The sequence below is a fragment of the Strix aluco genome, chromosome 5 (genome assembly GCF_031877795.1).
Source record: "Strix aluco isolate bStrAlu1 chromosome 5, bStrAlu1.hap1, whole genome shotgun sequence".
Lineage (NCBI taxonomy): Eukaryota > Metazoa > Chordata > Aves > Strigiformes > Strigidae > Strix > Strix aluco.
In genome coordinates, this window is record NC_133935.1 from 12,732,420 (window position 1) to 12,871,651 (window position 139,232).

Here is a 139,232-nt window from a genome sequence, read left to right on the forward strand (position 1 = left end):
TGTTCCCAGTCTTTCAGATTCCTTTTCAGTGAACCACAACAGTCCAGCACAGAACGATACTGTTTTTACTTCAAGCCATCAACTGTAAAATATAGTTAGCACCAGTGCAGAAAAAAAAAAAAATCTCTGAATGTCCCAACCAAGTAGAAAATAATTTAAATACAGTATTTTAAGAGTATTGACAGCACTATTTTGTTGTCAACTAAAATGTGTACTAAAAAGATTAGTGAAGACATTCCTTTAATCATAGTTATGGTAAAAATACTAATATTACTGCAGCTTGGTAGCTGACATTCTATATTGTTTAAAATTCTTTGAAATTAGAGGCAACAGAAAACATGGGACATAATAAATATATTTATGTGTGTACACATACACACACACACACTTGATATTGTACCTGCCATGGTTAAAGACAGTTTGAGTATAGTAAAAAAAATACATATATAGATCCTGTTGCCTGCTAAAGCATTTCTGACTTCCTTGGTTCTGTAATCCTGTGAATGGTGCTCTTTTCGAAGTAGTTGTGGTTTTTTGATGCACTGAACACATTAACCTCAGGGAGTTCTGCCTCATTCCTACATCTCCTCCTAGACACTACATATATTATGCATTCAAACCATCCAAACAACATCATTTTTCTCCTCAATTACTAAAGTAAGTGTTACTTAAAATGTACTTTAAAATAAGAAAGCTACTAATAGCAACATTACTGAGAACAGTCTATAAGCTACCAGTTCATAGCAGTGGCCCTGTGTTGTGAGTACATAAGCAAGGCAAGGTTTGTGTGGAAAGGAAATGCCTTACATCTGAACCCACTCTCCAAATATGTCAGTTGGTCTAGTAGCTATCACTTCTTACAAACCTCACTCACAGAGTAACTGTGGGATGTATAGCATGAAATGTCTTTCTGCTTTCTGTACAAACTGAACTTCAAGTGAAATCTTCTGAAGAAAATGGATCAACAGAACCAGTGCCTAAAATAATTCCATGTAGTTACAGCAAAGGTATGTTATACAATGTTTTAGCATTTTCCCAAAGTATCTCACTACTACCTCTTCTCTGAGCTGCTGCAAAAGCCTGGGGAGAAAGATCATTCAGGTACCATGTCCCATTTAATGCTTGGTTTCCCTCCTAAGGCTAGGGCAATTCAGCATCACTTGTGGTGCTTAGTTTTATGACAAGCACAGCTGTCCAGCAGCCTTCAGAACATGATCACCTCATTTTGGAGTAGCACACTGCACAGCTCACAGGTTTTTCTTCTCCCCCTCCCAGCGGACCAGGGCTGAACATGCCAGACTTAGAAGCAAAATGCTAACCTCATCTGAGCCACCCAGTTCTGACATCACTTTCAGGACAGTTGGCATGATAAATACATTCTTTGAATGCTCTCCTTCCATAGGCATAACTTGGTGGGAACACGGAGGTTAGGTGCCTCTCCAGGAGAAGCACTTTAACCCCGTGGGAAGAGCTCTGCTCAGTAACCATCACATGATGGAATTCAAAACAATTTCTATGAGTGCTGGTCGAGCACAGGAAAACCCTTACTGGGCCAGACCTGTAATGGATCTATTCAAAGATCTTTTGTAAAAAAGCAAAACCTCTGTAACTATCAATTAATAACCTAAGAATTAAGCGCATGATTTAGTATCTTTTTCAAATTAATACTAGCCTGAAAAAGCTGCCTAGTTAAACCACATTTCCACAGCCCAGATCCTATTTTAGGAGACTAGAGTGGCAATTTCTTGAGTTTTGTTGGCTTTCTGTTTTACTGGAACAAAAAGCCGACTTGCATCTTTATGACTTACCACCAAGGTGTATGATTCAAGGGTAAATGTTTCTTCCAAATAAATATCATGTTCTCCAAGTATGGGTGGAAACTTTACTCACACTCATTGCAATAAAACATTTCTTATGAGAAAGAAACTTTGGGGCAAAGCATCACAAACAAGCAGGCTCTTTTTATACTGTTCTTTTAGTTGACTTACATGTTCCAAAGTAGAGTATTTTTTCCAAGACCAAAGCAAATACAACAGGAGCAGTACAGATAAATAGATCTATTAAGCCAAACACAATTCTTCAAAAATTTGCAGTACTTATTCTAACGACTGAATATAATTGGCTTCAGAGAAATCAGACCTCAGTCTACACAGAGCAAACTGTCCTATTAGCTGGCTGTTAGGTGGAATACTATAAGCTCTGGCAATGACAGACTTTATTCACTGTCTTGATCACCAGCTATTTCTTCTGCAGGTAAAGACTTTAGTCATTGACCGCTGTAGAAACAAAGGCATTTAAAATTCCTGGTTGTATCAGAATGAGTAACAATAACATTCAGGTTTTACAGTTTCCGTCCTCATTAACTTTTGGCTTGACACAGCTAACATTACTTACCAGCAGTAAAAGCGTAATTTCAAGGGCTCCCAGGAGAAATACTTCTATACAAAAAAAAAAGTTTCTATAGAAACCAACACTCAGCATGACCGACTTCACCATACTCATTCTACTACTCAGGTTTCCATCATCAATCCAAAGCTACATCTAAACAAAACAAACAAGAAAAGGTTTGGTTGAATGTGTTAACTAATGAGCCACCACCACAATAGCACCATGACTTAAGCAGGTCATGACAAACCCTCTGGAGAAAGAATTGAACTTCACTAAATGTACACAAACCCAAGTTTGTAGGCACTTTACAAGGGGGTACTCTACTGCAAATGCAATAGAATATTGTTGATTTTTAAAAAAACAAAACCAACTTCAGTCTTCAGATACCAAGAAGGGTACCATGCCCATTCCCTGACTTTAGAAAGTCAATTATTTTGCTGTATTTGCTAGCCTTGAAATCTTTAAAACCCATTTCCCCATCCTCCCCAAATAGAAAAGCAGAAAACCAGAAACTTTGACTTTTAATGGAAATATGGCTCCAGCTGCTGAAGACTACCCAGTAGCATTTAAAGCAGCACTTCGAGATATTTCACATATTTTCCAGTGTATTATCCGACCTATTATCCACCAAACAGCAGTCACAGAGAAAAGCTCTGGAGCAAAGGCAGCACAAACAAAAGGACAGTAAAAGTAAAGGTGCTTATATATGTTGTTATATGGCTATGAAACTTGTATTTGTGGCCCACTGAAGCACTCTCAAGTCAATCACTTTAAGACCAAAACATTAGTATGAGAAGCAAGTTCAATGTGCCCAATCCAGATGAGTCTGTCTGAAGGAAATGTGTAGGTTGTAGCATTGTTTTTCAATCTCAGCGATCAAGACTTTTTCGAAATACATGGTTGCTCTGATAGACAAGCAGCTCTTTCAGATATTTGGCAAATCTCTGGCTAACCAGATTTAAAATCAATTTTAACACACTAATTGAAAAGATGTAAATGCATGTCAAAATACAGCAGGAACCGATTTCTGGACAGATACATATATTTAATCTTCATCCCCTGTACTTAAATAATGATTTTTCCTCATGACTTCTTACTCCACTTAAATTTGGTTTTGAAACAGCAGAGTTTCTGAAACAGAACAGTTTCTGTCCCCAAAATCTACAACACTACCATGTTTTAAACTTTAGGCCACATAACTTACTTGTCTGTTGGGGTTTTTTTTAAACTATTTCAATCTTATACTTAAGCAGTACATGGTTTGATGAGGGCAGCATTCTTGTTCTTTGTAAAGTACCTGGCGCAAGGAAGTCCTCATCCATGAACAGCTCTCCTAGTCATTACAGTCAACCATAAATTCTCTATAAACAAAAAGCCAGGCTAAGTAGTAACCTTGAGCAGAGGATGCTCGGATCAAACATCTTTTGCGACCTGATTCCTCAAATGCCATTGCTGCATCGTTTACCTAAGGCTCTCATAAAATGACCATCACTGGAATCTAAGCATCTGCCTATCACAGCACTGAAGCAGTTCAGTAGCAAGGAGCGCTACTTGCAGAAGAAAAAGCATTACATGAAGTTGGAGTGTAATACAGTAATGCTTCCGTTACCCCCAAGTAGAGTACCCACATGCAAACACTGTACTACCACATGGAGTCAAAACAAGGAGCACGGACAACTGTAAACCAGAAGATGACATGTGGTGGGAGAAATCAGCAGAGAAGTCATCCAGGATAAAAGCAAGTATAACAAAGCACATGGAAGTGTGACAGAGAAATCTCTTATTCCAGAAACTGCACATACTTAAATGGGGAAAAAAGAAAAAACGAAATCAAGAGATGAGTCAGTCATCAGTAGCATGAGACAAACCTGAAGAAAACCCCAAAAACCAAGAGCAAGAACATGAAGATACCATTTGACACCCTTCTTGCAGTTCTAGATCTGCTAACATAATGGATCACAAACACTTCCACATCCCTTTTATATTAGGATTCAAAAAGAATATATACATGTTCACAAAAAGCATTTAGTTGCCATATAATATGCTTGGATTAAAATGAGGTTTGCACTTAGAAAAAAAAAACCCAGTATGAGAATATTTCCTCCCACATTTCTCCAGAAGATTTCTTCTTCAAAATGTGACAACTAAAGGGCACAGAGATTGGACCTAAAAAAGCATTCTTCTCCTCAGGATATTCTGTACAGTTTTCTGTATTTACACTGAAGCAAATGAACAGAAGTCTAAAGAAATTAAACGCTTTAGAGTGCTAAAATCAAAACATAAGCAATACATTTTTTTAATTTCAGTATTTTAAAGTACAGAAAGTGGAAACTATGAATATCAAATACAAATTTAAACAAAGCCACTTGTCCTCCCCTAGAATAATCAATGTGAACTACTTATAGAAACTTACAAATTTAAAGTAAAATCGAAACAAAATAAATACTGTACATACACTTTCCCTGCCTGCAGGCAAAAGAGGATGGGAAATACTGTTATGAATTGAAAAAATGCTCTTAAAGCTGCAGCATCCCATTTCCCAGCCAAATACTTAACACAGTAGTGCGTTTCTGTAAAAAGGAAGACACACATACACCGACCCCTACTGAGCAGACAAGCTAATATTTTCAGAGACTTTAGAAGGAAAGATAGAAATTAGACTATGAGAGTAGAAAAAGGAGAGGAAAAGACAAACGGGCCAGCAAAACGTTACTACAAAACTAGTAAATATAGCCAAGAACTAGCCCCTTTTTTTTCTTTTTTTTCTTTTTCAAATTCCATGGTTTTTTTAAAAAAGATTCACCAAAGCATTGGCAGCAATAGACATTTCCCAGCAGAAGTGACAATACATATCAATATAATCTCTTAAAGTGATCCCTTTCATTCCCTTCCCACAGCACGAAACTCTTATGGCTTAATTTATATTAAAAGTAGAAAAAGACTTTTTTTCCCAAACAGAAATGCAGCCTATGAAGAACATGCATTTCCTTATCAGTGCTACTTATATTTCCCATCCACTGCATGTTTTACCACTCATACGCTCCCACAAAAAGGGTTACTAGGGTGTTTTTTGTTGGGTTTTTTGTTTTTTTGGAAAAATGGATGTTGCAGCTTTTAATCTTGTTTAACCACAAACAGTAAGGCCCTTGGTTCCATTTATATTTCTTCTGTGAAAGAGTAGCTCTGGGCTCATTCAACCCCAGAGCTACAAACAGCTTTTAATGGTCTGGAAGTATTACATGAATGAAACTCTGGAAAGACACTAGATTTGGGGGTCATGGTGGGAGTGTGAAGGGATGGGTGGGCATGTGGAGCCTAAACAGGGCACTAGTTATAGGCTTGTAGTACCAGGTCATTCTAGCTTCGGTTCTGCTTAAGTCTCCACAATTACCAAAAAGGGGGTAACAAGATCCACATCAGCTCTGACTCTGAAACCCTGCAAAAATTTTCAACATTTACAAGTTCATGGCCTTGTGAATGAAGATAGCTTATGCCATACAGCAAAGCCTAGGGAAAGCTGAAGCTTCTAAAATGTGATCATGACACTGTGCTCTCTTATATCTCTACTAAAGGTAACACAAGCACTTCAACCACTAAAAAACCAAAACCCCCCAAAACCCCCATGTAATCAGAAAGCAACAATTTTAACTCTCAACATCTAACCCTTTCAAAATTGTCTTTAAGAATGGATTCATGTAGAATATTATAGGTTGCATAGGTAATCTACCTCAGAGGTCAACAAAGGCTACCTTGTAGCCAGGGTTTATTAGCAAGTATAGTAGGAGAAGAAAAGGGAAAGTTGCTGGAAGAGTCTTTGATATAGTTTCTAGGTGGTCTTTCCATTTTCATGTTCGTTTCTTTTTTTTCAATTGCAGGAACGTGAGAACTTAAGAGAATGGGAAAACCCCTACAATATTTCATTTCCTATTTTTCCGTCTACAAAAAAAAAAGTTTTATGCCAAATCCAAGTTCTCTGACTTTTCAGAAAAGATTATCCTTGAAAACGAGTTACCATAGCAGGCTTAATTCTCTTTGTTGTCCAGTCAGTGTTCCCTACTCCCTCCCTCTTCCACCCAAAGTGAGACAGCAAGGAAAAAAATAGGGCTTTTTCTCTCCACTACAACAACACGAGGTTCAGGCCATCTACAGAAAGATTGGTGCAGCAGTGTTTTCATCTAGAACACAACAAAAATATCCCTACACACAAGTACACAAAACAAGTGAGGTCACCACATCCTCTTCATGAGCTACCAGAAGACTTTTCCCCCTTTTTTTCTTTTTTTTTTTCCTTTTTTTTTTTTTTTTAAATACTGCTCATTATGGCATTTTTTTTTTTTTTTAAAGTACTTGTTCTGAGGTGGAACATCAGAACTAACTTCTGCTGGAAGCATGGATATCTGAAGAAAATGGGAATGAACCTCTGCCTGTTGACAGCCTGTGAAGAAACTATTACATAAATTCATGACAGTGGAGAGCCACTTTGAAAATAAAGGTAGAAAGTAGAGTAAAGAAAGAATAAAACCAAGAAGAAATAATATATATGGGTCCAGCCACATCTGTGTTCCAATAGTAATATACAGATAAATAATGCAGATGGTCAGAAAAGAGACTTTGTATAAGCCAGTCACATGTACAAGACAGCATACTTCCTATTTTAAAATTCCTTACTCCAGATTCTATTCTGGCATACTTCTATTTCAGATAAGTGTTCTCAAAAATCTGCCTTTAAGGAGGGAAAGCTCATTCTTCATTCTGCTCTGAATCCAATTGCTGCTCTAAACCCGAATTTTCTATTCTTAAAAAATTAAAGAAGAAAACAGTTTGGTTCAATATGCTAAAGCTAAAAGAGTTTCCAAAGCCTGGCATGCATTAATCCATTTGCTCAAACTTAAGCACAGAGAATACTTATATGGGTATATAATTTTAACTAATATTGACAACATAGTTTATTTCTTTGACTTACTTTGGTGAGAACATATTAGAAGATAGATAAAATATTCTCTTTTAACTATTTCCATCTGGAAAACATAGCACCTGAGAACAGCAAGTACTTAGAGTCACTTTCAGCACCTGTAGAGTACCTCTTAGCTTATCTTCTGCTTTTTAGAAATCCTTTGTTACCTCCATTCCCAATACACAAGGTTGATAGCTTGCATTAAATTAAAAAAAAAATTAAAAAGACTGAAAACATGCTTCTGTGAAACCATATTTAGCAAACAAAGGATAAAAAAAATCACCCATACGCACACACACAAAACTATAAAGTTAAGTCAATATAATATAAAAGCAGGGCTGAAAAAAACACTCCCAAGTTGTAATTTTCAAGCTCCAGAGGAAGTAAAGCCATGAAAGCTACCTGACTTATTTGCAGTTGCATTATGTTTTGATGTTTCTCAATTCAGAAAAAGAGTAACATAGCACTAAATAGTCTTGACCCTGCAACAGTCAAAAACACCTGACATCAGAACTCTTTCCATAAATTTGTAAAGGCATTCATAATCTAGCCTAGATCTCTGCACAAATATTCTGGAAAGTTCAACTGAATTTGTTTTTAAATCATAACAAGAGATAGTTCCAGTATAGAATATGGAGAAAGGAAAAACTGGTATGGAAAGTCAAATCAATTCAATTACTTGGATAGCTATGCCTGAGTATTTTTACTCTTAGCAACCAAAAAAACCCTCAAACAACAAACAATATTGTTGTCACTAGCATATTAATGTTTGCAGTTTGGCTGGACCCTGCAAAATGCCCTTTTTCCAGAATCAAGTAAAAGTATTCCCCTTTCCGCCTTCGTCCCCACCCCTCAGAAGTTAAATATTTAATTTTATATTACAGAAAAATACAAATTTAAAATCAAAATTATTTACAATAATTCAGAATCAGCATTTGCTACCAGCTCTGTAGGAAGCCTGACACAAATGATCATTCTGATACCAGTAAGCTACTTAATGCTTATATATGCACCAGTTAAGACTTTTAATTGGCTGTCTCACCCAGCTTTGAAAGCAACATACATTCTACTGCCTTCCTGACTCCTCAGTAAAATGTGTTTAAGTACAACAGTAATATTTTAATGCTTCTTCCATGCTACGTTAAGTAATACGCCAAATCTTAAAACGGCAATGTATATCTTATGAGTTATTTCAGAGTAATTGTTCTGACAAAACATTTATCTTAACTGATGTCCCCGTTCCTCCAGAAAGATATATTACGTTTCCCTCCTTTGTACCAACTCTTAAATAACCTGTACAAATACAATTACAGGGAACCTTTTTACAGAAGAAAATCATCACAGACAGATCATCAGGAGGAAAAGTATGCAGTCCAATTTGGAGGAAAGGGGTGCAGTTTAAAACAAGTTAGCTACTGGACTGACACAAGAAGATTCTTCTGTCTTTACAAGTCTCTTCTAGTCCATCAAATAAATAAAACTGTATTAAAGAGGACAGGTCAAAAAAATAATCAAGCTGGCAGAGAATATGCAACTTGCAAGTCAACAGAAGCCCAGCCAATAGCTTACAAAAAGCAGGAAAAAAAAAATAAGATTCCATATGCCTTAATTTAAAAAATAATTAATAATGCATCTCACCCCTATTTAAGACTATAACCTGAATATCAAATTTAAGAGTCCAGACTAATCACAATTAATGTGGCTCTCCACTGCACCAAACATACATTATCAAAACAATTAAAAACTTTCACATTCTTAAATCTAAATTAATAACCCCCACAAAAAAGTCTTCCAAATAAATAGGTTTTTTAAATGAATTTAAAACTTGTCAAAATCTATAAGAAATAAATTATTGATAAACCACCTTCATCATCTTCCCCTCATTAATTAGCTCAGAAACTACCAGCAACAAATGATATTCAAGCCCTGATGAGAGACTATTTCTCACAGTCCATGTCTCTCTGAAGATTTCCCCATTCCCGTATGGTTATTGCTGAGCAGGTGTGGCACAGTGAAAATGCAGCATTGGGTTGGTTTTTTTTTTTTTTCCTTTTTTTTTTTCTTTTCTTTCTCGTTTTTGTTCATCAGGCAGTGTTTTATATGGTACATGCAAGTCTGCTTCAAGCAGAGGAATAACAGCAGCTCCAGGCTCTGTTGACCTCAATACTGGTCTGTGTAGGAAAGACAGCAGTAGTAGAAGTAGCAGCTACATTAAACAAAGAAGCGTGCATGGCCATTCCGATTCAGCTTCAAGATCTTCCCAAGTCGCTGTTTAGCAGTTGCCATTCCTTTCTTTGGACGTTTGCCTGAAAAAATGAAATCAAGTACTTCAATCGGGAATTTCAGAATAAATTTTTATCATCACAGAACAAAGATGAAACCCAGCTTTCAAGCTGGAGCAGGCAAAATTTTCACCTGAATCCATTTCAAAAAAACCCAAAAAACCCCCAAACTTTTCATTTATCTGTTTGAGAGCAAACAAACAGGGGATCAGAACTGCAAAAAAACAAGAATTGTTTTTCCTAAACTCTGGCTAGAATTATCATAAAGTGATTATATTATTTACCAATGTCTCCAGTCTAGGGAAGTGCAGTGGGTGTGGTAGGGAAGAACCTATACTGAACTTCCTGAATTTTGCTCAAGCTACTCACTTGAGTAAATTACAGAAAATAAACTAGAAACTAAAAACTAAATAGTATGATCAGACTATTTTTTGAAGTGTCACAGCTTTTAAATCCTCACTTTGACAAAAAAATCTGATTCAGGCCAGTGTTTCAGAGCATAGTTGTGGTTCTGTTCCCTGTAATCAATGTGTAACAGATACGCCTGAAGAGGTGTAATGGTAACAGAAAGTTTCATCTGGCCACACACCCAGTTAGAAGATCCCTCTTAATTCTGCCTCCACACATTCTGTGCCAAAATCTGACTGTCCAAATCATACTTATTTTTCCTCAAGCTCTAAGTCTGTCCCTTTTTTCAGTTTTTGCATCTAACAGTTCTTTTTGATGTTTACAAGCTCCTTTTCCTAGTCTTTTTTTTTTTTCTTCCCCTCACTCTGGCAAGAGGACAGAGATAAACATTACCTTTTGTTGCCTGGTTGCTGATAGGGGGTGGATTTGATGCTGGCCTCTTTGTTGGATGAAGTGGTACAGACAAGGATGTTTCACCATACAGCCTGTCAGGGCTAAGGCTGCCATCACTCAGCCGACATTCTCCTTGAATTAGACTGGAGTCTCGTGTATACTTGCCATGCTGAAAACTCAAGCTGTTGTTGTGGACTATACTTCTGTTTTCCTGAACCTTATGATTGGCTTCTGATGCACCCTCTTTCTTGTTATATTTTTGAGTTTTACTTGTATCCTAGTATGGAAATGAGGAGAAGAAAAGAAGTGTAAGTTAATACCTCCTGGCTACAAGTTCACTCCAGTTTTTCTAATTATACTACTGTATCTTTGAAAAAGGTATTTCAGTTCCACCAGCGTCTGACCACTTTACGATTCCATGATTTCTTTTAGTATAGATACTTCCATCTATACAGCAAGCCATACCACAGCCATTGACTACTTAAACAGGCAGTTTGTTTTCAATATTCAGCTGATGAGAGAACAAACGCTAAATTGGGAATTATTTAGTTAGATATTCTTACCAAAAAAACCATCAAAGCATGCAGTTAAAATACAGCTATTAAATAGCACTGTTATTTTGCAACTTTAATTGTTCTATTTAACTGTTTAATTGTTCTAATACTTCCAGTATAGACAAGTTTCAAAATACTGAAGTTCAGAGTGTAAGACACACAACCTTTCATTTTATATATACCTTGCTGGATTCCACCTGGACAGCAGAAAGCAAAAATATTCCTACCTGCTGGCTGCTGAAAGGTTGTATCAGTTTGGCAGTACCAATTTCCTAAGCAAGTAGCTTTACTATAAATACTACCAACATGTTCTGATGCTCTAGTTGGGAATAACAATGAATAAATAATACAGTGCTTTCCTAGTTAGACTGAACGTAAATTCACACCTTTTTAATAAAGTATTTTTTATTTTTCAAGATACTGCCCTGAGCATCTTAATACTAGCCACTATGACAGAATAGAGTTTGAAAGGAAAAAAACCAAAACACCAACAATGAAAAAATGTAAGTGTAATACAGAGTTACCAGAACCACAAGTATTTATTATCAGATATGCAGTGTGGAAAGACTTGTCCACCATGCTTTCTTTACTTACAACTTCATGATCTGTTTTTCCTATAAAAATGTGTTCAAACTGTTTAAAGTATTCTTTTACCTGAGGGGTAATCCTCGAAGCTTCACTCAGGTGTCTAGCCCATGCTGAAGTCCCCAAGTCTCCTTCCTCTTCCTTCACAGACCTACCTAAAGAGGAGTTCAACAAGCTTAAGTTTTAAAATCACTAACTAGGAATACAAAGTTAATTATACATTTGAATGACTTTAATATTAAAACAAGAAAAAAAACACTACAGAAAATATTTCCTAGATATGAAATAAAAGTCGTCAGAGCTGCCTGGTTCTACACACCAAATTGGGAAAACAATCTCACAGTATAAATACACCTAATTAAAGATCCATATGCCACAGTAAGAAGGTCAGACAAATATAATCGTTCAAACTTTGAAAGTACTGACGTTGAAGACAGCTTACTTTTTTGTTACGCTACAGTCGTCTACCATGGCTTTGTATCATGAGGAGTTGATAGAAAGGTGGACCCTTAATTTTCAGGTATTATTGACTGTATTGTTTCTAAGCACTGATGTGCTATTCAGGTACAACATATGGCAGGTCTATGCTGATAGGCCTACAGAAGAAGTGTCCACATCGAAAACACATACTGGGAGGGGACATAGCCAGGACAGTTGACCTGAATTAGCCAAAGGAATATTCACAGAATTGTCTAGGTTGGAAAAGACCTTGAAGATCATTTAGTCCAACCATCAACCCAACATTAACAGTTCCCAACGACACCATATCCCTCAGCGCTAAGTTGACCCTACTCCTAAACACCTCCAGGGATGGGGACTCCACCACCTCCCTGGGCAGCCCATTCCAATACCTAACAACCCGTTCTGTAAAGAAATGCTTCCTAATATCCAGTCTAAACCTTCCCTGCTGCAATTTGAGGCCATTCCCTCTTGTCCTATCGCTTGTTACTTGGTTAAAGAGACTCATCCCCATCTCTCTGCAACCTCCTTTCAGGTAGCTGTAGAGGGCGATGAGGTCTCCCCTCAGCCTCCTCTTCTCCAGACTAAACACCCCCAGTTCCCTCAGCCGCTCCTCGTACGACCTGTGCTCCAGACCCTGCACCAGCTTTGTTGCCCTTCTCTGGACACGCTCGAGTAATTCAATGTCCTTTTTGTAGTGAGGGGCCCAAAACTGAACCCAGTAATCGAGGTGTGGCCTCACCAGGGCCGAGTACAGGGGTAAGATCACTTCCCTGTCCCTGCTGGCCATGCTATTGCTGATACAAGCCAGGATATCACTGGCCTTCTTGGCCCCCTGGGCACACTGCTGGCTCATGTTCAGCCGGCTGTCAATCAGCACCCCCAGGTCCCTCTCTGACTGGCAGCTCTCCAGCCACTCCTCCCCAAGCCTGTAGCGCTGCTGGGGGTTGTTGTGGTCCAAGTGCAGCACCCGGCATTTGGCCTTATTGAAGCTCCTACAGTTGACCTTAGCCCATCGCTCCAGCCTGTCCAGATCTCTGCAGAGCCTCCCTACCCTCGAGCAGATCAACACTCCCACCCAACTTGGTGTCATCTGCAAACTTACTGAGGGTGCACTCGATCCCCTCGTCTAGATCATCAATAAAGATGTTAAACAGGACTGGCCCCAAAACAGAGCCCTGGGGGACACCACTCGTGACCGGCCGCCAACCGGATTTAACTCCGTTCACCACAACTCTTTGGGCCCGGCCATCCAGCCAGTTTTTTACCCAGCGAAGCGTGTGCCCATCCAAGCCATGAGCAGCCAGTTTTGCCAGGAGAATGCTGTGGGAAATGGTGTCAAAGGCCTTACTAAAGTCAAGGTAGACAACATCCACAGCCTTTCCCTCATCCAATAAGTAGGTCGCCCTGTCGTAGAAGGAGATCAGGTTTGTCAAGCAGGACCTGCCTTTCATAAACCCGTGCTGACTGGGCCTGATCATCTGGTTGTCCTGCATGTGTTGTGTGATGGTACTCAGGATGAGCTGCTCCATCAGCTTCCCGGGCACCGATGTCAAGCTGACAGGCCTGTAATTTCCCGGATCATCCTTCTGACCCTTCTTATATATGGGCGTCACATTGGCCGATTTCCAATCTGTCGGGACCTCCCCGGTCAGCCAGGACTGCTGGTAAATGATGGAAAGCGGCTTGGCGAGCACCCCAGCCAGCTCCTTCAGCACCCTCGGGTGTATCCCATCCGGTCCCATAGACTTGTGTGTGTGTATGTGATGCAGCAGGTCACTGACTATCTCCTCCTGGATTGTGGGGGGGTTGTTCTCCCAGTCTCTGTCTTCTGGTTGAGGAGGCTGGATTCCATCAGTACAACTAGTCTTGCTATTAAAGAGTGAGGCAAAGAAGGAATTAAGCACCTCAGCCTTTTCCTCATCACTTGTTACCATGTTTCCTCCTGCATCTAGCAGGGGATGGAGGCTCTCTTTGGTCTTTCTTTTGCTGCTCACATACTTATAGAAACATTTCTTGTTGTCCTTGATTGCTGAAGCCAATACCATATAATGGTATAATCATACCATATAATGTCACGTTTGGCCATAAAAACTGGGGGCTGGAGGGAAAGGCAGTCTTCCAAGGTAAGTCATTGCTCAGAGACTGGCTGGCCATCATCTGCTTGCAGAAGGTGGCAAGTGAGTGCCTTTGCACCACCTGTTTCTTTTCTTATTTCCTTCACTTACTAAACTGTCTTCACGTCAACCCATGAATCTTCTCACTTTTGCTCTTTCTGTTCTCTCCCCCATCCCACAGGGTTTGGGGAGAGAACAAGTGGCTGTGTGGGTGCTTAGCTGCTGCCCTGAGTCAACCCACCACAATTTAGAAACCTAGATATTATGTTTTTCATAAAGTTACGAAGATGGAAAGGCACTGTACATGTCTGTGTGGTGTGCTGGTTAGGGTTTTTGTTGTTGGGTTTATTTATTTAATTTATTTGGTGGGGTTTAAGGACATACAGCTTCAATTACCAGAACACAGTCCATGACATCACATTAGGCTTTCCTGTTATCCATGTAAACAAAAATCAACACACTATTAGTTCTCTGAATTAGCACCCTATTTGTTGGTGGGGTTCTATTTGCTTCACATCAGCAAAGCTATAATCCTCTTCCATTTCCTTCTCAAGCAAAGAATTTTCAAACATAATGACTCTCTTTCTCTCTGTTCCAAGAAGTGATTTTGATTCCTTTGAGGGGATTAGTGTTAATGTTCTGTCTGTCATTCCCAAAATGCATTTAACAGATGTCTGTTTTCCACAGACATCAAAATGCCACTGACGAAAAAATTGCCTCTGAATTCTCCTCTTCAAGATTAGAATCTCCTTTAATACACTGCATTCATAGCAGAATTTCAGGAGTAAAGCCAAATACGTCTTCCAAAGACACATGAAAAATCACGAAGCAGATTCCTATGGGTATGTAACACACATGCCATGAAAGCTGCAACCATGAAGGTTCTGTCAATCATTTCTGAAGGAGATTACACTTTCAGTAGGGAGTCTACACTTTCAATCTAGCCATAACTTTGCCACTCTTCTAAGGATTCCATAAAACTTTTAGATGGCAGTATTTAGAAGACATATTCTGAGGACCTCTCAAGCTAAGTTTGTCCCAGTTTTCAGAAGTAACATTTACTTTTTATAGGAAAAAAAACCTAAACCAAATAACAAAACAAAATCAAAGAACACACCTTTTTAAATGTCAGTCTGATTTACCTAAGAGCTTGACTACAAATCTAATAACGTAACTTTAAGTGCTTGTTCCAAGCAGTTTGTCCAAGAGCAGAGAGCAGCAGTGTCATTAGTTCAGATACCTACCACATTCTATTGTTTTGTGGCTCTGAGATGGCTGTCTGTCTTTATGCCGACTCCTGGGGTAGCTTCTGTGTTCCTGAAGAGAGGTTCTTTTATCTGTGCAGTCTGTGCTTTGAGTATGACCTGGTAAACATGTAGTATAGTGCAATCCTGCCATAGAAAGCATGCCCTGAATAGCTTCTTCTTCTGTACTTGTCGAGGTAGGACATTCCCTAGAAAAATAAAGGAGTATTAAGCAGTTCAAAAGAGAACCCTAAATTTCTCTGAAGGAATTATTTTTACGTTGGCATAAAGCAGAACCATAATTATGTATGATAAGGTCTAACAGTTTATAAACAAATGCTCAATGTGCTTACTTTTTACTGGGAGTTTCATTTCTGGATGGCTTCTGGGTATTTTGATAAAGGTCTCTCGTGACCTTAGATTCCTCTTTGAAATTTGATGTTACTTCCTGTTTCTCTTCATCACCTGAGCTTTCTGACTCCTCTGTGGAGGAATCCTTCTGCTGAAATGAGAGGAAACAATATGCAGAACGGTCACCATGCCTCCTAAATAGAGACACTACCTTAATTTACGCTAAAAATTCAAAAGCTTCCAGGTCCAACTTTTTTATATTTATAGTACTTGGAATGCAGTTAGTATGAATATAGCAACTGAGATGCTATACATCCAAATTTTGTTACACTAACATTACATGCTCCAGCAATACAGAAAGCACCTCCGAAATCCATTTTCTTACGGAAAACACTACACACATTAAACCATGCACAAATCATTGTATTCTCTTTAAAGAGAGCATTGATTATTCTCATCTTCGATATGCAAAGTAGAGGAAAAAATATGGAAGTATGGTTCCAAGCAGCAGCCAGAACTGATGCCTATTACATATAATGGGACACATCCTGCCCCAAGTAACTGTTTCGGGTTCCTGCTCTCACAAAAGATAACTTTCAGCAACAGTATCTCTGTGATGAGTAACAGAAGCTCTCAGGTAAATCCAGAACACAGCAGGAAAAGAAACACAACAGCCGTTGCCTCTTACAGTGCCACAGCCTCATTTCATGAATTAAAGGGCTATTCAGCTCTTGCTGAGATTACAGCTTGTATGGGCAAGAGCTTCTCAAAGGTGGAACAACCACATGTGACTCAATATGCCCTTACGTGAAGCAAGGGCTATAACAGATATGATCCATCTTGGTAATTCAGACTAATCTATTTTCAACAAGTACAGAGAATGCCACAATTTTTTTCCAAGCCAAGGAATATACATGACATTCAATAAAAGGTGTTGAAAGTGGAAGATCAGAACATGGAGGAATCATAATCCATCAAGACTGACACCACTATTCCTATCATCAAAAATGAAACTGGAATGAATGAAGTGCATCATATCACCAAAGGATGTTTTTATACAACAGCTTCATTCACAAGAGCAGCTTGTTGATCTTTGACACTTGGAAAGTGACACAAATGGGCAACTAAATTAGAACTGTGACTCAATGTTAGTAATAAAGCTATTATCTTGTTTTGTTAAGATCTTCTCTGGTGCAATATAAAAACATAAAAAGGATTTACAGGAGCTACTGAGATAGTTCATTGTGAATGTATCATTACAAAATGATAAACTTAAACACGCAGAAAAATTATTCCATTAGATACTATTAGATTTAAGAAGCAGAAGAATATAGAAGGAACTAAGAGAGTAAATGGCATTAATATAAAACATTTCACTCAATGACAAAGTCATCCAAAACTGGCTATATTCTCCTGTGAAGAAGCAATATATCACTTCTGAATAACTATTGATTGTGTGTCTTAAGAAAGGAAACCTGCTGAGCCAAAGTTGCTGACAACACAGTTTAGGAAACCAGGAGAAGCCACACCATGAAGGCTATCACTTATTCCAACATCTAGATAAGGTAATGATGGAAGACAACAAATGTTAAAAATAGATCTTGACCACCATGGAAAAAGTAGGAACTTGAAGACTTCTGGTAAAGTCTTATACTAGGCTGACGACTGAAAGTATGACCAAAGCATTAGCTTTCCAGAAGCACAAAACAAAAATGTGATGGAATCATTCCACCCTACTAGCATTTTGCTGCTATCCAATTAAAACTGAAATTAGTAAGTCAGAGCACAATTTTGCAAGGGAAAAAAAAAAAATCATAAAAATATTTGTATATACATATACACATTTCTAAACACTAAAACTTGTAGTAAAACACGTGTGTAAATATAGATGTACGTGTGTGTGTGCATTTATATTTCATTTAGTTGTAAAGAAATCACTACAATCTAGACCCTCAAATAGAGCATTCCCATTTATTTCAAATAGTCTAAAACACCTCAATAGGATTTATCCACTTCAGCTTATTTAAAAAACTGAAGGCCTATAAGATTGTTTCCATTTAAAGATCCTCTAAAATGAAACTGTGTGGTAGATACTCAAATTTCTAATGATAAAATTTAGACTTGTTACAGAAGAAATTAACAAAGCAACTAGGTTCTAACTTTTCTCAGACTTTGCATGTTGCAGAACACGGTTCATCCTCTGCCAGTCCCACTTTAATGACAAAGATCATAAAATTTTTCTCAAAACCAGAATAAATGAAGAATGAGACAGAACCACAAGTAGGAGATACTAACTTGAACAAGAATTACACACTTTGTTATTGCTCTTTTAGCACAAACTTTGACCAGATAAATTTGGAGTGAGCAAAATTACACTTAATTGCTTCATTAACTTTTGTGACTTTTTCTAGCTATACCTGTGTAGTGCAATCAGGCTCAGATTCTTCTGAATCAGAAATATCAGAGTACTCTGAGGATCCGTTCCTGAGTTCTGATTTCACACTTTCAAAGAACACTGTGGAGAGAAGAATTACAATATAAGACCCAACATTTATTACATATAATATTTAGACAATTATTTTGGAAGTAAAGAACAAGAAACATATATTTAGTTTTTAATAGTCTGTAAACAAAAGCACATCCACACACCGATCTGGTTCACAAGTCAAGTTTGCTTAAAACTCTAGTGAGTTGCCTGCTGTTGACTTCTGAAGTGACCGACTGGATGAAGCGAGAGGAAGAGAAATCAGGTGCAGCAGGAACATGTATTTTTTCTCTCCTATAGAGCACATACTCCACAGATGGCACCTTGGGCAATTTCTGCTTTTGCTTATAGGCTGGAGTCAAAGAAGTGGCTCTCAGAAAAAGTTAGACATAATCATCAATATTACTTTGTCTTAGACTCTTTGAACCTGGAATTTGTTTAAAAATAAAAGCAGTTATACAGAAACACTAAACATGAAAGTCAGAGGATATGAAGTGACTTAAAGGTAAAAAAAAAAAAATCATTGCACTACTTGCAATTTTACTTTTACATCACAATTTACTGGCATATTCTGCCTGGTTTGTACTACTACAGAGCTGCCAATCAGGGTTAAAATGCTGATCTGTTCAAGAAGATTAAAATATTACTGTGGTGATATACAATATATTTGCATCAGTTTTTATCACAGAAAGACCTGAAAAGGAAGAGGAGGAGAGGAAATACCAACCTTAGACAAGCTTTTTGCTGGTAAAGTACTAATCAGAGAATGAGGTGTCATAATAGGCTGGCATATGACATCAAAAACACTGGCATATGACAAAGCAATCAATCAAATCAGCCACCTAGTCCACATGATTTACTTTAAGTGCTGAAAGAACTCAAATATAAAGTAGCTGAGCAGCTCTCTGGAGTATGTACTCTTGAAAGACATCATATGTCCCAAACAACCACGAGTAAGAAACACATTTGAACTGTTTGGAATCCAAGGCTCAAGGTCAGTGGGCTGTATGTATACCTGTGTCAAGGCTGCTGAGAGAAATCTTGATTAAATACATATTTGTGAAATTCTACAATATGCAGAAGTTTTTTTTGAGAAAAGCCAAATAGAATAAAAAAATTTATGAATGTGTGTCAAGAAGGTAGTGGATAGAGAAAGCAACACAACTTTCTCAAGTTTTCAAGTACTTAATTTCATATAAAACTACACTGAAAGCAAACCAACATTTTAACTTTTCTTGTCTTCATTCCAGAACTAATTTCTGATCTGTGTTCACTTGCTTTTGGCATAGTTTTATATGAAACTACAAAAACAGAATGCTGTTCTTCATAACTCAATTATGCAAGCATAAAAGATGTACCTGTAACCCTACAGACACTGCAATTCTAGTAGGATTTTGTTCCTATTGTAGACTCTGGCAAAGCTCACAAATAGGCATCAAATATATTTCAAGGGATATCATTAACTTCTAAACACTGCGTAAGTGGAAATTATTTTTAGAGTCAGAAGAAAGCTAAGAATGAAACAGATTTTCAAAAAGTGAATAAAATAAACAGCTGGAACCAAAATCTAGAGAAGGTTAACTAAACTTAAGGTAGTATTAGAAAGAACGGTGAGGAGTATCTAAACACAGTATTTGAGCAACAACACTGTGTATGAGTTAAGCTACATAATGTTCAACATACGACAATAAAATAGATATTCTGAATTAGCATAGCTCAAAAAAAACCCCAAGAGATTTCTGATGATAACTCAAGCCTCAGCTCATTTCAAAAAGGCAAACAAGATTCTAGAATAAGCAACAGCTTGCACAATACAGAAAATAATACTGTCGTATAGCTCAAATGAATTTTTCTTTGGACTACTAAATGTTTCAAAGAAAAAAACTGCTCCAAACTTAGAGACAGTTTAAAGGAAGAGGCAAGTACAATTAAGGATATCTAAGTATGCTCACATGTGGAGCTTCAGATCTCGGGCAAAAATTAATGTGTAAATAATGAACCTCAATTTAAAAACAAATGAACTTCATGAAAGCCCCTCAGGAACTTTTATTCCTTCTGTCTTAAGAAACTAGAAAATCCTAATTATTACAATGACAAAACTATTAAGAGGAAACATAAGTCTTCCCATAAGAAGGCAAAAGATTCAGCAAGACAGAAAAGAAACTGGACATGTACATAATTAACTGTATACAGATAACATTAAGATTAGAGTCTCATACTTCAGAAGCCCTCTTGCCTTCTCATATAGGTTAACTGATGATACCCTGCTAAGAGGGACAAATTATTTGTTATCTGCCTACTATCTGGTAATATGATCTAGACTGAACGGCTAAAGCCACCTAACATTATCGATACACTCCTTATTCATTTGGGGCTGGGTACTAGCATATATGACATAACACACTGTATGAGCCTCAGCTCTGATTCAGTTTGACTATGCCAATATTCCTATATGCAGCCAAACCACTGTCCATTTTTACTACTTCTTTATTTTGCAAGCTCTGTGCAAAGCAGTCAGAGAATATCTCCCCAGCTTTCCTTCTGCCTTATACTATTCAAAAAGCCAAGGAAGCTGCATTCCTTTATACTACTCTTAACAAAAAATCAAAAATAAAAAAAAATTTAAATCCCAATTGCTTTCCCCCATGTCCCCACCACTTTCTACACTCCTCTACAAAAGATTACTGTAGTTTTCTCACCCTCCTCTTTCACAAACAAGTTTGAGATACATTTACTGATCTTCACAACACATCATGTATTATTAGGACGCCTCATCTCTTCATCCATTACTGCGACTTGTAACTGAGCTTTAAAAAAATTCAGTCTAAAGTTGGGTTTTGCTTTTTCTTGTTTGTTTTTTTTGTGAATTACCTTGGTAATTACTATCGTTACTTTAAAATGAACTGGTCTACCCTCAGATAAAGTTATGGCTCTGCGTGCTTCCAGAGACTGGGAATACTCAAGAAACTGGGTGAATGAAAGCAGTCATTACACCTCTAAAATCAGACTAAGCTACGGTGAACTCAAAAAATTTCATAAATCACATTCCCTTCATCCACATAAAGTATCTTGCTCTATTGAGCACAGCACTCGATCTTTGTCTCTCTGATAACACTGGGTCAGCATTTAGAACCAGGATCCTGGCATGACACACACAGCTATATAGAGCTTGATCTGTTTAAAGGCATCTCTCTGTGGGCATTGCCTCTTGGCCTAAGTCCCGGTAAGAACAATGGAAGGTGGCAGCTGTTACAGGAACAGGTAGTTCCTTTTATGAAATTCTCTGCAGAAGAATATCTTCTCTCTCTCTCTCTCTGCAGACCTTCAGTTGAGGCAAAATTATCAAATGCAGGTGACTTTTAATAGCGAAGTTTGAAGACTCTCACTATTCAACTAAAAATATAGCAATAGCCCTGAGTACTCAATTTTTGGAAGAACAATCTCAACATTCACTTCTAGTTCTAAGTACATTTCTTACATTTAGATACACACTGCCATATTCATTCTTTATCAAATAAGAGCAACAATTTTGAAGAAAATCTACTATTTCTCTATATGATTTAATCTTTGATTCAAGTGTAAAACTTAAGTTTAGTTTACTTAGTTTAATTTTGAAACTGGAAAAACACCATATATGCCTAAGCCTTCACTCAACAGGTCGTTTGCCTTGTTGGTTCATAAGTACCCAAGAGGGACTTCCTCCCTGTGCGAATTTTTTAATACTGTCCTCTGTGACCTTTGGAAGCACAGTAAACAGTGGTTACAAATTGCTGTGTTAACAAAAATCATTAAATATTTTATCCAGGCTGACAATGGACTCAAATACTGTACGGATTGTTGTGCAGGAAATGAAGGGAACTGTACATCTCTAGAGGAGTCCTGTTATCTTCCAAGTGTTGACCTCAGTTTCCTAAGACATACCCTCGTAAGCTCTACTGTGAAAGGATGTGACTTTTATAATTAAACAGAGAGTTGAACAGTTATGTCAAGGACCAACTTGTCACTGCACACAGATAGTGCTACTAATAATAGGCACAGAAAACAGGCATTCAGTATTGATACTTTACTAATACACTGTGTGATCAGCACTGCTGAACACTTGGCAGGAAGGCTTGAGGCTACAGAAAGACTGAAAAAGAGTAACTCCTAGTGAAGGTTGGTTTGAAGTATTGGAAAGTGGTGTTAAAGTGTTTTACAGATAACGTAAATTCTTACCCAGCCTTACAGGCTACCGCAAAGGTTGAAAGTATAAGATTTTATTAATGCTACATTATGTTTGATCACTCGTATGGAATAAACCTATTAATTAGCAAAACATACAAGACTGTATGGTCAAGTATGTAATCACCAAATGGAACAGGAAAGGGAAATATAAAATAGATTTAATATTAGCTGCATGTTATGATCTTTTGTGTTCAGTTTTGGTCCCTGCTATACAAAAAAGATGTGGCCAGGCTGGAGAGGGTCCAGAGAAGGGCCACAAAGATGATCAAGGGACTGGAAAGCCTCGCACATGAGGAAAGGCTGAGAGAACTGGGTCTGTTCAGCCTTGAGAAGAGAAAGCTTAGGAGAGACCTTATCACCATGTTCAAGTATTTAAAGGATGGCTACAAAGAAGATAGAGACTCCCTTTTTACAAGCAGTCATGTGGAAAAAGATGAGGGGTAGTGGGTACAAGTTACTTCTGGGGAGATTCTGATTGAACAGAAGAGGAAAATCTTTCACAGTGAGAACAGTCAGCCACTGGAATAATCTCCCCAGGGAAGTGATGGACTCCCCCACATTGGACACTTTTAAGATTCAGTTGTACAGGGTGCTGGTCCATCTTGCCTAGACTGTGCTTTTGCCAAGAAAGGTTGGACCAGATGATCCTTTCCAACCTGGTATTCTATGATTCTGTGATTCTTTACAGTGAATGATGTGATGAACTTTTCATACTGAAGCATATCCTGGTCAAGAAAAATCAGCATTCTTACATTATGAAACAGACGAAAAGGAACAAATACACATCCTAGAACATCAATCAGACCTCCACTCTGAAAAATGCTGTATATAGTATTCAAGATGGCACTAACATAAAAAGGTGAATTTTACTTTTCAACTCTGTCCTGTTCGTTTCTTCTGTAGAAGATAATATTTGATAAGGGTTTTTTTTATAACTTCTAATATTACTTCTCTGATCTACTAGTTTATCCTCTCTATTCAGTCTGACTTCACAGTAGTTAGACCCTCTTCAAGATCATCAAAATGTTCAACTGGTAGGACTCAGAGATAAGCTTACTGTTCAGTGGTTTCTGGGTATCTGCATTCCCTTCTCCTTCAAATCCTGAGGGCTGGTCTTCTACCTTAACAGTTGTCTTTTTCGACCTTGTCCTGTCATCTTCATCTTCACTATCTGCTGTGTAAAGACTTCGATCTGTAAACGGGCGTCTCTCATCTCTGTCTCACAAGAAAGAAAAAAATCACGTTATACTTACAAACCTGAAGCAATTGTTTTCCTTTCATTAGTTACAACACACCCTGCATACACAACAGTAACATACTCTTATCTCTTCATTACAAATTGTACATATTCCCATTTTACTCCCTGTACAACTGTCATTTCCACAAAAATGCAAAGTTTAACACCAGAATATTTTTAATGACCATCACTCCAATAGATGGATACAAAACAACCGTTTCTACTTTGAAGAATTCCCTTCGGTACAAATCTAACTGAGCAACTGAATGAAATGCTGTAACAAAGGAACATGTGAAGAATCTCCTCTTCACTCCATACCCATGGCTCCACTAGGGGACAGCAGACACAACAGACAACACATTCCTTCTATATTCCTAACATGAATCTTACTGGTAAAAGGGAACTTAGATCTCCACAAACAGAAAAGAAGTGTTATTAATAATTTGCACGCTCCAGACCATAATGACTAGGAAGAAATGATCTACAATCAACCCTTTGTACCTAATTATTCTTCCATTTGACAGCAGAAGGCGAAGATCATTGTCTTTTGCTCGCCACTCGGGTACTGTAGAAGATGGCTGAAAGGGCTTGTTAAACCTCCCGTTCAGTTTCGAGCTTGTGGTATCCTAAAGAAGTAAAAGCAATGTTGCTTATTATTTATTTTTATAAACTCAACTGTTTTTTTGTGCTCCACAAAAGCATAAACTCAGCACCAGGATGGTTTCCTTCCTGATAATCAACTGAAGAAAGCTCAGACAAAACATGTTTGGATGTAAAGAACAGCAGACTGCATCATCTCCTTCCTTGAATCACCTATAGTCTCCTGAAGCATCTAAACCAACTACAACTTCACTATAATACTCCTTTTATGTTTCTTTTGGAGAATTATCACTGTATTCAGAACAAGGAAATACCAATAGAGACAGACAAGTCAAAAGCTGGGCTGGGAGCTGATAAGCAACTCCTGGATTGGGTATCTGGTCCCTGGAATTAGTATTCCAGAACTGATTTATAGGACAGTAAAACATCAATAATGGAAAGTAACCTGCCATAAGCAGAATTTTCTTAGCTCAAAGCAATTTACATTTGACATATACTCTAAAGCAATCGGCAATATGTTTATGTGCCAAACACGTAAAATAATTTTATCTTTCTTACAAGTCAATACTGATAGTGAACAACATATTTCTACATTAAATGACAATGACTAACACTCCTAAACATTTGTTTGTAGCAATGAACTGCACAGGTTAACTATTTGAGGTAAATTTTAAGTTCAGCTTCCTGCCTTTGGAGCTAAATGTATGTCTCTTGTTCATGCCTTATGAAGATCAATATAAGGATCCAAATCAGTATTTCTCCACTATGATAGTCCATCTTGACCCAACTAAATTTGTCAGTGTTTCTTATTCTCAGAAAGCTACTCATTTCCTTTCATAAAGCTACTTATTTCCATTCTCTCCTTCCATTTCTGTTGCTGTTTTTTGAAATAAGGTCATCAAACCTGAAAAAAAGAATTTTTCAAGAGACTACATTTTGCTCATTCACTCTATTGTACCTTTGTAATACAACCACAGCCCCACAACGGAGACCAAAGGCAGCCATAGGCTTACTGGTAGGGAGGCACAATCATACAGTAAATAGGAACACGACTGAAAAACAAGGCTAATCAAATTACAGTAACTCAATTGTAAGAAGCAGCTATCTAAAAACACATAGCAGGCTGGCTCAGCCTCACCAAAAGAAGGCTTTGCAGGCTCCCTTTTCTTCACAGAGCTGATTCAAAGCAGCATTTCAAACCTGCAGATGTCCTAATTCAAAAACTATACTTGAAGTAGGGAGCAAATTCACCACGCCTTCTGAACCAAAACGCTGAAGGAACCTCCACAGAAAAATTATCAAGGAAAAGAGAAATTCCTATCAGAAAAACTCAAAAGAAAGAAACTGAAAACAAATTTATCCATATTTCATATGACAAAGCGTAGTAGCCTGTATTCTTATGCATGTTAAAAGCTTTTCCCTTTCAATAGAGATTAGAAATCTACTCTGCTTTTGTTTTTCTTGCACATAACTTAATACTTGCCTCCTCCCACGGTGACATCTCCAGCCTTTTCAGTACTTCCCTAGTGTGGAGTTCCAGGATGTCCAGATTAGAAGGAGTTTTGGTAGCATGGTCTCGCAGTTTCCTCACCCTTCGTCTGGAGTGGTGAGGGGAAGTTGTTTCATGTGAAGACCGTGAAGTTGGACACACACCAAGAATTCCCTGAGTTTTAACTAGTTTGCTGTTTTCCTCCTTTAATTAAAAACACATATTTCAGAATAGTCTCAGAGGAGTAAATTCACATATTTAAGTGCTGCTTCTTATTCATTTAGTTAAATGTAAATAATATAAATAAAATTGCTAGACCTTTTAGAGAAGTACTACATATTTCCTATGAATTTGATGTGCAAAGCTTAGTTCTACTGCACCTCTTTCCTATTTGGGGCTTTTATACTCTCCCATAACAGTAGTGCTTAACACCAAAAGTCACCACCAAAACATAAGGTTTTATTCATGAAGGCAGCATAAGGTAGACATGTATTATACCCAGCAGAGCACATCTCTCTTCAGTTCTCAGAACTGTTCTCTCCACATGCAAATGTGAGAATTTTTCAAGAATCAATATTCATTAAGGGATAAAGGAGCAAAACACTGGTATAGGAGGGGGAAAAAGAAACTGAAGAACCACTGACTATATAACAAATAGTGACAACATGTAAGAAAAAAGAGCAAAAGAGATGACAACTGGACTAAAACTAACAAACAAGAGGGTAGGAGAATGGAATATGCACAGAATTTCAAATGAAACTCTTTAACAACATATTCACAGTAATTATTCTAAGTACTTATAAGTGAGAACATTTTAGAAATACTGACCTACAACTAGTTTTACCATCAAAAATATTTTTTAAAAAAAACATAAAACACCCTCACTGTATGTTTTCTTTATCTGAAATGCCCAGAGCTTAGTATTCCCAAAAGTCTTCCTCTTGATCTTCCATTATTAAAAGAATGTTAAATAAATTAAAAGGTGAATACAGTCAATCAGAAGCATAACTACTATGGAATTCCCTGATTCAAAGGTTTTCTTCCTGCAGGCTTATAAAGAATTGCCTCTGTTCTTACCTCTACAGAACGAATCACTTTTGAGAGCTCTTTTATGAGATGCCCAGGCCTAATGTTGTCTGGAATTTCAAAGGCATGTTCTGTTACAAGCTGTATGCAAAGGGAGAAGAAAAGATACTTAATTCATTTTTCAGATAAAAGTGGAAGTAATACAAAATAAACAAATCTACAGGGAAAAAAATTTAAAAGTAAAAAACCATATTAATTTCTGTAATAACGACTGCAAACTGCCAGAGCAGATACACGCACACACACTGAAGCTTCCAGTCCAAGCCTTAGAAGGCAGCAGACATCCCTTAATGTCTCTAAGAATCAAAACAAGGGGTAATACAAAGCCATACGGACAACCACTTAATTATTTTTCCCCCTCGTACCATAATCAGCTTCTTTTTTTGGCTTTAGCAGTATAGAGCCACACTTCAGAAACTCATTAGAGCCATGACCTTAAAAACAGCTTAAGACTAAGGGAATTTCGCTATGGCAAAAATTTATTCTGAAGAGCAAATCAAGAATAACAATCAGTAAGCAACATGTAGATTTTTAGACATCTGCCTCACATTTCACTTTTAAAAATTACCCTCTTAGCTTACTTAGAATCCAGTAGGTTGGAAAAAGCAATTCAAAAAATCATTCCCTATAAAAAAAATTTAGGAAGCCATAACAGTTTATGTTCCCTTTAATCCTCTGAAACAGTATCAGAGACAGACTTCATATATAGAGATATTTTTTTTATATATATATATCCAAATATGAGTAAATCCACTCTACAGTTAGATCTAGTAAAAAAATGTTTAATATTTTTTATGTATAGTTTAAATGTGCCTCAAAACACATTTGTTAGAATTAAACAGACAAAAGAGCACTCACACATAGACCAGAATGACTGACATGAATTCTGCTACCACTTTAATTGACTATTTAAATGGAAAACCACCCCACAAACATTTTCAGCTACCCACACTTCAAAAATGAGATTCAGCAGCAAAATTATTGCTAGAAGCAATTTGATACCGTATGTGCATTTCATTGAACCTGGCTTCCCCTCAGTCATTAAAATGAACGCTCTCTATCCCCAAAAAACAACCAACATGGATGTATACCACAGTACAATCATTCATTTCAGTGCCATTAATTCTATAGGAAAGCGTAAATCAGCTGCTATTATTTACCATTGTTCATCCTCATTCTTTGAATGCATCACCTCTACACATTCACACTTGGGAACACACCACTTCTGTCACTAAATATGTTACCATTTTTCCAGCAAGTTACTGGTCATTTTAGGACCATTCAGTCCTTTCTATTTAACAACTTCACTCTCCCAAAAGCCTTCCTGCCCATGAAGACTTCAAGAAGCGACTGATGCAATCCTCCAAAACACCAATTTCGAAGTTTCTCTGCTTTAAAAATACTGAAAAACCTTCCTAATACAAACATAGTTTGTAGAAGCACATTATTTTGCCAGTATTATTTATAGTAACTTTGAGCAAATTAAGTACCACTGGCAAGTGCACTTGTTTGCCACTATAAAAGGTATCTGTTTACACCAAAGCTTTCTCAATTATGCTGTGGCAGAGTAACTATTAAAGAAAAAAAAGGGAAAAAAAATCCACCCAAGCAACTTAAATATGCTAACAAATTCAAATGAATATATAGCCTAACAGTCTGATAGAAGGAAAGGATGGGCAGAAAATATGAATACCTACAGATGCTATGTCTGAAAAATTATTATCATTATTAAATAGCTTGTTTTTAAGTTGTCTCTGCATACTGGTTCTTGGAAAAGGAACGAGCAGCCTTTGGGACTGAGGAATTCTCTTGTACTAGGGAGAACAGGAGCAACAAAATGGCCTAAGTATGTCAGATGTAAATTGCTAGTAAAGAAAATAATGGAAAAAAGCTATGATTCATTCAAGAGCTTCAAGAAATGGTTTTGTAAATGTTGGAGATACAGAGAGGAAAAAGAAACTTGTTTTAAATCAAGGGATACAGATAAAAAAATGTCCTGGTAGGCAAATTAATCCACCCATCTTTGGGGACTAGCATCACAAAGAAGTATATCAATACTTAAAAACGCACACAAAAAAAATTAACATAAAAATAGTAAACCCCACATCCCTCCCTCCTTACAGAAAACCCCTATTTTTTTCTTTTACAACAATTATTAATATATTTTTTAAAAACACAGAACAGGTGCCCAAAATAATCTTACTGGTACATGAATCAAACATCTGAAAAACTGAATCTGAGACCTGTTGGTTATACAAGCTGGAAGGAGGCCAGAGCTAAAATCCAAGAGCTCAGACAACTGGGTAGGTCACCACCATTATTTTGTCTATCACCTAACATGCAGACTGATGATCTGCACCAAAGTAATCTGAGGATACACATACTGATAAAGCCTTGCACAAACTGAATTCAAATGAAGACATGAAAACTAAAATAATTTTAGCAGCACTCAATCTCTATTCTCAGCATCTTGTAATTTTTGGCAGTTTTTAAATACTGCAGAAATGAAGATACCATTGTCCTGCTGAAGATCAGTTTAAAATTATCCAGCAAATAATTTAAAACAATTCATTAAGATAATTTACATGTCTTCAAAAGACATACTCCATGATACAAATGTGAAACCTCATGAGTAGCTTCTTATCTGAGGAGTATTCACTTGTCTTTCTTTTTTTATTTTTAGAATCTGTCTGAAATCCCCAGCATGAGCAGATCATACAGCAATGTACAAAGCTCCTCCTGTCTTCAGCTGCATACAACTACAATCCTATCACGCACATGGCTTGCTGCAAAGAAGAGATCAGCTCACTTATGAAGCAGTAGCTACAAAAGATGAACATAAGGTACAAAACATGATAGCTGGTGGACAGCAGACAACATTGGGACTAGATCACTGATGTCGTGCAGTTTCCTCACAACTGAAGTATCTGTTCAGCCAGTGGTTTAGGAATACTCACAGGTCTCATTAATAAGCATTCAGAATGCAGCATGTGCAATTTATTTTTTTTTCCCCACAGAAAAGTAGGAAACATATCACATTCTAGATGAAGTGTTAATCAAACTACTTAATGAGCTACTAGACTGTACACAAATGCTACAATACTATACTACAGCAATCGAGAAAAGACGAATTCCAATCCAATTTCAAATTAAAATAAGGATTTATACAGGCTATGTTTGATCTTATTTATCAGCAGTCTGATTACTTGGCTTATTATCCATACCACAGATACACAGATCGCTTGGATTCACAAACGGTTTAACAGCTTGGGCAAAACATCCTGTAAATACTGCTACACTGCTTACTAACTACTTTTGATCCAGATGAAGAGACACTGGAGGATCAACTCAGAGGTGTTACAGAATGGCAGCAAAGGTTCACCTGGAATCAGTAATGCTACACAGGCTGGATCCTAGAGGATTCCACACAGAGCAACCACCTCTGCATCTACAACTCATGGTCAGTTCCATGAAGCCCATTATGTTGGATGCAGCACTGTGCAAATATCGTACCTGTTGCACAGTAAGTTCTCTTACAAGGAGAACTTGTGGGCAGAAAGACCAAAACAGATCTCCAAGAGACAGTTCAAGTCAGCATGTCCAGAAACAAACTAGAATTAATAAGATCAGTCAGAACGAAACTGCCTGTCAGTGAACAGCGCTTCCAGAAGCACATGTTCCAAGAGGGCTTATTAGCTCAGGCACATGAAAAAACACATGGAGTTAGGACAGATCCAGTGCTGTGCCAAAACAAATAAGCTTTCCTGGAGAGCAGAGCACCAGAAAAGCCAGCACAGACAACATATTAATGATTTTACAAGAGTCAGCCAATGGTCAGCACGGACAGTATTCAACTGAAGTTAATATCCTCATCTGAATCTAAACCGACTCTTCAGCAATACAGGTGTACATGAAATGTGCTCTCCAAAGCATTGACATTAATGGAAAATGCTAAATATCAGGACTTTCCATCCTTCCATTGCCTCAGACTAGGATGAATCAACTATATAAACACATCTGCTAAAAAAAAAAAAAAAAGCCCTACTGTATCAGCTTATCCTCTAGCATTCTTATGGTGAAGCAAGATTCTACCTCCATCAGCTACAACACAAGAGCTTAACTGGTCTAAAAAGATTTTATTAGCATAATGGAATATAAAATTGTCATGATGATTCTTCCCCACATCAGCAGCACATACTCTCAATTGAGTCGTTTGGTATTCATTAACAGATAAAAATAATCTTAAACTTTAAAAGGACACAGACCTTTATTTACTTCTAAATCAAAACAAAGCTCACCAAAATAGCAAACAAAATCACGTATACTTACTTCTTTTTTCATCCATAATTTTAAAGCAGTAAGTAAAGCCTTCACTCCTTGCACTAAATAGCTTGGAGGCTGGAAACCATCTTCCCTCAGTTCTAGAAAGGATACAGATACCAATTTAGTAACAGACTAACAGTGAAAACAATACAATGATACCTACCCCGCAGCCCATTATGCATTGCCATTATGCAACAACACAAAAAAGGAAAAATTGTGCAAGCAAATGAAACATGACATCCTGTATTTGTGTACATACAAAAGCAAAACAAAACAAACAACTGAACCCTAAAGTGATTCTCCATAAAAATCTTCTTTTTTTGACTTATTCTTGTGTGAATTAGGGATAGTTTACAACATACTAAAGGTCAATTAGAACAAAACAGATCTAAAATACAGAACAAGAAAAAGCATATTTGAAGAAATAGATCACTTTTATTTCATTCAGAAATACTTTATTCAAAGGGGACCAGAAGGATGTGGGATGCATCTCTAAATTAGAATTCCTATTGCTTATTCCCATCCATACAGCAAATGGTTCACACTAGCACACTTTCACTCCCCAAACATTTTCTGTCACACTTCCAAGTATCACAGTTCTCCCTCACACAGTTTACATCATTTTTCCTCCCAAAATCAAAGGGGGTGAGGGCTGGAAATCACTCAGATACAGAAGCTGCTCTTCTTAGGAAAGCTGGTGCTCCCAAGTGATTGCAATTTCTTTTCAATTTTCTCTTTTCCTTCATGGCATAAAAAAAAAGAAGGGAAAAGACAAATCCTCCATAAACAGTCAAAAGTAGATTGTAACCTCTTCCCATGTTCCTGACAGTACTTCCACTTGTCAGTAGCAAATGGACCAACACTAGAACTATTTGGGTCATTTTATTCCCTTAAAAGAATACACTAATAAAACACTGTTCTTATGGATAATATATTAGTCTGCTGGCAGAAAAAGGGAAGCTCTGTTACTAAACAGCTGTTCTTCCCTCAAAGATGCCTCCCACTTGTTAAAGGGTACAAGAAGGAGTGACAGGCCTTTGAGTTGCAGCAGAAGTCTTCCTGCCCACTAGCTGACTCAGCTGATAAAATTTTGAGAATACAATGCAGCATCACAGGCTGGATTTTTAGCTGCAATAGAAAAGACTCCATGACACAAGAGTAATCGAAATTAATGAGTATCCGATAGATGAACAAGTTACCTATTCTGAAACCCCAAGAACTACAAAGAAAAATAGTTTAGGTGAATGCCACAACACTTATAATATCATAAAACACTTCTTACCAATGAAGAGACAAAATCAAAATGTTTACAACCCTGATAGAATTTCGTAAGAACCACCAGGAAGATACATTTGTGCTGATTTTGCTTACTGACCTGGGTAACACTTGAGTGCTTACTGCACTCAACATTTTACAAGATGATCATCATCATTACCTTTCACAACCGAATTACTATCAACCCTTAGTTATAAAACAACAGATTCTGACTAGTAAACACCTAATTCACACGAGTCTTGATGCCAAAGTGCAATATAATCTTCACTCTAGCCATAGAAACCTCAATTTTTATTTTTTATGATGGGTTTATAGATCACAGCATTGTTCTGCAACAAAGTATCTGCTAAGCCATAGATTAAAAATAACATGAGAATAAGCTTTATATCCCTCCCCTAAGACACAAGTCACAAGAGGCTCCTAGTCTATGTACTCAAGGAGTCATGGGATAAAAAGAGGAGTGGGAAGAAGGGGGGAACGAACATGAGACACAACTCATAGTTAGCCAGATGATATAGAAACATATACTGTAGCTCTTCCAGCAGGAATGATCCTATGTCTTCTGACAAGTTTGTAAATTTTAAATATGCAGGACTGAGACCAACCAAAGCAAGCTTTCAAGAAAAAATACTCTTTTCTTGGAAGGAAAAATTTTCTGCAAGTTTGTTCTATTTGTTAAGAATTCTGAGTTGCTTTAGGTTCATCCAGAAGCTTTAAATGCTCATTTAGAAAACAAGGGTTGTTCAATGCCTTCCATTGTTGAAAGCAGATAGATAATTTTCAATAGCTATGAGTGTTTTCATATTAGAAAAAAGTTACATGAGATTTTGATCTCTTCCAAAGCAGAAACTGAATTCAGCAGCCTCCTCTGAAGGTTGATTTCTCTCCTTTGAAATGCATCATTTGGAATATGACATTTATTATCAGGATGAAATAGAGCAGGCAGAAGACAAGATATTTGAGGAAAGGAAGGTGAAGTCAGACAGACACTCCCTCAAGCTCAATTACACATGGGTACAGATATAGGAATTACAGGACTAGTTGACGAAGTCTGGAAAGGACCGGCAACTGTCAAAAACAAGAAGCTGTCAAGATGTCTATTGATAAGCACTGATATAAATGATTTAACACAGCTCATAGGAACTGATGCATCTTTCCTACAAAAGCCCTCACAGACACCTTTCCCTTCACAACAAAGAGCAGAAGGTAAGAGGTAGTTTGACTGAAAAGGTCAAAGAAAATGGTAGAAGGGTAAGAAAACCTCTTCATTTAGCTGTGAAGCCACTAAGAAGTAACCCACAGATACGTTAGTGGGATCATTTGGAGAGTCATTTGCTGAAAAAAAGGAGAGAAAGGCTATCAAAGGGTACTCAAACATCTTAAATGATATAGAAGAAGCCTGAGTGAGAAACTGATGCCACTGAAGTAAGTTTTCTATCGTTTTTAACAAGGTCTTTTCAGATAATGGCAAATTAATTTTATTTGGCTGGTAGTATAACTGCACTGTGCCAGTATCTCAGATACTCTGTCTTGATAAGCTAGAATATTTTCATTGACCAGATACATCATCAGCACTGGATAAAAAACACTAATTAAACAGTTCAAAGGTTCCAGTAGCATGCTAGAAAATGTTAGTTATATGCATCACCAAGTGCGCTAAGAACCAAGAACTGAGTGCCCTAAACCAAGAACTGCTGGATCTAGAACTGTCACAATGCAGCATTCACTAAAATTTGGTTAAAAAACAACGTGGCTTTAAAAAAAAATTAAAAATAGCCAAATCTAGTTTTTCAGCTTAGAAAGTTTCCTTTGTTCACACAACAGCGGTATAATTTTCTCCATTATCAACGAAGAGAGACAAAAATAAAAATAAAAGCAGATACATGTATATCTTTTAAAACAAAAGAAGGATTACCTTTCAATGTTTCCAGTAAGTTTTTGGCCACAAACCAACAGATGGCTTCAAAGAAAGGAAATTTGAAAAGATCCGGAGTTTTTAGCCTCTTCTCCATTTCATAACACCTGAATACATAGAAATATTACAAAACATGAATATTTTAATTACCAAATTCATTATTCAATTATGCAATCATTCAAATTGACACAATGTTAAAAATAAAACCCAAAAAAAAAAAACCATGGCCATGATAAATAAAAGAAGTCAAGTACCACATAGTTAAATCCCAACAAGACCACAGACAAGATTGAACTCTGGTCTCATCCAGGTTCTGACCTTATCAAGTTTGACTGCGGCACTTCTAAGAATAAAGTTGGACTTCATAAAACTAGGATACAAACCCAATGTGTGATCTTTTAACAGATGGAATTTTATCAGGATTCCACTGTAATAAATAAAAACAAAATGTTTAGAAGACAGCTCCACATCTTGGACAAAAACTAAATACAGCTGCCCATAGAGCAATGCTGACTTGAGGACGCTCATTTCAACTCAGTGTCGCACACCTGGGCTTGCTCAGTTTCGTTTTATTCACTTACACTAATCTCCAAAGTAGAGTTTTTCTTTCTTTTTTTTTTTCTTTTATTCACTTAAATTCTTGCGTACCCTTCATTTTGCTTTTGAAACAAACTTTGCAGAAGTGAAATAAGAGTATGTGCTTGATACATTCTAACTGAAAATGCCACTATTGTCTGTTTGAGAGCCTGTACCGATTTGATCCTGGTTAAGAGCATGAAGAAAAATATCTATTAAAAGATTATCCTGCTAACTGAAGAAAAGGTATAGGAAGATCTGAAACTAACCTGAGCTGCATGCCAATATTGAGGTTGTGCAAAAAGTTTCCTCCAAAAGCCATACAATCCTGAGACGTGAGCACAGCATGAATCCAGCCTAAAATGACAGATTCTAAAACTTAATACATACATATAAATTACTCTAAGACTGTTTTTAAATACACATATAAGTAAAAATGCTGTATCTGAAAACAAAAAAAGCAAACAAATTTGTATTCTGTGCTAGGAACAAGTAATTAAATTTTAACATGTAAATTACAGTGTTTCAGAAATCTAGTCGAACTGTAGTTTTCTGAAGGAGTTAAGATTAATTTTTCACTGAGGGAGGAGGAATGCAAGACCACCAGTGAGTTTTCAAGCAAAAATTCCCAAAAGTTTTCCCTCTAATCAACACAAATAAGCAAGTTGGGAGAGGAAAAATATACTGAACAAAAGATAAAGTCATAAAAATAAAATAGAAATTATATTTGTGTCAATAGTTATATGTTGCTTAAAGTAACTGAGCTGTTTGCACAGCATAAAAAAGTCATAGAGTGATACTGAAGTTTCTTAAATAGGAATTCAGAAGTAGTTCCATTAATTATTCTAAATACAGTCATGCTAATTCCAGTGAAATTACGATCAGTTTAAAAGCCAGCCTAGGCACTCTGACTATATAAATTTGTCACATAATTGAAATATTGTCCTTGTGAACTCCACTATTCAACATGGCAAAGCACAGCCAACATTATACTATCAATCTAGCTGATTAGTACTGGATCACTTCAAGTGAGTACACAAAAGAACATATGATATAGCTTCCTGATTAAAAACAGTTACCTTTAAAATTTATACTATGCAGCTTTAATGTAAATAAACTACAAACAGAGTTTCTTCTTTCAAGATTTTTTTTCTGATTTTGCATGCATACAGATGATCTTTTGACAAAAGATGAGTTGGCCATACGTCTGAAGATTACTTTGTGGTTTGACTGAGTATGTCCAAACACAGGAAGCTCCCCAACTTGAGGCAAGATCAGACCAAATCACTTGCAACTATATATTGCAAACTACCATTAAAACCATGCCCTAATTCAGTTACGAACAACCAGATCTAGTTGTTGTGGTACCACATGTAAAAAGACCTGAAACCTAGCAACTACGCTAAGCAACATGCCTACTATGTAGTCTGGGAAGGAAGCAAGTTACAGAATGGTATATGTGAGAATGTAGAACACAATGGCACATGCAACCTGAAGGGTTTTTTTAATTAATATTGTTCAGTTTTACTTCTGCTCTTTGAGAAGTGCAGGACAAAGAAGATTGCCTTGTATTATCAGCTGCATTTTGCCCTTGGTAATATGGTTTCAATTTTTCACTCTTATCATCATCACAGTAGATTAATACCTCTGACTCCAAGAAATATGTGTACTTCAATCCTTTAAACACACACCTCCCCTGACACTGACAAAACTGACAACAAAGCCTCATCACTGTTGCATCAACACCAAGGATTTTTATGGCATACCTGTATGAACTAAAGGATTTTTTTTTACATTCCTACTTTCTATTTTTATGCTGTAGTTTTGATCAAGATCTACATAACAAGGCAAGAAAATTTGGTGTAGACCACACATAGAATAGCTTGAATAATATTTAAATAACTCTCAAGAGCCTCCCAGTAGGTGTTATTCATCTACGTGCAAAATTAATTTTAAATCAGAAGTCTACTCTGAATATATTTCAGAGATTATTAAAACAATTAAGACATTCACTAGCATCAGTGCAAGCAGAAACAGCAGAAGTGGTTTTCAATAGAGATCAGGGGTTTTTTTAAAGACTTTAATCAGTCTTACAGAATTTCCCAATGTTTAAACACCTGTCCTGGAACCTAGTTTAATTTATTGGTTCTTACACTATATTCCATCATATGTATGGGAATACGCACGCGTGTATACACACATATGTGTATACATGCATTTACATTAAAAAGTATAATTTTATGTGTATACACACACAAATACACATATACATCAGAAATTATCATTTTATGATACTTTTCTTTTTGGCCACATTACAGTGAGAGCTCAGATTCAGCTGATTACTCGGGAAGCAGAAACTATTTTCAAAATCTATGGGTCACAATAAAAGTTCTTTATTCTGTAATTCTGCATTCTTTGTTCATAGATGCATGACCTTGCACTTAGATAAATAGAAAATTAATGTCACCTCTTGCCAAAAATATATGATTTTAAAAAGCTCTGGGTGTTCAGGAATATTAAGTGCATATATAGCTCCTCACCATGTAGTATTTATTCTGCACAAGCCATGAACTAGAACACTAAATACTAAACCTCACAGATAGAGAACTGAGCTGTGAGAAAAATGTCGTAGTCTGTCTAGAAAGTCCACAACAGAATAAGGTGCTGAAGATAATCTTTAAGGCTTATTCCAGAAGCAGAATTGTGCACCATTTTCCTTCTCCATGTATTTAAAGCTTCCTCCCCCAACAAAAGGGAAGATAGCACCCAGTACAAATCTTACAAAGTAATAAAAAGTATTTATATGGATGGACTGGAAAAGTGAAAATACAGAAATTAACTGGCACTCACTTTACTAGCAAAATATGGTTTGATCTCTTAAAGACTTCTATATTTATGGTATTTGGGAGTTGGGGGGGATTGGGGTGGTGTGTTTTGTTTGGAGGATTTTTCTGTGTTTTTTTAAATAAAGAAGCTTAATTGTTCTGGTGTTTCTCTTTTCTTAAAAATGTCCTGTAATTTACCAGATGCTAATAGGTGACATGTACAAGAAACGTTAAAGAAAATCAGAAGAGGCCATGCCTCTGCATCATTTTTAAAGGAAGCTGCTAAAACGAATTTATGAAATCTTCAGTTTCATAAACTATATCTACAAATAATTCCTTTTATTAAAAATAAAAGGTTAACATATGAATTCAGTTATATATTATTCACTTTTATTTAGGGGCACTTTCATTTTAATTCAGAGACTCTCTACAGGCTCCACCACAGTTTAGATTTCCTGCTGAGAGAAAACAAAAAATTAAAAAATATCCCAACAAAAACCCCACTCAACTTTTATTTTTAATCCTCTAGCCTACAGTGTAAGAATTTTATGTTATGTTTTTGTAATAATTTTGCCTAGTAAGTCTTACAATATTGAAAAGCTGTAAAAACAAAATTGCATTATAAAACTAAGGTAAGAATTCAGTCTGGATATCTATCAAATGGTGAACAAAGTGTGTTCTATGAATTGGAACTATTTCCCTGATATCAATATTAAGCTTTAATTTGTTGTCTTATAATTGGGTAGTAAACACCCTTTCTTTCCCTAGTAACTGTTATTACTGTCAGGCAATCTAAAAAGCTAATTAATTGTTTCGAAAAGCTAAATTTCAGAATTTTTTATTATTCTCTCTTATCCAAAATTTTAGGAGAAACCAAATGTTGATAACACAATCATTTTAGGATAGTCTTAACTCCTGGTGACTAAACATGCTAAGTCCTAGTAACAAGGGTAAAATCTTACCTGTTGGAACAAATAAAGTGTGTCCTTGCTTCACAACACATTTGTAGCATTTGTCAACCTTGTCCCCAAAATATACTTCACTCTGGGTGACAGATGAACTCCAAGACTCATACAGAGCCAAATTTTCATCAGTGGGCTTGATCAAATAGAATATCTTCTCACCCTATTAAACAAAAATATTAAATAAATAATGTCCTCCCAGAGGCATACTGCAACCTCTGAGTCATTCCTAATGAAGTAACAGATTGACCTAAATGGTAACTATTCCATATTTCTGCTATGGAATGTTAGAGCTTCCTAGCCCCAGTGTTTCACAACCATAATCCACCAAAAGCTTAGTCAATAGTACACTGACTAGTTGGTGTCTTCTGATGTAAAAGAAGCAAACAAACCAACGAAAACTATTCATTGGAGTATAAAAAAATCCCAGCTTTTATAAACAATTCATGGATATGTGCACACATGCCAAATGAGAAAACATAAGATGAAACCACGTTGCCTCTTCTATGATGCATACATGGTCAAAGTTTGTGAGCAGAATAAGAAGTTGAATATGTCAACGATTTTCAATTAATTTTTTCATACTAAAACCTCACTATGCCACCTACCAACCTACTAAAACGATCAGTCAACCAATTACAGTCTAGAAGTCACCAACAACATGCTAAAATAAAAGCATAAAAATGCAACATCAACAATCAATAATTCACTTTCAAACTCCTCCCCCAGCTTTTTAAGCACAAAATTTCATACAGGTGATAATGCCATAGAAGGCGGCTCCACACTGAATAAACTTTGTTTTGCATAGTCATAAATCAAGAAGCCTTCATACCCAGAGAACATGGTACCAAACTGATGTTCCTCCAAAATCGATATGAAAATCAGTATAGCTGTCCTGGACACCCATCAAGCAATACTTCTGAACAAAAGGCTTAGGGAAGACAGAATCATCTGGCCAATAATTTTCCACCCAGGAAAGCTTTCTGGCAATATCTGGTACTTCCACTAATTCAGACATCCTTTTAAAACAAACAAACAAGAACCATAAATATAATCAAGAGTAAGCACACCTCTTTTTAAATGACAGCTTTACATTTTTGTTTCCTATAAAGTTATTACTTACGAATTAATAAAAATGTTTTATACCCACATTACATCACAGTAGTCGTCTACATAAAATATGCAGCCTCCTATCTTTCCCGCTACAGACATATTCCTACACATACTGTTCAGCTTAGTGAAAACCACTTCCTATGTTCAAGGAATTGAAGTCAATACTCACTTTGTGTCTGAGAATTCCAGGCTGATCACATTCAATACTTTTGGTCGGTCAGGATTTGTGAAATATTTAATATAATTATGGAGCTTCATTTTACTGTCTGCTTGTCTTGCTACATCTATTACATCTATCACTTTGTCGCCACCTGTGAAAAATAGGATGACTTTCTTAAACCTACCACAGATAAAAACAGCCAAGTAAGGTGTTTAAGAGAAATTTTACTTTTTCCCAGCCTTTATCAAAGCATTTCTGCACAAAAACTCCATTACTGTCAGTATTCTCTTGGAACAGAGACAGATCAGTATAAACCAACTTTTTATCAGGTCTAACTTTAATTGCGATAATCAGCAAAGGACAGAACTGAAAACGCTCTAAAAATAAATCCTCTTTTCTGTGGTTAACCAAAAAGAAAAAGAGCAGTATGGAATGACTGCAACTGGTTTTAAAAAAATTGAGTTTGTGGCTGCAATTGGGAAGACTAGATTGAGAAAGTTATCAAGGCAGATCTATTCCTCACTCTTCCTATTAATCACCACCATAGCACTTGAATATTTAACACAAGGGCCACCGAGAATTCTTTACAAATAAATCCTATCGCTCACAGCTTGTAATTCTTAGCAAATTGGAATCAAACTTGCACCCTCCTTATATACATACACAACTTCTAAGCACACAGTAATTTCATTGAGTAATTGTCATGACTGTACCTAATTTCTGAAGATAAGGATTGGTTTACATATCACGTATTTTAAAGCAATACATCTGTAGAACTTGACAAGCAAGAAGCAACCTTTAGCCAAGAGACAGGACTAATGACAATGTTATAATAGTCATTGGTTTATGTCCATTTAGTTATACAATGGCCAAATTTGACAATTAATTTTGGAATGCTGGAATGTATCTAGATGCAATTTTAAAGTAATTATGTTTATAACACACAAGTTCATATCATATTGATAAATTCCAGTTGGAATAGTATTTATTAAGTCTTCCTATTTTTAATTTCAATAATAGAAAGGTAAATCTATGGCATTCCAATTTTTTCTCTAAACTGGAGAACCTGGCACGTTAAAATATATGTATGAGAACGAGAAGATCAATTTTCTCTCTGAATCTGAAGAGGCAGTATTCCAAAATAAAAGATTCAGAAGTACCAAAATTATAATTACACTTTAAAGCAGAACACATTACTGTTTATAATTATCATAATGTTAACAACATTCCATATACCACGTCTTTCCTATATGCTGGTGCCATTGTAAAATGATGGACAGAAAACCTGCTTTCAGCACACATCAGTATATTAGGTTATCACAAGAAGACAGACAAGGCCATACACAGACATCTCAACTGTACTACATGTTACAGGAAATGCCATGCTGCCATTGGCTCGATCTCTATTTTTCTGTACTGCACACTTACATGAGGTTGAAACAATTACAGACTAACAAGAGATCTGATAAGAAAGAAATGGTCCTCGGGAAGCTCTAGCTCTCCTGCCAAAGGAAGCCAAGGTAGGAAATCTTCCAGGAAGAAAGTTTTAATTCAGAAACACCAATTTATTGAGCCCAAAACATTGTCTTGCTATATCCTAACCAATGATTAAATTTTATTGATCATAGAGTGATTCATTTAATTCCCACAGAGAACAATCTTAAAAGTCACTACATTTTATTGGTTTACAACATGTAGCAGAAAAAAACCCCAGCATTCCATGTTTCACTTGCACCAAAATTAACATGTTTGAAAGTTAAAAAGTAAGGCTGTACTCCTATCACATATCTACCACACACACACAAAAAGAGAGAAAGGGGAAAAAAAAAAACCACAAAACAAAAACTGTAGCTTTAATTTTACTCTCTGGTAGTCTTCAATTTAGAATATATATTTAGCATGCTGGAAGCTCTTACAATCATGCAAATATTTATTTTAATTTACAGACAGCAAGTACTCAGAGTGACTCTTACCTACATAGCGTTCCACATCTAAAACGGAGAAAGTTGGCGGAGGAAGTCTGAGCCCCAGACCATCTAATTTAGGAACCATAATGGGAACATCAAACCCATGTTTCTCCAGGTATCTTTGTGTCAACTGGCTTCCATGCATTTTCAAAATGACTTCATCAGCACTGGTGGAAAGAAAGAATGGAGTATTAACAGAAAAGCATCCCGCAAGTACTACTGAAAAAAAAATTATGTCATAGTTTGGGAGAAGACAGATGGAAATAGCTACATCTGAATCCAAAAGAAGTGGACACACTACTAATATACTAAGCATTTAACTAAAAGACAAAGAAAACAACCTAAAGCAGCAAGGAAACATTTACTGTCATGCATAACCTGGGAACTCATAGTCTTTCAATATGACTGAACACAGTAATTGAAAAGGATGGGGAAAAGGAATTCTCAGAGAAGGCATTAAAGTACATTTTGGTAACAACAACAAACTCCTTTAAAGAATTGTAAGTCACTGTTTCGGTAAGCCAATCACAGACAGCTCAGGATGAAAGTACAACCACGTTTCTACACTTTCCTCTAAAGGAAGTGAGGATAGATAGCTCATATAAATGTTTTATGTTATTTGGAATGAAACTGAGGACTATTCCTGGACTAGAGGAATAGACAGACAATATTCTGACAGTTCAGGCACAAAAAAAATCAAAACAAAACCCAACCACTCATGCTACTGTCCCCACGCCCCCACAAAAATAAACAAATAGAAGCCCCAAACTCCCCACACCATCCTGCAGCACTCCCAACAGACAACATAGCCCCCTGCAAAACTGAACAGGGGAAGCTATCCCATGAAAAGGCAAATGTATCCATCTGAAACAGGGATGGGGCAGCAGCGAGGGAATTCTAGAGGAGGAAGTCATCCTCGACCTTAATTTCTGAAGCAGAAAAATGTTAGTTGTGCCCCCCCCCCCCCCAAGACACACTCAGCTGACAATGTTTTCTCTATTTTTTTCACCAAAACATCTAAGTAAGCTTCAGTACCTTGGGAAAGAGCGAGCCCGCAGCTGTTTAACAAAGGTCCGTGTTCCAGCCTGCACCGGTTTGGAACCATCATCCAACTCTGTGTAGTCATGTCTGTGCCAGTTCCTCCTCTTCTTCACTACAAATTTCAGGAGGATTAAACTTTGAATTAGTTGAATCAAATGGCTCAGATTAGCAGTCATCCCATCAGTGAGTCAGACATGCCTCAATCACATTACTATGATTAACAAACCTTATTGTTTATGCAGGTGACATGCTACCTATCAGCAATGAAATCTTCAGGACACCCGACAGTAATCCTCTATACTTCTATAGCTCCTTCTGTGTGAGAACCTCAGTGCACATTATACACTATTTAAGACTCCATATCCAGTGCAGCAGCCTGAAAGCTGTCCAAATCTAAAAAGTCAGCAACAAAACTAGAAATAGAAATTTAATTTCCTAAAGCTCAGACTTTTTTTCTTTTTTAATAAACAGAAGAATCAAACCTCTTCAAGATCCATAGATTTCATTTTATGTATCAACACAGAATTAACAGGACCTAATCCCCCCATCGTGCTATCTCACCATATGAGCATACCCATATCCAGTCTGATACTATTCACTATCATTTGCTGTTTGAAACCAAACCACCTTTCTTTTATGCATTGCTTATGTCTCCATAAAAATTCTGGGCACAAACTGGTTTGGGCAGGTCTGATCTTTACTGCACAAGCACAATACATACAACGCAAGCATTGCACCCCAAAACAATCAACTTCTGAGTGGCTTGAAGCTTTAATGCACCGTTACAGCATATTAATAAAGAACAAAGGATAAATTAATGTTCTATTACAATTTTGGGAATCTGAAACTGAGAACTCAATAGCAACTAAATTGCATTTTTAAAAGTTCCCTATACTTAAAGGGCCAAGGAAAACGAAAAACTAGACATTCTCACAAAAACTGTTGCGTTGGTCTCCCCATGACAAATGACAAATATGCAAATGAGAAAAAAAACCTATTTTTATACAATCATAGAATGATTTGGGTTGGAATGGACCTTTAAAGACCACTAGTCCAACCTCCATGCCATAGGCAGGGACACCTTCCACTAGATCAGGTTGCTCAAAGCCCCGTCCAACCTGAGTTTGAACACTTCTGGCGACGGGACATCTACAACTTCTCTGGGCAACCGGTTCCAGTGTCTCACCACCCTCATCGTAAAAGACTTCTTCCTTATATCCAATCTAAACCTAGCCTCTTTCACTTTAAAACTGTTACCCCCTTGTCCTGTCACTACAAGCCTTGGTAAAAAGTCGTCTTTCTTATAAGCCCCCTCTATATATTGAAAGGCTGTATTTTAGAATGTTGTAAGCTGTATGCAGCTTCCCCATTTGAATTTTTTGTCCATAAGTGAAGCAGAGGACAAAGTGACTTATGATATGGTGAACTTACCACCTGTCTTCAAATTTTCATTATTTCATGACAAATTATTCCATAATAGATATTTAATTAATTCATCTTCATTTACCACTCGTTTTGTATCTTCATTTATAAAGAACACAAGTTTACTGCTTTGAAAGGAAGCCCTTGATTGTGTCACCTATTTGTTAGCAAAATGAACTTTGCAGCACTTTCTCTCTATACAAATAAACCTGCATCTCTTGTCCTCAAACATTCAACAGGCTGAGAAGCTCTTAAATTCCCAACAGGTGCCTCAGCAAAAAGGACCACCACCTCATCTGGGAAAGAAACTCCAACAGTGCTGAACTTCATACCTTTCTATTGACTTACCAGTACATCATTTACCACGCTAAGAAACATACTATGGCTACAGTCATTTTTAGGTTGCGTTTCAGTTTTTCCTAAAAGAGCCGAACTCTGGTCCACAGCATTAGATAGTCACTGCTGGATGACTGCCCCAGAAAGATATACTGAGAGCAGATCTATAATCTAACCACTAATACAAAGGCAGAAATTTAGTTACATCTGCTAAGGAAACCCAGAAGAGGGAAAAGCTACTGTTACTTGTCAACACAAATGACGTTTTACAGGCATATACAAAACAGTAATGCAAATACAACACCCAGCTAAACAACTATATTAATACAAATTTGAACTTTATGGAAGAGATCATCCTTAAGTTTACCAAAGTCATGATGCACTCAAAATCTAAAAAAGTGCTACTGAAAACACAGCTAACAGTAACAGGAAGCTAAGGATTTCAGAGGGGGGGAAAAAAAGTAGTTTCTAAAAAGAAAAAAAAAAATGCTGCTTATCCAGAAAGAACAGTTGGTTATATAGGAATAACTGATATCTTACAGTCATTACACGTAAGAGGTAATTATTCCTACTGATAAGCTGTTTCCTACAGGCGTGACAAAACGTACCCTTTAGAAGACATTTAAGGGAATAAACTGACATTTATAGCTATTTGCTAACCTGAAAACCAGTGCTGAAGAGCCTGCTTAATGAGACAACTATCCAAATACAGTAAAACTTCATAAATAATGAAGCCAGGTTTATTAAGTTTTCAAAGCTATTTTCACAGTCATAAATAATAATATAAGAAATTAGTGGCTAATACTAATTTGCAACAGAGTAGTTTCTCATAAATTCACTGCTGTTATAACAGCTCATTAAAATTGTAAGATGATACAACTGCTTAAGAGATTTTATAGCACAGAACCAACTTTTAAAAATCTGTCTTTCCAATACTTAAAAATCAGAAATCAGAGTAATTCTTTTACTTAGTACTTGGCAATGTACATCACTCTTCCATAAGTAAGAGAACACCAAAGAACAGAAAACAGTAACGAAAACTTTTTCCACTTACGTATCTCTTAATTCTATAGCTTCTATAACCCCTTAAAACATTACAATAACAGTTGCAAGAAAAATAATTTAATTGAAAGGATCCTCACACTCAAATTAAAGAAAAAACCCTACATAAGTTACAATGCACATATATAACACCTTCCCCTCCCAATCACTCCAAACTAGTGGAAGGAACTAGCGTTCACCCTTGCTGTTCCTAAAAGCTGAGGCACAACCCGCTGTGACAACCCTAAAAATACACACACTAAAAGTATACTAGACAGTTGCAGGGGGGTTGAGAAAAGGGAAGGAGTATGCTGGCAGTTTTTGTGAAAAGTAAGCAGAAAGCTATTTTCAAATTACATTCCTTACACACTAAAAACAATGGCCCAGTAACTGTACCTACTTTAGGCGAAGACTATTCCCTGTCTTCTCACACTACTAGTCTGTCTCAGAGGGCACATGCTGGACTTCAAATGCGGACTGTACATCTGTACAATGAGGCCCCAAGTCTTGGAAGTGGTCCTCTAGGTGATTCCCAGTGACCAAAACAGCAAGAGAAATGTTAGCATAGGAAGATTGAAAAATTTTAAGGAGCATACAGTAAATCACCACTTCTAAGGTCTGGCACATCATCTCATATTGTCAACTCAGACCAAACACTGGCATTACTAACACAGTCAAAAAAATAGGTGGGAGGGTATTTACAGAGTTTGAGAAGGTAAAACCAGATTAAGAAAGTAATGCCCTGACAACCACAGTCCTGTTAACATTTACTGCACCTCGTGTTCTCTTAAAGCTCTGGATTCTAGAGTCTGGTGACAGACCTGACTCCCAACACTCATGCAAAGAGAGCATTTTCAGACTTAAGGATCACTGAGAAAACTTTGAAAATAACAAAATATAGTATGTCGACTCTAAACCAAATAAGCTAATAAAACTTCATAGTGTATTACTGGTTTTTTAAAATGCTCTTTTTTTTTAATTATTTAGCATTTTAGGATTATTTAGCATGTCATACACATGACCACTTACTAAAGGTCTCGTAAAACTGTTGCTCTTCCAAATCAAGAGGATTTTTTTTTTTTTTTAAATACAAGAAGAAATTGATTGGTTAATTTGATCTTCACATCTAACTATGCAGTAGCTTTCTTTTCATTATTGGAACTTTTACATAAATAATTTTGTAGGATACTGAAAGTAACCATCCATTTGGTAGCATGAAGTATGTGTTTCTTGCATATTTTTAGTAAATTTTTTGCACTACATCTTTTGATTAGATGGGATTATACACACGTGTCTGCTGAAATCACAGATATACGTGCCCTCTTAAACAGCTGAATTTTTGTCTCTTTCAAAACTCCTTTAGACAAAGGGATTTTAGAATACAAAGCTGTAAATAAAAATGCTTTTTTTACTTACATAATTTCATATGATTGAAGCACTCTGGAGCACTGCTGCAACACCTGAAGTCATGAGACATTATCAGTCTCTCTAAACGCTAAAGTAAGTGGAGCGCAAACCACTGACAGTTTAGCTGAGAACAATTAATAAAATTCCAGGTGAAGACATATTTCAATATATCACCTCTGCTTGGGTTGACAAGTGACATGTCTGAAGCTTCTCCTAAATCTAGATGATCTACTTACTTGAGGCAATATGAAGTAATAAGGATAATTTTTACCGCAGATTTTTGTATTTTGAAAAGACTTTCAACACAAAAATCACTATCTTACTGTCAAATTGCTGCAGGTGAGACAGAGTTTGCATTAGAGCTAGCAGACTGCATTAAAAGAAAGGTTATCCACAGGCATCACAGTGACGCATACTACTTCTCTCAAATCAAGAAAAGAAAAAAGTTCCAAATTTAGTAGTTTATTATTTTGGAAGTCCAATATGATCCCCTACTTCTCCTCCTCCTAGTCCCTCCATTCCACAGAAACAACAGGCAGAAAAGTAGGGAAAGAAATGGCTGTTATTTGTATTCTGATTTACAGGAGAGACAAGATTTTTAACTGAAAATAACAACCTGAATACTAAAAACTACAAGCATGTAAAACGTCATTTACCTTACCTTTTAGTCCCTAACCTAAGAGTATCTAACCCTGAACTCACATACTATACAAGATACATATCATGCAATATACATTAATTACATCAATAAGTGACGCTTTATCGCTTTGTTCATACTCCACAAGAGGAGGCTGCAGTGATTTTAAACTAATTTCTAAATGGTAAAGTAAATTCAGCTTTGAAAAGATTCTAGATCTTAAGTTGTTGCTGACTATAAATCACTATGTGGTCTTCAAGAAAAAAAAAAAAAAAAACAAAACATGCACTAGAAAACACAAATGACCATGACTTACTGCTTGGAGGTTAAAGATACACCATGTATATAAACATTTTCCAGGTTTAAACATGGAAACTTAATTCATTGATGGAGAGGTGAAATTCATTTTTACACTGTTTCCTTTTGAGAACAGAAGTCATAGGCAAAAATCTAGGGAGTCGGATAAAGCAGGATCCTGTCAGTAGTTACAGAAAGACAAAAACTGTTCTGTTTTTCCACTGCAGATCTCTACAGCAAATTTATCTACTGAAAGAAGAACCAAAGAAGAGGTGTCTCTTGCTGCTCTGTTCCACAGACTTCTGGCAAAAAAAACCTGCATGAGGACCTTGGTGGAAACTTGTTTATAAATCAGAAACCTGAAATTTGGAGCTGTGTAACTCTCAAGGATATAAATAGGAAAAAAACAAAACAAAACAAACACCCACCGGAAGTTCATATTCTCAGATTTCACTGGACTGTTGTGGCATATAGCCTACAAACACCAAGAAAGGTAAAACTGCTAACTCCTACATTTTCTCAAAGTTGCCTTCCCAGGTATTAGAATTTTAACAATTAAAATATAGGAACCTTAAGCTATCTTTTGGATTTTCCCTTTTTTTTAAAAAAATAAAAACGCATACCATGATTCCCTGATTTTCAATCTCCCACTCTCTGTTAACTCCAGATTTTTTTCTTCTAACTCTGTGCACTTTGATTTCTCTAATCTATAGCAGTGGCTTATATTTTATTCTATCTACATCTGCAGATCAAGGAACCTTTCAGGATGGTTTGTTTGTTTTGGGGGGGGGGTTTTTATCATCTCAGAGTTAGTCATGTAGAACCAGTACCTTCTAAATAATCAAACTCATCTTGAATGTTCTTCTGAACAGTCTTTTTCAATTGTACATGGAGAGAAGAGAGACTGGAAGTGTAAAATAAAGTTTGAATAACCCATACTTACTTAAAGAAGGTCCATGGAGAATTGCACAGTTGGGACAATGGTATAGATCAATGTCAACAGCATGGTGCTCCTCTACCCCAACACAGCTGGAATAATATTTTTTAAATGTTAATGAGGATACATGCAAGATTTATTTTTCAAGCTAAAAAATAATTAAATCTTAAATTTCTACAAGAACATGCTTAATCTACAAAATTGTAATGAGATAGCAAATTATCTCAACTACTGGGTTGCCACATAAATTCTGAGTAATAATTTATCACTGAACAGAGAATGCCATTTAAAAAAAAAGTAAACAGAATCAAATTTCTTTAAAAATGATTCCACAATATATACCGTTACCCGTCAACACCCCAAGAGGCTTTGATCCTAATTATAGGAAACAGTTTATGCAAAATCATTCAAGCAATTTTCATTATAGAAGTTACAATTTCAAAAAAATTCTGGTCTACGTGCTGCTGATTTATAGAAGATCACAGATGGGGGGGGGGGTGTTCTGGTTTTTTTCCTGCAAAAAGCACATAACTGACTCCCACTCCCCAAGACAAATCAATGAAGAATGCTTTCATATCCTTCCTGAAATCTTTACACTACTAGTACTAGCTATGTAAGTTACACAAGCAACCAGTGTTTTTGTTTCAAAATAGCAACAAGTATTTCAAAGAGCACTTGAGAGATGTAATGTTTTCCCTGTGCACATTTTTTCCCAGATAAAACAGTCAAAGTAGGATTAAAGTTTAAGATCTTTATAATAGTCATGACAAAGCATCTACAATGGTGTATATCTAAATAACACAACTTTTAGTCAGAATTAAGTACATTTTCTCAGAGGTTGAAACACTAGAGGTTAATTGGAGATGATGTGCTTTCGCACAAAGTTTTCAAGGAAAAAAAAAATCCCTACTTGCTGGTAGAATCTGAATTCTGGCAGAGTTCTTTCAGAAGTTCATTGACACTTACAAAATTGCTGACTTTATAACACAGAAGCAATACTACAAAATTGAACCTTTACACCAAAATTAGGTATTTATACTCAATGCATTCTAGTAACAGGAGAACTTGAACAGTGATGGATTCAGGTAATCCATTTCATATCAAAAGTCTAATGACAGTTCAAACACTGACGCTTTGAAATGATCCAGCTACACGAAGTCTTTTCCCTAGCAATCTAGTGCCAAAACTGCTGACATGCTCCAGTAAGTGTCAGTACATGCTGCCAAAACAATATACTAAGCAGTCTAGCATTCAAAGCACACCAAAAAACAAATCAAATCTGAAACTGAAGAGCATCTCCCGTGTCACTACCAATAAATACACCATTCTGAATTCTCTGTAAGCAGATTCAGCTGGTTCTTCTACTTCTCCATTCGCTACATACCACATGAAATTTAGAAACTGTATAGCTTTTTTATATACATACTATTTTAAAATCTAAACACAAAACTCAGCTGCCACAGTTCATCACAATTCTTGCAATATTTAGTATCTGTTTTAAGACCACAACTACAGGAATTGTTATTACATGAAAATTCAGCTGACATATAAACAAAAAGGAAGGCAGAAGCAGTCTTTAAAAATGCATGTCCCATTTCCTTCTGCTTGTGTTCTCTCTCTTTTTATAGAATAGATGAGTGACTCATAATCCTATGTATTATAAGAAAACTGTTTTAAAATGTACACTCTAAAAGCCCCAAATGAGAAGGCTGGTTTTATACATCCTCAGGAATCCATCCTATTATTTTAGCTAAATTTCTGAATTTTGAACAGCTAAAGATACTTATGTTGGACTCTATCTTGATCAATTTTGCACAATTACTCAGTGAAACACAGTACTCCATGGGAAAACTTCACTTACTCCCTTTCCTTTTTCTTGGCATTTACCCGATACATTCATTGCCATAATCCCAGATTATCTTGCTGACTAACAGGAAGAACTTGGCATCAAGGTAAACACACAATCAAGTTTTGACAACTGTCATATTCTGGTTAAGAATGTTAATTTTATTGTCTCTTACAGAATGTTACAGATAGCCTGAAAATAAAGCAAAAATTCTGTTAAGTACTAAACACTTTCTCTGACTTGATTAATTCCATAACCTTTCATGAAGGCACATGGGGCTGTGTGTACAGAGGCAGCAGGCAACACTGGAACAGTATTAGAATAGCTAGAATAGCCATTCAATAAAGAAAGCAAACATTTTCAGTCTACTATTTATGCTCTAAACTCAGGACTGGAAAGGCAAAACACTAACTGGGAGATACTGGAAGTGAACCTAGTAGCAGACACCTGACTGATGCAAAAGGCAAATGAGGTGCCAACATCTGCAAGAACAAGCGTTGCCAAGGAATGCCACAGAGCATATCAATCACATACAGCACCATTACAAGTCACTTTTCCTGAATCCCTTCCTCCAACGTACACAGATGAATCTGACATTAATCATTCTGGCTACTAGTAAGCAATCAATCACTGAGGTAAGTGCAACTTCAGACCTCAAGCATCAAAGCAAGGTCACCAAGAGGTAGCAGAAACCCTGAAAAGCATTAACATACTCAAACACAGTAACACTCTCAATCCACTGATGTCTTTCCGAATGAAATATCATTATTACCCTTCACCTCACCATCCATTTGGGCTGACATGTCTTTAGTATATATTACCTAGTTTCTGAATTGCTCATCTCCTGCAGGGAGGCTGTAGACTTATCCTCAGGAATGGTGAAAAGTTCACAGTATTACAAAATAAAAAATAAAATACAATACAATAATAGTAAAAAAAAAAAAAGCCACAACTCTAGGAGACTATGCAAAAATACATTTCTAATTCTGCTCATGAAGTTTGAAGGCTTGAACAGGCCCAATTTTACTTGAAAGGGTTCTAGATGCTGTAGCAGTGTAGAAAAATTTAGTTAAAATAGCCTCCATGATATCAGCCTCTGAGTGGTCAAACTTTCATAACTTCCCTGAGGTGTCTAGTATCAAGGTGAGGTCAGGAGGAGGTAGTAGAAGAATCAGGGAAGTGCTAAGCTTTTTCACATACAAGAACAAGCCCATCCCCGGGCAAGAAATCCCTTGCCACTCGAAGTTCGAGCAACCAATGCTTCAGACTTAAATCTCACTAGCAGGTGAATGTTTCTGATTTAGTCTCAACTTTCCATTTGATTATTATATTTGTAGCTATGTAAAAGGAGCAAGTATAAATCAAAAAGAATCAGAAGACTAACATATCTGATAGATACCAATGGATCTCTGCTTTTCTGTAGAGAGAAAATAAGTCTTCTTTCATAGGGAAAAAAAAGTCCTGCAGAGGCTGTTCTCTGTTGCAGCATTGCTATTATTTTAGAATTTAAGAGATAAGGTGAATACGGATAACTCAGTATGATGGATTCAACAACTACTTCACAATTATGTTGGAATGCCTTGTACAAGGAGTTCGCAGAAGTCCAAAACATTTACAGGAAGCATTATTCCTGAAGACTGCACAGCTGTACATAGTAAGCTACCTAAGGCACCTGGCATCTCTTCTGTCCTACAACAGAGCAACGTTGTGAACAAGTATTGGATTCATGTCAGTCACCACACAGGCTGCTGCACCTGCCAAATCTAATACCTGCTTCATCTCCATCCAGTCTGGCTTCTCTTCCCTACTTCTGATGTTATCAAGCACGACCACAACATCTTAGAAATCATTTAACTGCCTCTGTTGGTATGACTGAAAGAATTCTGGTTTAAGAAAAAAAATCCAAAGCACTCTTAATTCAAAGCCTTATTTTTGGTGTCCTTAAAGGGACATGACTACTTGAAAAGCTATTTTATCTTATTAAATCAAGCAGTGTATATACTTTACCATTATATAAAATTCCAAGTATAAAAGGGAACGATTACACACGTAGCACTACAAAAGTCAAGGTATGAGTAAAGTTTGGATGTTCATTTTCCAAATATAATTGTCACAGCTGAAGAGACTAACAGGCCAGATTATCAACTGTCAGCAAGATACTCCTACTAGGAAATTTCTGAGATTTCCTGTATATAAGGCATACTGAAAATATAAATCTTGAAAAGTGAGAGATGTAAGCAATTCTCGATGATGTAATAAAAGGACTGCAGAAAACAGATGGATCATTCTCAACATACAAAAACAAGTTAATTTGCTGAGAAGCTGGGTCGTACACAGGAGACCATCCTCTTGGACTGCGTCTCCTGTTCCTTTCCCCCATCACTTCAATTCCATAAGCTCCTTTTTCACCTCTTTCAGTAGCATGTGAAAAACAATCTAATAAGACTCTCCTTCCTAGATGTAACTGCACTTCTTATGAAGTTTCCCACAGTAGCTTCCACTTCTCTCAACACCAGCATGACACTTTGTACCTATAAGCTTCACCTAGCAGATGATGAAACGTGACAAGCCATCACAGGAACGTCTACTGCTTCAACAGATATTGTTAGATAGATATTGTTTTACAATCAGATATTGATTTACAGCTCAAAATTCAGCCAAAGTTTTTTTTCAGCCACTTACTTTCTTCTTGAAAACAAAGTTCAGGCCCAAAGACCTCTTGGTTTTCCACAGTCTGACCTGAACAGTTGGCATTTTTTGCTCTCATTGTGCAGCAAAAATAGAAGTTCAGGACTCATGCTAGCATGTTTAATTAGGCACAATACCATGCATCTTTTCCAAGCTATAAAATTACTGAAAATTACATTTTCCAAGATCCCCCTATGTTCTCCCTGAATAAACACCATGGGTAAAGTTCTTTTTCTTTCTCTACTATCCTATATCTGAACAAGAACTCAGTACATCCTCTTCTTCAAGTTTACCCTTGCATCAGGCACCCACAACCTTTCCTTGATGTGCCTCAGAGTACTGCAGGGTTTATCCATAAAAGGAGAAAAAAGCACGTCTTGACATCCAGTAGGAAAAAAAAAAAAAAAAAAATCAACAAAAGTCCTGGAACAGTGGAAAAGTACTAGGGGTATTAGAGCATGTTCCCTGTTACTAGGAATGCAGGGCTATAGGCAATTACTAGGGGTATAGGCATGTTTCCTATTATCAGATAGAGCAGATCCCCCAAATCCTTTTTAAATTTCCAGTTATCCACAGAACAGCTGAGAAGATATATAGATAGTGAGTCCCTACTGTGTCTTAACAAGGATGAGGAAAGGAATAAGTAAATTCTAGAGGTAGCAAAGATTTATTAGTGACAGGACAGCCTTAATTGTCCAAAACCTGAAGGCACTATCACAGGGTACAGTTTCAAATAATATTAAACTGAGTGTAGGTGTTGCTGCTGAAAAACGTTCCCACCCTCTTTGCTCCAACTGTCTGACCATGGACTTCCATTGTTTCTCTCACCAGATCTAAATCATCAGGCAGCCACATGACAAGCCAATCCAAAGGAAAAAAAAATGAACTACCACCGCTCACTTTTTCACATAAGCTTCAGAAACCCTAACAGTAAGATTCCTAGAAATAAAAAATAAAATGGTACATGTTACCATTATATGCAGTTATTTACCAAATATATAACTTAATGTTATTTTCAAGACATGATGTTTGAAAATATTCTGTTATCTCTACACTATTTTGTCTTTCCAAAACTGATTGCTAAACGACAGGAAAGCGATGCCTGTTTAACAATCTTATGCCAACAATATACACAATATGAGAGACTGACATTTGCCTTTTTAGCATCAGGCCTTATTACTGAATTCCAAATCAGAGATGAGAGATATTTCTACTAATATACTGAGCAAAGAACTCTGTAAGTGGTAAGCAAGTATTATAGCAAACTTTTCAGTTTACCTGTAACAAGGCCTGCAATTGCTACTTTCAGTCCCGAGTGTAACAAAGCCCAAAATACCATTGCATTTATTGTCAAATTAACTACCAAGCTTGCAAGTTATGCAAAGAACAGCTTCTCCTACTCCATCCACAGAATGCAAAGAAAAGCTTGGGCTAGGAAGTCAATTTGGCAAATTCTAAGGAATTCTGGTTAGTCATTTAATTCACGCCTGTTCTTTCCAAGTGGGAAAAGGATGCCAAGTAGGCAATATTTACAGGTTAAAACAATGGAAGTACTAAAGAGGTCACTGCCACAACCAAATAGTCACATCTGCTACTCACTCAGGAATAATCTTAAAATACTTAATTAGGAATAGAAACACAAAGTCATAGTGTGACAATACTGTTGACAGACTATATACCATCCCAAGTGCAGAAACAGCTAAAAAATGAAATTTATTTGAAGGAGAGTCTAAAACTTAAAATAAATGCAGTGAGCTTTAAAAATCTGAACTTCAAGTGCCAGCTAGAATTTTTTTTTCTCCCCTCTCTTCAAAATGCATGCAGTTATACCAAAGGAATAAAACTGACCAAAAAAACCAAAGCAACATGGGAAAGTGCAAGGAACCACCAGCTATCTCTTAGTCTTACTGTGATTAAGCATGGTAACAATTCTGGAATCATAATACTAGTAATTTTAAGCTTACAAGGATTTACTTTGGCAAATAAATAAAGAAGTAACAAGCTTCTATACACTAGATATAGAACCATACTGCCTTAAGATAAATTACAGAATACCCAACAAAAATATTTCAGCTTTTGTTTTTGCCATATTCACTTTCCAAAACAAAATACATTGTAAAAAGCAATGACTGGTATAAACACAACTGAAATGGCATGCATAAATACACTTTTTAAAAAAAAAATTAAAAATAGAAAAACAAAACAAAATGTTTATCTGTAGCAAATAGTCCCCTCTCTCAAAGCTACCAATTTTCTCCAGAAAAAAAAACCCAAGCCTTTTAGTTTTAGTAGATATTCACTCACACACATTCCACCAAGCAAGTTCTTAAGGACAGAAAAATTACATATAAGGCCAACTCTCAAAGTACACTAACTTATTCAATATTGCATCATCCTACAACACACATAAGAATCCCAAGAATAACAATGCTGCATGCCATAATACACATAAAACTCTGACCTTTGATTGCTCAGAGGCATCTGTTCTGACACTTCCAAAGTCCTAAGAGATCTGAGTCCACTTTAGATTACCCATCACATCTCACACTAAAGACGTAAATGTTTATTACATAAGTTTAGATTTCCATAATGTAATTGATCCCTATTGCTTCTAAATTATGTAATATTTCTCCGAAATTAGGTATTGTAATAACACAAACATGCAGACAGGTATATGACCTATTTTAATTTCCAAAGGCTCAGACTTCCTGGACCTCCAGAAATAAAATGCAAAGTTTGATAGCTATACTAGTGCTGTTCTTGCAGAAGACACCTTTAACAGCAATACTCATGCACATTTTTCCATTGAGAAAGAATATCAGTACACGTAATTTCTCTCTCAAGTAACAGTGCTTTTCACTGCCTCAAAGCAGAAAGGATAAAATAAATAAAACCAGTATGTGACATCTTGTCAAAGAAAGCTCAACTCCACAGAATGAATTCTCAAAAATAGAAATCTAAGAGGAAAATTATGATCAATGGAACAAAGCTATTGAGTTACATAATGATATAGGTTCAGTTACAGATACAACAAAACCTTCTACCTACATTTAGAGATGTGGCCGTGTATTCAACATAATCACCATGGTACCCAAAATCCCAGGGAAACAACATTGACATACATTATTTGGACTCTGATTCTTCCATTCTGTAATTCCAGTCCAGTCTGAAAATGAGTTGATACGTTTTTGAAACTGAACACATGCTTTTTTCCAAGATCTGGATTTTAAGTATAGTTATCGTTCATTTTATTGAAATTGCTACAATGAAATTAAGAGCGAAAGGGCCATTACTTTTACAAAATATTTTGACAACTGACTATTTGGTATAATCAGCATTATCTTCTAATCATCTACATCTATGAAAAGATTGTGTGCGGAGCTGATTTTCTATACAATTATTTCATGCAACTATTAGGAATTTAAGCAAAATGTAAAATGACTGTTCAAACTGCAGTCAAAAGAAGTACATGCTCAGGAAATCAGAAGAGCTTTATGTACAAAAATACACATTGAAGTCAAACAACCTTTTGTCACTACAAGGTAAGACTGTTAGGAAGAGACACAGAGTCCAGCGTAATCCATTACAGCATCGACCATAATGGATTACGTGTAGCAGTTTTACGAGAAGTACTTTTCCTAATGATGATTTCCTGACAAGGCCAAGTTAACATCACCAAAGTATTTCTGACATATTCCTTCCGTTTAGTATCATCTATTAAGCACATACCCAATTCCTCCCACTTCCCTATGCCAGCTGAGATTCCTACTTAATTCTTCCCAACCAGACTAATTGCATCAAGCTGCTTTAAAAGAGTATTTACAATTAATTTTTGTCCCTGTCCTTTTAAAATCATTGTTTTACAGAAATGAATGTCTGAAGGAGTCTAGATCTTTCAGCATAGATTTTAGCAAAATAAGCTGCCTCGAGAATATCAGCAAAACAACATTTAAGAAAACTACAGCAGACCTCAAAACTAAAGAGCATGTCAGTGAGAGCAGAGAAGGCATTTTAAAAGGCAACAGTGATAGTTGAAGGCCTTATTTCAGTGTGAAACTGATGAGATAAACCAGGATGATACCAGCAACTGAATCAAGACATAAGATTTATAGGCAAGAAAGAAAAAAATGTACATCAATCTGACCCAAAGAAAATTTTTTTAGGACTTTAAAACCACTAATCAGTGTAACCCTTCACATATGAAGAACTCTGCTCGGGAATTCAGAAAGACTCTCTGTAGCAGTTCAGACTCCCATCTTTCTCCACTCATTTTCCCAGTGTGCCCAGACTGACACACCAAAGGAAAGGAGAAACAATAGCCCAATCTTACTTCAGGCACTGTATCTTAGAGTTGCAAATGCTGGAAGCATGTTGAAATAAATGAGAGCTATCCTGTCCTTCCCACAACTGATGCAGGAAAAAGAATTAACATTGGATTTCTAGTAATTCTAGGAATACCAGAGTCTCAATTTATCTGACCACAGCCAACATGAATTTTAGTTCTCATTACAATGCAAAGTCTGTAACAGCTCTGTTTTCCTATTAGGTAGCATGGGCCATACATACACAGAAGAATACAAGTATTTAGTTATTTGGTTCAAAGAGAGAGGGCATTGGAAGGAGAAGAAAGAAGACAGAAATTAACTGTCTCCCTATACACTGATGACAAAGGTTTTCTAAGTCTTTAAGAAAGCTTTTCAGTGATGTATTTTTATCTCCTCAAGACTCCAAGCCAACAAAAGCTCACCTCTTCCCCTCTAAGATATTCCAGAGCCTAGTAAAAGCCCCTGACATGTAACTGCATCTTATTTACGTAATTTGCCTTATTTCAATTCCCAGTCAGGGTTATTCTGTTATAATTGTGCTTACAAATGAGAAAAGGAAAAAAAAAAGAATCCATAACTTACAACCAAGCAAAAAAAAAGTATTTTAAAACAATACGTTCAAACCACAGAGGTTTTAAAGGCAGAACCAACACTCTGTCTGAATTCTATGAAAAGAAAAACAAACAAAAAACCCCAACAAAACCAAACCACAAAATCTTCAACCCATTTAAACCAGCTGCCATAGCTATCTTGAAAGAGACATCTTAACTGAGTGCCTGTGTGTGGTTGTATTCTACCCATGAATAAACTACTACCCAAAATTACTACCATTATTTCCACAGCAGAAAAAGAGGAAGAAATAGGCTAAGCTCTACTACAGTGATTACAAGAGGGTGGAAAAGGGAAGTCAGTATACAGCTTAATTAAACCTTCACACATTCAGGAATAAAACTGTGACAACTGTAATACAAATGAAGGCCACCCCTCTTCCTGAATGAAGATATAAAAAATTAAATTTAAATAAGCTTTTTTTTGTTATATATTGCCTATGCACATTTGCTTGCCTCAAGTTTTACGTTCTTAGTTTTTTTCTTAATCTTTCTCAGTGCCAGCTTGCACACAGACTCCTGTTAATTACCACTCTGTCTCTAGCCGTCTTAATGAAGCATTGCATATGATGTGGTTTTAAGAATTATTGGTGTCCCAAGTCCTCTGACCACAATCAACATGAATTTCAGTTCCAGTTCAGTTTCCTATTAGGTAGCAAGGGCCTTTTGTACATAGAATAGACATACTAGTTACTTGTTTCTAAGAGAGAGAGCATTGGAAGGGGAGGAAAGAAGAGAGAAATCAACTGAGTCAAACACACAAACAGCCTATGAAGAGAAACTGAGGTTTAACTCAAAATGACAGACAAATCTTAGGAAGCAATGACATGATACAGCTCGCGTTGATCTAACAGCTTGCAGCCACTGGAAGAGGCAGGTTACTCATTCCCTCCCAAGCAAGCACTCCCATTCCCCTTCCCTGCAATGGCCCTGGTACCTGTCTGGTTACAAGGCAACCTGTTTTCACTCACTTATCTGACAGAAACTAACCTAGCCAGTTTTTTGCCTGTTTACCAAGTTATCTTACAGCACAGTCGGACACCTATCAGAGCCAATCCATGAGGGGGTGGGACTATGTAACCTGGAGACAGGGATACAAGAAGTAGGACTGCCCCTTCTGGCAATGCAAGTCAGTGGATCCAGTCAGGCCTAGTATTGAACTTCACCCTTCATTATTCACTAATACTCAGAACTACTCTGATCTAACAGATAAACTGCCAATAGCTTACCAATTAGATTGCAGGGAACATCGCTCCCTGCATCTGGAAAACTTGTTAGAATTTAATCATATACCCTGCACAACATCAAAAAAGACCTTCCTAAATCCAAGAGATGCATACACTGGCACTAGGATGCTGTAAGTGAACCAAGGTGTTTTATATGGCACAGCATTAAAGATGGTCTTAGTCCGACTGCCTTTAGGTATCCCTATCCTCCTTTGATGAAATGTTGAGTTTTATCAGTTCCTTGAGACTTCCTTGCTCCAGCTGCAAGAGTAGCTGAGGCAAGTACCAGGCAGATGTATGGCTTCATGCCACTACCAATATGTTATTTGCCTACAAAACATTCTTTCCAGTAATTCACTGAAATACAGCAGTAACTATAACAGATCAGAAAAAACAAACAAGTAACCCAAACAGTTTGAAAGCTGCATTTCTAAACCACATCAAACACAGCTTCCATAAAGCAGGACAAGATCAGAACGACAAATTTTCAGGTAGGTTTTTACCTCCTAGTTTGAAAGAAACATGATAACCATCCTGAAGTGCTCTTAATAAAAGAAGTATCACTTTATGCCAGCTTTTAGGGAAACAAGACAATGTTTGGGGGTTATTTTTTAGAGACTGAAGAGAAAAAACTCACTAATGGTTCTTGCATGCTCACTCACAGCAGTTTCTGAATTCCAGAATTACCTACGCCCAAGTCTCACAAAAAAACTATTATAATACTCTTATGTAACAAGCATCTCTTTAATATTAGATATTAGGCCAACCACCTCTTCTAGGCGATCTGCACTGTATATTAAAAGCAGGTTTTAATTCATTTGGGAATTTGTTGGTATGTCTTCAGCAGTTCCATTTCCTTCTCAACAGCTAGAAGTGTTGACTGGTGCTCATCAGCGAAGGGCATAGACTGCAGCGTCCTACAGAGAGAGTGCTAGCTGGTTATTCCGGTTGCCTAATCAAGATGAGCTGTTTAGAAAGATCAGGTTGCCTAATAAAGATGAGCTGTTTAAAAAGACCATGAAGCATGACAAGTACTATCAGTACTGTGTTATTTTATGCAATGCACAGTCTGTAAAGCTTTCAACATCCTGAGTAATATTGTCAGTAGACACCATTAGATCTGTCTTGTTCTCAAGCACAGTGATAAAAAAAGGTTTGGAGGTGAACAGTAATGAACCCACAATGGCTTCCTAGCCCGAGGGGATTGATTAGGAATCTAATGATTGTTTTTAAACTGTGCCCCTTCATTGGAAAATGATGTCGGGCATGATTTGAAAATATGACTTTCTGCTAACAACATTACACAATACCCTTTCTGTCTCCCATGGTCTAGCACCAGTAACCAGTATTAGCACAACCTTAAGACTCCACTGCTGCAAATCCCTTATTGCTGGGTTAGTATATGACTGATTTGCTGCTTTTACAGACTGCAGCAACAGCAAACTTGGCTTCAGCCAAGGCTTTACACACCTTTGAATTGGCTCCTTACACCAAATACAGTTTATCACTTAACTGGTTTAAAAATTTCTGAACCAGATTGGTTTTAAAGACCTGGAGCCTCCTACTAAGTAGCCTTAACACTCACAGTAGCATTCAGAGTCTCTGTAGCTGTACCTGAAATGGATCTTTTACTGCCTTAAAAATTCGACTCATTAAATAGTTCTCCTTTAAGGAAAAGAAAAAAAAAAAAAAAGACATTTTTAAACTCCTCTGCTTCTCAACTGTGTAATTCCTCCTCCTGCCTACAATATTTCTCAGACATTGCTAAGAACTTTTCAGTAAGCAGAATAATTTCTGCATCTTTTAACTACAACATAAAAATAATACATGATGGCTCCTGTAGCTTTGAAATACCTTACATTAAGGCAAATAGACTTGCAGTCAATAGCAAGTAGAGACAGATGCTTCATTTTTGAAGAAATCTGAGAGCAAACTGGCTCATCATCTCGAGCTCACCATCTTCATTTCAAACGCAGATGGAGTAGCTGATTACATTAACTTCTATTTAAGCTATGATATAAACAAACTGTTTCAGATACACAGATAATGAGTTTAAATATCAGATGTTACATTGGCTGGCTGGCAGAGCACTAAGTAGAATAAGCTCCTTCAATCAACTAGATAATGCCCATAATTTAGAGATCTTTATTGGATTCTCAGCTGCTTATAGAGGTCCGCAGGGGCATACTACCAAAACTGCATCCATGCAGACCATGACATACCAAGAAGTTACTTTTACACATTATTTCATCTACAGAGATCTAACTGTTCAATCCTCTTCAGATGGAATTAATGAAGCGCAGTAATTTTCAGACCACGTGGAACCTTCAAATAGTGCAGAACAAAGCTAAATAGAGTTTGGGGGTTGAGTTACATCAGCACTAAGATTGAATTTTATCTGCATCAACTATTTTTACTCTGGATATAATTTGACATACTGATTTTAATCTAAAACTCTAAAAAGTTCAGATCCAGGTTACCAAAACCAGTTTTGCTCTATTGTAAGCTATCTAGAGTCGTCTAAATTATATGCAAAAGCACAAAGCCCCATCTTTTATTCTAGATTTTACACACAAACACTCTTAGAGATAATCTTTATTTCACAGTCTGTGCTACTCAGCTCCACAGCTTTTAGATGGGGGAAAAAAAAATATTTTATCCATGTACCACTCTAGTGTATATATATATCTATATATATAGCTCTTACAGTGCCTTCTGCTTCAGGGTGGGCAAAAGACCAATAACATTCGAACAAGAATGCTCAAAGAAATGCACAAGGAAAGTATGATGCAGGAAGCAGAGGACCTACTGCAAAAGGTCCCCCGGAACTGAGTACAGATATTTACCATTCCTGTAAAAATTACAGGAGACATTATGGTTCACTTATTGTTAAAAACAAAATTAATCATTCCAGAGAAAAATTCTGACTCAAATTTTGCCTAAATGCTTCTATGAGAGAAGACAGGAAGTTTGCCAAAGAGCAACACGTCCAAGTGTTTTATTTTGTGTGTCAATACTACAAGAAGTGATTATATGAAAATGTTTTGATATAAGCTACGTAAATTATGTCTTTGCAATTCAAGAGTGAAAGTACACATTATTACAGGTCTTATGCTTTGTCTACAAGGGTAATCTGCACCATTACATGCTGGAGGCCAACTGGCTAGAATGCAGCTCTGCAAGAGAAGGACCTCATAGCCCTGGTAGACAAGCAGCTGACCATTACCCAGCAGTGCAACCTCATGGCAAAGGCAGCCAACAGCCTTCTGGACTGCCTTAGGAAAAAGCACTGACAAAAGGTCGAGGGAAGTGATCCATCCCCCCTACTCAGCATGGGTGAGGCCACACCTGGAGTGCTGGATCCAGTTCTGGGTTCCCCAGCAGTAGAAACATGGACATACTGGAGCAAGTCCATCTTAGCACCACTGAGATTATTAAGGGACTCGAGCATCCTTCAGATGAGGGGAGGCTGAGCACTGTGACCCTTCGGCCTGGAGATAAGGGGGATCTTATTAGTGTGTGTAATTATCAATGTGCATATATTCCCCTGATGGGAGGGGAAAGGTGACAGACTTTGCTCAGTAGTGCCCAGTGACAGAACAAAAAGCAGTAGCCACAGCATATGAAATCTATCTGAACACAACGGGGGGAAAAAAAGCACATATTTATTTTTTAGCTGCTATAGTGGTCAAACATTGGAAGAGGCTGCCCAGAAACGTTAGAGGGTCTCCAGCTGTGGAGATATTCAGAACCCAACTGGACACAGTTCTGAGCAGCCTGCTCTACCTGACCCTGCTTGAGCAGGAAGGGTGGATCAGATAATCTTAAGAGATCCCTTCCAACCTCAGTAGTTCTCTGGTTCTGTGAAATTTATTTATTAAATCAAAATTTTCTAGATTAATTTGGGTCTACCACTACACTGTTATAAATCTAGTTTAAACCAAAAGACTACCAGAGGACTTTTTGTTCCACATCAGTTGATACTAAGTGGATTAGTTAAAATAGCAAGTACAACAGGATGCAGCCTTGGAATGAACAGTTGTAAGGAACGACTACTTTCAAATCCAGAGTAGAGAAGAATGAGGGAGAAACTGCAAGAACACAAGAGAAAAAAAATGATACATCTATATAAGGGTATTAGGACAATATCCAAATAAGACTGCTGGCCCCTAAAGCCTACCTAAAACTCAGGAGACAGACAGCTAACCATAGAGGTACCTACACTCCTCTGGCACCTCATCACTTGACCTGAAAATTCCAAAAGCACCATCTAATCTGCTCATCCTGTGCACCCGGACAGCATGCACCACACTCCCTGGCATCTAAGCCAGAAGGCAAGCACAGCTGCTATATTTTCAAAGTACCAGCACTAAAAAACAGTCATGAAGGGAGAAGTTATTTTGTTTTTCCAAGTGAGATGGCAGCAGTGCTTATTCAGGTTGTGGGAGTTCAAGCCCACACATCTCAAGGGAACATTCACCTCCAGATTACTTTTTATGTAAAGATAATCTTTATCTCCCCCACTTACGGCCTCTTACTCTGCAGAAAAGAATCCAAGAACTACAGGCCCAGAACAGAATGTAACATGACCCAAACATAATCTTCTGGTAGGGCACTCACACATCAACAAGATTATCTTGAGTTCTGGTCCCTGCTCCTGACATTAGTGAATAAATACATACAGTAAGCATGCATAACAGCACAACCTTTTGCAGGTCTTAATACATACTAATACCTTTTTTTTTTTTTTTTTAGTCTTCTGATTTAATAGTGCTTCCTACCAGAACACAACAGTCTATCACCTGACTATGAATGCACCTGTTTCTCTTTAAAAAAAAAAAAGGCAGAACTGTCCATTTCTCTAATATTTCAGGAACTGGTGAGGACTTTAAATTTGCCTAAAAACTGACTCATACCTGCCAGTCTTTCAGAGTACAAGTAACACTTAACAGTTGTTGCTTTTCTGGTTTGAAAGCAATAGCAATGTTTTGCTTTTCCTTACAACCTCTACTAACATAATTCAAAAGTGCCAGAAAGGTTTTTGTTTAATAATTAGCAAAAAGTTATAAATACTTCACACATAAAGGACTGTTCTCCACAAATGTTTCCTAGATAAAGATTTAGAGGTCAATGATCTCTAAAGAGTCTTTAATGAGTTCAATAATTCACTGAATGAGAAGTATTAAGCCATTTTCTTACAATTCACTTACAGAAGAAAAGTTTATTTATCAGTTTGTTTGTATTACATAGCACTGGCTATGAAACTAACTAAAAATACTAAGATAAAATAATCAAGCTATCTGAAGAGTTAGAATTCCCGTACCTTACAATATAATTTGTAGTACATCAATTTAAATACACCCAGAGTCAGCTTTCTTTAAAAAGGCAGTTTTTACTTTTAGCAATTCAAACCATAGAATTCAAACTGTGTATTTATCTTCAGAAAATTCAAGAATTAACATTGGACTTGATGCAGCTGATTTAGGTTAGATTCCATTCAGAGAAAGATACAGAAAGTTACATTTTAAATTTAAATTAATGTTGATCATCACTCCTTACTTTCTGCACACCATAAAGTAGGTTCCATCAAATCAAACACTCAACCATACATCTGTATCAGCACCAGCAAGCCTACTGGCTGCATTAGAACTTGGATCTTCCACACTTCAGACTGATTGGTCATTGCAGCGGATATTTTAGCACAGAGGCTTTTTTCACTCACAAATTAATGTTCAAATTTAAAACTCCAGACTCTTGCAGTACAAGCTAATATTCTCCAAGTATTCTTTGTTCTGATAGCCGTTTCCTTCTGCATTGTCTTCCTGTCCTCTCTCCATCCAGCTTTTCACCTAGAGGACTGTCTCTTCTTCACTATGCTGCTTACTCCCTTTGTAGAGACCCCATGAAAACACAAAAATCTCCTAATCTCAGTTCTGATTTTTCAGACACTTGAAAACTAGGAGTCCCATTCAGTTACTTTGTGTCTGGTACAGAGTTTTGAAAAGGAACTATCTGCTTCACTCCCAGCCTCTTAGCATACAGTCAGTAAATTTCCAATATAGTCAGTAAGTTTTTCAATAATGATCATTTAAGAGATTTACAGTTTTCTTCCAAACACGTATGAGGGTATACATGATGCTAGCAAGCATATTAAGGGATATAGAATATTTCCTAACAGCTGCGTTGTTCCAAAGTATCATGGTGCACAAAATTCATAGAAAGCTGATGAACCTCTCAGAGGCTCAGAGCAATGCATTCATTCACCCTGGAAAGAGACTTATCCAGCTTCCTCAGGTTGGAATTATAAGAAAGACAATTTTACTATACTGTGTTAACCAACAATCAAGTACATAAAACACATTTACCTGTTACTTCTGTCTCCAAATTCCCCATTAGCTGTACAAAAAATAATACAACAGAAAAACAGACTATTCAAAACATTTACTAACATGTTATAAAAAGCATATTACATTTTACTAGTGTTGCTCTGGGATGGTGTAGGGAAAACTGCTTCAAGCTGCTGTACGGTCCACAAGCAACTGCCTGGGAATTTTCCACGGAGTTTGCAGTGGGAACTGACATCACATCCTGCAGGGATGCATTCACTTCCATTCTCAGCACACATGTGCCAAGAGCAGTAAGGAACGCACTGCAATTCACTCTTAATTACATGATGTAAATGAACCAGTGCCTGTTTCATGTAAATTTAGTCCAGACAAACAAGATGTTTGTTCAAAATAATTTCACTGGTCATCCAACCATACTTGAAGGCTAAAGCTTTATTTTCCCATGGTTTATTACTTTTTCATGATTTTGTCTCATTTCCTTGTCCCCCTCCCCACATAACATCACTGTTTAAGACTGTGTGTAGCATCAAAGAAAAAAAAAGAGAATTAGATGCAGTGCTACCCTATGAAAGACAAAGATTCAGCCAATTAAGGTAGAGATGTGCATTGGCATTCACATGCTGGGGGGAAAGAAAAAAAGCACAAGAGCACTAATATGCAATAAACAAACAGGATTGTAGAGATATCTCAGACCTATCCCTTAATGTAGGGAATCCACTTTTGGGAAAAGACCACTTCTATGTGAGGCATCTTTGTAAGAAAGAGTTAACAGCACCTCACATTAACAGGTCAAGCACTGGCACCAACAGGGATACCTTCCTTTCACCAATATACAAGACTTTGATCTCTCTTATAGTAATAAGTCTATTCAGTATCCAGTAACAGAACTAACTAGGAGTAAAAAGTTTTATTCTTCTATAAAGTGCAGGGTTTGTGGTTTTTTTTCATTAGCCAATAAAGCTATTTCCATCCTCAAATAAGGGCCAGGAAATAGAATGCACAGTACGTTCTTATTGGCAGTGACAGCCAAGACACCAATTCCAAAAACGAAATTAGAATTTGCCCTTACTGGTAAAATATAAAAGCCAAGAGGTAACACTGGCAGAAGCACTTAAGAGTTACAGCTTCACTTCAGAAAATTCTGATCTACTCAAACGATACTCCCAACTCTGGTTTCTACCTAAACGCTTCTTACTGGAGTTTCATGATGCTTCAAGCACAAGATAGCTGACCAGTCTGGAAGTATAAGCTACAGCCTGCTTTCACTCACTTAAGACACTTTTCAGCAAGGATGCTAGTCCAAGCACTCAATATTACAGCTGCCCCGTTCATTCTTCACAAGAATAAAAACAGCATTCTGAACTACTTCTCCCATATACATCATTACATCAGAGCAGCACATTTTACTGCAGCATTAAGAGATTCAAAGTGATGCCCCCGGAGGTCCTAGCAATTCACACAGGAGGGCACAGTATCAGAGGCAACAAGTTGCTGCTCACCTTTGCATCACATTGATGTGTCCTCCAGGCAGACAAACACTGTGGTCAGAACTTAACTTGAGATTTAAGAGACTATGTGTGAACACCATTTCTGATAACATGCTTCTTGGTCCTATCTTAGATAAGCAACAGGGCACTGAGAAATATCTAGACAGCATGTTTAGGCTTGAGGCTGTGGAATATCAACAAAGCACACCATCATGAAATAAAAAGGGAAAACACACTATCCTGATAGACAGACTGGCAACATTTGCCTGGGCACAACATCACATTAGCACGGCTATCTTGCTTTTGGTACTGTTCCAAACCTGCTCCATACGGCACTTTGCAGCTCACAGATCTGCCCATCAGTACCCCTGAAAGCAGTACGTTAAGTTGCAGTGCCTCATTTCACTTCCGCTTGTTCTTGACACTGAGTTTTCTAAGTCAACAGCATGACTTAATCCTTTAGCAAAAAGATACAAATACTTCTGTTATTGAAACAAAACTAAAAATCGGTATCTTGAGCAAGCCAGCTAGAAGTTTTATAAGTACTAATGGGTAGTGAGACATAGCAATTTCTTTGGTTGCTCTTCATTTACCCAATTTGGTCTGTGTTTATTGGCCCTCAAACATCAGTATCCCAAAAGGAAAATGTCAGTCTGTTCAGAAAATACTGCCTGATAAGTGGTAAGAATGACAGATCAATCCTATATCCACAATAACAAAGAGTTCATTTTTCAGAAAGCCACCTTTCCTTGCACTCATTTTCATGAATAGTGCTTTAAGAGCCTTTAAGTGAATAAAGCATTAATGTAAATGGAACAAACACAATTAAATTTATGAAACAAATTTCCCAGGCTAGCTGCAATGTCAGCTGACAGTTTCAAATGAAAATAAATAGACTTCATACCACAATATATTAAAAATTTAGAACAGTCATCCTCACTCCAGTTGGCTTTTAAGACGGAATGATGTGGGAGGGTTTTTAAAAAAAGCTTTCTTGCTTTTGTGGCAAACATCAGCATTTATGCCTGCCTGAGCAACAATGAACTCAGTATTTCCAAAAAGAAAGACCAGTTTTAAAGTCTGCTTTAGTTAATGCTGAAGTAATGGAGAAAACAGTATTAAATATTAATTCCATTCAAAAGCAGAATTGACCTGAGGAGATGTAACTAGCCACATAAATCCACATTACCACCATACAGCAGACATCTCAAGACTATTCATACTCCATACATTGTTAGTTCTGTGTATTCATGAGCTAATGTTATAATACATTAGAAAGGACTGACAAATGAAAAATAGCTTAGCTATTTTAAAAGCTGTATATTTCATTAAAATATCTCTCCTACATTGCTAATAAAGCAATAGCAATGTTCTTAATTGAATTTTCATACTTCAGCAACGAGACAAACGTAAAACTTGAGGATGCGTCTGTTTTTAAGCACGCACACTGTACCTATGAAAGTCTCCACTGATTACTCAAGAGTTGTTTTGAGACAATGGTATTTTATTTTAAGATGATGTAGGGAAAGTACAAATATTTACATGGAGAGTATGAGTTCATCTTCAACTCGTGCAAACTGTCATGTAAACAGAATGGAGACACTGTATCACAGGATCTTTCAAAAGAGGATACAGAAAGCACAGAGAGCGTAAGAAATCTGCTAATGAATATGAAAACTGTCCACAAAAAGAAGATAGAAACCACAAATGAAGAATGAAAACAAAATTAAAGTGATTTTATCCACTGGCAGTTAACAGTGATATTCCACTGTAAGGCTTAATCATTTTATTGCCATTGTGTTGCCATAAGAGAACTCAGAATTATAAACAGATCAAGATAAGTTTAAAGTAAAAGGAATATATTTCACCCTCTACACTGTAGCACCTAGCAGATATATACAGAAATTAAGTGCACCAAGCAGCAGCCCCCCCCCCGACTTCTCTTACCTCTGAAGTTTGTAGCTATAAAAGTCACAAAACAGAGCCTTCTGAAAACATTTAATTCTTCAGTCAAATCAAGCATGTATTAAATACAACAAAAGGAAAATAAGACACTGAAGTGCTACGTAAGCATCAACAAATCACATTTTGGAATACAAAATCATCATAAATTAACTAGCTAATAAAAAATTAATTATTAGTCAGTTAAACTACATGTAAGTACTTACAGCACCTTCATTTGCACAGTCAAGAATGGCCAAAAAAACCCAATGATACCAAAAATGTTGATATAGATCAACTGTAACATTAAAAAAAAATTCACTAATTCTGAACCTTTGTCTCTTAAGTAACACTGAATAGGCAATAATTAATTTGTACTTTAGAAATTAGAACTATTAGCATTTAACAAATGTTTAGAAACTCACTAGAATCTTGTTGCACTTCTAATTGAACAAACTGAATTATGTACCCTTCAGTGCTCTTACAGATCTCTGCTGGACAATACTTTTTTTTTTCCCCCCCTTGTCCTAGTTATTATGTCAGAATGCATACTCTAAAACATCTACTATGTTTTATTCCAGAACATCAAATGAAAAAATTTACCAAATTACAGATCTAAAGGAAAGAAGTGTTAACTTTCAAAGTACACATACTTCAAATAAAGCCAGTTTTTCAAGAAAACTGTAAAGAACAAACCTTGTACATGTAGTTCTACATGCTATTACACAGTTTCAAAAAGTGAAGAAATTTGAATACTTACTACTCTGTAGTGCTTATTATGGTAGAATACATCTACTTTAATATGTATTAATAAGTCTTCCCACTTCACAGATGGGAACCGAGAGGGGGGGGAAAAAGGCTTTCCCAAATGAAGAATATGAAAGGATTGGAAACAGACACACAATTACACAAGTGCTAGTCTGGCATCTTTATTATTATTAGTTTCTTCTTAGTTTAACCAAAACTGTTTCAGCTTTTGTACTGTTAGAAAAGCTGAAGCCACTTCAAATCACTTGATTCTTCCACAGAGGACACACAGCTCATTGGACTTAAGCTGAGGCTTCCACCTTACCTCTGAGGAAACAAGGCTAAACCAAAGAAAAGTAAGGTTAACGAACACATTAACTTTCCCTTGAGGTCTAAAACAATTCCCTGACATACATCCAGTTGCCACAGTAAGAATTTAAGGCTTATACATTATAAAAGCCATGAAGTCAGCTCAAGAGTCTCTGGTGCCAGTCCAAAGCTCTAGTGACCAGACAAGGATCTGTTGATTCAGTTCAGGCCCCTGAACGTTTATAATTACAAGGCCTTAATTTTCTGTAAACAGGAGGTCTGCACCAGAAGGCATTTAACAGTTTCTCTTTGCAGTCTGCACTTTTCTTGACATGAGCATCACTATACCCTGTCCTCTAAGACCCATTAAGACAGACGCAGGAGCTTCACCCACCTCTGCAAACAGATGATGCTCTGGGGTGGCACTACTGCAGCTGCCCTGGAAATGCCCTGCTAGCTACAGACCCCACTAGACAGGCAGATTGGTCTGGGCCGAGGCCACCAGATTCAAAGCAGAATCACATACGGTGACTGAGACAAAAACAAGGTTCCACAAAACTGGCTGAGCCACTGATCCCAAAGTGGGCAGAGAGGAAGAAAAATGGGCAAACCCCCTGTCTCTTCCCACCCACTAACATCTTCTGCAACACAGTCCTCACCAGTGTTTTGCAACAGTCTGGGGCTCATCCTACCCCTTGATGAGCCTGTTCAGCTCAGTAACCCAACGAAAAGCTAACCCAACAAAAGAATGGGTTTTGTCAGTTTTCTGAGCAGAGTTGATTTACCAAACAATCAGACAAGCACTGACCCAGCAAAAGAGAAATTATAGTAGCATGCAGCCAGGAGTGGGACAGCCTCTTTCAGCAGCAAAGAGTTGGCTAAGTCCATCGTGCAGAACCTCATGTATAAAGCTCCAAAACAAAGAACCAATTCAGGAAAAGTAGTCACTCTAGCATGTGCATTTCCTTCTTTTCTTAAGGAGAAAGCCTGCCTTCAGAGTACAAACGAATTCATTAAGAGGGACCTGTACCATGTAACCTAACAGCTGCAAGAGGGAACCTTGATTTTGAAATTGAGATCAGATTGAGGAGTGGTCGAGAAATTTTACTTTTCTTCAGAGACCAAATGAAGACATGCTCAAATACACACAGTATCAGAAAAACTATGTTCTGCATGAACTTAGCTCAGATGTAATTTTGGTCCTGAATTTTTTTTCCATTTGAAAAAAAAGCCTCAAGGCATCTGCAATTTAAATAATCATCCTCCAAAGGTACATGAATCACCTTTATTTTCAAATGATGTTAGTAAATGTTTCTCAATAATGACAAAGCTGTTAAAAACATCAAACACTTAATGGCAAAGTTCTACATACCATCAATGAGTTGCTCTAGGAAAAGAAAAAAACAAGTTAATTCTTTCAAGGCTAAACAGAATACAGAATTAATCCTGAGAGCAGCAGTTATCAATTTAAAAACAATTCCATATAAATTTAATCCATTTGATTTTGATTTGCACAGAAGTACATACATACATATGCTACATACAGATTAGTGCTGTATTTCCTTTATTGTCCTCTAACCTGCTCAAATGAAATGCTGATTTCCGTAAACTTAAAAGTTCATAAAAGAAAAAGGATTTATGGCTTCTAAATTTAAGTTTCATTTACACAAAACACCAAAGATGCGAGCTGAGCAAAGCTGGATTGGCCATTTTTCTTTCTTAGTCTTTAGGGGGAGATGCCAAAGTTGACACCATTATGAAATTCTAGGAAAAATTAGCAGTTTTGAACCAAGAAAGGATGTTTTCCCTTCCTATTCCCCACTGCTCTGGCTCTGAAGAATAAAACATTACTTTTGCTTCAAAAAAATATTTTTTTAATGTAAAAGAACCACATTAGAAGTGTTACAGGCATTTTAAAAGGCAGGGACCATTACTGTAATTGACATTCACACATTTGGTAACTTCTTACCCTATTTGTCATTGAGACACACTAGAAGTTCACTGCATGTTTGTTGACAAACAAAACATCCCTTGGAAAAGTGCTACAGAGAAAACTTTATAGGGGGACCTGCATTTTTAATTCTCAGTTTGCCTGACTGATTTCTCCATGCTCCTTTACAACCAGTACAGTACCAGGGCAGCTTTACAAAGCAAACAGCCTTAAAAAGCTAACTCTACAATCATTTACTTCCGAAGCATTACAGACATTACGTTGTGCAGACAAAAACTGAATTATGTGCTTAAACTTAAGTTTGTTCCGACCTGTCTGAAATCTAGCCCACAAGACTAAGTGACATCTGTGCAATGCACATAAATCTAGTCGAGTACAGGTTTCACGGACAGATAAAGGGACAAAAATTTCAAAGCTGACAATAGACAGGATTTCTGCAAACTCCACAAACATATTCCAAGAACAGAGCTGACTGCAAGATTGGTTTAAAAACAGATATTCTGTGCATAGGTTACACATACCACGGTAAAAAACACAAGCGAGAAAAGATGACAGTTAGTTACCCTAATAACTGAGGTAGAGCATCAAAACGTGCAGGGAGACGGAATGAGAAGTATCATGCTACAATACACATCATTTGAAGATGAAACCAAGAACTTAAATAGGTGTCAAGAGCTACTGAACAGATTCAAGAAGAAGTTGAACGTTTAGAGCAGCATAAAGGAGTTTTTCTGCTGCATTCTAGCTGGAGTGTGTCTTAGACAAAGCCAGAAAGGAGGAAGCAGCTTAATGTGACGTTTTCATTTAAAGAAGATAAAAAGACCAGGAAAACACAAAAATTGTCTGAAATACAAATAGATTTGCCCATCTGAAAGATTTGACAGTTTGTCACATCTAAGTCTCTAGTCTCTCCACTCCTGCAAGCCATTCAAGGGATGAAGCCTAGAACACCACAGAGACACACGTTACGCTCTTTTGTTCAGCAAGAGGTAATTACACAAGACTGTGGCCGGATGTTAGGCCCAGTCATAGGGTAACTAAAACCCAGAATGTAGGTTCACGACTTTGTAAGACACGTCAAAATACTTGTTTTGACACAAATATTTACCAGAAGCGATAAAATGCATATTTGAGAATATTCATATATTGATAACAGTAAACCAATATACAGTCATTTGAAGACATATAGTGCAAGAAGAACACCCAGAAAAAATATCACACTAAATTTAAAGGGACTAGTACCAATCTGTCAGAACAGATTTTGTACTGCCACCAGCATATTGCTAAGGCACTCTCTTGACTATACACAGGAAGGCAGCAAAGAGTCCGTAATCCAATAATATGTGCTAGGTATCACACTAGTGCACCACAGCCTTAAGTAAGCATGGGTTTATACGTTTCTTAACATGAAGTTACATCAATCCCATTTCACAGGCTGGAGGAATAAAAAAAAAAAAAAGAAAATCAAGATAGCAGGAAACCAAGAATTTCACCAAAAACTTCAAGATTTGAGAGTGCATGTTTTCTTTCACAAGCTATGTAACAGTCTTCAGATACTCTTAGACCAAAGCTTCAGACGATGTCTGCACCTTTACTGCAAGCAGTGACCAAGTTTTGATGAACTTCTCTTAAGCTACTGTAATCAGAAAAGCTGCGGTGCATCTAGCTTCAAACAGTACGGGCAAGAATAGTAGCAGCCTAGTTAAAAATATTAATGAGGGGTTGCTTTTAAATGTATGACAGTTATGCTTTGCCCGTTTTTACAGTTTACAAAGCCCTTTTCATAGTTTCTATTATACTGTGGTTTGAGTCGAGGTAAACCCATACACAAAGAACAAATCAACTCAACATGTGTACAAGTCAACATCTGAAACACTGAAAGCCTTCCTTTCATCCTAAAAGGTGGCAAGGAAACACCCATGTGTAATAATTGCTGTTAAGTAACACCTAGATACGCAACCTACTTTTAGGCGGCGTTTTTCTTTTGCCGTTGAGGGGAAGAAAGAAAAAATAAAGAACAAAACCAAACCAAAACCCCACACAGACATCGCTTCTCCGCTCGCCAGCGCCGAGGGCAAGAGATGAAAGGCGAAGGCGGCCGGCGCGCTGCCGCCCGGCCCCTCTCCCCGACGGGCAGCCCGGCGCGGCGCTCCGCTTTGTTCCGCGGCCGATTGCGCCGCCGAGGGGCACAGCCCCGGGGCGGCCACGGCTTTCCCGGCAACTTCGGGTCCCGCCGGAGCGCGGGGCCCGGGCAGCGGCCGCTCGGCTCTGCCCGGCTGCGCGGGGCGGCCCGGCCGGGCCCGGCGGGGCTCTGCCGCCCCGCGCCGGCAGAGGGCGAGGCGGTCGCCGCGCCGGGAGCCTGTTTTTGTTACGGGGGGTATTTAAATGTCCTGCTGTCAATCACCAGGCACTTCCTACACCGCCGCCGGTCCCGGCCCGCACGCCGGCGCCGGGGCTCCCCACATAATGGGGGCGGCAACTCGGAGCCCCGCAGCCCCACGCCCGGCCGAGCCGCTTGAGCCGCGGGCCCCAACTTGCTCCTTTGTTTAACTGCCCGTGAATCCCCACCGCCACCTCCTCCTCCTCCTCCTCCTCCTGCTCGCAGCCGGCAGGCTGCCGCCGGGCCTTTATTATTCACACGCGCGTTTCGCAAAACACACGCGAATCGGCGGCGGCCGCTCGGGACCGGGCTGGAAACGTCAAAGCCAGGCGAGGACCCTCCTCCGCCCCCCGCCCGCCCCAAACAAAACGCGCGGCGAGGCAGGAGCCCCGGCCCGGCCGGGGGCGAGCCCCGGCACCCGGCGCGGTGCCCCCTCCGCACTTCTCCGCGAAGAGACCGCCCTGTCCCGGGAGAGACCCCCCGGGGGAACGGGGCGAGGGAGGGCGGCGGGGGGTGGGGGGGTGAAGACGACACACGACGCCTCCCCAAAGCCGGCTCAACTTTAGGGGGGGGCCGGCCCCGCCAGCGAAGCCGCCGGCCCGGGAGCCCCGCATCTGTTGCTCTTTCATAACCGGCCTCGCCTCGCCCGGCCCGGCCGCCCCCTCGCAAGCGAGGACCCATGTGCCCAAGGACGGCAGCCCTCGCCGGCACCGGCCACTGCCACCGCCGCGGGGGGGAGCCGGAGCGGACAGGAGCCCGTCCTCCGTTCCCCCCCCCCCCGGCCCCCGTGCTGCCGCCGCGTAGCCATTGTCCCCCCCAGCCGTTACCGGAGGTGGCGGGGGGGTGGGGGTGGGGGGGGCGGGTGACTGCCACCGCCTGTACCCGGTGGCCAGCCCGACCCCGCGGTTCCCCCCGCCGCGCCGCGCGGTCCCTGCCGCCTACCTGCCGTGGAACCAGTCCTTGCAGATGTCGCACTCGATCATGAAGCGGCTCACGTCGTAGGGCTCCCGGCACACGCAGTACACGGGGGTCGCGGCGGCCGCCGCCGCTCCGGCCATCTTTAAAGAACTCCCTGACTGAGGCGCCCGCCCGCTCCGCCTCCCCCTCCCTCCGCCTCCCTCCGCCGCGGCCGGCGGCACCAATAACAACAGCGCGCGTGCCAGCCCCGCACGCCGCGCGCGCCCCGCCGCCGGCCAGGCAGCCAGGCACGGGCGGGCGGCGCGGGAGCGAGCGGACAACAGCGCGCGGGGGCGCGCGCACGTGCGTCACCCGGCCCCCGCGGAGGCGGGAGGAGGAGTAGGGGGGCACCGCCCCCACCCCCCCACTCCCCCCCCCGGCCGTCTCCCCGCGCCTGCGCCCCGCGGAACCCCCGCACCGCCCCCCGCCGCCCCGGGCCGTCTCGCCGAGCGGCTGGAACGGAGCGTGCGCGGGGGGAGCGGGGCCGCCATTGGGCGCGGGGAGGGGAGCGCACGTGCGGGAGGCGGGGCGCGGGGAGGCACGCGCTGGCCCTGCCCCCCCTCCCCCTCCCCCTCCCCCTGCCGTGTCACGCGGGGAGGGGGAGGGGCAGGGTGCCGCGAGGACACGGGCAGGGCGGGGGCGGGCCGCGGCGCGCGCGGCTCCCCCTTATGCAACCGCGGCGGCGGCGGCGGAAGCGGCCGAACAGCGCCGGAGCGCCCGAAGGACGGACGGTGTTGTCGGGCCGCGGCCGCCCGCGCAGACGCAGGCGCGGCCCCCGCTTCCCCCGCCGGGGCGCTGGGGACATGGGCGGCCGCGCCCGGGGGACGGGGCAGGGGCCCGGCCCGGCCTCGGCCCCGCGTGCGGCGGCGGTTAGTCCGGCCTGGCCCCTCCTGAGGGGGCAGCTCCCGCGGGCAGCGCCAGCCGCAGCGGGGGGCCGCTGTCAGGGAGCGGGAGGGCTCGTCCTGCCGGGGAGCCCAGCTCCGATGTCGGGCAGAGACCCCGCCGCGGCTGGCACCGCGGAGGAGCCGGCAGAGGTTGGCTGGAGCAGGTGTGGAGCGCCGGTGTCGCCGCCTCCGGCCCCCCTGGGCCTGGGCTGCCAGCTCCGTCCTGAGCGTGGCGGGAGCCGCCGGGCCCTGCAGTTCTGACCTTGGGACCCGCGCAGGCCTGCTCAGGGAGGTCTGCTGTGGTTTTAACTTAATTCTTACCATGTGGATTCAATGCAGGCAGCTGAAGACCCAACCAAGGGTCACAGAAAGTCGATGAAATAGCACTTGTTTACCGCGTTTTTTGAAGAACGTTTTTCCCAACTCACCAGTGCCCAAACTCAGTTCCATACCTGGAATGCCACAGTGGACATGCAGTGGCACTTTGCCGTGGAGAGACCTCAGGGCTGAGGCACATCTGATTTTATGAAGTCTAGGCAGGCCAGTGTTCCCGTGCTGTTGAACTGGGGTTTGCAATCGGCTTATTTCTTGTCAAGCTCTCTGCATATGTTTGCATCACTGTTCGTTCCATGTCATCACCCTTTCTTTCAGGACACAAAAGTAACACTGATGCATTCGTTATATGTCATCAAGGACAAAAAAGTTTAAAATGGAGGGTTTTTTCCTGCTGGCAGGCAGAGTCTCAAGGACCTATGGAGATTATGTTGGAATGGGGAGTTGTGTCTTATGCGCCAAATGTACCAATTTAAAAGTGAAACAATAAATACGTTGAAGTACATGTTATGGTGATCATAACTGTAATAGACTAGCCGTGCATACAGCATTACTATTTTACATCCCATGTCCTTAACTACCAGTAGCCACAAAAAAAGCATACACTGTACGTTTGTTTGGCAGGGGGAAGCTCAGAAGTAAATGTTTCCTTTCCAGGCTGTTATTGTGAAGCCAGCTAATGTTAACATTTATATAACACAGCAACACGAGATGATGATTTGGCAGCAAATTGGACAGAAAAGAAACGTAAAACAAATAAATCCAGCATGCAGGCTATGTGACTGAATGGAGAATGAAATAGAGAAATATAGGAAATCCAAAGGACGTCTTCAAGAAATACCAGAGCAAAGCCTGACCTATTTAGAAAGTGCATGCGGTTCTGGCCTGCAGGATGTTGTTCGTGGGTGTTTTGGTACCCTTGTTTTCCAACACATCCCGGTATTTCAGCAGCTCAGCATGTGGCCACAGACACATCAGTCCTCTAAAAAGCTGATGTTATGCTTAAGAGGGGTAAAAACCACCAGTGAGGTAACAAATGATGGTTTCAGGGTTTCTGGAAATAATACATACCAAGAGGCTTTCTCATGAAAAATATTGTTTCCCTTTATCAGTCTGATTCAACAGCACACCCAGGGAGATGCATATTAATGGTAGGGCCTGCAAGCTCTTGCAGAAACAGTTACAGTAATATTGCAACGGCTAAGAGAAACTGTTCAAGTTAAAGTTGTTACTCTGTGTTTGCGCAATGAAGCGTCAGTATGTGTAGCCACGCTGGAGTCTGAAAATGAACAATTCCTTGCTCCTTAGTTTGCCGTTTCTCAGGTTGTCACATAGGGAGTTTTATCTTGAAGTTACAGTTACCAGCTGCAGTTGTAACTTTATCCAAAGTGGCCATAAAAATACACATATGTTGCATTTCAGGAGGTGTCTGCAAGCGACAAAGCCCTTAATCACCACGGTAAAGCACACTGTTGGGTATTCCTGTAAGAGATGGGGGTGAGTAACGCTGCCTACCCTGCGTTACGTGGGGAGGAGACCTTGTTTTGTTCAGGGTGAGTCCAGTGTTACTGGACTGGATGAGGAAGTTTTCACTTCACATAGAAGAAAGTTGCCCAACGATGCGAGTGCAAAGAATGAGAAAGCAGACTGGTCTCGGCATGCTGCAGGGACCTTCCCTTGATTACTGCAACAAATGCAGGTTTTTTGGGAAAAAAAAGAAGTTGTGACCATAAGCATGCAAAGCAAAGCTTGCCATTGAATAAGCACTTTCTCTGCTGCCACAAACAACAACCTTTTACTGTTGTGATTTATTTTAGAACAAGGTGTGTTGGTGATTCAGGCTGCTGTGGGCACTCCTTGAGCAGGTGGGGAATACCGACTTCATCTGTGGCAAAAAAAGAAGCATAAAGCGGCTCCATCTCCCTCTCAGTCTGATCTGCTCCCTGTCAGCTTTTCTCTTTTCCAGCTTTCTTCCCAGCTACACTAAACTATACTTGAATGTAACACAGCAGACATTCAGAAAAGCCAAAGACCACACACTGTAAGAGAATTACAAAACCACTTTTAATAAGTATTCTTCCCTGAAACTTGGAGAGCTTTTATATGACCGTCTTATTAAATGCAGTTTAGAAATTAAAATTGCAATACCAACCTTGAATGTAAGCAAATAAATTAAGCCAGTTTAGTGCCCAATCCCCCCAAAACTTCAGAAGCAAGCTCACTATTCACAGCAACACATTGACACCTGAGGAGACCCAGGCCATAGCCCTCCCCGTCCTCGGCTCCCAACCTGCAAGACATGCCAAATGAAATACGGGGTCCAGAGCGCCTTGTAATAAGCAGCATAAGGTTTATTTGCTTGGGCCCCGGGTGAGAGATGACTGCCAAAAGCAAGCAAAGCAACAGTGCCACAGGGCTGGGGAGGGCTGAAGAACCAGCTCTAGAGGAGCAAGTAGCTCTGGAGATCCAGAGGACAAGGGGTGGGGTTGGTGACAAAGAGCCGGTGGAAGGGCAGTGCAAAGTAAGCAGGCAGGAGCAACAAGGCTTGTTTTAAGAAAGGAGTGGCGTTGCTGTAACACATCAGCTATTCTCAGGCTTTTCTAATCATCCCTAACCCCCTGCTTCTCCTCTGTGGCAGCGTGCCTCCCTGCTCCCTCACTGATGTACAGACACTGCCACACTTGCCCTTGCCCCATGGTCTAGGTTGCACCCAGCCTACCATCCCCTCAGCAGCTGGAGTAAGCCAGTTGATACCTCAAGCCGTGGCCCCCCCCCAAAAATCTTTCAACCGTATACTCCACCAGAACATGGCCTGAACAAGCCCCACTGGCTGTCCCCAGCCCGGACTCCAGCAAAGGCCTTAGAAACACAGTCATGAGGGCTGAGGCTAGCGTGGTGAATGGTTCTGGTGCTCAAAAGTACGGACCAGTATGTAAAGAGCATCAGGTCTGTAGACACTAAAGTCAGGGTTTGGGAGTGGGACACCCAGGACTAAAGAGCACCACCTCCTTCTTTCCCCCTCTGGGCAAGCCCAAGTGCTGGTGCCCAGCAAGGCAGAAGGCTTTGGGTTATGTTTGGAGGAGTGTTGGCTGATAGTTTATGGTTAAGGCTGGAATCAGGCTTTGGGGTAGCAAGGGCTGAAAGTCTAGGCTTATTCATGAATAACATGAGGATTGAAGAGATATGATAAGGACTGGTACCCAGTTCTTGTCTTTTTGGTATAGGGCTACAAAGGCACTAGAGCTAACCAAATGAAGTAGCTTCCCACTAGGTCTGGGGGGATGATGGATGCCCTCAACCTAAAGTTTGGGGTGAATTACTGGCAGTGGAGGCTAGAGAGAATGTCAGGAATGGGGACTAGGCCTTAGAAATGAAGAACTAGAATGATAGGAAGATGATGCAGTCCGCTAGGACTACAGTACATGCTTGTGCATATGGCTTATAATCAGCTATCGGTCAGGTATGGCTCACTGTTGTACGGGCCAGTATAGAGTCAGGATCGTAGTGGGATTTGGGTCATGGTGCTAAGTACAGGTCACATTAGCCAAGGCCATTGCCAGGGGTTGAGTGTGGGAATTTTTCTGTGGTTAAAGTTACTGTTAGAGATCAAAAAAGCAGGGTCTATGGAATTAATTTCACCCTGCACGCTCTACAGAATACATCTATAGGCACATCATCTTTTGATCTCCCAAAAGATAACCTTTGCCATACAACATCCTGAACCCAGAAGTCTAGTATTTTCTAGCCATTCCTAGATCTTCAGCAAGGTTCATGGTGGGCTGAGGGCTGGTATCCGCAGAGAAAAACGGTTTATTGGTGGCTCTAGGATGCTGGGCTTACCCTAGAGGTAAGGGCCTTGGCAAGCATCCTGTTCTTATCAAGGACATGACTAGCAGCACTCTGCTCAGCAGCAGGGAGGAGGGGATGGGAGAAGAGAGCACTCATCGTTGCATAATAAAAGCATCCACCGTCCACGCCTGGCTTCGTGCATCTCCCAAAGCACATGCCATACACTGTAGGCGGCATTCAGGGAGAATAAAGAAGGGGGAGGAGGGCAGGGAGGTTGCCAGAAGGGAGAAAGGGAAATTTTCAGGGACTTTTGTCACTTCTGGGTACTGATGGAACCACATACGTGTACACACAAATATGTCTACTTGTCTCTTGGGAACAGGGGGAGAACTCACACCCATCAGTCAGAGGACAGTGGCTCTCACCTGGCAGGGCACAGCTGGTTAAAGAAATATCAGAGATGATACTCAGCAGACAAAGAGATGGCCCAGGAGCAATCGAGACTAGGGAGAATCAGAAAAAAATAATCAGACATTATTGGACATTTCCAGAATAACATGAAAATAATCAGATAAATTGTGTGGAAAGCATGGGGGTAGAGGTAATTTCCCCATGTTTGGTCATTTCTTCAGTGTATTTTTGTACATTTTGGAAAAGCACTCCTTTTTAAAATTACTTATTTATTTTCACATCTAGAGACTTAAGGCTGCCAAAAAGCAAAGCTCCAGACTAAAAAAGCATTCCAGTTCTCTGCATGAAACTGCCCAAAGCATACCCAGAATTGGCAATATGATCTTTGCATCTGCGGAGAAAATACTGAGTCATGTTGTCAGCCCACACGCATCTAACAAAAATAAAAGCAGCCCAACGATTCAGGATTCACCCACTCGTCATTTAAAGAAAACACAAGTCATTCAGTCATGCCTCATGCTTCAGAGACCTTTAGAAAACACCCAGTGCAGGGAACAGTCGCCCACGTCATGCCCACGCACCGTTTCGAACCAGCGATGTCATTTGCAACTTGTTCACTTGCGGGTCTGGACAGTGTTTGATTCAGAGTCCTTGGAGGAAGTTGCTGAGACTTAAAGGTTTCTGCTGAAAACTCGACGCAATAGCTGCAGCCTCAGCCCTTCTGTTAGCAACTCCGAAATGGTGTAACGTAGCGTACCCGGCTTGAATCCCTGGAGGAGGCAGGGAAGTGCCCTGTGCTTCATTGCATTAAAGATCTGGCAAACTTAAGCCATAGTTTATGTAAGATGTTACCGTACTCTTCCTTTCCTTCAAGGGTTAATCCTGTACTGAAACATTAGTTCTCTCTGTGCTGGGCTCACCCAGAGGTATTGGCACAAGCATCAGGATTTGGGGAATTACCCAGGAAATCCTCCTCCTTTTATCCCTTCCCACATCATTGTCCTCTAGCAAGAAAAATCAAGTTCCTGCATTTCACCCGGCTGCTGGCAACCTCTCTTCCTCCTTCAGTGCTAAAAGCTGCTTGAAGTATTAACAGCTGAACCTGGATGTGCGGCAGCCAGCCCAGCTCATGACAGAGGGGGGACGTCACCGCACGGAGGACGGAGAGTTACACAATCTCTGTGGTGCTGAAAGTGGCCCTGGAAACTTGTCAGGAGCCCAAAGGCCAGAGCTAATTCATATTTTCTTTTACACAGCATGATTTTAATCAGAGCAAAAAGCGCCTGGTTGTGTTTTCTATACAGTGTTATAAGTAGAGACAAGTTAACAGAGCAACTAGGGGCAGGACACACTCCAGGGGCAGCACATGGAGGAACACTAGACAGGGAAAGGAACAGCAGGCAAGTCTCCTACGCCCAATTTATCAGTGTTTCCTTGATTCTTCAGGAAGGCCAAGTGCTATGAAGCAAGAGGCTAAAAGAGGCAACTTCATCAAAATGTTGTGATTGCCTAATTCTCTTTATAAGAAGGAAGAAGGAAAAAAAAAAGAAAAAAAAGACCTGCAAAAAGCTTGAGCACAAGCTTATTTGAAAAAGCTTTTCCCAGAGGTTCTGGATATGTCACCAAGTAAAACATGGCATTCAGGAAACTCATCTCACTCGCAGTCAATATTGAACAGCCATCGAGTCCCGGTGACCTCTAACATAAGCTCTTCTGGCTTCAGCAGCAAACAGGTGTGTGTGAGTTCCCCTTTACAACCAATTTTCTGCCTCACTGAGAGCAGACAGTGCAAAGGGCTGGCACAGCCCCCAAGTACCACTATTGCCAACGTGGGATCCCCTCCATCACCCCTTTTCCATGCTGCGATGGCTGGAGAGTGGGGGATGTGAGCCACGTCCTCATTCGGTCACCGCTCCCCAGCCGGGCTCACAGCTGTGCCCCCTCCCCGGGACACAGCATCGGGGTGCACCCTTGCGTGCTGCCAACGTGTGCCAGAGAGGGTGCAGAGCAGCAGGTTAACAGGAAAGTAAATACACCTTGACGTTTCTTGATTTGTTTGCTTTGTAGTCCCAATACGTTTATTGGAAACTCAGAGGTGGGGTTTGTCGCCTGGGGAGCACTATCGCTGGAGAAAATCCTTCATTTCAGCCTTCCTCTATTTACCCACTGGGGATAAAGGCTCCTTTCCTCCTCAGTTCAGCTTTATTCCTTGACAGCTGAGAAAAGGAAAGAGAAAAAAAAGAAAAAAAAAAATCAAATCCAGGACCTTTACTTTGCACTGGAGCATAATTCAGATGTGTTGTTCGCTGTCTAGTTTGGGATGGGATGAGCTGCATGTGAGGGATATAAAAGGAAAGCTGTCAGACAAGCTCATTTGTAACTTCCTACATTCAGTCCAATAAACCCTACCCCCGAGCTTTATCCCACCAGCTAGCCCCTTTCCACTGTAGCCCCCAAAAGCAGCACCCTCTCTGCTCGCAGACCTCTTCCATGTGCTCCTTCGCCCCCTCCCCCATGCACATTTGTCCCCCCAACTCAAACAGCTCCCCAAGGAGCTCAGGCACCGCCGGTACTCGTGGATGGGGAAAAGGGAAGATAGAGTCGGCTGAATATGCAAACAATCCCATTTGCACCCCAGCATGTACAATCCGGGTCTTTGTCAGCATGATGGAGTACTCTCTGTCCTGTTTGTTTTCCTTCCCTGGTATTACCATACACACCCTTTCCATATGAGCATTATCAAACGCTGTACCTGAATTGGCCTTTTCAAGACAGAAGCTGACTGCTGCCTGGCTAATATCTGTCTACCAGCTGCATATTTATTTTATTCAAAAATTATAGCCAATCATAAAATCTAGTGTAAAATCTACAGCTGCCATTTAAAAAAAAAAAAAAGCGCTCCAAGAGGCTTTTCCGTGTTTGATGTCTGATGCCACTAAGGCACTGGGTGGAAGCGTTTTCAGTTGCACAAGCTTGGCTGCAGCCCGTTGTGACTGGGGCATGATTGCTCTTGCACTTCTAGGTGGTGTGTTTGGGAAGCTGCCTGCCTGCCTGCCTGCCTGCCTGCCTGCCTGCCTGCCTTCTCCCCTGCACAGCTTCACGCCGCAGGGACACGCGTGGTGTGCAGGTATCAGCCGGTCCCACCTTGCATCGCCCTGGACAGACGGACACCCGGGGTGGGAAGGACGTCGGGGCAAAGGTGCAAAGTGCTTTTGTGGCTTGGGGCGATGGTGGCAGCCGCCAGAGCGGCACCAGCAGGGCCACAGGCCTGGCAGACAATAGCTCCCTCCCTGCTCTCTCTCTCCCTTACCGTCGCATCCGTCGTCTCCAAGACGGAGGAGTCTCATGAATCAAGTCAAACACCCAGCGACAGGCTGGAGAAATCTATTAATATGCGCCCGCCGCAGCACGTCGCCAGCCCCCTGCCTCGCACGCCGCTCACCTGCCTGTCTCACCCCTGGCAGGCAGCGCCGGAACAAAGGAGCAGGGGAGGACGCAGCGACTGCCCCCGAAAACGGAGGGAGGCAGCGGCTGGAGACAAAGCTCATTCGCCAGCCGCCATGGGTGTGAGGAATGCTCCCGCTCGCCCTATTGTCTGGGGTCCTTTGTGCTCCTCCACCCCCCCAGTCCCCAACCACACAGGCAGAAATATTGGGAGCAGGACAGAAACAGCTTTGTTGAAGGAAGCCCTCGTGTGCGAAAAGCTTCCTTCTCTCGCCCCGCCATACATGCCCGTCTGGCTCACGGGCCACACTCCTTCTGCCCCAGAGGGCAGGTAGGGAGCAGGGGGCTGCAGAGCAATGAGGACAGACAGCCTCGGGCGGGTTTGCTTCTCCACACCCACAGGGAAGCCAGCAGCCCCCTCCTGAGCGCCTCCTGCTCCCTCCAGGGAGTTGACCCTGCGACACCTTTGGGAGGTGGGGAATGGTCACCTGGTCCTGTGGAGGGGACAGGGAGGGCTGCCCTCGCCCCATGCCGCTGATGTAGGGCCGGCAAGCCCTGCTAGGCTACGTTAGGGAGCAGATCTGGCAGCACAGACTTCAGTGTGCACCCACCAAGCCCCCCACCTCCCTCCTGGCCTCCACAGTGGCACAGATGCCTCTGCCAAACCTCTGCTGCTTTCTCAAGGGTGGCCATGGCCCCCTCTGTGCGAGCCACATCTGCGGCTGCAGCATTACAGCCCTCCAGGTCCTGCAGGGCTGGTGCCAGGACCTAGATTCACTTGTCTCAGGGCAGAGCTCTAATTGCCAAGCCCTCCCGAGGGGTCAGTCCCCAGCTGCAGCACGCTGCTGGGCTCTCCTCCCACTGCCACTGCACACTGGCACCGGAGGGACCAGGACAAAGACAAGGGGAAAGCCAGGTCCCTCCAGTGTGGGGAGCAGGGTGACCCTACAATGCCTGTGCCACTGCCCAAGGGACTACAGCGCTGCTGGCCCCACAGCAGCCGCAGCACTGGGCCAGCTCCGGCAAGCGACCCACGGAGAGGTACCATTCATCCAGACGTGGCACGCTGGCTCGTGCAGTCCCTGCCCTGGCCGCCCTCAGCTGTCTCGCACGTCCCTGCCAGCACTGCTTGCACAAGCAACCTTAGCCACACATGGAAACAACTGCAAGGTGGCTCTTGTTTGGACAATACAGCCAAGGAGATGTAAGCAAAGAAAGAAAGATAAGGTCCAAAACCAAGGGAAAAGCTTGCTCCTGAGGGATGGCACCTGGGAACATGAAGGAGCCCCAGCACGTGCCTGCTCCTCTGCTGGGACAGCAGGGCTGGGCACTCCAGTGCAGAGAACAACAGGGTCTGGGAATGAGCACCAGGTACCAAGGCTGCTGATGGAGCCTGAAGGGTGTCTATAGGGAACAGGGATGGTAAGGAGACAGCTGTATACATACAACTAAAGAGCCCATTTCTCAGTTTTATGCTGGGAAAACAGTTTCTGACATTTTCTGGTACTAAGGAGTGCACATTAAAGAGGAAGACTCTCTCCAAAGTTCAGTTTCTCTTCCTATTTTTTATTATATTTGGTGTATTTAAAATAAATTTGAAGTAGTTGTTGCAAAAAAAGCTCCTATGGCCATCAACAAGGAGGTCTCCAAACAAGCTTTGTTCAGAAATAAGTTTTTGCTAGAGAAAACTGTAAATTCCTACTTTAAAAAAGACAAGGACTAGAAACCATGATATCCAAACAGAATTACTTCTGAAGTTTTGCACTTCACAGTGAAGCTTTGGCAGCTCTTGTAAAGTATACTCATGCTTTATAAGCAGGAATCGCACTGAGTTCAGCAGACAGAAGATTCCCAATAACATTTAAGTTGCAGAAGCAAGGCAGTCATTCCCAAAGCCTCCAACTAAGAGGAGATTTTGTGAGGTAGGTAAAGAGTGTAAAAAGTCAGAGAAAGGGGAAAGACCGGAGTTGAGCAGAGCTCCTAGCCTCTCTTCTCCGTGCCCCTCCTATGAGAGCTCCCTGCTTCCCTGGGAAAATGGGGACATGGCAGCTCTGCTCCCTGGGCTCCCAGGCCTGCACCAAGCTGGCGTTCCGGCACAGCGGCATTTCAGCAGCTGGAGGGCCGTTGCATCAGCCAGAGCTGAACTAACGTGACTACAAGAGCTGTTTTGGCATCCAAGCTGGAGAGGCTGCCTGCGTTAATGAAGCTGATGGGAACGTGGGGTGTAACGAGGTGCCTCTTACTGAAAAGCAGAGAACTTCCCCCAGGCTGCCTTCAGCTCCTGCAGAGCACTCGGGTCAGTTTGTAACTTATTAACGCCAACACTCACACGATCAAAGTTCAGCACGTGTTTAGTTGCTCTTCTGGAACAGTGGACTTGAAAAGCACATTGGGCAGGTTTCCTAGGAATAAAAGGGATGTCCAGAGAAAGCATCCCCTACCCCATCTGCCCAGAGACCTCCACTGTACCGCTGTGTATTTGGGTCGTGAGACAGTGTTCATTCACCACCCGGTGCCCGAGGAGCCAGCTCCGCTCAGCTACCGCACCCGTCTCCATCAGGCCACGCTCCTTCCTCCTCTTGCGACAAAACAGCTTTACACCCCAGTGAAGCTTGAAAGGGTCCCCGGGTTGAGAAGGCAGATTTATTTGCTTTCTGCTGAGATGAGTGGGTCTGTTGGCACATGCACTGCATGTTTTAAGGGTCTCCCCTGCAGCTGGAACTTAACCCTGATCTAAATTATGCCTCCAGTGCTCTAATTTAAAAGTGTTCAATAGACTATGTCACTTGGAAAATTAATCGCTTTGCCGCTGGACAAGTGGGGATGGGTAACGGAGTCAGTGTTGCACCTCAGCATCAGATGAGAGCAGCAGGGCTGTTTCTCCCTGGAGTGGGAGCCACGTGCAAGGGGACTGCTGCAGGTCCCACAGCCAGTCTCTTGTCGGGCCATTAAGCCCACACAAGCCAGGTCACCTCCAGGAGAGACTCCGAGATCCCAGGGGTGATTTTCTATCCGCCGCCTGCTGTGCTGACCGCTGCTCCCAAGGAGCCATTCCTTTGGAGGCAGAGGGAGGGAGAGTGGCCCTGGCAGACATGGAGTGTGGTCACCCCACTGGTGGGCAGAAAACCCCCTGCACTGGAGGCAGCGAGGGTACAGGCAGAGGAGCTGCAGGAAAGGCACAGAGGAAAGGAGGTTCTTGTGAACCAAAGCAGAGGAAGGCAAGAGCCCATCGCTGATCAAACCTGGGAGAGAAACACTGATGGATGGAACTATGAATATAGTCTTTCAAAGGTATCACTGGGCAGGACAACACCAGAAAGAAAATCAAAGCGAAAGAGTCACTGAGCAGGTGACATGCTTTGAATCCTGGCTGGCCTGAGATCAGCACTGCTTACCCCAGTGTACACCTGTTGCAGAGATCAAGTTACCCGGCTAGAAGGGGTTTCACAGCAATTATAACTAACTCCCCACCAGTAGAGCAGCCGAACATCCTCTGCTACCCACAGATTCCCTGCAGGCTCACAAGGAAAAGAGCCAAACAGATTTCATTCACTTTGCAGCTACTGCCCAAACCAGAGTAGAAAACAGCGTTGGACCTGATACCCCAGAGACAAGCCTACACCAACTTAGAGGACAATGCACAGGCGTGCTTGCTTGCTTATCCAAACCTGCAGCTGTCCAGAGAGTGTACAGTTCTGTTGTTTAAAGTGTTTTTATTTCCATACTTTATAACGAACGGTATCTGTGTATTATTCTTTGTAAGTATCTGCGCTCCCTGAAGGTCAGAGTTAAGAACATCCAAGTAAGGTTACTGGAAGTGTTCCTCATTTCTGAGCATTTTATTGAAGCGATCAGTGATTTATCAACCACTTCTGGCACCAGTTGTGAACATGCAACTATTGCTTACCCTGACCCACAAAGGGACACTATTTTAGCCCTGTTAGAAGCAAGATGTTCATTGCTATTCAGATGATGCCAGTGCCTATTGCCAAACCTTCAAGGACACATCACCTGCAGCCTTTTAATCAAAGGCTGGGTCTGGGGAGAATGAAGTTCAGAGGTGATTTCCTTCTGGGTATTATTAAAAGCCATGACTAAAAATTCACCACACTTCCAAGTGTACTTTGGTGGGAGAAAGAAACCCTTCTCCCTCACATTTGCAGAAGCAAATACAATTGGAGAGAGGAAAAAATTTCCACTTCTGCAGCCACTTCCCAGAAGAAATGGTGCATTTTGGCCATCATGATAATTTTGTTTTCACTGCAAAGACATACTAACAAGGTCCTTGCTTCTCAGTGACTGAGGAGAAGGGAAAGAGAAACCTTGACCACGAAGAGGAATGCAGTCTTTGGGAAACAGTCAAAGAGGATGCTGTTAAACATTTCAGGAAACACTAAGGGAAAGATGGGGCAGCTAGAAGCTTTGAAAGTTTTGATTTCTCCAAGATAATGAACTGCCTGTTCTAACCAGAGGAGAAATAGCTTGTGAGCCCTCTCTCCTGGAGAGGTTTCTCCTACAGCGTTCAATACTCTGAAGGGCTGTAGAGGAGAGAACTCTCTCGACTGGATTAATTTACAAGGTAGAAGTGATTTTTTTTCCCAGAGGGAGTTAAACTAAACTCATGCCCTTTCTTCTCTGGGGTTGATAAAGTGTGTTTGAAACTCTCCTGTTTGCATGAGGAGGGCAGGAGCGTCTCCTGCCCCAGGAGCACAGGCACTGCTGAGCCCAGGACCACCCCAGCAACTGGGGAATTGCCCAAGTGGTGTCTTTGCTGGAGAAGTTAAAATACTTCAGATTCCCTTTTCAACTAGGCTACTTAAGCTTTGAATCTGTTTTTGTTAAAGCCTTCTTATTTTAATTAAGAAAGTCCTTGCTGAAATGCAGTACCCTGCCCTTTCAGTTACCATTAACACGTGTCTGCTGAGATCACCAGCGAGCCTTCAAGATGCAGCAAGGCTGAACTCAGCAGTTCTCAAGGAGTGATAAAACCCCTTTAAATGTACCATGGAAGAAAGATGTTACTCTCAGCAAACTGAGGATCCAAAACAACCCTGAGAAACTCAAGTTTGGGGCCAACAGCAACCTCATGAAGCACAGGAAGGGAAGTGCAAAGCTCTGCCCCAGGGAAGAATAACACCAGGCATCAGCACAGGCTGAGAACAGACTGGCCAAGTAGTTGCGCGACTGAAAAGGAGCTGGGAGTTACAGGCATGGCAAGCTGTGTGTGAGTTAGCAGTGTGCTGTCTTCGCAAACACCAAGAACTGCACAGTGGGCAATGTCAGGGGCAGCGTGGCCAGAAGGCCAAGGGGAGGTGATAATTCAACACTGCTAAGGCTGCTCCTAGAGCAGAGCTGGAATAGTGCACTTCATGAATATTATGAGTCCCGGAGCAGAGTTAGGGCTTCCCAGAAAATCTGTTCATTGTGATTATTAGAGGAGAGGAAAAAAAAGGAAAAAATCCAAAAAACCCAGAAGTGGCAATTTCCTCCCCGTTCCCATGTCTTTATAAATGGCCCTACATCACTACATTTAAGATCTGTATCTATCTGATAAAGCAAGGTTCTCTTTTAAATAAAAGTTTCGTGTAGGAAGAAGACTTGAAAAAGAGAACCAGGCTCTGTGCTGCTGAGGGTGCAAGGCAGTGCTGCTGGCAAGCCTCCCTGCCAGCGGGATGTAAGGAAAGGACAGAAGGAAAAAAGAAATCAAACAAATTGCTGACAACCTTCCTGCCCTCCTGCAACCCTAGAGTGTCACAGCAAGATTCATTTGAGATGGCAGTGGATTAATAGGTGGTTTTGACAGGGTAAGGTGAAGATCAGATAGGAGAAAATACAGCTGCACTGAACTGGCCATGAGATCCTTGATCTCCTTTGGCTAAATGCCTTGCTTTTAGCCACCAGGTGCCAGCCACCAGTGCAAGCCCAGTAGGTAAATAGGCACAGGCAGTGTTTGCAGCAGGAAGCTTAACCAGAAAGGAATTTTATCCACCCAGAGCAGGCCCCTGCCTGGGGCAGCCGGGCAACCTCTCCAGCAACCAAACACTAACACCACTTACGGTCTAACCTGCTCACATACCTACTGCTTCTCTGCTCTTACAGGTGCTGTGCTGGCTGGGGGCTGGTTTTCACCACTGGAGAAAGAGACCCATCTGCATTGACCAAAAATCAGTGTTCAGCAACAATTATTAAAGGCAGCTGCTGCCCAAGCAGCACCAACAAGGTTTTGACCTGGCCAGGCTGACAATATTACAGTTAAAGTAGGCAAGACCCCCTGCTTTGTCCAAGGGGAATACCCCTCAATTCAACCATTTGGGCACTTCCACACAGCCTACAAATCTCAGTCGTTTGACTGCTGCTCATGGATTTTTATCCTCCCCACTCTTCTCACCTCCCATCCCTCCATGAGCCCTTGTCCAGTAGAGGACAAGGTTTTTTTCTGGAGAATATCAGCACTTCTGCACAAGACCTCCCAGACACTGGAGGTGATGGACAGCAAGATAACCAAGCCTAATCCCCACATGCTATGTGGAGTTGTTTTCAACCCATTCTCTCCTTTTTACAGCCTAAGTGGGAGAGACTCAGGCCAGATCTCAGCCTCCATCTGCAGCCTGGGATTATGATCTGAAGCATAATATTTCTTTATGAGCAAATTATCACTGAGACTTCAATGCGCTGTTGGCCTTTTAAAAAACTAAGTGTTTAGTATTTTTATTTCTTTCTGCTTTGCCGTTTATGGCTCCCATAAATCAGGTGACAGGCTGTGGCACAGAGGGCTGATCTGATCTGTAGGAACAAGGAAAGGGGCAGAAGAAGGGAGCATCGACTGAGTCCTTAACCTGGGGACCTCTGCTCCCTGCTGTAAGCATCCCCATGGGTATGGTGCCCACCTGAGGCAATGCTAACGCCATGCCAACATTTTCTTCTCTGACACTGAGTTAAAAAAACTTATTTCTTCCACGCCACACCATTTACTTGTAAAATGTGAAAAAATCACTTCTCTCACAGGAGCAAGAGCAGTGATAAATCCATTAACATTCACAAACTGTTCCATCCGTGCAGAAATTAGAGCTACAGGGGGGGATTGACACAAGCAAAATACTGACCCACTACACTGGTAAACCAACCCATGCACTTGAAACAATCAAATCTGACCCAACATATTGCTGATTCAGAAGTCTTATCTTGTAGCAGATGAAGGACGCTGCCATGGTTAAGACTACTTCAGAGCCAGAAACTTAACTTGGTGCTGAACTCCCAAGTCTTGCAAGCAAAGACTAAATTTTCAAGGACATTTAATCACTCAAAGATGCACCAAAGGCATGCTGTGAAGCATCCCAGCAAGCGACTCATCAGGGAAACCTCCTCCCTACATCTCTGTGCTTCCAAATACTATTAAAAAAATCTGTCCTGTAGTCAGCCTACCCCCTGTCAGGGAAATGGGATCCACAACCCTTCCTTTCCCCTGCCCCTTGCCACCTGGACTCCAAATACTTCAGGGCAGACACTTTCCTACGTGCACATGTGTGCATGCTTAACACTTTTCTGAGCAGGCCACTATCTTCACAGAGACCTTAAGGCTCAAAAGACAAGTAATATATAATATTGCATTGACTTTGTTGGATCTGGGCTTGCAGGGTTATTCACTGACAGTGGTTTTATTGCTAGCTGTATTGCTTTGTTCATTGATAAGAACTGGTCTTTCTCCCTGTGCATTCAGTGCTGGTTTGCTAGGGGACACAAGTACAAGTACTTTATCCTCCACTGCTAGGAGGACGGGAGCACAGGTGGCTTACTGCTGTTTCAAGGGAAGGTCTGTGCAGAACAGGGCAAGAGGACCTCTGCAAGGACAAGGCCTGACATTCCTTCCACTGGTTCAGATAAGCCCAGGAGGTGACATAACTTCATGTGGCAACCCTCTCTTGAATACTCCCACAGTTCCAATCTTTCCTTTGGCATTTCCAAAGCAGTTGAAACCACCATTAGGCATTTGAAGTCCCACAGACATTTTGTCTACCGAGGCAAAAAATGGTGCCAATTGTTGCCCTGATTTTGAGTGGCTGCCTGCAGCCCAGCCTCCACCACTTGTCCTGCATTTGTCCAGGAAGATTTTAACTGCTATGAAAAGCTGTATAAGAGGCAGGTGTTGCTGCCATCCTCAGCAGGCACCCACTTTCTTGATGAGCACCGACAGCTCTGGGCTATGCACTCAGACTGCTGTGAAGCTGTAAGAGTGCTACTGACTGGATAGCCAAGTGCCAAGAAGCACAAAAGCATGGGCGTATTTCATTTTGTACACATTTTACCAACACTTAAATGCATGTGGGAGTCCCAGCCCATCCGTTAACCTGAACACAGGACTGTATGAAAGGTAAAAGGATGAAGCAAATGGAGTGTGGATAAATTCACCTAATAATGGAGCTGTCAAGAGCCTGGTGGTCGCCCTGGCCAGAGTCTGAGGCATGCGCCTTGGCCCCAGCCCCCCATTGGGCTCCTGGCCCTGCCATCCAATTTAGTCCCACTGCGATGAGGGAAATGATCCAGCTTCCACCTGATGCCAAGGAAATGGAGGGGAATATGGACCAAGCGCAGCCCTTGCGCACAGCCTCAGAAAGCGCCTGTGAACCTCTGATCCACACGAAGAGCATACTGGATTTGGGGAGGACGGGGACAACAGCGATTTCGGTCCCTTCCAAGAGTTCAGAGTGATCTGCAGAGCACGTTGGGCTTCCAATTGGGAAAGGGAAGGAGGGGAGGCAGGCTTGGGGGTGAGGGTTGTCTCAAAGACCACAGCTCCTTCCTGGGGCTCTTGGCCAGTGCCTTCAGGAAGGACATGGTCGCTGTTTCTCCTGCATGGCAATGCTTGAAAGCAGGACATGCAGATGCCCTTGGGAAACACAATGCAGAGGGCCTTCCACAAGCAGCAGTGGGGTCCTGGGACCAGGTTCCTGTCCTGAACTACCACCCTGGCAATAGCCAGGGAGAAACCCTCTGACAGGTTGCCCCATGTAAAACAATATAAACAAGCAGCTAACCACACCAAGGTAGCAGAGGTCTGACTGTTGACATTAAACCACACAAGTTGTTCCAATAAAACTGAGATTAGGTGATAAGCAGCAGGCAGGCAGGCATCCATCCATCCATAGTCTGGGTGCCCACCAGTCATCGGTACAGGAATCGGCATGACAAGTCGTGACATTTAGCCAAGCTATGACATTTAGGACTCCCAGTCGGAGAGCACAGGCGACATGGAGGCCTGCCAGTGGCTCACCCCCCTGGCTGGGGCTATCACTGGAAGTAACAGGATTAGCAGGGAGAAGAGAAAGCTTCCAGGCTGGCAAGGAATAGACAAAGTGTATAAGAAGTTCAGGCCGTGTTTTTAAGTGATTTTGACCATTAGAGAACCTCTTCAACAATAATGAGAATCCAGCATTAAAAAAACACCAAAAAAAAAGAGAGAAAAAAAGAGTAACAAGAACCTGCTCTCTCCCCCAGGAAAATGTGTGCTGCCCAGAGCAATTCCCAAACACAGACACCAGTCTCGTCCTCCCAAAACCCAGCTGTAAAGTTAACAACTGCTGCACTATTAAAGTGTCAGATAAGCCAGGCAAAAGCAAGACTCCTGGAGCTTCAATACACTCTGGGATCACTTGGACACATCAGGTTTTACTCTGAAGATATCAAGATCGAGGAGTGTTAAGGCCAGAGGTATCAGGAGTTGCTCTGCCCTCCTCCAGGAACTGCAGCTGATCTGTTTGAACAGAAGGACAGGCAGGAGGCAGTGGCACCTGTTTCAGAAAGCCACTTACTCTCTCCTGCAAAAGACTTTGGGGAAATGCAAATTCACTGCATGCCTCCGAAAGTCACAGAATCATAGAACAGTTTGTGTTGGAAGAGACCTTAAAAATCATCTAGCTCCAACCCCCCTGCCATGGGCAGGGACACCTTCCACTAGACCAGGTTGCTCAAAGCCCCGTCCAACCTGGCCTTGAACCCTTCCAGGGAGGGGGCAGCCACAGCTTCTCTGGGCCACCTGTGCCAGTGCCTCACCACCCTCACAGTAAAGAATTTCTCACTTAGTTCTAATCTAAATCTACCCGCTTTTAGTTTAAAACTGTTACTCCTCCTCCTATCCCTGCACTCCCTGATCAAGAGTCCGTCTCCATCTTTCCTGTAGCCCCCTTTAAGTACTGGAAGGCCACTCTAAGGTCTCCCCAGAGCCTTCTCTTCTCCAGGTTGAACAACCCCAACTCTCTCAGCCTGTCCTCACAGGGGAGGTGCTCCAACCCCCTGATCATCTTCATGGCCTCCTCTGGACCCACTTCAACAGGTCCATGTTTTTCTTATGTTGGGGGCCCCAGAGCTGGACACAGCACTGCAGGTGGCCTCTCACCAGAAAAGAGTAGAGGGGGGCAATCACCTCCCTCAGCCTGCTGGTCACGCTTCTTTTAATGCAGCCCAGGATGTGATTGACCTTTAAGTCGTGCAACTGCTTTCAATGCTGAAAATATGCATCTTGTTTCCAATGCTTTCCCCACTTTGCTCTCCAGTCATCAAGTTGTGCAGTGGCTGCTCCTCACGGGCAGGAGAGCTGTCTGCTGCCAGATGTCTTGCCACCAGGTGGGTGCCAGCAGCTTGGATCCCCTCACCACCCAAGTCCACCTCTCCCTGCCACTGAGTGGAGGGGCACATTAGGACAGGGGAAAAAAAAAAAAAAGTGAACTAAAGCCAATTAAAATCCCAGGGAAAATGCAGGGAAGCAGGATGTCATTACCAGAGCTGGAATTTGGCCTGGGTGCCATGGAGATGAAACACAGCAGATGGTTAAGGTGTACACGGGAAGCACGCACGCAGCACCTGACTATAGATTTAAGACCAATTAATACAACAAAAGAGAAAACTTGACAAGGAAGCCAGAGACCTACAAAATGAATAAGTGAACCATGAAAAGGGGAGGCTCTCCCATCCAAAAAAAAAAAACCAAAACCCAGCAGAGTGTACAATACCTACAGAGCCGTGAATAAACTGAAGTTGGAACAGATGGAGACAGAAACAAACTGCCATGTGTATTAGTTGGCTACCAAGTAAAAGAGCCAGCGTGGGGAAAAGAGCTTCCCCACAATTCAGGGTGAGAACAATAGGCTCTGGTTCTGCAGCAACCCCTTCCTGAGGTGCTCAATGTCCTTCATATGGCTTAATTTAAGGCTTACAAGCTGCAGCACTCTAGATACAAGATCCTAACAAATGACCAGGAAAGCATATTCTTTTAAATAATAAACCATGTGTCTCTAATTAAAAGAGCCCAGGCACTAAGCAGCAGAGACAGGAACCTTCCCCAGCAGCCCGTCACATGGGAACAGACCCCAAGTACATGGCCCTACCTCGGACCTGATACAAAACAAGATCAGGAGATGACAAACAAAGGCTTTCCAATGGATGATGACCGCCCTGAAGTGGCCATGGTTGCAGCCTACTGTGTAAACACTTGGTAAACCCCAGTGCTACCTTGGAGGTACAGAGGTGACCTTTATCTTCACAGGCAAGAGCAGCTTCACACACAAACGTTTCCATTGAATTTTATCTGATCGTCTGTGAACTGAAGCCCTGGCCAGGTCAGAGATAAGAAAGCAAGCAAGGAGATGAGCCAACACACTGTGGGAACGGGAGCAGGGAGAGGTTAGTGTGGTGCAATTAAGCACAACGAAAGAAACCCCTCACTACGAAGGCATTTAAAACCCCAGCCATGAAGAAGAGGGGGCAAGTGTCCCGAGGAGCATCGGGTGCTGGCTTCCCAAGAGCCACGCTCACCCCAGCCCGGCGGGCGCTGCGGGAAGGCTGAGTCTGGGCAGGGGCAGCACCCCGACACCCACAGCAGCAGCCCCCTCCTCGGGCTGCACTGGCGCTCAGCTTTCCCTCCAGGTCTGCAAACACAGGGCTGTCCCGCCACTGTATCTGTGATCTAAATCCCGAAGATAAACAAGTCCAGCTCTGCAGACAACATTTATCACCCGCTTTAAAGGCAGACGGTTTGGGACTAAGCCCCCTGAGAAGCACCCCCCACCCAGCGCAAGCTCAGCCTGGAAGTGACAATCTTTTCAAAGCATTAAGTCCTGCCTTGAAACCGACCTGTCAAAACTTTACCGACTTCAAAGCGAGAGTGCTTTGGCAGAGCCGTGTGCTCCCTGAAAACCCTGTCCCCAAAAGCCCTTCCTCTTGTCCACGCTGCGGGCAGACCCCGGAGCATCGCTGGTTCGTACAGCAGCAGGCGTGCTCGTGCATCGGCTGCTCTGCTCCTTGCACTAAGCAGACACCAGCCTGTTTCCCCACCACCACAGTTGACTTTATAAAACAACACTGGCTGAGAGGCAGCACCTGGAATCAGCCCAAGCACAGGCACAAGCTATAAAAAACCTCCCCCCACCCGATTCCCTCTGTGGCTTTAAGCAAATCACATAACTTTTCCTCTTTAGTTTCTGCACCTGGGAGAGAGTAATATTTACCTACCCCAGAAGGGTGTTGAGAGGATTAGTTAATGTTTGCCCAGCATTTTAAAGAATAAAATATTCTGTATTAATTCCTAGCTGCTGAAAAGACTGATATGTATGATTCTCATTAGCTCCAACGGAAGATTTTTGCTCGAGTTGGGCTTTACTGCTTCAGAAAAGTAGAAGCAAGCTGATGTGATATTAACATTTCAAAAAGCGCCTGCAGCACGCGCTGTAAAACCCCTTCTCTTTTGACTGCCACCAGCCTCCTGCTCCACTGCCTGCGTTGCGGAGGAGCACCTGCACCTGTTAAACATTAAAGCAGCCCAAACTCAACATGGGTGTCTGGGGCTTTGCCAGCAGCACTGGGTAACCCCCTCGGAGGGGGGTCCTTTTGCAGGCCCCCACGGCAGGGAGCTGGCCTCACCTGCAAGATGTCCTCTCATTGATTAAAAGCAGCCCTTCTGCTCAGATTTATCAACCTGGCCTAGCTCTTATTTGAAAGATGGCAGCCAGCACAGGTTTCCGTGCCCTGACGGCTGTGAGCTGTAGGTGGGATCCGTGCAGTGCCGTGCCTGTGCCAGGGGGGATGCGCCAGGCGGGTGGGCATCCCCGGCATCCCCTGTGCTCTGACATGCCACCACTCGGGTTGTGTCCCCTGTGACCCAGTACTGGGCAGAAAGAAAAAGCGATTGATAAGAACTGGGCTCCAGCAGAGCACTTGGCAGTCTCAGTACACTTTACAACCCAGGACACCCACAGTGTAAGGGAAAGCATATCGCTGCACATCCCACAAATCAACCCACCCGCTGCTCGGGCCCTTTACATTCCCAGCGTGGCACCAGTGCATTGTCATTGCGTCCCTGTGCCCTGCGCACCTTGTTTTAGAGGGCAAGGACAGCGAGATGCCACCTTTGCATGGCGTTGCACCCCCAGGCTCATTTCTCTCATCTGTTTCCCACTGCAGCTCACCCCAGCGTTGGTATCCCTCACATGATGGACAGGTGCCCACACTGCCATAGATAAGGGCTCCACTCTCGTGGGCAGCAAGTGGAAATGCCAGCAGCCCTCACGGGCTCCCAGGACAGAACAAGCAGAGGAAAGGGCCTGGCTTTGGCCCATGGTGTCTGTGGCTCGCTGGGGTAAGGAAGATGCACCCCGCGGGCAGGGCTGCGGACAGGGCAGCCAGCGAGAGCCCACCTCCAGCAAACCCTGTGGACACCTCTGTAAGCCCGTCCTCAAAAGCAGCATGGCAGGACTGAGCCCCGCAGCAGTGAGGAGGAGGGACAGGGGGCTCACAGAGCCCACCAGAAAAGGATTTGGTTTTAACTGCTAGTTTACTGCCTGCCGGCAGAAGTATATGGCTGTACAATAAGGGAACGGCTGGAGGAAGGTGTCTGAAAATCAGGCTAACCCACCCCCAGACTCATGAAAGAAAAACACCACCAAAGCAGCCCCCCACCGGCCCCACAGTTTTGGGGAGGGGAAGCAGTTTTGAAGCCTGAGAACAATGGGGTGACCTTTCCCTCCTTTCTTCTGGCAAAGGTAAAAGCCCTCCCTGCGGAGGTGTCCGCGCCTGGGAAGCTGCTGAATGAGAAGCCCCAGGCCAATAAAGCATCCCTTTGTGCCTTCAAACGCCATGTCCGAGGCACTTCCCAACCTCCATCGCTGCCCAGCCTCCATTGCTCCTGCCTGCTGGCAGCACTGGCGAATCTCAGCCCTCACAGCAGAAGGTCACCGGGCAAATCCCCGACCAGAGGCAGCGGCACGGCCATCCCGGCGCGGAGGGCTGCCTGCCAGCACCGGACCATGTGCTTCCCACGCGTGGTGGGGCGGCTCGGAGGGCTCAGTTTTCCCTTCTGGAGGAGCTCCTCTGTCCCCATCAGTCCCTGCTTCCCCTGTTTTGCCCGACTTCCAGGACGGCAGGCAGCGGCCGATGCGCTGCAGACGGCTGCTGAGCAAAATCAGAAGCACAGACCGAAACATGACTAATTTCTAACACATCACAGCCTGCGAGTCATTTTGTGAGCCTAAATCGCTCTCTGCTGCTTTCATACTGGCTTGTTTCAAGGGTGAGTAAGCAGACAGTGGCAGACATGACTTTTGCTATTCCCCGAGCTTTGAAGTTGTACCATTTCACTGCGGTTAGCTGACTGCATCAGCCGTTTGTAGCGGCGCATTTCGAAGAACTCAGCAACAATGCACAGGTAGCCAGACCGAGCGGAGCTGGAGCTCAGCATATTCCATTGATGGTATTTCGTGGTGACTCATTAGTTGCACGCCCTCTATTACTCATTGTTTTTATCCCGTCACTTTATTTCAATATTCTTCACAACTTCCAAGAAGGCCCTTTCACAGACAGAGGTCAAGGGCAACAAAAACAGCTTCAAGCTGTAACTGAAGCCCTTTTCTGTTATATTAGCAGTGCACGAGTTAAAGTGGATTTTGTGATGAATATCCTTGAAGACTAAACAATGCCTCTTGAAGAGGGAGAAATACGGAAAAACTGTTCTAGCTACAACAGTGTGAGCGTTTCATGTATTTATACATGTGTACACACTCATACATATGCAAAAGGGTAAACACAGAAACATGCATCTATTAGACAAGAAAGTGAAACTTCCTGCATTTTTGAATGGCTCATTTAAAACAGCTTATTCCAAACATATTTTTTATATTTAGAAATACAGCACTTGCACACATTTTTGAGAGAGAATCGTATGTTTTATTTCCATCTCAGGTTAAACTGCTACGACCCTTTTTCTCCCGCTGCTCCAGAATTCCACATTTCTCATCTATATTTCTACATTTAACCGCTTCTAACTTGACTGACAGATCATAAGAAGACTCTTTGCATAGCATGAAGCAGCACAGTTTGAAAGCGTGCAGTATTTTTAGTTGCAAAACCCACGTCAACTTCAGCACAAATATGAACCTTTTGTCAACTGGAGGCATAAGAGCCACTTCCCCAGGAGAAGGTGGCACCACAAACACCAAAGTCTAGGTAAAAGTGCTGGACTGTAATTGTGAGGTTATTTACACAGACCAATTCAAATTGTACTTTTAATTCCAGTGCCAAAAGTTTAGGGCTCAAGATAAATCACTCTTCCTCTTGAAGGATGCTGACCGCATTTATGGCTCATTTCAGCGTCCAAGGGTCCAGGCCGAGATGAAAGGTCAGGGGCAGAGCAGGGCGATGCCCCACATCCAGCACCACGGAGGGCTTGGGCTCTGGCAGCGGGGAGAGGAACTGACAGATTCAGTTCCCAGCAGCACTCGGCGCTCTTGCGTAACCTCAGATGTGTCATTTAACCTCCCGCTGACTCAGTTCCTCATTCGCGCCGTGGAAATAACACCACTTCTTTATTTCATAGTTTTGGGCAGATAAGTATCTTTTAATTTGGTATCAGAACCTGCTTGAGAAGCATAACTAAAATAGAGATCAGTGACAATCTAAAGAAATGACACCAGCGAGGGCTGGGAGGAAGGAACGAGACGTACAGTACAAAGGCGGGGAGCTCTCCAAACCGAGCTGATTTCTCGTATCACCTCAGGATAGTTCAGAGCGAGAGCCTTAGCTCCCCATTCAGAATGGAAAATTCCAGGGACTTCATGGTTTCCCCTAAGAGTTAAGGCTCACTTTGTAAACGCAGTTTCCCTTCTCTCCCTGCCACACTCAGCAGGGCTCGGCCATGAGCTGAAGCACAGGAGAGATGCAGATCCTGGGTTAGGATCCCGACTGGGCTCCCGCTCCCTGGGAACTCCCTGGGTCCCCTCAGAGGCTCCGCAGTGCCTTTGCCTCCTGGTTGTGAAGGACCTGCCGTGCAGCTCCCACATCCCTGCTCAGTCACCTGGGGAGGGAACCGAAACACAGCACCTCTCCTCACGAATCTGGTGCACCTCTGCCTCCCCCGCAGCCCCCCAAAGGCAGGACACCCCACCTGAGTCCCCACTGGACAGGTGTTTGAACCCCTGGGCCATGTCGGACTTTCGAAATGAGTCATGTTTTGGCGCATCAGACATCTGCATGACCTGGATTCTTCCACCTAACTGTGAAGTGGGTGCGAGGGCAGGTCCCAGCCCTGTTACTCTGGCGAGTTCAGAGAGCTCCATGCCTGACACCCACAGCAGGTGGAGCTGGGCTACCTGGGCCAGCGTGCCCCACCGCGTTGTGCTCTGCATCACCACCCCCTAACATAGACCTGGCAGCCGCTGCAGAGGGATGTGCACAGCCGGATGAGGTTTTAAGACGAAAGACCTCACAGCCCTGTCCCCAACACAAACGTTTGCTCCAGGTGCTACGTGGCTGACCACAACCCCCCTCATCCTCAGCACGTTTTGGTGGGCGAGCCAGGGGAGGTAACAATACTTCTCCTTTTTCACAGAAGACAAAGCTGCGGAAGGCACTGATTCCCATGGCAACAAAGGCAGAGAAGAAGTGTCCCAAGATGTGATTTGCTGTCACCATACCCACCTCGCGGCAGATAAGGACAAGTGATAGCTCTGAAAGGAACTGTTTCCATGGGACCCTTCCCAGCGAGCCCACGCGATGACAACCCAACCGTCAGCCACAGCTTTCGGTGTCAAACAGGTCTGACTGGTAGAGAGCAACGCTGTTTCCCGGTAGCAAATGCTGCCTGTGTCTCATCCTCTTCTGAGGAACAGTGCCCTCCTCGCTCCCCTCAGAGCCTGCCTAACCCCAAACAAGCCACGCTGCTGCTTGCTAATCCACTTACCCAGGCAATTACACTGGGATCGCAGCCTGCAGAGAGCTACTCTCAACTTCTCAGCTAAACATCGTCTGGGGTTTTTTTAATCCATGGAGTGCTACCTTAAGCTATGTTGAAAGCTCCTCACAGAGCACACATTTATGCTTTGGTAGTGCGTGTTATGTAAGTGCATTTCCTTCTGACACTTTCATTTATCATAGTTCTCCCCTCCCAACCCTGCCCCTTCAGTTCCCTGGGGAAAGTTAGTGAATTTATGCAGGAACAAAGTCACCTTGAGCTTTAATCCACACCCTAGCAGAAGGAATACGTCTGTCGGCAATCACATCCACCCACTCTGCAACTGCATTACAATGTTCACTTTGTTAGCACAGAAAATACTGGCTCCTTTTCTAGTCCTGGAGACAAGCTACCACAAAGGCTGGAGCAAAGAAAATGGACTGGGAACAGAAGAGGGAGGAATCTGGCCCTGCACATTTGAGGCTGAACAGGTAAACTGAGGTGAAACAGTGGAAGTTGGAAGAAAAGAGCAAGTCAGGCAAACTGAGTCCTTGTCTTATGACAACCCCTCCAAAAGAACTCCCTGCTCCCTTCCTGTATAAGAAGTGAAGGCACTTCAGAAAACTGCAGTCAAAAAAGTCACAAAAGGCAGTCAGAGATCCTCGTCCAACTGATTGCAAAGCAGCAGCCACAGCAAGTGACAAGGTGCAGCAGAACCAAGCGGCAGGCACCCAGCTGCCGGGCCCATGGCTCCATGTCCCCCCAGCACCTTCCTCCTTCCCTCAGGGAAATCAGCACTGATGCCACTGAGCACACCGGGCCAAGACGGTGTTTCAAAACAGACCTGTGAGCTCCAGTAGCCCTGAAGAGCATCGCAGATGCACACAGAAACAACGCTAAGCAGCGAAAAGCCACCTCCTGGATAGACCCTACGAGCCCTGCACACATGCTCCCCTGACGTTTCAGAGGTGTGCACTAATTCAGAAATCACTTGTGCTGGCGCAACGCCGGCGCATGCCCGCTATTGCAGGCAGGGCTCCCACCTTTGCGTCTCTCCTCGCGTAACAGCTCCTTTGCATTCAGCAGCAGGAACCGCAGCCGCCTGTTGCAGTCTGTCCTACTCGGTGCCGTGCCTTGATAAGCAGTCCTGGGATGAACCTGCTTCTGACTGGAAGGAATGAGACATTAATATTCCCAGAAGGATGCAAGAGTTACAGCAGAGGGCAAGGAGGCTGAAGAAGAGGTGAATGGATAGTGGAGCCAGTCCCAATGAAACTGTCTCTCAGATACTCCTATCCTTCCAGCTGAATAGCACAGTCAGCTACTACCCAATTGCTTTGTCATCTTTGGCACTCGCTGCAGGCAAACACCAGCTTTTGTCAGCCCAATGTTGCTTTTCTCTGCCATTCACCCCAGAGCAGATGAGTGAGTTTCTAGAAACTGGTCCCACCTGACAAACAGGAAAAAGAATGAGGATGTAGATCTCCGGGCGTAGGAGTTCTCTGAGCTTGTGTTGGAATCCAGGAGCCCAGAGAAATCAACCCATCCCAAATCCCCAATACTTTGCTTACCACATTATAAGGAAAGAAGATTTTAATAGCACATCTAAGTAATCTCATCCTTATCTGCTGTCATTCCCCTGGTACACTCTGGATTATGTTGGTACTTACGCAGCTCACAAGGACAAGGGGTGGTGGTGTATGGATTTCCTACCCTTCACAACTGAGCAAGAACACCAGTGGACATAGACTTCATTCTAGAGGTCCAACTCACCTAGAGATGCATCAGCTACCATCTGCTGCTTTAAAAACTATTCAAAACCAAGATATGTTGTCCCCAAATAGTTTACCTGGGCTTCTGTAATATCAGCAGAAATCTTAAACCTAACAAGTGAGCCACAAAGCTTGGTATCTGCTCCTGCGCTCCAGGAGTACGTTCTGATTCGCCCATTGCATTTGTTTTCATGGACACCTGGGCGCTCTTGCAGAGGTAGTCAAAGGAGGCGTTCCAGGAGAAGCTCCTGGGATCCAGATGTACACAGACATAATCACCAGCACAAGAGAAGCAAAGGGAACATTCACAGCAATTGCCTAAATTCTTCTTCTTTGCATTACTGTAAATATTCATCTAATCAACTCCAATTTAGGAAAGGCTTTAATAGAACCAAGATGCTTTCATGGGCCTGTACGTAACACACCCCTCCCCAATCCAACCCCACAAAGTGGTGTAAGAGCTTGTCTTTACAGCCTTCAGAGAACAGCAGGCTGTTTACTAAAAGGATTAGATAAGGCTTGACAAAGATGTAGGAAGGTGGGCATGCTGTGCCTTAGAAAACTTCTGCAATACAGAACCCAAAACATCGCTGTAGGCACTTTCAGTTAGAAAAGAACCTAGAAAAGACGGGGGCAGAAATTGCAAATAGGTTTGGCAGAGCATTTCGGCCACCGCTGGACAGAGGGCAAAATTACATGAGAGTAACCAAAGAGCAGCGTGTCTGAGCCATCCCTTTGCTGGTGAGATCTGCGGGGCTGTCTCGAAATAGATACTTTCTCCTTTTACCTCAGGGAGAAAACAATAACCTTAAAACATGCTGCTGTTTTCTCCTCCCACTTTCCCGCAGAAGGGAAAGCTGCTTTTCTGGGTTTGGTGAGGACAAGAAGCTCACGTGCCCTCTAAGGCTGCCCAGCAGTCGGAGCAGAAGCCCAATTCTTGTCCCTTTGCAGAGCACTGTGATGCAGCCACCAGGCAGACTTCCGTGCCCTTGGGTTCCAGAACTCCGAGAAAAAGAGGATGCAGCAGGATTGCTTGTGCGGCCTTTATTGCACGGACCTTCCTTGATATGGAAAAGCATTATGGGGCTGAAGCACGCCTTTTCTTTCATAACCGATCTGGTCAGACAGTCTGTCACATCCTGGGCTACAACCAAACACCCAGAAACCAGTTCCTAACGCGCTTCCTTTGCGCTCTGAAGTTAAATCATTCCTACGCTTCCGCTTGCCCAAACACTGGGCTCTGGACATCACAGTGGTAGTGAGGGGGACAGCGTTTTCACATAGGTACTCCTTCCAGAGTAGGCTGGAAAGTTCCTCGTGAGTAGGAAAAAAGTGACAGAAAAGTGGTGAAAATATGAATTGTTATTTTTCTTGAGGAACAGCATCACAGCACCAGACGACTACCTGGAACTGAGGGACCAGCACAGGCAGGCATGGGGGTTGCTCCAGCAATCTAGTATTGCACTCAAATCTGAATTTACGGTAAACTATAAAACACAAACACAATTACAAAGTCGCCCACTGTGTCCATTTAAACACAGCTAAGCGTAGGTGTGGATTTGTGTTCAAAGAAACAAGCCACAGGAGAGATAGCACAGCAGAGCCAGCTGCCACATGGCACGTTTAATTTCAAGGGAGGAACACCTGACTTATACATGCAAATCAACAAATAAATAAATAAATAAAACCAAGTATATGTTCTGGCTTCTTTATTTAAGACCATTAATTACACTGTTAAGGGCATCTCTGTTAGGGGACTCTCACAAAGCCTCTCATGAGACTGATCAGGAAGAGTGCCAAACCACAGCATGTGGGAACGTGGCCCCCTTTTAGGTTGGGATGAGGGTCTGGTTTCAGCATTAGTCAGGGCTCAAGTCTTCACAGCCACTGAGTGAAAAGCAGCTGTTAGAGCTAGGCCTATAATGAGGAGGAAGAGAAGCACACTCAGCAGAACCACGTTGAGAAGACTGGAATAAAGCACACGGAAGAATTAGCCCAGATCAAGTCAAAGTAAGTTTATTCATGTGAGATCAGTTTGGACATGATCAGATTGAAAACCTTTCTCCATCTGAGCACCTTGAGAAAATACAGAGAACCAAAAAATCCAGACGACAACAACAAAAAAAAATCCTGAAGTCACAGGCACGCCCCGCTAATTGCGGGTGGCCTCAAAGCACCGCCGCGCACTTACACGCGAGCTGCTGGGCAGCCTGTGCTTGCGGTGCTCCCAACACATCTGACACTTCTCAAGAGGGGACACAACTGTTTACAGGAAACCATTTGTTACAGGGGCCTGCCTCTCCTCCCCCAACCCCAGCGACGTCCCTTTCCCACCCCACCTTTCACCAGAAGCTTATCTAGTGCCCAGACGGCCGGCTGAAAAGCTCAACCAGGTTGGAATTTGAAACCACAGATTCTCAGACACGGTGGCTGGGGCAAACGGTGCCACCATCAATTCTGGAACTAAATTTCAGGGAGTTTTGATTCTATTTGTACAGGGGCTAATGAGTAGCTTGGGATGTGAACACTAACCCCAGGGCATAATTCTGAGAACAGGATGATAGATTGTCGGTCTCCTGCTCTAATTATACAGGCAAAAATTGGAATAGGAATGAGAAGAGACAAGAACAGGATTCAGGTCCCTCATAACTTAATGGCATCATTTTCCCAAACACTGAAAGTTTTCGAGGGTTAGAAAAAAAATGCAAGAATCACCTCCACCAAGAAAGACTCTCAAAAAAAAAAAAGTATAAATTGGAGCAACTGAGTTTCACAGTAAGCAAAGCTGTGCACAGAGCCATCACTGCAGAAGCAGCAATCGCCAAGCAACCGTTCAATACAGTAAAACTGTAAGGCACTAATAATGTTCTACTCCTTACAATCAACACATGACTAAAAATTGACATTCATAAATTTAAAAAAAAAAATAAATCACTGTACATTTTAAAAAGGCAACTTTTCCCATTTAAAAAGTTTCTCATTTTCAGCTCCAAGAATTTTCCTGCCCCCAACCCAGGCATCACTGACTAGTTAGACTGAGCGATCAGAAGTTCTGCTGGCTAACACATACCTATCACAATGAAATATCCCAAGGCATAAGCAGAAAACAATTTGTTGCGAAGTTACGTGATGATCCCATTAACATTAACAAATGTCAGAAGTGTCAGTCGGTCACCCTGCTTACCGCAGTACTGCAAAATACTCAAATACCACCATACGAAGTGCAGTCACGTGTTTTTAGCGCTGACTTGCATCTACCCTTCTCTTCAAGATACAACTTGAGCTTTAAAACCCTGGAGCTTGAGGTCCCCTACGCAGTCACAGGCAGAGGAACATGGGGAAGACAGCAGCACTTGCTCACTGATGCCATTCCATGAGTACGCTTCAGTCCTTGTCTGGAAGCCCATCTCCAAGAGCAGCCAGGTCCCTTAAATTCCTTTAATTCCATTCCGGTCTTCCTTTGCTGGAGATGAGCAATTGCCCAATGAGTATGAAATCAGTGACACCAGCTTCCTTCAGAGGGTCACCTGACAGACCCGTTTGGTCAGTATTGATCAGAGTTCAAATAAGAAAGCAGTAGTGAAAGTATTTGTGTCCCATTACTGATCCTCAAAGCCATTCAAGGATCCTTTAGACACAAAGGACCTATTAAGGCTTATTCTGAGATCACAGTAAAGTATTGCACACTATTTGTCTGCTTAAATAGTTAAAAACGGAAATCTCATTTCCCAGAGATTAGCAATATTATTATTATTAAAAAAATGCTAAAAACAAATATGGAGGTAACTTCTCCATGTGAATCTACTTGAATATGTGACAGTTAATAGCTAGTGATAGCGGAGGTCTGTCTGTGCAGAGATTTAGTAACAGCATTTTTTAAACAACTGGACAGCGCAAATTTCAAGTAATTATTTTGGCCCTTTCTAAAAGCTAAAAGCGATCGTAAATTTAGACGACCCATGAAATGCACTGTACGATTTCACCGGCACAACGGAGCATCAAAATTCACTGCAAGACAGCCTCTCCACCATCAGTTTTAAACAGTCGACCTTTGGTCAGGATGTCCACAAATAAATAAGAGAGGGTATAGCAGTGAGAGCACCCAACAGAAGACCCTAGTGTGGCTGCTGACGTGGAAGAGCCTGGCGGGCCGGGACCATCCGCCAGTCCCGCAGATTGTCTAGCGTGAGTCAGCAGCTCTGTGATGTGGGTGGTCTCAGGACGGGTATTTGGTACTTCACTATTGAGCTCGCAAAGGCAGGTCAATCGTCTTGCAGAGCCGTTTTGAATTAGTCCAAACCTGGAGGACGTAAGAAACAAGTCTCCCAGAGTTTTGCTTAGCTGTCAGGTCCGTACAACAGTCCTTCCAGAGGCAAGCAGAAGTCACTCAGCCAGCATTCGCAGGCGCCGCTCATGCAGAAGCAATCTGATCTCCCTCACTATTAATGGTGAAATGAACAGGACTGTTGAACTGGTCTGTGAAAAGAAGCACATCCAGGACAATTAGCACAGAGCAACCAGAGCTGCAGCCACCCTGCGCTCCAACGTGCGTTCAGGGCCTCCCCAGAAAGATAAAGGCTAAGAGAAGCGATGACAAAGTGACACAGCGAATGGAAGAACTGAGCTTGCAGGAAAGCTCATACGACTTCAGCTGTCACGATCATCTTTTTATAAAGAAGATGAGCTCTTCACCTCCTCAGCGGCCTTCCTCCTGGCCACCTCTGCTGGTGGCTGTTTCCCTTGTCAGCACAGATGTCAGCACAGACAATTTCCTGGCACTTCCAGCAGGGAAGAACGGGTGAACTGTACAGCATTCACCACTGTGGCCATGCCAGGAGATCAGGGCCTGAACTATCTTCTCCCCCAGCAGTATATCAGGGCAAGGCATTTTCATTTTAGTTTCAAGATCCTCACCACTCCTCCCACTAATCTTCAAGGGCTAACAAACAAGCAACTTAACTTCAGCTCCCTGAAAATATTAGGAACTACATATCATGGAGATGGAGGCAGCAAAAGTCCTGCCTTGGGCATCACTCAGGTGGTATGAGCTTTGAGAAATGCATTCAGGTATTTTTGGGCAAGTATTTTTGTTTCTCTGCCACAAACTCAGTTCCTGTTGGGCAACGTGACTTTAAAGGATCCAAGATGAACCCAGTTGATTTAGACACCCTAAGGCAAAGGCACACCACAGACCACTTTGAGAACGGCATCAGAGTTCACAGCTGCTGCAGAAACAGATTTCATGCACAAGTCACAATTTTTGGGTTCTCACAAAAACTTTCTATTGCGAATTGAACTTTGACAAAGAATTTTTAAAAACGTGATTTCTTACCATTAGAATAAAGAAATAGAAAACCCACATCCATCCTAGGTTCTCCTGGATCAAAGACACTAGATACTAAATAGAAAGAGGGAAAAAAAAAATATTCAGACTGGGAAGATAGGCATGACTTTCAGGCACTACTCTTACATTTTCTAGAATTTGTGGGCTGTTAACACTCCATACAGAGCCGATCACAAAACCTTCCAGCTGATCTTTTCCTGTCAGAAGAGATGACTCAGGACAGCAGCCTTTCTGTATAAAACCCACAGTCTCAGCAAAGCAGAGATACCACCCTGAAGCTTTACAGTAACTCATGGCAGCATAAAGACAGAACTGAACTACAGTTTCAAAGGGTGACAAATTGACTCCGCTGAAAACCATGTTTTTGCACAGAACACTGGGACAGAAGTGGATGTAAGTACTCTCAGAAGAACTAAAAGCTCTAGAATGGCTTATAAATCAGACAGGACGCATTTTCAAGAGCTGTGCAACCACTAACTACTTAACCCTTCATCATAGGCAAGACACTTGAGACTACAGTCTGTTCTGAACTGCATCCTAAGTTCAACAGGACTACACTGGCTACAAAAGAAAATGTATTTCCTATTAGCAGATTTATATTCCGATGCTGTACAAGGGCCTCCCCCTTCTTCACTACTGGGCATATTAGCACAAAACAGGATTTAAAATTTCTAACACGCTCATTGTGCATTTTATGTTATTCACACACCCCCAGAATGACATCATGGTTGTCTCTGTTGAAATAAATGAAATGTTAGAATGGGAGGCAGGTGGAATTTTTCAGAACTAAAGACCCAATTTTTATGATGACGTAAGTTTGAATGGTATGTGTGGGGGAAGACAGAAACACTGTACACAATGCAAGAACACTGAGTGTAACAGTGCACTTTAAGATGCCCACAAAGCACTTGTAATTTTCCATGTTTAATGGAGCTAAGCAGCATCTTTCCTACAAAATAGAGACTGAATGATTGTATTTATCAGGCAATCAATGGCAAGTACAAACCCAAATCCCTTTCCAGAAAAGAAACTTGTAGGCCTTGCGTACATCCTTGGTATTCTACCAGCACTAGAGGATGCCTGGAATAGAACTGGCTCCAATCTTTCCACTAAATCCTCCCCTCCCCAAAGCACCACTGTGTTCTTCCACATAGTTAACGCTGTATTTGAGAAGAAAGAATGTGCTCAGTGGGCACGCTGTCAGCTTCCTTTTCTGCAACAGTCTAGTCTTCAGACCTCTGGCAGCACACTGTAAGGACTATCTAAGCAAGTGGTGCTGGATTTACAAGGTGTAAGAGACATCCATAGATAAAAAGGGGAACCACAAATAAGAGCAAATTTTAAATTACTTTACGAACACTGTAACATTCATAATAGGTATTCTAATTTTACTCAGTTATACAGGTAAACTTTTCTGTAAGCAAAAGTTTTGCTATTACCTTTGAACAAAAAATCCCAAACAAACCTCAAAATATTTTATTTTCACTCTTTGTGAAGCTGACCTTGACTTGCTTTTTGAGTTCAGGATATGAAAGTCTCTAAAATTCATTTAAATTATGGAAGTGCCATAACATTAGGACTATGAATATTTAGTTTAGTTCTTAGGTAAATTGCTTCCACTGGAAGCTTAACACACACATGTTCCCTTGGTTGTTTCTTAAATAAATAATTTCTAAAAAACTCTCAACTCACTCTCCCTCTCTCCATGCAACTATGGATTGAGGAATGTGCTAACATCTCCAATCACAACAGACTCTTTGCCTCCTTGCCCAAACCTGTTTTCCTTTGGTAGCCTCACCTGGCCCACTGCAGCACCAATACTGCCAGTTCCATCCACAATTCCTGTGACTGTTGCCAGAGCCTCACTGCTGCCTTTCACCAGATCCTGGCGCCCCAGATCGGCAGAAATTGCAGAACTGATCATGTTAGAAGGGCCTCCAATGAAAAATCCTGGAAGCAGCAAGAAAACAGCCTTGGTGCAAAAACAGCATGAGGACAGATTCTCAACAGAACATCTTCAAAACACAGATTTTTCTACCATGCAAAGCTCAGGAAAAGGATTAGGTCTAGAGACAGTGATCACAAACTAATTGTAGGTAGAAGTGTACCCTCACAGCTGAAGCATGCAGTCACACACGGCATACCATGTGTACCTGCAGTATGCACACAGAGATTGCCAACGAGCACATTTCCATCCAACAGCAAAAACGAGGTAATTAGCTGTGGCACAGTCTGCAAGAAGAGTCAGGACACACCAAACTGCATACGTAAAGCTACTTTTGAACAGCATGCATATACAAACCCTCAACACGAAGCACATTTAGGCACATTTCTACTCTGGAGTAGTATAACCCCATGCTACTGCCTCAGTCTCCAAGGATTGGTGAAGGAGATGGAAGGGGAAAAAATGTGACAGGACAGAGTTCTGAAGTAGGAGCGTTTGAAAAGAAAGACTCTATTCATGCAGGCTAATCTTAATTCCATAACACAGCATAGTATGTCTGGTAGCACATAAAGCTTGTGACCTGTCACAGTACACAGGGCATTTGGGGTTCTGACAAACATCCTCAGATTTGAGCTGCAGCTCATGACTTTGCCATATACACACTTCCTCAGATACCAGATCACTGCTGGGTATTTTGGAATAAATCTGTCCTCATCATACTGAGCCAAGGCACACCCCTTTAGTTCCAAGCCATTATTCTATACAGTCTATATTCTATACCTCCCTCTGTAAGTCAGTTTTCCTACAGTTGTATTCCAAAAGTAACAGAAATTGGGCCCCAGCTTCTACTCTTTCTGCAAAACCAGCAGAAATGGCAGCACATGCAAATACAAACACCACCTGAGGCTGGCGTTACTGATTTTTCTGCAGTGTATAGATATGTCTACTAGCATAACAGTGGCATTTTATCAAATACCTGTAATTGCCATGATCACAGCATTGATAGGTTTGCTGTTTGGAGAACCTGCAAGAGAAAGACCAGATGAGGTTAAATAAAACAAATGAATTTGAGAAAGTCACTTATTCAGGATCAGAAAGAAGCCTGCAAACATTCAGCTTGAACTGCCTGTTCAATTAGCTACATAGCAACAACAATAACTTCTATTTGACTAAAGACTTCTACAGAGATTAGTCTTACTGCAAAGGCATTTAGAGACGAAAGACCCAGAAGTTTCCTGACAGCACTTTACAGCAGAAAAGTCACGTTTGCTATTAAAATTTTGTGCGCTGTTTCGGTATCAGATTTGCCTGGCTCTGGGCTCCAGCCCTTGCTATGCCTCTTTCTATCATAGGGTTTGCATTTATCCTCCTTGAAAGCCCATCTGAACAGTAAGAGAATCCTCCCTTTGTCTCTCCGGGGAAGTCAGACTCAACTCAATCTCTCCCACCATAAAGTATTCAGCACTTGAATCACCCTTCCACTCATTCTGAACTTTCCAAAATCTTTTTATAAAATACAGAGATTAGATCTGGAGGTAGTAATGAAGCAACTGTTTAAACAATGCTGCACAATAAAGTAAAAAACACAAAACCCCATATCCTCACTCCTCCTTACAAAGCCATGCCTGGAGATCTACAGGTTCTGCTTGCCTTTTCAGGAACAGCATCGTACTGTCTACATGCAGCTGGTTTTCCACTACAGTTGCTCAGTGCTTTTCAGACACTGTTTTCCTCAATACCTCACTTCCAGGCATCACCTGAATTTCTTACTGCTTCAACTTAGGGCCTACACACAGTCAAGTTACCATGCATAAGGCAAGTTGCAGCCCTCTCTTCACATATTCTCAGGACATTATTACTCTTATGTGCAACACACTATGAGCATTAAAAGGTTTCTTGGTCTGGCTGACAAATTTAAATATCGCACTGCAGTACCTTTGTATCGTCTGTCTGAGCCTTCTGTACGTGGCTGGACAGAAGCACAAGACACATGGATCTCTGGGTGCTTTGCTATCTAGAACAAACTTCAAACTTTGTCATCAATAATTTTATATTTGTTTCCAATTCACTTTCGAAAGTAATGAGCTAGCACAAGAGCCTACAAAACTCCACCGAACTCCACCAAACCCAGTCTTTCCTATTTAATGATTATACCTTATTAATCTTACTTTGAGGCCACCCGAGTAAGACAACATGCTTCTGAAAGGCACACATTCACTGTTTGTGTCCAGTTCTGGCAGTGATTTCTGTCCACAGATCTCAAAGTGCTCTACAAAAGTCGGTCTGTATCACCACCCCATTTTGGAGGAAGACACAGAGAAGTGAAATGACATTCCAGTGAGTTAAAGCACTCTGGTACCACAGGACACCACATCTGAAGACACAAAACTGTTACCCTTAGAAGAGCTTCATCGATTTTCACAGCAATGAGATCTGCCTGTCTCCTACTCGGTTTTCCTGACAGACTCCTGTCAATAACCAATCACCAAGAACTATTATTTATTATAAAAGAGGCAGAAAGTCTTCAATTTCACCACTTACAGAGGCATAAGTGGTGAAGTCTAAGAGTTTCTGCCTCTTCATAGTGTATATATATTCCAGCACAGATCTGTCCCCAGATTCTCTTTCCTCTTACTGTAGGGACGCACCTGAGATTTCCTGCTCTGCCAGTTGTGGTGTTGATACAATGACAATGCCAACAATCTCACTGACAGTGGAGAAGAATCAGTGCCATAACTCACCAGTACAGGGAAATTCAACCACTCAGCTAATTCTTTTCCACCTCATTAACCAGAGAACAGATCTCTTTCTGTGCAGTGCCACACATCAGGCAAAATAGACCAAAAAGCACCATCCTGATCCAGAAGCAATTTCAAGACCAGAAAACATAATTAGAACAGGCTGTGCTCTGGTTCTGAAAAGTACCAAATGAACCTTTTATCACTGTGCAGCAAAAGCATACTCACGGCTGTATCCAAAAAGAGAGCCCACAGCAAAGAGCAGGCTAATTGCTAACACTGGGGCTCTCTTCTGTAGCACATCAGAAATCAAGCCCTGAATAGTCCCACCTGCAAAAAAAAAAATAGATCATCATCAGGCTCAAGATGCTAACACCTTGAAGAAAACTCATTTCACTGAGTGCAGTGACCTCTTGCCTTCTCATCAATATGCATTCTCACTAAAATCCTGAAAACTAAGTCTCCTGCCCTTCCTGCACCTGACACAGAGACAACAGTAAACTCAAGTGGCTGAGAGCAGAGAAAACTACTCATACTGCTTTCCCAGGAATTTATTACTTCTTTTTTTATGGCACGCAACTAGCCAATGCTCCCGCTTTTCCCTTCCTTCCCATATAGGACCGTCACAGCTCTAGGATCACCACAACTCTAGATGTAAGCTTAACATTGTGGCTGGTTTCTTTAACAGAAAGTACAGGAAAAGGCAGTTCTTTTTCACAGGGAAAGCATTAGCACACAGGGGCCTCACACTCCCTGCTGTCTCACCTACTTAGGGTAGGTGCAACTAATTGCAACAAATGCCAATAGCTGATAAAACCTTATGTATCACTGCTACCTCTGTAGGAACTGCTCTGCTGGTAAAAACCAGAGTGTTGAGAAAACCTAACACAGAAAAGGCCACAGAGGCAAAAAAACTGACTCCGAACAGACCAAAACAAGGATGTCTATTCTAGGAAAGCTAACCGGACAAGGCAATAAAGCAAGAAACTGAGCACAGGAGAGTGGAAGTCTAAATACATATACAATATGTTCTTTATTCTGGAGGAACAGGGTCAGATTTTGCAGCCAGCAGAAACAAGTGCAATTACATTTTATTTCTGAACATAACACAGTTGTGCCTGCTCTGCTGAGATCTGCGCTGAGTCTGTTCTTAAAAAAACAGGACAGAAGTGACAGTACAGAACCCAGTAAGCCCCGATCTAAACTCTCCCTCAAGGGTACTTATCAGAAAGGAAGCAGCAAACAGCAGGGACACCATTTTGTACACGGCACTTTTCAAGAAGTCCTAGCGAGTAAAGAAAAATGCCCGCTGGGGCTAATGTCCAAGGATAGATAGTGGCTTTTAAATTATATGTAAACTCTTTAGGGGGCTCACGTAATCTGTGTTTTACAAAAAAACAACCCAAACAGCCAAGCAGCCACATAACTAGACTTTTCATATATTCAGTAAACAGCTAGATCCCACTGAAGGTGACTACTCTGAGCTGTCTTTCATTTTCAAACACTAGCAGGGCAAGCGCAGGAAGATGTCATTCACTTGCGCACTCACCTATGATTCCTCCCACATCATACCAGATCGAGAGCTGGTCAGCTTCTGCTTCTTTCCATCCAAAGTTGTTGCTGAGGTAGAAGGGCAGCCAGAAGAAGAATGAGTAATTCACCAGTTTCAAGCAGGCATAGGCCAAAGAGTACTGGAACAAAGAGAGGGCCAGTAAGCAGTTAGCACTTGAGAAATGCAAACAGCATTCCTGCTTCTTCCCACAAAGCTCTGTATCCAGCTAAAGCTTTCAGGGGAAAGCGCTTCTGCATTTCACATAAGAAGGCAGCATTATGAAAGCTTACTGCTGAACATCAAAGGGAACCCAGGAGTACAAATTTCACTGAATGCAATGGGTTAAAACATTTTCAGTGTAATCTTGAGAGGAAATGACACCAGGCTTCGAAAAATGAAGGAAATTTAATTCACTTTCTGAAAAGAAGGGAGCCAACCATGTGACATGAAACAAGCTTGAGATTTAGTCATCTGTGCATCATGCTGAGAAAAGTTATGTGAAGTAGTTCCTCTGAGCTTTCTTTTGCTGCTCAGAAGGCTCATCTGCTTACAGCATCAGAAGAGAAACTTTCGTTCATAATCCCCAGGCAGGTATTCCAGGACACAAGATGAAAGGTTTGGCCAAAGCTAAGCACATGCTTCCAAACCCAACAGCTGAGACAACCTCCTGCTTCTGGCTGCTGGGCTCAAGTTCTCCTTAGCTAGCAGGAGATCTCCTTCTTTAGAGCTTTCATACGTGTAGTGAAAATTTCTTCTCTGGGATTGCTGGCTCAGCATGCAGAGGGACAAGGCAGACTATTTCAGTAAGGCCTCCTGATAAACACTGACAGGGCAGTTCAAGGAACCCGTATTTGAAGAGGTAAACAAGGATGAAGGCAGAAAAAACAACCAGTTAGAATCATAGCTTTTGAGGCTGGATGTATATGTGTATGCATACACTTGTCTTTGAATTTCAAAAAGCAGATATTTTTATATATTAAACTCAACAAAATCATCTCTTATGAATTTATATGATTTTAATATACATCCTTTTTAGCTGTATTATTAATGCTTTTTCACTCTTAGAAGACACAAACTAGTCTCCAGCATACATGTAAGACACAGGAATGTTTGGTAGAGTTCTCCTGCCTCTGGGTGTGAAAAGTGCACTGTACGAAGTGATATTTATTACAACATGCTTAGAAGTTGTCTACCAGATTGTCTGAGTGATTAAACATTGAATTTCTAGAGGCTCAGGGGAAATCTGTCTGTACTAAAACTCTTCCACCATATCACTCAGCAGGAGAAGAGAGGAGCTACAGAAAAAATATGTCAAATAAAGTCTTTGTAGAATCTTGACAAGGCTTTGGAGGTTCTCTCAGTATTTGGTCTGTCACTGATCTGACATCAGATTAAAACACACAGGTGTTCATGTTGCTGGGTTAGTACTCAGAACATGTCCTCAAAATCCCAAGTGAAGAAACAGCAACATCAGTAGTATAGTACCTCCTTATGTTCTGGCCAATGAAGAAGTCACACATCAACTGAGGCAGCTTCCAGGAAGAAATTTTGCCTAAAGGTTCTTTGTCCATCAGCCCGTTCTTAGCAACACCAAAACCGAGCCATAGTTTATATGGCATTTAGCCATATTAGGAAAGAACTCAGGATAGGTATGCTTTCTTTTGCCATCCCTCAACCAAGGTCTTCACAACAGAACTGCAGTTATCCAGCACTCTGAACACTGACAATCCACCTGTACCTTCTAGATTTTGTGTTGCCTTAACCACAACCACCAACTGCTTTACTCATTACGGGTGTCTGACAATACTGCTCACTCAACAGCTCTGCTTCATGATCAAATCCAGACAGTTCACACTGTATTACTGAGCCAGCCACCCCGCTTCCTTTCTTGTACTGGTTCTAGTATTCAGGGGGCACACAGCCCACTGATACAGAAAGTTAACGTTGTTTTTTCATGGCACGTTACTTTTTCAGCTGAACCAAATCCATGAATTGGGCAATACTGCTGATGCAGAAATACAAGTTCTCATACAAGGGACAGGATGAGGATATGGGGAAACTGCATCACCAAGCCTTGTTTCCAGTTGTTTATTAAAAACACACCTACTTTGCCACATGTTACATCATGCTAATTAAGGCTTTTCAGGCCCGCTTTCTGCTTTAAGGCAACTAAAACACACCCAAACCCAATATCAATGCCACAGAGTTCTGTCCGATGTTCAGCTAGCAGCAAGAACCCCATTCTTCAGGGCAGCGTAGCTACCTTACCAAGAAAGCACCCTACAGCCACCTTTGCTCATTCAGCAACAAAAAGGGCAGGATCTCTGCTGCCCTTAGTTGGCTCATTACATTCACTAAATGAAGCAGGAGTCTGATGGGAAGAGCAAGATGCAGCCACATACCCAGGCAGTATTATGATCCATGTGCACAAGGATAACAGTCCCAACCCCAAAGTTTTAACAGCATAAGAAGTCAGACGTTGATAACTACAACACATGGTCAACACATTAACGATGCTGTCAACAAATGCTGACAACACAAAGAGTCAGCTTTATGTTTAACAGCATAAGTCAGATCTCACTCAGGAATCTGTGTCCTCACCAGTACTACACCCGGAAGGCAACAAGCCTGGAAAAAGCCAATGGCCTTTGGCTGGTCGTCAGTGTCAGTTGCTTGAATAGAGTAATTCCGGTCATCATCATCTGCATCATCATTGCCCATTAAAGGTCTGTTGGCATCTTCTTCCACACTGCCATCTTCATCTGCTCCAAGCTCAGGGAGGCCTAAATTTTACAAGGGACATGCAACAGGAGAAACAGACCACAGCCTGTTCACCCTCTCCCCACTCTAAAGCTATGCTCGCTTCTTTTAAGCAATTCTCCCTTCTAGCAGGTCCCTTGCTCTCCCATACCTCCATCCTCCTTTGGCTTAGAAACTCTTCTAGATGGTGTTCTGCAGTGTCGCCAGTTTCTACCCTTTGTCTTCTAGCGCTCTTGAAAGTATTCTGTCTGATCCTGGCGTCGGCTTTGTCTGTTCTGAGTGTCTGGCCATTAGTCGGAAGACACAACAAATTAGTGCATTTCCCCCCTTATTTAGTGGTTGGGGTCCTTGGGCCTGGCTCCTGGGGTACCACTTCCTTTGAGCGTGGAGCTGAGTGAACCAGCAACTACTTGGACAGTTGCTGCCTGTTAATGCCTCTGCTGGAACAGAAACCTGAGGAACTGCACTGTGCTTTCTGGGCTGCTGAGTGCTCTTACGAGCGCTCTTTATGGTAGCTTTAGTGCTACCAACTTTATAGCCTTTGTAGGCACCTGGGAAACCTCCTCCGTGGCCCTGTCAAAGCCCCAAAGTTCTTCTGTTTTCCTGTTACACTTTGGCTTGCCTAACATCTTCTCAGAGAAGGACCATATCCAACCCAAGAGCTATTTAACCGGCTGCAGGAGACCTGAAGATGAAAAGTACTCTCCCTTCCCACTGCACAGTTAAGGCTTGCCATAGTTTTCTCCTACAATAGCCAGTTATCAGTTTGCCTACTGTTTCTTAAAAAAAATATTGATTTTTAGGTGAAGAAAAACTGGTAATTAGGCACATCCTAATGTAACGTTAGAGCCAGGCTGTTTAATTTTGCTTTTAAAAATATCCAGATCCTATACACACGATGCATGGTGGCATTTAGTGTGATCTTGGCAAGTAAAGGATTTGCTCCATTAAATACACTAAAGTGCAACACCATTTTGTAAGAGCCCTGAGGATAAGTGCTGTCAGAATGAGCAGTACTTTTAGTACTACATGGAAAGCTGCAGATATGCTTTCCACAAAGGGACTGAAATGCTACAGCCCTCTTCTACTTACCCACTTCCTTTGGTGATGTCAGGAGCCCAAAGAAGACAATGACTCCTCCAGCAAACTGTACTGAGGCAGTCACCAAGAAAGCATACTGAAGATAAATAAAAGATTATTTTTTAAAAACACTTTCAGTCACATAGACTTCCCTGACTAACGAGGGTTTCTTTACATTCCAACCTAGTCAGCAAGTAAACACAGCTACAACCACTCAGACTACAACCATAAAACTTGGAAACAAGTGATCTCTGCATCTCCTGAACAGACTTGGTTCTATCTAGCCTGAAAGACCACATTGAAACAGCTGTTTTAGTGTACTGAGGCAACTTCAGTGAGGAAGGAGCTCACCCAACACAACCACAGATCCAGCTATATTGGAAGGTACTGCTCAAAGAAGGGTCAAACGCTAAATTCAGACCAGGTTGCTCAGGGCTTTGTTCAATCAGGTCTTGAAATTTTCCAAAGACAGATCCTTCAGGCTTTGCCTCCTGCTCCCAGTGCTTAACTAACTTCACAGTGAAATATTTTTCCAAACATTCAGTTGGAACCATTCCTGCTTCACTTTACACCGACCACTTTTTAGCTCTCTCACTGTGCAACCCAGGAAAGAGTCTGGCTCTGACTTCTCAGCAATCTTCTCACTGGCTTTGGAAGGCTGCTATTTGGTACCCTAAGCGTCCTCATCTCCAGAGTGACAAGGCCAGCTCTGTTAGCCTGTCCTCATAGGTCACGCGCTGCAAGATGTGCTGGTTCACTTACATTCCCTGTATTCAATTGCGTGCCTGTTGCATTACAACAACGCAGCACGTGCCTGGCCTCTTCCCAGTTACAGAAGCTATGCCTCCACGCCTGTCAGAGCCTTACCACTCTTCAGCAGCAGCAGTGACTTCAGTTAAGTGATGGATGACTCTGAAGAGCACTTTAAGCCACCCAAATCAGAAGAGGGTATACTATGACACCAGGGCTCTTCAATAACATCAGTCCCATTTACACAAAAGCCTCAGGCTCATTTCCCCCAACTTGGAAGGGTCAGGAAAGGAATACCCACCCTTTCTCTTCTGCCTACTGCTTACTACCACAGAATTCAGGAAGGTGAAACCGGACACTCTGAGCCTGTTATCTCTCAGAGACAGGATAAGAAACTAGTCTCTCATAACCCAATCAGACATGCAGTCCTAGCTACAAGCCAGACAACAATACCTACCTCATAGCCATATTTGAGAACACAGGAGGCAAGGAACGCCCCAAGGATATTTCCCACAGATGCACAGGCACTCCAGAGTCCAAACACAAAACCTCTCCTGCAGAAGGGGAAGAAAATTTGAAAAACGCAATGTGGGGAGAGGTGACATTAGGAGCAAGACAAAGATAGAACATTTGAGTGAACTTTAACTTATGAATAAAACTACAGCATTCTCCCCGTCCACTTCAAAGAGACTCAAAGGTCATCTAAAACACAGAGTAACTTGGGGGTACTAAATAGATAATTGAGGAATGTTCTATCTTGAAACACCTGTGTTACAGCAGAGGTGAGCTGGCAACAAGAGGGTTAAAAGCTATGGCTAGAGCTCATCTGCAATACCCCAAAGTGACAGAGTTGAACCTACAATGAGTCAGTTTCTAGTCAGTCTCTTCAGTGGTAAGTAGTCAGAAACAGGTTTTCCAGTGGCATAAAAATTCAAATTCAGCCACTTTGCGCTACAGGACTTTTGAAGTCTGAACCTGTGTCTTTAACACACGCAGCTGTGTTCACATCAAACTGTTCTGTGGCTCCAGGAGGGGAAAAAAAAAAAATATTAAGAGAGATCATAGTAACAAGTAAGGTATATTTCATCCCTTGTAACTTTAATTCTGACCTAACAGTTGGCCTTTTTGGTTTGAGACTTTCAGCTCAATCTGCAACTCAGCACGTCAGATAAGTGAGTCACTGAAGAAAACTCAGCTTACCCAGCTTTTCCAAACCAATTGCCCATGACAGCAACCACACAGGGCCAACCGGTAGACTGCAGCAAGCCATTCACAACCCAGAGACAGCAGTAGAACCACTTGTTGTAGAAATGCAACCACTCTGTGAGTGTGCCAAAGAAGAATACCTAGAGAGGAGGGGAAAAAAAAAACAACTAAACAAACAACAGAGGAGAAACCCTGAGGCTACAGCTGAAAGCCAGGCAGGAGTGAGGTCTTAAAAAAGAAATATCATTTCAGGAAGAAGGTCCCCCACAGGGGCCAGGCCAGAGGCAAGCCTGGCATTGTTTAAGGAACAGCTCAGAGCTAACAGCACCCTCTGCTGAGCCAGCTGAGCACTGACTCCAGAGCCCGAACAACCCCAGAGACAAATGGGCTGTCATGGCACTTCCCCTCGAAAAGACTTTTATCTTCGTAAACAGCACAGTTATAACAGGAGAGGAGAAGAAAGAGACAAATACTTTCAGTAACAACACTAAAAATACAGTAGCATCTTGATGTGTTATTGTACTGACATCCCAACCCACAAGGCTTTACGCAAACACGAAACCCTCACTAGTCATTTCTCTTAGCAAAATTTAACATAAATACTACAGCCAGGTCTCAAATTACTAAGAGTCCTAGCTCAAACTAGTCAAAATAAACACACTTTGTGGCACCCTGTGCTTGATGCATGTTTGTGGACATGTGTTTGCAGAACGCAATAGGCCATAGAGGGGTTTGTAGCCTCTGGGTAAATCAAAAGCACTCCACACATTTTACCACTACTTTAATAAGCAGAAAACCACAATGAGATAAAACTGATTCACACTCATCTGCAGTGGCTTGAACCTGAAAAACCCTTTTGTTTTAAGCAGACATTCTTTTTTGACACAAGCCCTCCCAGCAATTACAAAATAAGCAAATGAATGCTTAAGATTATTAGCATGTCCTTTAAAGACGAGAGCAAAGATTGCATTTCTGGAAGCAAAAGCCTTGATGACAACATATGTAGGCTGGGAAAACAGTTATAATATAAAACAGTCCCAAAGAGTCCAAATACACCAATCTTGTACAAAAGCTGTTCATCAAGTCTCTAGACAGTGTCTCAAACTTAGGAATTTCCTTCTGACACAGTATCCATAAATAGATATTTCAGGAAGAGGTGAGTCATCTAGTGTAGCTCTATGCTTTAGACAATGCAGGAAGTGCATCCAGGACAAAGTTTTACACGCAGACTTTGAGACCACTGTCATACAGCCACAGCTCATGAGTAGATTCACAAAGAAACGGAGCATCTTCTCCCCTAAAGTAAAACCCTATCCAGAAACCCTAAGAGAGACTTCTAAATCACACTAGTATGTTCTGACTTACCACCAGAGCAGAGGAACACATGCCAAAAGACAAAACCCAGCGTAAATTCAGGCGATCCCCAACTATGCCACTGACAAAGAGACCCTAAGAACAAAACAGAGCATTAAATAAAGCCACAAGATTTGCATCTGTTATCTACAAGAATTAAAGTGACACAGAAGGGTCAAGCTGATCCAAACTTTGTTGTTATAGCAACTCACAGTTTGATTCTAACCACTTCTTCTGGCACCAAAGAAACCCTGCTCATAGTTGTTCACTAAATTTTTTATTTTTAACAAATTCAGCTGAGAACTCTTGCAGAGATGGAAATAGCCCTTCCACCCACTGGTGATAGGGGTGTAAGAAATTCTTAAGTGATAGTATCTCTCTTACATTTATTAACAAGCATCTTCGCATGGGTAACAGGCATGGGCAGAACTAACAGAAATTGAAGAAAAAAAAAATCTGCTCCTGAACAAAGCTTTTTAACAGCATTAGTGCTAGGCAAGTCCAGAAGATGATCCTGTTCATCCCCTCCAAATGCAGGTGTGATCACCCCAGCAAGATCAAACAAAGCTTAGCAGCTTTGGGTTAATTTTACTCACCATAGCATAGGAAAACAAAAAGATAGTGTCCAATGTTCCCAAGAAGAGAGTTGCTTCTTCTGCATTTGGAAATAAATGACTGCTATTCCAGAGCTACAGAGAGAAAATTTGAACAGGTAAACAGGGAAAGGCACAGCTCATTCTACTCTTTTTTCAACAGAAACTCCAACTCCAAAACAGAACAGCATCTGGCCCCAACAACCTCCCATTCCTCCAATACTTTAACTATCAAATCAAGAACAATTCTGACATTATCTACTGCAGAAAATGTCCACTGCCACTTCACTTCTAAAGGGCAAGCTAGCAAACCAGAAGTGAGAAACGCTCATTCCATCAGGATCAAGACAAATGACTGTCAAAACAAACCCTACTTCTAACAAGCATGCAACTGTTAGACAGCTTCTTACACAGAAACACTGATGAGCATCTTAATGAATAATACAATAAAGGCATATTCTGTTTTATGTGCAGTCTCTCTTCTGTACTTATCTTGCTGTCTTCACTAAATGAATAATTCCCTTAAAGTATTTGTGGCAGCAACCATAATAAGAAATGACAGATCACAAACAGAAAAGAAAGAACAGAAAAGAAACAAGGGGAAAAAACAGACTGGTTGGAAACTATTTACAATGAACTCAAGTCACTAATGTTATTTTTTGTGCTTACCCTGAGCTTCGTTTTACTTTAAATATGATCAAAAGAAAGGAAAAATACTCAATTGTCCCCAAACTAAGATTAGTGACAACAGCTGAAAGCAGCAAGCTTTGCGAATGACTTGAAGAACAAATAAAGTTAATCAGGAAAAAGTTTTCTTCCCTCCCCACCACATCCCCATTAGAAAAAAACCCACAAATAAACCCAATCCAAACCTGACCTGCGGATGCACCTAACTCAAATATAGTTTATAGTTGTAGTTTGATTCTACCTCTCCAGAAGAACATCCCATACAGACAACACTAACTACACATCCACTTAGTTGAAAAGATGTAACACTGGTAAGGCCTGTCAACACAGCTTCTGCTTAAGTCTCATGTGTCCAAGAAAACTAATAAATCTCTTGAAAAATACTTTTTGCCACTTGAGGCCACAATACCTACTTACACCAGTATCTTTCAACTTTTAACCAGAGATCCCTGGATGTTCACAAGCTATTAAGGGTCTTTGAAAGATAAGAGAATCAAATCTGTCATTAGGCTTTAATTCATTGAACAACCTCCACAGAACTCACAAACCCTTAAAGGCTGAAAAGTACAGATCCAAGGTGCCCTTCTAATAAAATCTTAATAGGGCCTACTCACAAAACAATTGCAAAACATTTTGTTATACTTTAAAAAATATTTTTAGGTATAAAGAACAGCTGTAGTTAAAAGATATACCAAAGTTCAAAACTGAGAGCACATAAGTGACTTCTCTATTCACATCCTTGATCTGTTCTATCAATTTCTCAAAACACACTTTACTGTTAATTCATGTAACCTAAACTGATACCAAAAGGACCGTTTTGACCATTTTTCTTGATCAGACACATACACCTCAACATCCAGCAAACACTAAATCCTCTATATATTAAAAAAAAAAAAATCAAAACAGCTTCCAAAATAAACTAGTAGTTTGAATGTCAGTTAAGGAACTAAATATAAACACCTCGTAGTTCATTTTAGCATCCCTGAGATGCTCACTCCTTTTTGCCATATTATAAAATCCTGAACACATTACAGGCCCAATTTACTGTTTGCACTTATCACAAAAAGTCAGCATTTATCATCCCTCAGTCAAACGTTCAAATAACCAATGATTTCTAACGCAGGTAACACCCAAGCAACTGACTTTGAACTCCCCGCTCTAATAGATCTCATGACCTGTGACTAAGCTGCTAATGTAAGATTTCTTCTACTTCTCAAAAGCACCGGGACAAGCCACTGCTAAAAACAAGCATGCCCCTGAAAGAACTATGGGTAGGAGACAAGAGGTAGCTCCTGTATTCCCATTTGTGAGGTGCAAGCAGTATACAACTTCCTTTCCTGCAAGCAAATGCTGCCAAAACTTCCACTGCTTTCACTGAAGCTAGGATTTTAGACAATGTGTACTGGATGTTCAGCATTTTTGAAGAACAGACCTTTTAGATGCAAGACAAAACGTCATTCTTCAGTATCAATTTAGAATAAGCAGTTAACACTTTCAGATAGCTTTCTTCTCTCCTACTTTGGCTATCCTTTTAACAGGGTGGCGCCACCACAGAAAGCCACAGCCAGGGTTTTACAGATATCCCTGTAACTCCATTAATTGCTCTTGTTTATCACCTCTGACACATCACAGGTAGGGTCCCTCTTTCCCCCATCTCCGTGTTGCTGGCTACTACATAGACTCTCCTGGGGTTCCCATTTCCAACTTCTTGAGAAGTTTCTCTCTGGGGACGACTAGGAAAGATTTCACCATTCCCTGATCATCCAGAAAAATTACAACTCAGACACCTGAAGTTCCCACTCTCATTCTGATGGACACTTCAAGGGGCCTCTTCAGCACCACAAGCTCAGCATACTGGAAGTTACCCATCCTTCTTTGCCCTTGCCTATCCCTTGTGTCCTTACCTCATATGGCCGGAGCTCAGGGGCTGTGCTGTTTAGGCAGGAGGGAGTCCATTGGCTGGAAATGCTGACTTTGACATTACTGAATGTCTTTCTGGAAGCATGGAGCAGGGAATAACTGCCAGAAAACACAAAAGGACAGGTTGGCAAACCTTCTCTGGAGGTCAAGTGGGAAAGAGTGAGACTCAAAATACAGATACATGCTGTCTAAGCAGGCAGCACAGCAGAAGACTGGCAGTTTTGGAGATAGTAGTCAGCAGTGCGAAGCCCCAGATTACGGGCAGACACACTGATTTTAGTGGGGAGTTGTGAAACAGGGTCTTGACTGGAAAGGACTTCCTCTTATTTTCAAAAGAAGAGGTGACTGTGCAACACAATTAGGTACCTCAGGAAAAATAAAACAATAAAGAGAAAAGAGAAGATGTGCTCATCTGGCTAACCACCATTACAAGTGGTCTTCCAGAGACAGCTTAGGTATCAGTGGCAGTATTGCTGTGAAGATCAAAGGATATCAGCAAGGCAAAGTTTGTAAGGAGAGGCAGTATGGTATTCCAGCTGTTGTCAGCTGGTGCAATAGACAAGCTTTCAACAAACAAATCTAGTAGACCTTCAGATCTGAAGCAGTGACCTCTGTTCTGGAGGCCTGTCCACTCTCTGCAGACAGCACTTTCAGGAGAGAAGAGGACCCCAGAAGCAATGACAGCATGCTCCATCAGTCAGAACAGGCATTAGAGTTGTGAGCACCAGGGTTTGCTTCCTTCCTCGTTTCAGCTAGTTCCTCCCCACGCCCACCCACGTTCCCCCTTCTGTAACAAACTGCTGCCAGCTTGGCACAGTCAGCCTCACCTTTGGTGTGAGCCCTGTCTGTGGTTGGATTCCCCAGGGCATAGCACACTTAGCTCCACTACTGCCTGACTCCCAGACCAGTTGGTACTACCAGCTTTTAAGTTTGTTTTCAAGGCTTACAGCCAAAGGTTAAGACTATTTCCCTACCTTCATTCCCTTTCTTTGGGCATGGCCTCACCTCCCCAAATTCAGTGAGATGAACACTTCTCTGGGCAGAGATACACTCAACCTACCTGAAGAAGGTCAGCAGGAAGACAACAATATGATGGTGGGTGCAATGGGACACAAGGCCTCTGCTTGCAGGCTGCCTCCATAAGCTTCCAGGCAAAGCCATCCTCCCGGCAGCCCCACCCCTGCTCCCACCCTTGGCCACAAAGGCTGGATGGTGCTTAGGTCATTTTTCTTCTCACTTAAACAGAAGAAAGTGGGAAGGGAGGAAAAAAAGAAAATATATTTGATTTAAAACATATGTATAAAATATAGATGTGTTCTCCAAACAGCTGGAATTCAGCAGGAACAACTCTATGCCATTCCTTCCCAATCTGTTTCACATCACTACCCATTTAATCACCTGTACATTCCTTGATACCTTCTATGCCCAGAAATGTTTTTTTCTCCCATTCGCCCAGTACCCCGTGGTTACTTTTTTGTTCCCCTCCTAGCAGATACCTCTTCAGTGCCCGCCACCAAAGGAGTTTCCCCAGGATCTGCCACTCCCAGCGTTCCCATGTTAAAGACCATTCTGGCCATAATTAACTTTCCACTGCTACCTGGCTGGCTAGAGACTGGTGAATAAGTCAAGAGAGCAGCATTTGGTTACTGGCGGGGAAGGGTTTTGGATCTAATTGCCTCTAAGATGTTGTTGAAAGAATATACTCAAGAGCGGACTTGCACAGCCAGAAAAAGGAATGTAACTGTGAGGACAGTGCTGAAATCCAACAGCTAGACTCCCTGCCTATTCATTCTGAAGCCCTACATTATAGCTCCATCTGTCACTAACTCATTAGTACAGCATGTGGCAAGCCATACTTTCCTGTTCCTACCTGTAGGGCATGAGGGACACCTGCCTAAACCTCCAGATATCAAATATTATCAGTACTGAGGAAAGGCTATGAAAGACACTCAGTTTCTTAGTGCTGGCTCATGCCACACCACTCCCTCGGCTGTGCTGGCGTGACTGAGGGGCCGTTTCTGCACACCAAGTCTGAGAAACGACCCCACTGGGCAGCGAGGTGGTGAATCTCTCTCCACGCCTCCCTGTTGTTTCCTTGGCAGAGATCTTTTCAGGCAGATTTCCTTGTCATGGCTCACAAAGCAGCCACACAAACACCTGCATCTGTGCAACAGAGAGCAGTGCAGAGGAAGATATGCTGTATACTGATGTCGCTGCTGAAGGCAGAACTTGATTCTGTTCACGCTAGCTGGCTTATGACAGCTAGACAAATCAGTTGGTGGGAACTGCCATTTTCAGAAAACATTCAAAAATCACACACATTCGGAATGCTGAGGAGAGGTAAAATAATGCACCACCCCTGTTCCCCCAAAGAATCAGAGATGAAATAAGATGAAACATAATGCCTGTGTGTTCTTTTGTATCCACAGGTACCTTTAGTAACGATTTGCAAATCTGACAGAAGACTTTTCAAGTTCAGCTTCATAACCTCACTCGGAGAAATGAGAAGTCATTGCCCAGATTCTCTCTCACCTGAATTTCTGCTGCTGAAAAACCTGTATTTCACAGAGGCTTTCTGCTCTTCCTTCTACTAACTCTTAAAGATTTCACCAAGACAACCTTCACTGTAAGAAGCCTGCCTTTCCCATTCTCTCAACGATGATGCATGCCTGACTGACACCAGCTACTACTGGATACATTAACCATCATGGAAACCGAGGCCACATCTGACCTCCAAAACAGAGTATGGCATCAAAATCCCCTGAGTAATATGGATCCAGCTATTACGCCTTTGACACGTTTATCCTACACCACACTTGAATGCCTCCATTCTCATCCAGGACAAACGCAGCAAGTCTATACAAGATCCAAGAACATCTGTGTCTACGTAGCCCAGGTGCATTTGAGTCACACTCCCATTGCTCCAGCTAGCACAGACCACCCAGGTGTGCCAGCACCTTCTTGTAGTGACATGCTTCTAGACTGACTGGGTTCACACAGAGGCAAAAAAAGCACCTACAGCTGGAGCTGCAGGAAGGCAAGGCTAGCCCTGGAAGAGGTAACTTCACAAGTCATCCGGATACTACCTCTACTTAAGGTCCCAGACCATTTCTCAATGTCAATGAATGAAAACTCAGCACCCACCCAAGTATCACATGGTGCTACTCACTTTAAGGCAGCAGTAAAATTGCTTAGGGCTGCCCCTGCACAAGCAGCATGAAGAAGAGAAAGGAACCCAAGGCACTCCAATTTCCCAGCACCACGGTCCTTACAGGCCTGTCAACCGCGGGACCTGTTGGTCAAACACAAGAGTTCATTCTTCTTCCCTGCCCCCAGGTCCCCTCCCACGAGGCAACAGCAGGTAACAGAGCTCTCCTGAGGAAAGCAAAACACTGCCAGTTGTGCAATGCTGCGGGGAAAAGTTCCTTCCTCGGGTAATCAGTTTGCAGCCCAAAGCACAAGATTTACTACTTGCTTCATGTCAGCAAATACAGATCTTATTTGTCCAAGATACCGAGTCTTTTTAAAGCTAAGACCTTGTTGTGACCTTAAAGTCACCTATTTTTTTATAGCACTTACTACAGAAATCATCTATTCCTCAGAACTTTTCAATCTCAGCTAGTTTTTTAGAAGAAGACCTGGCACAGAATGACACTTCTCGCTGATTTACAGTGTAGAGATGACTATGAAAGACTTTGTTTTCCCTTTTTTCTTTCTTCATCCTGTCCTTTTCACATTCAAAACTGGTATTCTCCTTAGGCTAAACTAAGAGTTTATCCTTTGAAATTAGTCTTCTGAGAATACCACATTAAATTTGTAGTGGAGGGGGAGCAAAAAACTAGGAGGCACAAAAAACCCACAGAACTCAAGGCAGTGAAGCACAAGACTTTAAGAAAGGAAGAGGAGGGCTTTTAGGGCGTTAGACTGCCTTGTCTGCTTGTTCAGCACTATTTACCTTCAGTTAACGGGTATTTTGAACAAGCTTTTGTTAAGCTTTGCACGTTCTCCCTTATCCCTTCACTTCAGGTCAAAATAAGAAACCTGAAGTTCAAAATAAACTTCTTTAATACCACCCTGCCGCCCTCCAAAGCCGGCAGGAAATCCCAGAATTAACATTCCTGGGGTTTCCAAAGTGTGAAACAAACGAACGATTTTTTTTTTTTTTAAAGAAAACCAAACCCAAACACCACACTTTTTCATGCCAAGGAAAGAGGCACAGGCCCACACGGGGCCCCCGGCCACCCGCCAGCCCCCGCTCGGGAGCGGCTCCTCCACGCCCCGAGCCCGTCCGAGCACGGTCCCGCCGGCTGCGGGGCCCACAGCCTGACAGCCCCCCCGCCCCGCCGCGGCTACCCGGCTCCAGCGGCGGGGCCCAGGCCCGAGCGGCTCGGCCCGGCCCGGCGCCCAGGCCGCGCTCCCGCCGCCGGGCTCGGCTCACCTGAGGCCGGCTCCGCCCCGCTGCACTGCCCGGCTCGGCGGGGCCCGGCTCCCCTGCTGAAGCGCCGAGGCGGGCGATGAGGACGCGGGTCTCTCCCCTCAGCGAGCCCCCGCCCAGCTCCCGGCGCAGGTGGCCCACCGGCCACGTCCTCAGCGGAGCGGGGCGGAGCGGGCAGGGTGGGGAGCCGAGCCGAGCCGAGCCGAGCCGGGCGGGCAGCGGCAGGACGCGCACCGGCTCCGCCGCAACCACTAGCCCAGCACGGCCATGAAACCGCCCCGCGCCCCCTTCCCACCCCGGGGGAAGCCACCCACCCCCGCGTACCGGGCCCGGTAGCCAGCGCGGCCCTCAGGAAGTCGGGGGAGGCGGCTCTTCCGGCGGGAGGGTCCGCGGGCACGGCGGGAGTTGTAGTCCAGGCCCTCGCCAGGCCTTCGGGGAGGGCTCCACAGCTCGGCCCGCGGGCGCCCCGGGGCCTTCGCCCGCATCCCCACTCGCAGCGCGGGGGAGCGAGCGGCGCCAGCGGGGCGGAGCAGCAGCAGGAGGAGGAGGGCTAGGGCTAGGACTAGGGCTAGGGCTAGGGCTAGGACTACATTTCCCGGCGGCCCCCGGAGGGCCGGGGCGGTACAAAGCGGGCTCTACCTGTCTCGGCAGGTGAGCGGGGCGGCTGGTCGGGACGGGGGCTCCGTCCCAGGCCCGCGGCTGCTGTGAGCTGGGTCGGGGTGGTGCCTCCTCTCCTCTCTCCCGGTCCTGACCGCCGCGCTCCCCCGCCGCAGGCCCGCCCGGGACCCGCGATGCCTTTCCCCAGCTCCGGCGCGGACGATGCCTTCGACTACCTCTTCAAGATTATCCTGATCGGGGACTCCAACGTGGGCAAGACCTGCGTGGTGCACCGCTTCAAGACGGGGCAGTACAACGAGAAGCAGCAGAACACCATCGGCGTTGACTTCACCGTGCGCTCCATGAACATCGACGGCAAGAAAGTGAAGGTGGGTGCCGGGAGCGAGCCCGGGCCGCCCGGTGGCCAGCGCCGAACGCTCGGTAGCCAGCGCCGTGCGGGCCCGGGGCTGCGCCGCGTCTGCTGCTCGGCCCTGCTGAGGACAGCAGGTACAAGCCGGCTGCCTTTCTGACCAGGGCTGCTGCCGAGGGGAGTCTTCCCTCAGGAGGATGCCCTGGCGGAGGCAGTCGCCCTAATCTGGGTTTGCACTCGCCCCCGTGGCTTCTCTGGCTCTGCTTGCGGAGAGGGCTCACGCTTTGCCTGCGGGGGGTTGTTTGAAAGCCGGCTCTGGTTTGGAGGGGGTGTCTTTTCTCTCCCTTTGAGATATGAGGGAACACTGAGGAGAGAAAAATTTCTAGTTTGAAAAGGCTTTGCTTTGATGTGTGCTTGATTTGAGGGAAAATGAAGACTTTGAAGACAAATGCCAGAAGAAAATGCTAGCTAGAACTTATTTCTGTGTGCAGATGAAAGTTCAGATGCCTGCTCTTTACACAGCTGTGCTCTGCCCAGCCCTGCATCAGGGCTTCTTAACTCTTCTTCCTTTCCTATAAGAGGCTGTAATGCTCCATGCCTTTTAGTACAGTTGAAATTAGGTTCTTAGCCTCTTTATAAAGCTGGGTTTACCTTTGCAGCTTTCTCTTTGGTCTGTGTCGATTGTCTTTACAGGCATGTAAATGTCTCTTCAGATCTAGAGAGGGCAAAGCCACACTGCGGTGTGGTAGAGTGAGCTGGGACAGGTCTAGCAGCCCCCTAGACAAGGGGTTTCAAAGGTGTAGATGCCGATGGCAAACACCTAGGAAGTGGCATTTGCTGGTCTTTACAACTTGTATCCTTTCTCTTACAGATCCAAGTGTGGGACACAGCTGGTCAAGAACGGTTCCGGACAATAACCCAGTCTTATTACAGGAGTGCCCACGGGGCCATCCTTGCCTATGACCTTACTAGGAGGTCCACATTTGAATCCATTCCTCACTGGATTCATGAAATTGAAAAGTATGGTGCTGCAAACTTGGTCATGATGTTAATTGGTAGGAATCTAATTTTCAGTATTATGTAGCTTTTTTAATATATATGTAAAATCGCCCTCACTTTCCCCCCACTACTTAAAGCGCCTACAAACTATGCATTAAAGAAGAATGCAGTTTTAGTTAAAAAGAGATTAAGAAAAGAGTTAAAAGAGATCAGAAAGTGTATCAATTTGGCCTAAGCTTAAAAAATGAGGAAAGTCACGGCCTAGTGCTGACAGGACCAAGCCCATTACAGACAGTGAAACCTTTTTACTTGTTCCTTTCCTGCTGGAATAATGCAATGAGCTTGCTGTTAGTCTAGCAAGCATGGACAACCTTACTGAGGTTAGAATTGCAGTTGAGTCTGACCCTGTACTCCTGATGTGCTGGAATTTAGCAGCTCAGTAATTCAAGATGAAGGGGACAGAGCAACACAACTCCTCGTTCTCATCTTTCCTCTCTGTTCTTTTGATATGCATGCGCATTGCTCTGTAATGGCACTCGGATCAGGTAAGACAGTAGATGGGGATGTGGCTTTTGCAGAGCATGAAGTAGTTGCTTGTGTTCCTCCTCGTTTATTCCACTAGGAAACTTTGCCTCTTGCGAAACGGAATGGATAGAAATTGCTAAGAATGGAGCTGGTAGGAAGCAGTGTGGTTCTTTCCCTTTGTGTTCCAGGTTATTATTGCTCCTCCCTCCGCCAAGGAAGAAGCTGCAAATGAGACAACTAGGGTAGTAAAATGACAGAGCCTTTCTTTACATTCCACTGCGTCTGCCTGCTTCGCTGTGGCGCCGTGCCGAGCAGCGCGTGCAGCCGCAGCAGCCAGACTGGCTCTTGAGGACAGGCAGCCTGGAGCCCCACAGCGCAGCAGGCACGGGGCCTAAGCTGCTGCTCGTGCTCCTAGCAAGTTACTGAACTGCTGCTGTGGTGGTTCTGCCTGTTCTGCCTCTGAAGAAACAAACAAATTCTGACCTGCATGTAACTGCAGTGCTTGGAATGAGTAAGGCGGGGGGAGAAATGACACTAAACTTTTCTCATAAATCTAAAGAACAAGACCTATCTGTGTGTGTGGTCAGGGCTGGTGGTGGATGTTTTTTTTTAAGAAAGAAGTTCTGAAATTGGTAAAAATAAAGCTTTTGCCAAGGATCCAGCTTGGTGCTTTCTTCCAAAGCTGGTGCTGTTTGCTTTCCTTACTTTGGCAGGAAGTCTTTGTACATTTAATTACACATAGTCATGTTATACACCTTTCTAGTGTGAGGTTAAGTTTAAAAAGTCTAACTTTCCCACCTGAAACTGAAGGAGGAAAGGGGGGGTTCTTTTTAAAAAGGCAAATAACCCTCAAGAAGGTGCTTTTTGGGGGGTTGTGGTTTTCTTTCCTTTTAGAAAAACTGAAAGGGACATAATGGGAGGGGAGTTGGCTTATATATGCTTCAAATTCAGATCTTGAATTTGATGAAGGGTTGTCTTGAAACTATGAATGTAGACTTCAGCCAGGTACTGCAAGTACCAGAACTGATGATAATTCCATGTGTGCTGTAACTACTTAAATACACAAAGGCTTATTTAACATCTGAGGTGTTTCATGACTTCTGACAGATTTTTACTAAACTGCTTCAAGTAAAAGTTTAATCTATACATGTAGAAACTTTTTAAGTATACATTTTAAACATTAAGATAGCTGGTGTGAATTCATGTCTTTTTCAATGTCATCTTAAAATTATTGACTTGTACAAATAGGTCATGTTAAAATCTGATTAACAGTTGAGCAGATTCTTCCTGGGGTTTAGTGAGGTTTTTTTGAGGAGATATGCTTTAGGCTAACAACATTCCAGATCTTCAGAGCTGAGCATCCACTCTGAGATGCATCAAGGTAGCTTGACAATAGCATAACATGTGTGGCTTCTATTGAAGGTTGAGTGAGGAATAAACCTTTATGCAACATTGCTTTTGTTTGCTGTGTGCATTCACTATAGCTACAAGATTTGGTTGTTTGGTTTGGGTTTTTTTTCAAATATTTAACTTAAATGCTACTTACTGTTTAAAAAGACTAGGGAATAGGGAGCCACAGTTGCTTCCAAATAATCTTCTGGCACCATTATCTACAGCAAGTAATTGGATGAACACAGGTTTTTAGTTTTTGTTTGGATTTTAACTTGTTTTGATATTATCATGATACTGCAGTTTTGATCCACATTCTATGCTTGTAGCTCTGTGCTCACATCTTGGTTTTTCTAGTAAATCCTGTTCCTAACATAAATCTATTGTTTAAACAAAATAGAATTCTTGTATTGCATTTAAAGATTAATTTTTGAGAGACTAGATTACTGAATTATCTATTTGCCTTCTTTTAAGGGAACAAATCAGATTCGCTGGATAAGCGCCAAGTCCTGTTTGAAGATGCCTGCACACTGGCAGAGAAGCACGGGCTCCTAGCTGTACTGGAGACATCAGCAAAAGAAGCTCAAAACGTAGAAGAGGTGTTCATTTTGATGGCTAAGGAGCTAATAGCCCGAAATACCTTACAGCTTCATGGAGAGAACCCTCCGAACAGCATCTATCTTGATTCCAGGCCAGTGATTGCCAGTCCAAGTGTGGAGAAAAACCAGTGCCTCTGTTAAAGAGAGATTTCGGGAAGAACTTGGAAGTTGTCATTCTCCTGAAGCTGTTTGATTTCATTTTACTGAATTGATGAAAGTGTGCTATGTGGCCTCAAGCAGTCTCTCTTGCTATCTCTGCCTTGCAGTTTGGCTTGCAAGTATCTTCAGAGATCGTTGTTGCTGTTGGTAGCACAGGTTGCTTTGAACATGGCAGCTGATACTTTAACACAAACATCTGAGCTGAGAGGACTCACAAAGCTGCCAGCCCTTGCCTTAACCAAAGAGAACCGTAAAAATTATTGCCTTTAATTATGACCTTAAATTATTTTCTGGCTGTGTCTGAAGATAAATTTGCACCAGAGCTCTGCATTGATTTGACCCTCCTAAGCTATGTTGTTTGTTCTAGCGTAAGCACTTTACTCTTTGCCAGTAGCTTTAAAAAGTCTGACAAGTGCTTTCACAGCACTAACCCACTGCTGCTTAAACGTTCATTTAGGGGTGGTCCTGATGCGAGGCATGTAGCCACCCATCCCAACGAACTTAGTAACATTGGTGAAAGAGGACATGATTTCACAGCTATACTGGCTTCCTCGTCAGACAAACCTGGAGACATCCCTGGGGTTTCATAGTGGGCAGAATATGATACACCAGGGTCTCAACCCTCCTCCTGGGGTGAGAAAAGTTGTCTTTCACTTTGCACTCTACAAATTGTTTCCAGTAGTGATCTCTGTCTTGCTACATAGACTTGCTAGGAGTAGTGATGCTTCCAAGGCAGCAGTAATGGCCTAAATCAATGCTGGGGTGAAAGGATGTTTTCCTCACCCCGACTCCTGTCTTGCTTTTGATGTGCTGATTTTAATCAAAGGCCTTCTGTAGTTTGAGTGATGGCCCAATGGCAGCTTGAGAATATGCCTGTAACCTTCAAGTGTGAAGAAGAGATTCAAGCTCCTGTAAGACTCAGCAAGGGGTAAGAAGGTTTAATCATGTAGCCTCGCCTTACAGCTGTAGGGGAATGGTATGGAGTATACCAGAAAGTTATCCCTAGGCAAGTATATATGCTATTGCTATGGAGACCAAACACCTTGGTAGCAATAGAAGGTTTTGTATTTATTACTCCTCCCAAATACAAGCTCTGCTTTTTGAGGGCTCACTTCTATGTACTGGAACTGCACGAAGGGTTTGAGTTTTTGTGGGGGGTGTTGTTGTTGTTGTTGGTTTTTTTTCTTCCCTCCAGTAGATGGAAACAGGGAAGGAGAGGGAGGCAAGAAATACTATACAGAGTAAGTTTTTTGACTGCACTCCATGTGTACCAAGGCGCATCACTTCATTACTGTTAGGCTATGAACTGGAACTCAAACTCTGTAATGGTAAAACAGTCTGGGTTACCTGCAAAGAAGCCCTGGGAAGGCTGGTGCGCTGCTAGCTTAGCAGATGGCAGTCTACCCATGCTTCACAAGTTGTTGAAAAATAAGGAAAAACATGTAGCAAATATTTCTGGAAAATCTTACCTGAGAAGCACAAAAAATAAAGCAGAATGAATCACTGATTTATAGTTTTGCAAATATTTCTGATATTATTAATGCTTCCTCTGGCCAGGTTCTTTGCCATCACCTGCAAAGAGCAGGAGTTAATCTTCAGTGCTAGCCTCTAAGCCTTTTGCTATAGTCTGCTGTGGAGAAAGCTGCTTCTTCAGGCATCCTCTTTCTGGTATTTTCTTTTTAAACGTTAATTTCATCTTGATTTGGTACTAGCCTAGCAGTTGGCATTTCAGTTTGCATGTTTAAGCAACAGTAATCACCATAACCTTTCAACACAGCTGAACAAGTAGCATTCCAGCTTCCAAACAACTAGTTTCTACACCTCTTGTCACTAGGAAAACAGTCAAATTGTTTAATATTCTTGCGTGTTTAAAATCCAAACTCTTCCTGGTAGTAGTTTGTAATGTGGCAGTCTTTACTTTTTTCTAGTATCCACATTTAAACTGCTAGCAAACTTTGTTCTATTTGATATACCAGAGATAGTTATTTGCAACAAATACTAATCTTCCAAGAGACCTTCATAGAAAAGTATTGTGTTCATCTTGTACACTCCTCCATTAGCCGAGAATTAGAGGATAGCTCTTACCAGCAGAGTATTAACCTTTGTATGGTTCACTGGGTTTACTGCCCTAATTAGAGATTACTGTATGAAGTATTTTGCTTACCCTCAGTATGAAGACTGCTGCAGGCTGATGCTCCCTTAAGGGCCCAGCGCTGCCAGGTTACAGGGCTCCTGCCACTCTCATCCCACACACATGGAGCTACTTGCAGAGTACGTCCCTCCTGGGCAGAAAGCTGTGTGACACAGGGTTGGGAGAGCACGCTTGTGACCAGGCTTTGCGCTGTGCCGTTCCCCTTCAACAGGTGTGATGGCTCTTTACTACTCTTTCAAGAAACTAGTCTTAAATACCTACCCCTTGTGCAGCTAAGCCAGGGGTGTGACCTCTTTGGTTGGCATCTTCCATGAGCCCTTTGGGCAGTCACAGGGAATGGTTTCCACAGGGTCATTTTTTTTAAGCTGCCTCTGTGGATGAAGGGGAAGCTGCAGCGGTTGCTAACAAGAAGGTTATTCAGAGTGTATATTAGTAGACAGTATTACTCATGAGGTAATACATGAAGAAAGCTATAAACTTTAATAAATCCCTTTATTGTTATTCTAGAGTGTAAGACAGCAACCACTAGAATAAAAAATAAGCACAGTGTAACTTCTGCAGTTATGCCTTTCCCCACCACAGAGCAGATGGAAGCGTGGCTGTGACACTGCAAGTACCATTAACTGCTCTGGAACCTTGTATTAACATTTTTGTTCCCCAACACCATATGCAAATTCAGTGTGCTTCTTGACAGCATTATTAATGCACTTATAGAAAGTGCAGCTTATTGTAATGCTGCTTACAATGCTATTCTATAAACAATGACTGTCCCACAGTCTTAAGAGCTGCACATCCAGCTTGAAGATGAGCTTATTTGTTAAATTTTTACCTACTGAAAAAAGTATTTGAATCTAAACTGTGGCACATTACTTGCACTGGTATCACAGCCATGCCAGCTGAGACTGAAGCAGCACCTGTCCACATAACAGGGTAACAAAAAAAAAAAACCAAACAAACAACCCTGGAGCAAACTCTGACACCTCCCAGAAGCTGACCGGCTTGAAAGCAAACATAACTGCAACTCAGTGATGTGGAAGGCACGTGGCAGTGCCAGTGTGGTCAAGCTTTTCTTCATACATAGGGGACTGGCTCTTAATAACAAAAGCTGAAGTTCTTACCTAATCATTCCAGTTAATGTTTCAGTATCATTGGAAAGGAGACAGAGAAAGCAATTTTCAGGCCCTGACCAGAGATAGAACGCTCTATCCTGGAGCCTTCTTCCAGGAGACAGATGCATGCCTGTGCTTTTGGACAGGGAACTGAAACTGAAGTGTCCCCCAGCCCCACAAGTGCTCTAACCACAGCACTCTTTAGCTGTGGGCTGCCAAGAGGTAGATTTTTATATCTCTCAGTTCCCAGAACACCCCATTTGGCTGCAGGCAGGGGAGCTTTAATACTCATTGCTCAGTGTACTGACTCCTGAAGCCATTTTCAAGCACCTCTCTCAAGCAAGTGTGTTAAGGACTGGAGCTACAACAGGCAATGCTGGGATATCAGACTCCTCTGAGAGCAGTTTTAGACAGGCCAAGAGCCCCTTTTATCCAAGAGCACTTCAACTTTTAATAGGAACTTGCAGTTTGAGAGGTAGGACTTTTCAAAAAGTCTTTTAAAAGCACTTTTTCTAGTGCTGCTATTCTAAAAATCAATCTTACCTCAGCTGCCTGCACAAGCTCTGTCTATGCAATCCTATCAAGCTGTTGCCAAACAGGTGTTGATTCTGGCTTGACTGGGAGTGACAAACTGCACACCCACAGGTAACAGCAGCAAGCAGGGGCACAAGTTTAGCGTATTTGCAATCCCACATTCCCCTGGTACAGCTGCATCCATGAATATCACTGCTTATTACAGTTTCCACTGCCAAGTCTGTCTAGTTTTGCTTATCCAAAGTGAGGCTCACTGCAACTACAGTTTAACAATGCCTCTCCAGTGCTAGCATCAGAGTAAAACTGACTGTAGCAGCTTGATTCCTACAGCACAGCCCTGTACTGTATCTCAGTCCTAAGTGGAGTCCCCGTTTTAAGCTGCTGCAGCATTAATAATTCCATGTATACGGACACCCCGTACTTCACCCTCTCCTCCAAACAGAAATCTATTTTGTACCTGCTGTAGCAGGAAAGAGTAACTGTTTCATTAAATGAGCCAGGCATCCCCTCAGCAAGATTACAGTGCACCTTGAGCTAGGAGTAGGGAAGAGCTGTGCTATCCAGATCTGAACTAAAGCAGCAGAGGTTGTAAGAAGTGCTTTTTGCTTGTATGATCACATTCAGACTAATTAGAATGGGCAACAGACACTTATTTTGCATTTACCATAAGGTGCAGAATTTTATACCAAACC

At 42.0% G+C, this 139,232-nt stretch overlaps 3 protein-coding genes across 6 annotated transcripts; 1 reads left to right on the forward strand and 2 right to left on the reverse strand.

Moving 5' to 3' along the window:
- Nucleotides 1-1,957: 1,957 nt before the first annotated feature.
- On the reverse strand, nucleotides 1,958-76,063 carry KDM7A (lysine demethylase 7A). Of its 2 annotated transcripts, none has more exons than XM_074825980.1 (20): nucleotides 75,888-76,063; nucleotides 49,097-49,182; nucleotides 43,008-43,125; nucleotides 41,979-42,139; nucleotides 40,015-40,156; nucleotides 39,565-39,751; nucleotides 38,733-38,895; nucleotides 35,215-35,302; nucleotides 34,370-34,476; nucleotides 31,186-31,277; nucleotides 26,848-26,937; nucleotides 25,765-25,974; nucleotides 24,183-24,307; nucleotides 23,502-23,659; nucleotides 18,153-18,250; nucleotides 15,738-15,883; nucleotides 15,381-15,593; nucleotides 11,634-11,715; nucleotides 10,426-10,702; nucleotides 1,958-9,648 (listed from the first exon to the last, which is right to left on the reverse strand). In XM_074825980.1, exons 1-20 carry the CDS (start codon nucleotides 76,001-76,003, stop codon nucleotides 9,554-9,556), a joined length of 2,754 nt encoding a protein of 917 aa, XP_074682081.1. In that variant the 5' UTR covers nucleotides 76,004-76,063; the 3' UTR covers nucleotides 1,958-9,553. The 2 variants fall into 2 exon arrangements, with proteins under 2 accessions (XP_074682081.1, XP_074682080.1); XM_074825979.1 differs by having other exon boundaries at nucleotides 15,738-15,886; nucleotides 75,888-76,062.
- Nucleotides 76,064-105,744: 29,681 nt separating this feature from the next.
- Nucleotides 105,745-130,469, reverse strand: SLC37A3 (solute carrier family 37 member 3). 3 transcript variants are annotated; one of them, XM_074825982.1, is made up of 16 exons: nucleotides 130,432-130,469; nucleotides 128,842-128,964; nucleotides 126,733-126,908; nucleotides 125,657-125,771; nucleotides 123,069-123,161; nucleotides 122,485-122,568; nucleotides 121,114-121,259; nucleotides 120,371-120,467; nucleotides 119,176-119,260; nucleotides 117,925-118,106; nucleotides 115,321-115,462; nucleotides 114,000-114,101; nucleotides 112,010-112,057; nucleotides 110,887-111,038; nucleotides 109,077-109,142; nucleotides 105,745-108,220 (listed from the first exon to the last, which is right to left on the reverse strand). In XM_074825982.1, the coding sequence occupies exons 3-16, from the start codon at nucleotides 126,831-126,833 to the stop codon at nucleotides 108,128-108,130; spliced, it is 1,506 nt and encodes a 501-aa protein (XP_074682083.1). In that variant the 5' UTR covers nucleotides 126,834-126,908; nucleotides 128,842-128,964; nucleotides 130,432-130,469; the 3' UTR covers nucleotides 105,745-108,127. The 3 variants fall into 3 exon arrangements, with proteins under 3 accessions (XP_074682083.1, XP_074682082.1, XP_074682084.1); XM_074825981.1 differs by lacking the exon at nucleotides 130,432-130,469 and adding an exon at nucleotides 130,111-130,217; XM_074825983.1 differs by lacking the exon at nucleotides 128,842-128,964 and having other exon boundaries at nucleotides 130,432-130,449.
- A 193-nt stretch (nucleotides 130,470-130,662) lies between these two features.
- Nucleotides 130,663-136,252, forward strand: RAB19 (RAB19, member RAS oncogene family). Its single transcript, XM_074825985.1, has 4 exons — nucleotides 130,663-130,758; nucleotides 130,881-131,093; nucleotides 131,946-132,129; nucleotides 134,462-136,252. The coding sequence occupies exons 2-4, from the start codon at nucleotides 130,899-130,901 to the stop codon at nucleotides 134,725-134,727; spliced, it is 645 nt and encodes a 214-aa protein (XP_074682086.1). The 5' UTR covers nucleotides 130,663-130,758; nucleotides 130,881-130,898; the 3' UTR covers nucleotides 134,728-136,252.
- The last annotated feature ends 2,980 nt before the right edge of the window (nucleotides 136,253-139,232 follow it).

Excerpts from the sequence above, each read along its gene's own strand:
- RAB19 (XM_074825985.1), top strand. The coding sequence starts at position 130,899 with ATGCCTTTCCCCAGCTCCGGCGCGGACGATGCCTTCGACTACCTCTTC. Across the intron at positions 131,094-131,945 it reads TCGACGGCAAGAAAGTGAAG|ATCCAAGTGTGGGACACAGC; the intron begins GTGGGTGCCGGG and ends TTTCTCTTACAG. Across the intron at positions 132,130-134,461 it reads CTTGGTCATGATGTTAATTG|GGAACAAATCAGATTCGCTG; the intron begins GTAGGAATCTAA and ends CCTTCTTTTAAG.
- SLC37A3 (XM_074825982.1), bottom strand. The coding sequence starts at position 126,833 with ATGGCTTTGCCTGGAAGCTTATGGAGGCAGCCTGCAAGCAGAGGCCTT. Across the intron at positions 120,468-121,113 it reads AATTGGTTTGGAAAAGCTGG|GAGAGGTTTTGTGTTTGGAC; the intron begins GTAAGCTGAGTT and ends CCCCTTCTGCAG. Across the intron at positions 118,107-119,175 it reads GACATCACCAAAGGAAGTGG|GCCTCCCTGAGCTTGGAGCA; the intron begins GTAAGTAGAAGA and ends TGTAAAATTTAG.
- KDM7A (XM_074825979.1), bottom strand. The coding sequence starts at position 76,003 with ATGGCCGGAGCGGCGGCGGCCGCCGCGACCCCCGTGTACTGCGTGTGC. Across the intron at positions 42,140-43,007 it reads CGGGCTCGCTCTTTCCCAAG|TGCTGATGAAGTCATTTTGA; the intron begins GTACTGAAGCTT and ends TCTTTCCACCAG. Across the intron at positions 31,278-34,369 it reads CTTACTGGAAACATTGAAAG|AACTGAGGGAAGATGGTTTC; the intron begins GTAATCCTTCTT and ends TATCCTTTCTAG.